Genomic DNA, 139,552 nt, shown 5'->3' on the forward strand with positions numbered 1-139,552 from the left:
CTTCTATTAAGTTGTTTGGGGCTGGATTAGATCTTTAATATGGATCAGTTTGCTATTTCCATTTTCTATATGAATAAACCAGCCCGGAGCAAAATTAAATGACTTGCCATGGCCACCACACAAGTTAATGGGAGAACTGGAATTTGACTAAATGCTCAGTCTGGTCAGTTTGTCTCTTTCTACTATTTTCATGAAGCCGATCACAGAAGAGAATGACATATCTGTTCTTTGCTGTGGGCTCACTGAACGTAATTAAGAATGGAAATAGGTATTAAGATGTATAAAGGTCTCGAAGGTAAAGCACATGGAAAGGAAAAAATGCAAAGTACTAATTACATTAATTGTGATCAATTAGAGAAAACACTCTCCCACCCCTTTTTCTTTGAGCAAAAGAGTTTTTGGAGAACTCGTGAACCATGTCTGGTGCTCAGCAGAGCCCTACAGGAGTCGTGGAAGTGTCAAAGCAGCAAAACCAGACCAGCAGCAGACATAAGAATGGCTCTACCACCTCAAATCCATCGTCCCCAGAGTGCCCACAGTTGGAGGCCTGGGGGTAGGTGTAAGAACATGGCAAAGGTCCCTCCCCAGAGCTCTCTCCTCCGTCTCTATATGCTGTGGGCACCTGGCTAAGCCTGGGCAGAGGCAACCCTGGTAAGGACAGATCCCTCATGCTGTGTGGCACTGGGCAGGATCAGGCCCATCGTGTTGTGGCTGGCCACGTCAGACTTGAAGTCGGTAGCCACGAGCAGCTGCAGGGCTGCATGAATAGTCATTTCAACATTTTCCGATAGTTGCTGAACTTCTTGTAAAAAAAAAAAAAAAAAAAAAAAAAGACAACGAAGATGAATGAAACAAATTCTAAGTGTCTGAGATTTATGGTCTACGCAATGACCTTCCTTTGAAACAGTGTCAGTGTCATTCCCCTTGCTGGCTGAGTGCACACACGCACACACGCTGTCTCTGCAGCTCTCCCAGCCCGTTTCTTTCCTTATTTATTTTTTCTCCACCCTGATTTATAAGGACATGCCCTATCTTCATGTCTCAGGGAGCACATAGGACTTTCAGTAAACATACACAATGTGGTTCCTTTTCTTCCCAGAGTCAAAAGGAAAAGGCTCCTCCCCACAAGGTAAACAACCCACCCACCCGTTCCCTCAGGCAAATACATAGGGGAAGAGGCGTCAGGCTTTGCATCATGCCCCACAGGCCTACGGTCTGCCTTCTTCTGCACTGGAGAACTCCATCCATGAGGACCATCTCTTGAGATTGCCCTGCTATGGATAGCCCCAGGTGAGGGCTGGGGCTTTCGGACCCATCTTGGCTTCTCCCTCACTCCCATGCCAGAGCAAAATAATGCCCAAGGGCCAGGCATTATGCACAGCACCCCATGAGAGCTGATCCAGTTCCTGTTCAACTGGTGCCAAGTGTTTTCTATGGATGATGGCTGAAATGTCTTCTAAACTAATAGTGTGTCATGGTTTTGACTTAAAAAAATAAATAAATAAAATCCACTGACCTAGGGACCTTGAAACTTGTCCATCTGCCTTACAACCTGACCCCAAGACCATCGAAGTCAGCTTAGAGTCCCCCTTTGATTTCATCAAATTTTAGATTGGCCCTTTGGCAAATGTTTCAATTAATCTTTGCCAGGTTTCATGTTCATAATGAAATCTAAATTCGTGTTAGCTTTGTGCGGTTCCCATTTTTATAACAAATGTTCTTCGTGGCCCTTGTTTGCAATAAAGAAGTGTTCCCAGGCCCTAAAGAATGCCTTAGAAAGAAGGTAAATCTACGGCTGTATGCGACCTATATTTTTAAAGGATGCAATAGTAATGTAAAAACCATGGTAGTTATTAGTCAGAAGGTCCCCAAATTACTTTTCACCACAGGACTGTTAGCCTACCCCTTTACCCTCTGTACAGGAACAGTCCTGGTATTGGGGAGCAACACTGTGCTCAGCGACTTGATTACCTGAGAAAGGAGGAAAAATAGAAAAAGAACTGCATTGCAGTAAAAAAAAAAAAAAAAAAAAGACACATGGCCAAAATACAGTCAGTGACACCCTCATCCAGGCTCAGACACAGAAACAAGAAGCTACAGGAGAACCAGTTGCCACCAGTCAGCTGGTAGCAGACAACCACCTACATGACTACTCACAGCCAGTAAATGTGATGCTGCCCAGATCAGCGTAGACCCCTCTCCTTTTCCACTGAGGACGCAGAGAGCTTGTATTATCCCACACGTGCTGCAGCAAGAATCCGCAGGGACAGTTGCCATGGATCAGCAGACACCTGATAATTTGTTACCCAGCAGTAAGTTCTCCATGTGTTCAAACCCACAATCGCCCTCAGGACTGAAAGGTGCTCTGCAGTCTTTCGGAGTGTGCCAGGCTTTCAGCCTCAGATGCTGCTTAACTCTTTATAATGCCTTTTTATTGTTATTTATTTTTAAGAATAAGGTCAGAATTGCAGTCTCTGCCATTATTATTATTGTTGTTGTTGTTGTTATTATTATTACTATTATTAATTGGCATTTCTTGCTGTCCACCTGCTGACTGGAGTGACTATTTCAGAACATTCCCAGTGCTTTCCCCTCTCTTCGCTCCAGTTTAGGGACTGTCTTTTTGGGGGCTGCTCGTTTCTGGAATGGCTCTGTGTTTGGTGGTATCGAATAAATCACTCCCAGATGGGCTGCAAAAACTCTTCCTTCAAAACACTGATACCAATCAGGCTCCATCCCTTATCTTCTGTATTGCAGCTGCTTGTCTCCCTCATCCCACCAGAAATATTTAAAACTTAACCAGAGCCAAGAGAGCTTAAATTAGCTTTCAAGGACACAAGCTCTGCATCATATTCACTCCCATTCAATTTTGTTTACATTCTCAACAGTGCTGGCTCAACGATATCCCTGTATTCCCATCCCGTGCTTACTCAAGATCAATCTGCAAAGCACATCTTCTGACGATAACGTGGGTTTCCCCTTTGTAGCCCCCCAAGGGCCGTGATGGGGAGGTGATAACAGGCTTTGGCGCCTTCTGGAATAAAACCTTGCACAGGCAGAAGCCAGGGCACATGTCAGCCTCTCGGCGTATCTGAGCGGGAAGGCAGGTTGGGTAGCATACAGCATATGGGAGACCTGGAGAAGTTGATTTAGTGCAAGCCTGTAACTTCCACGGCAACCAGCAGCGGTGTCAGGTCCTTGGGGTACGCTCTGCCAGGGAAACTTCTCCTGCTGACACGATGCTCAGACCTCGCTACCACGTGGGAGCCTTCTGGGGAATAAAGCAGCGCGGCACTCCAGCTGACATCATCTTCCTTCTGCTTTTGTCATTTCAGCCCTGTGTGGCTTTACGCAGAATTAATGGTATGTGCTAATAATTAAAGGACGGCAGTCTGCACGTCGGGCAGAAAGATGACTGAATGTATTGGAGTCCCTCGCTGAGCTACAGTTTGGGTGCCTTTCTTTATCTGAAAGTCAACTGCATATCCTGAATTAACAGAGATAAGCTCAGCTGAATAAAAATTCCTTTCAGTCAGGGTTTAAGGCCCCGTTTCTTGAGGAGATAGACAAATGTGTGCTAAAAAGCCAAGTCTTATCCCAGAGTACATGCTATCTTGGCTACTAACACATTGTAAAAGATAGATTTAACAAATGTGTGGGTTTTCTATGAACTCCAAAATTGTGTTGTGTTGGAGAAGCTCTTTCAAGAATAGAACAGGCTTAATATAAAGCAGATCCTTATGTCTGACTCAGGGTGGTTAAAACAACAACGAAAAAAAAAAGCCCTCTCAAGAAATAGTTAGAAGGACAAGCAGGGACAAAGTGTAAAAGCAAATGCAAAACACACAGAGCCTTGAAAAATACAAGAAAGCAGAAAGCCTATAAATACTTCTGTAAATAAAGCAAGCCACTGTCCTCATCTAATTAGCAATTTTTATTAACAGTGGTTTGTTGACTGGTGTAGTGTTTACATGGGGCCTGCATAAAAAACAACACAATCAGGAGATAGTGGCATTTTAATCCCCCGATTCCCAGTGTGGAAATGAAAGTGCTAAACTGGCCTTTTGTGTCTGCCAATAGCCCAGAGGCGCGGAGATGGAGGCGCAGAGATCGCCGGTCTTTGTATTTCCCTGGGGGGACAGGTTGCAGGGGGCGATGCCCAGGGACCCAGCTGAGCTGCAGCCTGCAGGGAGGCAGGAGAGGAGGTGCAGTGACTTCAGGCCGATGTTGTTCCACCTCTTGCACGCGGATTTGTAAGAAGGCAGCCAGCAAAGCAACCCCTGGCTTCCAGGTCCATCTCATCCTGCTGACAGCATAGCAGGATGTGAGCGTGATGTCACAAATTTGATTTACAATATTTTAACTCAAAATGCGTCGATTAGCAAGCTAAAAGGCAGCTTTCCATTCCAGCAAAATCTGCTGGTGCCTTTGGGTTGGAGATAGGGGTTGGGATCAACCTCGCCAGGCTGGTTAAAATTATGATGGGGCATCAGTGTGCGGCCAAGGCTTGCTGGTCCCTCTCCATGTTTTCTTGGAGCCTGCCCAGAAAGGCCTGTGCTGGACCCTCTGTGCTGTGTGGGACAGGGGTATTGGTGCCACTGAAGCAGGTGTCAGGTCCCCGGCTTGCTGCCTCCGTGGCTCTGTGCTTTGTGTTAAAGCAACCCGCTGGCTGGTGGCATTAATGACTTTTATCTGCGGGAGTAAGGAGAGGGGATAACTCACAAGTGGCTTTAATGGGTGAACATAAATATAGCGGGAGTCCCGTAATCATGTAATTATCTGTCCTACCTGTCCGTCTGCCATACATATGTGTTATTGATTAGACACACACACACACATAACGCATACCTGCAGTATGTATATCTGTTTGCAAAACGCTTAACAAATCATCCATGGGCTGGAGGCTTTATCCCACTCGTCAGGGCTACCCACACTGCCACTTCCATCACAACCATTCTTTTCCAGTGCTCCTAACTTTCTTCGGCACGGCACTTTTATGCTGGCATTTAAACGCTGTGTGTTCAGCACGAAGTTGTAAAGGAAAATACGAAGAGATCTTGTTCCGCCACTTTTAGGTTCGGTAAAAATGAAAAATTACTTTCCCTACATTTTTTTTGTTAATAACAAACCCCTCTGCTCAGCCTGGCTGCTGATGAGACAATTTACCTGGGAGGCATCGCCATTCTCTCTGCAAAACAAAGCAGGAAACTGCTGTAACTCTCCCTGGCCCTCACTGCCTCAGGGGAAGAGGGGGAAGCAAAGACTATTTCCTTCATGGAGAAAGAAAATAGAAAGTAAGCAGAATAAAGTGAAAAAAAAAAAAAAAAAGGAGGGGGGGGATTTTTGCCTCTCTTCACTCCCTCTGGCGTAAGCAAACAGGCAGCCAAATGAAGGCACAAACCTGAAATGCCGAGGTGCATAGTTGTATAAGGTCAGGCTGTATGCAAGAGGAAAGGAGCACTGTTTCGGGTGTTGCTTTTCTTTTCTGCTACTGATAACAACAGCAATGTGTGGAGGTAGGAGTGCTCCTGAGGGACAACAGAAACCGTGGGGTGCTGCTCTTTGGCCTCAGGCCTTATGCAGGAGCTCAGGCAGACAGACAGACGGCTGTCTGGGCTGGAAAGAGTCGGATCTAACAGGTGTAAATGGGAAAGTGCCGCAGATGTGCCAGTGGCCGAGATAACATTGTCTTGTGAGCCTTCGCTCCTGCATTTCCTGGCGTACAGTTTGCAAGTTAATTGTGAGCGCCTGATGGCTCTGTTAACGGGGGTTTTGTGGGGAGGGGAGGGGGAGGGAGGGGAAGAAAAGGGAAGGGAAGGCAAGTTCCTCACAAACATTACAGCATGGTCGTAATGTGAAGCTATTTGAACACATCACGTCAGTTATCGAAAACATCTTCGAGGGTTCTAATGAATGGTGAGAGGAACCAAGCTTTATTGAAATAGGCTATGAAAGCCCCCTTCTGCACGTGGAGCCGAGGAGTGGAGTGCTTCTGAAACCAGTCTTGGGAGAAATGGCTCCAAACACTGCATGTTCCCCCCGTGCTGCCCTGAGTCCTGTGCCTATGGTGTGTCCTCTGCATGTCCCCCTGGCTCAGGTCACACCTGCCCCTACACAGAAGCAGCACAAAGCTCCCCTTTCCTCATGCCCAGCCAAGCAGGACACTTCCCGTCAGTAGCCATGACCCACCACGCTCTGGAAGCACCAGCAGGCTGCCACCCCGGCCACCAGCCCCTGCCGTGGAGGTGGAGCTGGCCACCATCGGGCTCCTTCGTTTAAAATCATCTGACCTTTTTGGTCAGCGGTAGTCGCTGGCCCTAATCTTCCCTTTACGATGTCTTCCCTCTGTATCTGAAAGCCAAATATGCAAAGACAATACCTGTAAGGGCAGGAGCTGCTGAGGCTGAGAGGGCGCTTCCGAGGGTGCTCACTGCGCTTGTACCCCTCCCTGTGCAGCTGTTGGAAACAAGAGGATGGCTTAGCTGGACCTTTGATGTGGCCCTGCACAGCAGGTCACATTCTGTAAAGCCTAGTCCCTCTGGTTGTGACGGCACACAGGGGTTGGATGCTGGGCTGCACATGCCGAAATCAAGACTGGGGCTGCTGTTTGGGAGAGGGGGCTGGGGGGGCTTTGAAGGCATCACGATAGTGGTGCGGGAAGGTACGTGAGAGCTGAAGGTGGATCGATAGTGAATTCAGGCTTTGCTGGTGATTACCGGATTTTGAAGGATTGCCCTGATAAGAAAGGTGTTCCTGCAAGCAGGAGCAGATTGGATATTTTTTTTCTTTTAAATTATTGGGCTTTTCCTGGCTTGAACATATACGTCAGGCTCTCTGTGGTGTAAATTAGTCTCAGCTGATGATTTAGACCAGCGATGGTCCCTCCGCACATCCTTTTGTTCCTTACTAACTTGTTTATGGCTGGAGTTATGTTTCCCCCAGGGCTGGGGAGATCGGTTTTCACATCACTGTAGCCTTTTTCTGCCCCTCCTGAGGATCCCTACTGAAAGAGAAGGCTGCAGAGGAAGTGGTTAGCCAGCTGTATGCCCATATGGCCACAACGCTTATGAACACCATCCCCGAGGAATACTTGTATTAAGTCCTCTTTGGATTTGATGCTCCTGGGAATTTAAAAAAAAAAGAAAAAATCTCTGTAGAATTAATAGTTTATCACTTCTGCATTTGATTACTGTATTAAGAAAACAGCCAGTGCCCGACAGGTTTTTTTTGCCACCTCCAAACACAAGACATCACACACAAGTGTGACTTCTTAATGAAAAGGCTGGAGAGTGTATAATTGAGGCTGAGGCAGGACATGCTGACAGGACAGAAGGGGCACCTGAACCCTGCTGTACCAGTATGCCCACACGGGTTAAGCTCTGTGCTCACCAGCTGGGCGAGGAGCTCTTGCACAGACCAGAAGAACCAGTGAACAGTTTTCTGCCTCATGTTAAGCAACGCACACGGGAATGTATATAATCTCTCTTTGGCATGCACTTTTTACGTCACCTATTGCATTCCCTCTCACTTCTTTGGGGAAAAAGAAACGAAAGCAACCAAACAAGAGAAACCAATGAGCCATAGCAGAGCACCCTGCTGCTCACAAATTTCATGCGCACCTTGGGAGAAGACAGGGAAGGGTCGGGGGCGAGGGGGTGGATGAAGGCAATGCTGAGCAGTTCAGTTAAGGAATGTGCTGAGAGTCAGAAGCAAAAGCTTTTCAATATCATTTGCAAGGGTACGTAAGTTTTGAAAGCTCATGTGCTTCGCTGGTATGTCCCAACTGGAGATCATAAATTGCTTGGCAAAGAGTGTAATCCCACAGCACAGCCCTCCTGCTATCAAAATGCTGCCTGATGCTGCTCCCATTTAACTGGTAGGGATGCTGAGGCACAGAGAGGTTGTCCAGTTTCTGCAAGGATAAAGCAACTTACACTGGGAAAGGTAGATGACACCTGTGATTGCAGAGATCTGACCTTGATGGTCAGGAGGTTCTTGCCCAAAGACCTACATTTCTACATATATATTTATATTTTTATTTGCAGAATTGGAAAAGCCAAAAATAGAGACCTAGGAAAGAGTTGCAAGATATCTACCCCGTGTACAGGGGTCACCAACACGTCCCTGCTACTCATAGAAAGCTGCCATAAGGTTCAATAACCAGCAGCCACAAGGGTTGTATGCCATAAAAAGAGGCTGGAAAGGACACGACCGGTGGTCTGTGTCCTTGTGATGGCAGGGAATGTGAAAAGTGTCTGAAACAGAAATTAAGATTGCCACTTCCCTATTACTCCTGGTCCAGTGTGGTCTGCAAGCCATAAGCAAAGCTTTTGGGAGGTATCCTGCATGGAGATCACGGGGCATTAAACCTATGCTTCCCTGAAGCTGTAGCAGCCCACACAACATCACTCTGCAGGCAAAACCAGCCATCAGTGGCTGGGGACACCCTAGCAGAAGCCAGCTGTCCCTTGTCGCATGCATGCAACCACCCCTCATCTCCAAAAGGATGCTTCTGGTGTCTGGGAACAGCCTCTAAAGGGGGGCAAGAATGAAATTAACATCTTCTCCCTTTTTGACAGACAGAGAGGTGGGGGAGTGGAGAATGGTGTGTGGCTAGAGTTGGAAGTTTTAACAGAAATAGTCATCGGTGTGATGGCAAAAGTGTCAGGTGGGGACAAGGTGGTCCTGACCTGTTACGGCCACTGGACATGTACTTTAAGCCCACTGAATGTATCATTCAGTAATAAACTAGGTCATTTTTACTTGTCTTTTACAAGACATTTTTTCCTTGTATATGCTCCAAGTAGAGGCTAAAGATCCAGAAACTATGGCTCCAGAGTTTGCACGTTCCCTCTCATCAGTTCGGTTAATTGCTCATTTCATTTACTAGCTGGGTTTTAACTTTCCTATGGATCACTTGGCTCTTGAAATTCCATAAGTACTGAAAGTCAGCAAATTTTGGAAAGTGTTCTCTGGAGGGAAGTCCTGGAACTCTTACAACAGGCATAATTTTCATTTGTGCAGGTTTAGTGCTCTCACAGAATAAATAAGCATTAACTATCCTCCAACCACGCCAAAATGCAGTGGTTTTGCAGCCTGCCATGTGCTGTACTAGAAGCCTAAGCATTTCACCTTGCAGGCTCGTGCCTCTGTGAACAGAAATGGTGATCATTACTCAGCAGATACCTTCCAGATGAAACCCTACTCCAGATCAGCTATGTCTGGATTTAATGCACATGATACCAAGGCAGGGGTATTTGCATCTAAACGCTAACTTTTGTGCAAAGGGAATCATGAGAGACAAAGGTAAATTTTTGATTAACCCCTCTAGCCACTGGGTGCCACTATTGATTTGTTAGGTTAACAGGAGAGCAGCGATCTCGCAACTTTACTGGGAGCAATCCACCCATAAACCATTTCAATGAATTGTTAATACCTAGGAAGCTCACCTTCATCCTATTCAATTTATTTAAAAAGCATCCGCCCTGCATGTCTTTGATTTCCCTGCTCATGGCGGGGGGATGGAATTAGATGATCTTTAAGGTCCCTTCCAACCCAAACCATTCTGTGATTCAATTTCCCTCTATTCTGGTTTGCAGCGACTGTATTTCTGTGCTGGGGCATCATTTAAGGTGCTGATTTAGGGGCTATGTACCCAGCTCTTGCAAAGCACGATGAAGCAAAGCACTCAGGCTTATGCTTACCTTTAAAACAGCTGAGTAGTGCCTTTGCAATCAGTGAAACTACTCACGTGCTTACAGCCAAGCATATATTTGACTGCTTTGCTGGATTAGTGCATAGTGACTGGAACTGAAGACGTGGTCAGCAAAGAAGCTATCCTCTTTGCTGCTAGCTACCTTCCCCAAATTCATCCTTTGCAATGCAGACTCAGTTCTGTACCCACACATGAGATGCATGCAATTATCACTGTTAATTCCTAGCACTCCTGGCAGGGGCAGGATCAGAACCCTGGCTTTAATGTTCATTTTTTTTTTTTTACCTCTGTAATCCCCATTCCATCTCCCGTTCTGCTTTTCGTTGCAAAATATCTCTGCATGCCTCCCGCTCCTCCATCCTGCCTGTTTTGCTGCTCCTTGGCAGGGTTTCTGCAGGCAGGTGGGTCAGCTCAGGTGAAAGAGCCCATTTCCACAGCCAAGCACGCCCTGGCTGAAGCAGGGCTGCACCTGGAAGCACACAGGGTGAAACGAGCTCCGGGGATGTGCCTGAACACTGCCCTTTGGGGGAGGCCTGCGCCGTGCCTCTGCCTGACCGGAATTAAAGCCATACTAATTCAGCCCAGCTGATGTGCTACGGATCCATACACTGCTATGTCCCACAATAAAAGCCCCCAGAGGCCCTGGTTCCCCTTCCCCTTCCTCCCCCCGGGTGCCAGGCACATCCGAAGCCCACCTAGGGCTCTGCGCGGCCTTCCCTCGGCTCCCCCCTCCTGCCTGCTGCTCCAGCGGCGGCGGGCGCTGCTCCCACGCTCCCATTTGTATGTCGCTCACGCGGCTCTCCCCACTTAGAGCTGTCTCTTGCTTCCTGCTGCCAAGAGCCGTCTCTATTCGAGACTCCCTTTCAAGCCCGTGATTACCAGGAGCCTTCCTCCCATCTCGTCTCCCTGCAACTCTTCCTTAATTATTCGCTCCTTGTCGCCCGCTTTGTTTTTCGGGGCAGGGGAGTCCCCCGTGTGCTCACTGCCCTGCACAAATGGGGCGAGGGCCCGATTCCCTCGGCCCTGAGGTGTCCTGGGCCTTGTCTTCTGGCACAGGATGGAGACCAGCCCCTGAGCGTCCCGGTGCAGCGGCTACGGAGGAGCGTATTGATGGGGAAGGGGAGGTGGCACGAGTGAGCCAAAATGTTGAAGCCCCGCTTTCATTCCCAAGTAGCCGTGTTGAGTAAGCAGGGCAAGGACACAGACTGATAGCACGCACTGCTAAGGCCAAGCCCATGTGCAGCTGCTCGTGCGTGGTAGGAGTCCATTTTAATTAATTAAGCTTTTTGTCCCTCGGACGTTTTAAAAATGGCTCTAACAGTTTCTCTTAGCTACAGGTTTCACACGAGAAAAGGGTCGTAAGAAATCACCGTTTAATTAAATAAATTTATCTTCGGCTGATGACCCTTCCCCAAACTCAGAACCTCTTTGCCACCATTAGAGCCCCACATAAACTGCAGCAGTTAGCAGTCTGCTTCGGGATTACGGCGTTCCTAGCAAGAGAAATTGCTCCTGAGATCATTTAACCTCCCCGGGGAGATGACAGGAAGGAATTAATCTTCCGCTGCTAATCCGCCCTGTGCTGCTGGATCAAAAATTGGCATCGATGGGGGTGCCTGCGCAGGGGAGCCTGCGGTGGCATTTACCATCCGTACGTGCTCCCTCCCCGAGCGTGGCTGGGGAATCAGGGGGCAGCTATTTTGGGAAGCGCACGCAACGTGCTATTAAATGGTTTGTGCTGCCTGGGAGGGACTGTCAGTTTTTAGCATTGCTCCACGGCCCTATCTGTGCCAGCAAGGTGAGCGCTGTGGAAGTGCTTTCACTTCAGTCCCATGAATCAGCCTCTTAATTTGGTTTTGCTGCTGTTTGCCATCTCTTTTGTTTTGTATTTACTTGTTTATTCTCTATTATTATTATATTTATTATTCATTTACATATATTATTATCTGGTGCACAGGTACATCAGCTTTTTATTCTCCCAGGATGCCTGTGGGAAATAAAATGCACTAACACAACCCTGTGCCTGGGAGATCTTTTGTATCAGAAGTAGCTCTACAGCTGTTTTGGAAACCTCCTTTTTTTTTTTTTTTTTTTTCCCCAGAGGCTACAGTTCAGTGTTTGTGGATCCCCCAGAGAGGGGGATCTGGTTTATAGGGGTGAGGTGGGGTCTCTCTCTCCTGGAGCAGGGTCAGCACCGTGGGGTACAGGGACCAACCATGTGGCGTGACTAGCAAGTAGGAAATGCCCTTCGCAAGTGGCCTGTTTAAAAAAAATGAATTGGCTAAAGAGCATTTGTACTAAGTTGCCTTGAAGAATTGCAAAGCACAAGCCTGTGCAAACAGGAACCTGCTCGTGTGTTGCCTGTGGGCAGGGAAGGGCTGTCATGACGGATTGGACAACTCCAAACCAGCATGGACTTTATGGAAGGAGCTCAAAAAACAGCAGGGTCACCCAAACCAAAGGCCAAGCTCCCACTGGTGCTGGCAGAGGCAGGATCGGGCCCAATGGCAGAAAAACAGAGGTCATTTGTGATTCCCCTTTTTATTTTTTTTTTCAAAGGCTGCTTAGAAGAGAAAGTGGCCCTTCTGTACCAGTCAGAAAAGCAAGAAGCATGCTGCTCCTCTCTTCAGAAATAAGTAAATCTAGTGAATTAAGAGCAATGTCATTGCTTTAGCCCAGAGAAGCAGGGCAATCCCCGGGGGCCCGAGGTTTGTGAAGGTGCCCTTGCAGTTCCTGACCTGAATGCCTGGACAAAAAGCCTTTCCCAAAGGTGCAGGGTGGCACAGATGACCCCTTCAAAGCGCTTGTCTGTTCCTGGGTGCTCCCAGCTACGTAATCCTGCATCCGGTGTCTCTCTCCTGGAGTTTTTGAAAGTTTTCTGTGGGCATGCTGCTGGTGGTGCAGCCCTCTGAGGCTGCTGCCCTGACTCTGGAGACGTGGCTGAACCTCAGCGATGCTGGAGAGGATGTGGGGCTGGCACAGGGCCCTCCAGGCGCTGATGCTGGAGGCATCCAGGGCTCCCTCTGAACGGGTCTTTTGTCTCTTTTCTTCTGTTGGAAGGTGCAGGTAGCAGCTCTGGTACACAGAAATACACTCAGGAGCACAGACTTTGGTGTTCTTTATTTCTGGGCTGGGATCAAGGGCTGCTGCATTCTAAAACAAACGATAGCTCAGGTAATACAGATACAAGGTTCAGCTCAGGTAACTGGTATATTTCTAGCTCAGCCCCTTTATTAAGTTCTGCATCGTGATGTTTCTTCTTTGTACACTGAGCATGTTCACTCGAAAATAACGATTGGGTGTGCTTAGGGTGACCCCGTTCTGCATCGCGTTTCAGTGCACATCCAGGTTTGCCGAGGGAAGTCAGAGGCGCCTGCCGAAGCCTGGGCTGGGTTAACAAGCAAAGCAAAACCTGACCTGCCATCAGGCTTTCCTGCCCGCCAGCTGCCCCATCGCTGTGCAGAAAGGGACGGGTCAGGGCTCCCCGGGGCCGTGTCAGCCCCGCGGGCTCTGGCAGGGCGCTTCAGCAGGTGCCGGTGCCTGGCAGTGTCCTGCCTGGCTCTGTGCACGCCGATTACATGCAGCGAGCACAATGCGGGCTGACCTAATGCGATTTCACACGAATCATCGCTGGGGCCGGCGGTTGTAAAGGACGTATACACGGCGGTGCCCTTTGACAGTCAAATCATGTTCCCCATCTAGCACAATACGGTTAAAAACAAACAAACAACCTGGTGGAAAACTCAAGTGGCAGCTGCAGAATGTCTATTTCATTTCTGCATTAAAAACTACTTACCGTGATAGATGATAGCACTGTGAAATCCAGAAACCAGCTGCCTATATTATGCCTTATATTTATATTTAATTTTGAAGAACCGTAGTTTGGGGGCTGTTACCGAAATAGACACTGTAAATGGTATCCTGGTGGATTATGTTTTGCTCAAAAGCAGCTTTACTTGTACACCTCTGAATCCTGTTTGTCCCTTGTTCTTCTCTGAGGTTTCCAGCACACTCAAAAAAAGAAATGATAGAGTAAAAATAGAGCGAGCGTGGTGAGAATGATCTCCTCTGGCAATAGAGCACCATCGGTCTCCAATCCTAATTACTGCCTTTTTGCCCTCTAACAATAGGTCTGAAACTGTGTTTCTGGGATATGGGGCTTTCCTTTATAGCGCCTTTGCTGTGTGAATATTACGCTAAGGAGTCTTGCTCCCCCCTGCCCTCCTCCCCCTTAAACCTCCGCTAATCCCAGTAACGCCCTGCCTAGGCACATCCCATGCACGTACCGCGTATCGCTATATACAGAGCAGGTCGCCTAAGCACGCGGCCAAGGCTGAGGCTCTGCCAGCGCTGCTGACGGTACCAGCTCTGCCGGGAGGGAGCGGAGCCAGTGCCACGCTGAGCGCAGGCAGCAGCAGCCAGAGCCCTGCGTGCGCGGGAGCCTCAGCTCGCTCGCAGCGCGCCGGTGCTGGCGCTGCTCGGAGGCTGCTGCTCTGCAACAGACAGCCTCTCTGCATTTGCAAGCCTGGCCCTCAGACACCATAAATAACAGCATTTTGCTGTCTCAGTAGCCTGCAAGGTTGTTTTTTTTGTTTTTTTTTGCACTGTTCTTTCCTGACCGAGCCAGGAGCAAGGCATTGTAGAAAGCACAACTCGGGAGGTATCAAAAAGCTACGTGGAAAATCGTCGTTCCTTGAATAGGTGTTTATCTTTTTCAATGCATGGCTGCCCTTTTTGATGTCCAACGTGCTAAAATGTATCATCCATTTCTGTTAGAAATTGCACACAGTGAGGTATTTCTTTGGGGCAGCCGTGTTTATCTGGAAAAAATTGACTCCTAGGATGTGTGAGGGATCGAGCAAGAGGAGACACTTTCTTTGCCTCCAGCTTTGGATGTTTTGTGGAAGCACTTTAACCCCAGGGTGCTTTCTCTGAGCATTTTCTCAGTCCTGCTACCAGTGGTGCTGTGCTTACTGCTTGCTTGCAGACCTTCCTGGTGCTGTCCATGTGGTTTCTCTTGCCTATCACACAAACAGGCTTCTTCTTCATCTTCACAGCTCGAGCTCCTGAGCCACCTCTGACATGCTTTTCTTGTGGGCATACCAGACGCCTGTGCTTGGGAGGGGAGGACTTTGCTGTTGTTTGAGGTACCTATTTCCACAGCAACACCCTTCTGTTTAACCAGTCTCTTAAATGAAAGATGATGGTTACACACTTCATTTTCCCCGTAGCTGCTATCAGCCAGGTTCCTGATGATATTTAAAACCCAGTGCTCTGCCAGAGATACTCGAATCAACGATCACAATGAGCGTTTCTGAAAATCTGGAGTTTCAACTCAAGATTTCTGACCTCCCAGCAAATCTGGGAGAGTCAATCTCACCTCAGCAATGAGCTTAACAAAATGTTATGATGCTTTTAGTATTGACATTAGACTGCGACCAAATTTTACTGGGAGGTGCTCAGCAGTGAGAAGGCTTTTTCTGCACTTGCATTATTTAAAGGTTAACATCAGAAGGGCACATGACTTAAGATATAGGACAGTATATATATGTAAGGTTAACGATTCTTCAAATGGAGAGCCCTGGAAAGGACTGTGCAGGTGTAGCCCAAGGAGCCACATAAACATCAACCAATTATTTTCACGTTTTTTCTTTCTTAGTGTAAGCTTCAGCAGCTGGGTCCCATATGAATATGTCATGACAGATGACAGTGATATGAGCAGATGAACCCCAAGGCAACCAGCTATCCTGTCAAGGAGAGAGCAAAGCCGGGTCCCATGGCATAGGCTGGGTCACTGACAGCAATTTAATGTTGTGGTCAGGTGCCTGCAGTCTGCATTCTGCCCCAAGAAGCAGGTTTTAAAGTATTTTTAGACGTGATTGCCACTAATGTTTGTCTTCAGTAAGAACCTCTGGCAAAGGAGAGTCCCATCGTCCACGACCTGGTGAAGTTTAATATTTTTTGAATCTGGCATTTAAAATGATGCTTAACGAAGCCATGCCGGCCTTCCTACCTGTTCCTTACAGGCTAAGGTCTACAGCAACATTAAAGCTGTCAAGAGAGAGGGAAAAAGGTTACTCCGATGACTTGTCATAACTGTTTACATTCATTGTGATTTGGCTTAGACCTGTGTTTTATCTGGCTCTGGTCGTGTGGTTCAAAACACTGAAGATGGAGGCAAACACACAGTTTCCTCCTTTAAGGTGAGGCCAGAAACATTTTAGCGTAAGTACAGTGCAAAAAGATTGGCTAATCCATCACCTCCATTAGGAGCTGTATAAACAAACTGGCCACCGTATTCTGCTGATAACGTACAGCCTGTTGCTCAAAAGCAGGAATCGGTTCCTGTTCTGGCTTGCACCACAAAAAATGCAGGGTGTCTCCAGCGATTGCAGAGGCGTGTGTGACAGCGCAAGGCGAGGGCAGCGCCCCGCGCACGGTGCCTCTGCAATCAGGGAATCCAGAGCCTGGCTTCAATTTGAAATCCTTCATTTCCCGTGCCCTGTTCTCCATTTGAAATACCTCCTCTGCTCTCAAGCGCTGCCCAAACACTTTCCATTGCATTGCTAAGGGATGTCAGCGATGTCTTGTGGTGGGGATTCGTACTAGGGGAAGCTGCTGTGCATGCTTGCTAAAATAAACTGTGCTCAATCTAATAAAAGGGAGGATGTCAGTTCTGAGGCCAGAGTTACAGCTGTTTTGGAGTTTGCAGCCAAAACGGGAATCAAATCCCTCTGTACCAAACTTTCCTGATGGACTTTAATCGCCAGATTTTATAGACTAGCTCTTGCACAAGGCAGAGGTTTCTTTTACGCATTGTTTCCTGGCGTATTTACTAATTTCTAAGTGTTGCTCACTTTCTTCCACATTTACTTCCAAATAACTGTAAATGCCAGACTTTACAAACAGAAGATCTGATGGCACCTCGAGGTGCCCATCGCTTTGCACCTTGGAGATTTCAGGCACCACGGGTCATTCCCCCCGCGCCGGGTGGCAGATCTGAGTTTAGCCAAGGGGACTGCTTGCGACTGGAGCTCCAGGAGGTGGATTTTCGGGATAAGAGGGGAGTGATGTGAGTGGGATAAGCGCGTGTGCACGTGTGTGTGCGTGCGCACGTGATGCGACGGGCAAGTGGCTGAGCGCTGGACGTGTGTAAGCGGCTTAGCCCCGCTAAGCCCCCGGTGCTCGGGTGTCTCTGCAGTGGAGGAGGGAAGGACAGAGCCTGGCCCCGGGCCCTGAGGTGCTGCAGCAGCTCGGGATCACTTGAGCAGCTCTCCCCGTGGCACCTTCTGCTCCTCAGAGCTCGGCTCGTGCCTTCCCTACACCCTTGCCACATTTTTTTTTTTTTTCTTAGCACCCATATCTATCAACTCATATGGCTATCTACAGGAATCCCGTACAAATAAGCAGTGAAAGCGCTGGCCAAAAAAATCAGAAAACAGAAGAAAAGGTGTAGTCTGGGCTGTGGGACCAACAGAACGTAGAATTAATCCAGGGCATGGTCTGGAAAAGGAGAGGGAGAAAGAGAGTCAAGTAAAGAGGTCATGCAGAAGGAGAGGTGATATGTGAAGATTTAGGGTTTTGCAAGACACCACGGGAGGAACAGAGAGATGAAAATACATGAGCTACCCATGCCATCTGTCAATGTTTGCACAGAAATCCCACCGAGCCAAAAATATTGTTAAAAATCCGTCAAAGTTGCTCATGGCACATCCCACCAACAAAAACATAAGAAAGCCATGAAGTCCCCGGTCGAGCCTTCGCTGGTGTTTTGAAGTCCTTAGCCACAGTGTCACCCTCAGTGCGTCATCCTGCCAGCTTCTAGGACCTGCAGGCTTCCTCCCTCTGTTTCCGCTCTAAACCTGCAACCCAAACCCTGTGCACAAACCTCTCCTGCCAAGCGAGCAGGGCGCAGCTCCCTACTTCTGCAGCACGCCACCTAAATCACACCGCAGTGCATGGAGCAGGTGAAAACTTCTCAAACTTTTCTTTTTTCTCTTTTTCAGTAAATCCTGAGAGAAGACAGGAGCAGCAGCAAGGAGCGACCACAACAACATAACAAAATTATTGCAATTCTTTCCAAATCATTGGTTTTTTAACATCTTAGTGTCACAACGACAGGCTTCACTAAGTTTTTCCCCCTCCCACCTCTCTCCCCGTTTTGGTGTGAATACACAGCGGAGGTTTTATGCCATTATGCTGTGCGTTGGCCAGGGCAGGGCTGTAGCACCTCACGGAGCACCAGGCTGCTGCAGGAGTGGGCAGGGGGAGCAGATGGCCCGAGAGAGCTCAATCATTGTTTAAACAACAAATTTCAGCTGTACATAGCAAAGGTAGCAGAGTAAATTATTCTAAAATGGATAAAGTCATCGTGCAGAAGTAATAGAAAATATCTTAAAGGGCACTCTCTGCTCCCAGTTTTCACCATCCTCCCATATTACAGCACGTAGCCTGCATATCTTATCATTTTTACCCATCTTTCACCAATCAGATTGGAGCTAGGAATTTTTTTAAAGCATTTGCTGATCCTAAGTGCACCCACTTTTGTGTACAGGGTTGTAGCTGCATGCCACTAAAAAAAGGCTTTCATAAGCAGTGGCTATTTCTGAAATATCTCCCACAAGATCTACCAGACTCCCATAAGATCCACCAGCATTGCAGTTTGGCTTCCCCTTCTGAGTAGTGGGGAGCTGCAGGAGCTGTGCACCCCTCCAGAAAACCCTTTCTTCCCTCAGATGATGAAGCAGAAGGGATGCCAGAGATATTCCATGTCCGTGGCTCCCAGGCAGGGAATGGGTGAAAGGAGGGGGATGTTGCTGGGGTAAGCAGCCCTATTCCTTGGGAAGGGCAGGGTGGGAAGAGAGGCCTGTGTCCGTCTTGCAGGATTATAGCTTCCACCTTGGTATAGGGCAGTTTGGGAGGGGGCTGGTTCCCCAGGCGAGCTCACATCAGCTAGGAGAGAGGCAAACAGATAGCTCCTCTTGCACCCACTGCATTGTGCTCTGCACTACCCTAAAAGAACCAAGTGATTCGATATAGCACTATTCAGCACGGCACAGCCTTAAACTCTTGGCACTGACTAGAGAGGCAAGAGCAGAGCTCACTTAAACATAAGGAGCAAAAGAGTTATGATCATACTACCTGCCCGCTTCAGCTTAGCTCATTCAACAGAAGTTTTAAAAAACTTTGAGGTAATCCTGCACTTCCCAGCCTGTACTGACATGGACTTAACAGCGCATGGGTTGGGAACTACCCTGCACGAGAGCTGACTTGATATTCCCCGAGAGCCAACACGAATCTCCCCACGGGCTAGGACACTGATTTCTGCGGATTGCAGGAGACTTTGCACCAGGCCAGGGAATCCTGCATCTGTTAAATGTTATTTACATGGTGCCGAGTATTGTCAGGGCATCATAATATTTTTTTTTTTTCTTTTCTGGGGCTGGGCCCCTGTGCATTGTGCATGAAGGGCCCACGGTGTGGGTGTTTGAGCAACCTCCCAGTTGCACAGGGGGCTGGACATGATGGTGCGGAGAAGGAGGTCACAAGGACATTTCAACCAGGGGTTGTGTGCTTGCTGGTGCAGGCAGCACGGACGGATGAAGCAAAATAAAATAAAATAAAATAAAATAAAATAAAATAAAATAAAATAAAATAAAATAAAATAAAATAAAATAAAATAAAATAATAGAATAGAATAGAATAGGATAGGATAGAATAGGATAGAATAGGATAGAATAGGATAGAATAGGATAGAATAAAATAAAATAAAATAAAATAAAATAAAATAAAATAAAATAAAATAAAATAAAATAAAATAAAATAAAATAAAATATCAAAATAAATCAAAATAAAATAAAACAAAACAAAACATCATAGTCCAACCTACAATAACGCAACACAGCGCAGAATAAAATGGTAAAATGAAATCGCTTGCGCGCCGGGGGAGGGGGTTCCCAAACGACAGGCAAACTTTTCTCCAACAGGAGGAGCTCTTCGCTTTGCTGAGACGATGTCAAAGGAGTGGCCACGCTTACTCCGAGCCCCCTCCTTCCCCCCCCGCCCCCCCGCCCCCGTTTTATACGAGAGCGGCAGCTTAATTGATTTGATAACAAAATAAACAGCAGCCCGGGGCTGCCCGCTCGCCCCGCGGGCGGCCACACGTCGGGGCCCCGCGGCGGGCGGCTTGCGGGGTGTCCCCGGAGGACCAAGCCGGGCCGAGCCGTGCCGGGCCGGGCCCCGGGGGAGGCAGCTCCCCCCGGGTGAGCGCTGCCGCGGTGGCCGGGGGCTGCCGAATAAAGCGGTGGGGTCGTGCCTGGGGGGGGTTCGTTCCCTTGAGGGGGTCGTGCCCGGTGGGGGTCGTGCCCTCGGGGGGGGGGGGGGGTCGTGCCCAAGGGGGGCCCCGCTGGCGTGTGCCCGCCAGCTCAGCTGAGCGCGCAGCAGCCGGGGATTACCGCACACCGGAGCCTTCGCGTGGCAGGAAGGAGCGGCGCGGCTCCCCGGGGGCTGCGGGGGGGAGGCCGGGCTTGCAGTGCCGGCCGCGGCCGGGAGGGGACGGCCGAGCAGGCGGAGGGGGAGCCCCGGCGTGCCGCCGACCGCCGCTGGCCCCGGCCGCGACCCCCCCCCGCCGCCGGTCCCCCCCCGGGGCCGGGGGAAGCGGGGGGCTCCCGGGGAGCGGCGGCGGGGGGGTGCCGCGGAAGCCCGGGGGTCCCCGCGGCTGCCCACGCGTGTTCGCGGCCGTGGGAGGCCGGGCACCCCGCGGCGCGGCGTGGGAGGCCGGGGCAAGGCTGTCGTTCGCTCCTTGCCTGCGGGGATTAGCAGCAGCGTGGGTTTTCCAGCGCCTTGTCCGCAGTTCCAGCTTGTTTTTCTTCCTAATTATTTTTTAAAGACTCGATGACTTCTCTGTGTGGTTTGCCTTTTTTTTTTTTTTTTTTTCTTTTTGCTTTTCTGTTTCGTCTCCTCAGCGTTGCAATGGGGATTTTGAGCTGTAGAACCCGAAAGCAGGAACCGTGACTAATTTAGGGGTGTATTTCTTCGGCGCATTCATTTCAAGACGGTAGAACTTAAAGGATGGACTTGGGGGGGGGGGGGTAGGGGGCTGTGAGCCGGCGAGGTGCGAGCGGGCTGCTGGGCTCCGAGTTTAATACGGCCCGAGACACGCCGAGCGTGTGGGGCTGGGGGAGGGAGGGGGCACAGCAAGCCGCCAGCAGATTGCCGTGTGATTTAGAGCGATGATTAGGTTTATCATTTGAACGCTGATGAATTCAGGGAACACGAGAGCTGCAATTGACATTCCTAAAAACAATTAAAGCGGTGGGGAGCACTGCTCGAAAATCGATACGGCCCAATGTAACGCTGTTTGACTATAAACAGATTCCTCCCGTAGTAATAAACCGTGAAGTGACTGCGAAGCACCGCGATTCCCGAGCTGAAAAGAAGGTCTTTTCCCTTCAGAGCCCCAAAAGCATCCCCCCTGGCCCTTAACAAAGCCCGGGCGAGCCACCCCCCCCCCCCCCCTCCGCTCCCGGAGCGCGTCCTGGAGAGGCGAGGCGACGGTCCCAAAGAGCCTTTGGAAATGCTCGAGCAGCCAAACATTGCTAACCCCGAGGCTAGGTCGGGGGAGGTATTTAAATAGCTTCCCGAATAAGCAGCGAGCGCCTTTGGTCTGCTACGAAAATAAACCGGGAGTTTAAGCTTTAAATATCCAGGCTTGATTTAAGAGCGAGATGCGCTGCTCGGCGGCGTCGGCCCCGCTCCGGGGGCGGCGGGGACGGGGTGGGGAAGGGGAAAGGGAGTAAAAGGGGGAAAGGGGATGGGGAAAGGGGATGAGGAAGGGAAGCCCCCCCGGGATGCCTGCTGGGGCTGCGCCCCCCACACGCTGCCCTCCGCGGAGGGTCGCGGCGGAGGGGTGGGGGCCGGGAGCCGGAGCCCCCCCGGCGCAGCCCGGCCCCGCAGCGCTCGGTGCTTTCCGACAGGGGGCGAGGAAAGCCCGGCTCCGGGCGCTGGAAGCCCCCTGCGGGAGAGGGGTCGGCGAAGTGTGGGGGGGCGGGGGGTGGGGGGGGTGGGGGAACAGGGGAAAGCGGCGCCCGGCGAGCCCCGGGGGTGTGTTGCGGAGCGTGGCTTTCCTTGCGGTTTGGCTCCCGGCGGGAGCGCTGCGCCCGGGGCCGCCGGTTTGGCACGGCTCGGCCCCGCTGGCTGCGAGCACCGGGCCGCCCGCCGAGAGCCGCGATCGTGCGGTTTGCAAAGCAGCGGCTGCGCGCCGGGGGCCCTCGCCCGCTCCCCGCCGGGCTCCGCGGGGTGAGGGGAGGGGAACGGGACCCCGCTGCCCTGCGCCCCTGCCCGGCCCGAATTCCGGCTCCCGAGCCCAAATATCGCTCGCGGGGCCGGCACGGAATAGCCGGGGCCGGCGGAGGGGGATGGGAGGGATTGCTCTCGCCCGCCCGTGATGAATAATCCGGGCCGGCCTCCCGGCTGCGGCGGCCAAATCGCTCTCGGATCTGCCAAGAGATCAGCCGCTACCTCTGCCCGCGCCTCGGGCGCTGCTGGCCTTTCCCCGGCTGGCTCCGGCAGCGCGCACATCGCGGCCGCCGAGCGCACGGCGCTGCCGGGGCCGCCCGGGGGGGAAACGGCGCAGGGAAGGGGCCCGGGGGCGGCCCCGGGGGCGGGGGGCTCCCCGCGGCAGGTGTCCCCCCGGGGCCGCCCCCCCCGTCCCCCCCGCGGGTGGGAACGAGCACGGGCTGTTCCCGAGCGGGGCCGTGCAGCTGGGCCCGCAGGGCGCTGCCAAAAAGGCCACGGGAAAGGGCCCCGGGGGGCGTGCGCCCCGGGGCGGGCGGGGACACGGTGGGGATGCCGCGCGTGGGAGAGCGGGAGCGGGAGCTGCGTGTGCGGGGCGGGGAGACGCGGGGCGGGTCGGCGTGGGCACGAGTGGGCGCGTGGCAAGGCTCGCGTGCGACCCCCACGCTGCGTGTCCGGGCGTGAGAGCCGGCGCGCACCCGTGGGGCAGGCGGGTGGGGGGGGGGGGCGTGCGTGGGCATCCGTCGCTGCGTGGCACGCCGCGCGTGGGGAGAGGCGGTGTGCGTGGCACGCGGAGCGCGTGCGTGACACGGCGTGCCCGTGTGACTCAGCGTGCGTGCGCGGCAGTGCGCGCGTGGGCGAGAAACCCTGCTCCCGCAGCCCGCAGCTCCCCCCCACCCCCCGGGACCGAGGCGCCGAGCCCACCCGTGTCCGCGCACTGCCGTGGGAGGGAGCTCCCGGGGCAAAAGCGGCGGCCGGGCGGGCAGCGGGCCACGGAGGAGGGACCCCACGCCCTTCCCCTCCCGCGCAGCGCCGGGGCCCGCTCTGCCCGTCCCCACCTTGTTTGTTATGTGCGGCAGGAACTGGGATTTTCCATCTGCCTGCCCCGCTGGCCCTGACCTCCGGAGCGGGGCTCGCAGCCGGCTCTGCCCGCGGGGGGCTCCCGGTGCTTCCCCGGGGCCGGGGCCGGGGCCGCTCCTTGCCCGGGCTGGCGGAGGGGAGAGGGGCCGGTGGCAACCGCGGGGGGAGGGATGGAGCTGGCGGCTGTGGGCCCTGGAGACCTGCCCTCGCCGGGGAACCCTGCCAGTGCTGTCCTGCCTCTGCACGTCCGAGCGCTCCGGCGCAAGTTTGCGCTTTTCCTGCCCCGGTTCGGTCTCTCCTGCGGGGACAGCGAATTCCCTTGAAGGGGGGAGGCCGGTTAAAGGGGTGTCGGGGGAGGGGGCGACCCGCCGCGGGTGTGCGAGCACGTCCCCGGCGAGCCACGTCTCCGTGAAGGCGAGCAGCCCGGCCGTCGGCTCGGCACGTCCCCGCCCGCTGCCGGACACGCGTGGGAACACGCCGGGGGGAGGCGAAGGGGAGAAAGTCGGGAAGGGTCGGGCCGGGCGGGCTTTGCCTGGGGGCGGCGTGGAAGCAGCGCCGAGAGGGAGGACTGGCTCTCCTCCTGCTGCTTTATAAAGCGGAGGCTGCCCCTGCCCGAGCAGCCAGCGGTGATAAGAGTTGATTTACAGGTAGGGGTGAAACGTGCTCGGAAAACCTCGTGACACTTTCCTCCGGTGGATTCAAATAATATATAAAGACCGTGAGGTGGCGATCTCCCGGGTAGCTCCTCGGATGCGTGGCGTTGTTGTTAACACATGTTTCAATTTTGGATCGAGACTGTCAATTACCCGCTGAGCTGCGAGTCTTAGCCTCGGGCGGGCAGGGGAGAGGGGACGGGTGTATTTATTAACCTCTCAAGCCTGGCGGAGCAGCGCTCCCAGCCTCTCGCTCGGGCTTTCTCGCACCTTCCCCCCGACCCGTGCCACCCGGGCAGGTTTCACGGCTCTCCCAGCTGGACTTTGTCCCCCCCGGCCACCCGCTGCCACCCGGCCCCAGCGCCGGTGGCTCCCGGTCCCCGTGCGGCCGAGACCCCGAGGGGAAGCTCGCCCCGGCGGTGAAAACAGCCCGATTTTCCCCGGCCGGAGGGGGGAAACGCACGGGCAGCGTTTTCCTGCTTCCGCAAGGCTGTCTCTTACCCGGTCGGAAAAACAGGCCGGCATCGAGCGGCCGATTGTGTTGGTTTTTTTTATTATTATTATTATTATTTATTTTGCTCCGAGCGGAAGAGACCCCCGTGTTCCCCCGGGAGCAGAAGCAAAACCTCCCCGAAAGCCCTCTCCCGAGGCAGCAGCGGAAGGGCTGCCGATTAGCATTTCAGCTGCTGGCGGAGATCTGCAGACAGATCCGTCGGGAAGCGCATCGCCCCCCTCCCGTGGCGTCCCCTCCCCAGCCTCCCGCGGCCGCTGCCGAGGGCTCAGAGCCCTCCTGGGAGGGGATTTCTTTGCGGGGGGGCGTTTCTTTTTTCGGGGGGGTACCCTCCTGCTTGCCCCTTGCCCTCGCAGCGGACACCCCGCTGGAACAACCCGGGGAGGCCCCTCAAACCCCGCGGGGAGGCTGTGCCCTATTTGCGCCTCCGCCGCTTCCCCTCCAGTCACCTGAAAAAAAAAAAAAAAAATTAAAAAAACCCCACGAACTGGCTCGAAGCGGCGCCTCCGCCGCCTGCTTCCCCTTCCCCCAGCGGCCCGACCTCCCAAACCCGGCCGGCCGGGGCTGTGCCGAGCCGAGCCGAGCCGAGCCGAGCCCCCGCGCCCCCCGCACGCCTCTCCCCGTGCTGGGAGCCGGGAGCGCGCCGCTCCGCACCGAGCCTCCGTGACGAGCGAGGCACATCGTAGGCAGCCTATAAATAATTTCCATTATGTTCAGCTGACAGCGCGAGGCGATTAATTTTAATAGCTGTATATTTGCCTGTTTCTCCTAATGCTCTGTAATGAGATGAGAAGCCATCCAACCCCAGATGGCTCCAGCCGCCTCGTTATTTATTTATTTTGTGCGTGCGTGCGCGCGCGCGTGTGTGTGTGTGCAAAAAGAGGGGAGAAGGGGGGAGCAGAGCATCCCGGGGGGGGCCGGCAGCCCCCCGAGCCTCCCTCGTCCCCGGTGCCACCGTGACGGTGCGCATTCAGCCCCGGGCACTTCGCTCGGAGGTGTTTTTTATTTTTTTTTTTTGGGGGGGGGGGGCGGCTCGGTGGTGCCGGAGCTATTTTAGGGCCTCCGGTCTCACGGAGGCTCCGGAGTAAATGTAGCAGATCGATGTCGTTCGGGGTGAGGGGAGGGCGAAGGGGACCACGGATCAAAGCCCATCCTATTAACCTAAATCCCGTCCCCTCGCGGCCCGGCGAGGGAGGGTGGGCTTGGGGCGGGGGGGGGCGGGGGGGGGGGGGGTCGCTTTGTGGGATCCGGCAAACGAGCACGGCACCAGCTCAGCGCCGTGGCGGTGTGTGCGGCGGTGTGACAAAGCCTGGGCGAGCTGAGCAAGCTGTCCCTCAGCCCAGGCGGGGGAAGGGGAGGCCGGAGGGATGCTCCCAAACGGAGGGACGGCGGGGCCGGCCCCGCGGCTGGGCATGGGGAAGGTGTGCGGGTGTCGGGGGGGAGGGGGGGGGGGGGGCAGGACGAGGCTGCTCAGCCAGGTGGAACGGCAGCGAGGCGAGCACCTGTGTCTTTTTTTTTTTTTTTCTAAAAGGCGTGCACCGATAATTACGGCAGTTAATTGCGTTTCTTTGAAGGTCATTTGAAGTTACGGGGCTGTGTTTTCTTTTCAGGCTGGCAGACAATGGCTGCGCGCTGTTTTAAATGTAAATCAGAGGGTATCCGCATAAACCTGTATTGTAGGATCGAGGCGTAATGGATTCACTCCGGCTGCGCCTCAGCTCGCCACAATACAGCTGAGCCGCGGAGCCGGGAACGCGCCGGGGTTTCTCTGCGGAAACGCAGTTGCCGAAGAACATGAAAAGCATTAAATCGTGACGGGAAGGGGGTAGCGGCGGGGGGGGGGGACACGCTGGTGCTCGGGAGGAAGGCTCGGGACCGGGGGGCCACCCCCCCCGCCGGCCCCGGGGAAGTTCCCCAAGGGGGCACCCAAGGGGACGACCCCGGCCTCGCTCCCCCCGGGACCTGCCGTCGGGCCCTTGGGGACCCCGACCCCGCCACCCCCGGCCCGTTCCGGAGGAATGTGGCACGGGGACGGCCGCCTGGCCCCGCTGCCCCTAAACCTTCATTAATCGAGCCCCCCCCCCGGGGGCGCCCCGACGTGATCAGCCCGGGGCCCCGGCTGTGCCCCGGCGACCCCCGCAGGCTGCTCCGCCGGGGGCGAGGAGCCCGCGGAGCCCCGCATCCCTCCCCCTTCCCCGCTGCTAACAGGGCATCGCTCGCAAGCCGGTCGCGCCGCACGGAACAAACGCTCATTGATTTCCACGGCGAGCCGAGCCGGGCCGTGCCGAGCCCAGACGGGAGGGCTCGCCCCCGCGCGTCTCCGCGGTCACGCGTGGGGAGGATGCTCGGCTCCCCGGGGCGGGCGGCCGCGGCCGGGGGCAGCCCCCCGGAGCCCCCGTCCGTCGGAGGGGCGTCGGGGCGAGGCGGGGGCAGCCCGGGGGGGGGGGGGGCCGCGGTGTTTCCCTTCGCCGCGGCGCCGGGCCACCCTGGCGCAGCTGGCATTGTGTGACCTCCATCCCGGCGAGCACCACCAGGAAAGCGAGCGAGCCCGGTACCGCCGCTTCCCCGGTTGTCCACGGCAACCGACGGATCTGATTGAACCTCGTTGTACGCCGTGACACCCGCATAATGGATCATCCTGTCAGTGCTCCTTTATCACGGGCATTTATTTTGGTCACGGCTGCTGATAACTTTGGTGTTTATCCCTCGTGGCGTTACGGGCCCGGCTGCCGGCTCCTTTTTCCGCCTCCCCGAAGGCGGAGGGGAGCCGGGACGCCCCCCCCCTTCCCCCCTTCCCCCCCCCCGGGGCTGGGGACGGGTGGATGCCTCCTGTTTTGTGGGGTGCCCCCCGCTCCCCCCCACCCCGGCTCCGCGGGGCCGGGTTATCTGGGGTCATGCGGAGCTGCCGGCTGCTGTAACAGGCTCAGCCGGAGCCCCGGTGCTGCAGGGAGCCGGGGGAAGAAAGCACCGCTCGCAGTTCTCCATCCATCCATCCATCCAGACACTTCAAAAGTAAATAAAACAGGGCAGGGAAGGGCCTCCAGGGAGGGGAAGAGAAGAGGCCTCTGACAGGCGATTGTCTAGGGCGGAGCCGGGGCTATTTCCAGTCCAGGAATAACAACACTTGGGCTGCGGTGGCTCCGACCCGCGTGTCCAGGAAAGACCGGATCGGGGTGTTTGTTTTGGTTTTAATTATTATTTTGACGGCGGCCTGGCTCAGCGCAGGCGAACAATGACCCCGGGCGGGCCAGGAGGGGCACCGGGGGGGCGGGGGGGGCGCAGCGCCGCCCCAGCCGGAGGCGAAAGGGCCCGGCCGGGGGGGGGTGGATGCGGGGCCAGCTGGGGTGCCCCCCCGTCGGAGGTCGGAGCCAAGGGGAGAGGGGCCGAAGGGAGCCCCCCGGGGCCGGGGGCGACGGGCCGTGCCGTGCCGTGCCAGGCCGAGCCGTGCCGGGGCGGGGAGGAAGCCGGCCCGGGCCCCCCCCCCCCCCCACGTCGTGCTGGTGGGCGGGAGGGGGGTGAGGCCGCCGCGCTTATCTGGGTCACTGGGGTTAGGAGGAGCAGCTGATAGGAGCGGAGGAGCTGAGCTCCCGCTGCTGCAGAGATAGAGCCGCGATACGGGCCGGGCAGGCACCGAGCTGGAGGAAGGGAGGGAGGGAGGGAGGGAGGGAGGCAGGGAGGGAAGGAGGGAGGGAGGAGGAGGAGGCGGCGGCTCGTTCCGGCTCCCGAGCCGAGCCCAGGTGCGCTGTGGTTTCCCTGCGCTCAGCGCTGCTCGGCAGCCCCCCTCCCTCCCCTCGCCTCCCATCCCCCGTCCCCCTCCGACGTTTAACCCTTTCCCACCTCCGCGGGGCTGCAGGCTGAGGCGTGTGCCGGCCCGGCCGCGTCCCCTGCGCTTCCCCGCTCCCTCCGTGGCGGAGACCGAGCGCGGCAAGGGGAAAAAAAAAAAAAAAAAAGAAAATAAAAAAAAAAAAGGGGGAAGGGGGGGTGGAAGGCTGGCCTTGCGGTGCCGAGCACCGCCCTCGGGCAGCTCCCGGGCCCCGGCTTTGTACACACACACACACACGCACGCACACCCAGCTGCGCTGAGCCGAGCCAGCCCCGGGGCCAGCCCCCGCCTGCTGCTGCTGCGAGCGCGGCCGCTCTCGGTCGCAGCCCGCAGGCACCGGCGGCGTTTGCTGCTGCTGCTGCTGCTGCTGCAGCCGCCGCCTTCCTCCTCCTCCTCCTCCTCCCCTTTTCCTTCCTGCCCGGGCCGGGCTCTGCCCCGGAGCTCCCCCGGCTCGGCGGCGAGTCCCCGGGAGCGGCTGGGAAGGGGAAGGGCTCTCGGAGCGCCCCCATCGCGCGCCGAGCCCTTTAATCAATTTCACCCGATTAATTATTAATTTTACGCCAGTCAAGCTGGCCCCGGAGGAGCGGGGAGGGGGAAGGGAGGCTGACGGCAGGCGGAGGCGGCGGCGGGGCCGGCTGCCAGGCTCCCCGCTCGGCCCCGGCCGCGCAACTTCGGGCTCCGCCGGCTGGGGCTCGCCGAGAGCCGGGGGGGGGGGCGGCTGCGAGCCCCATTCCGGTGGCTGGCGCGGCCCCCCCGCCCGCTCTCGCTCTCCCCTTTCCGCTCCCTCCCTTCCCCTTCCCTCCCCGCCCGCCCCCCGTGTAGACACAGCCATACAAGGGCCCATCGCATCGGAGCGATGATGGATCGTGCCTGGCGGGGGTGATTTGGTGTTGATCGCATATTATCACGGGCAGGTTGGACTGGTTGCTGATGGACGGCTTTCTAGCAAGCCGCTCCTTCCGACGCTCGGGGAAGCAGCTCGATCGAAAAAGCAGCTTGCCTTTAACTCCTTCTCGCACCGGCACGCGGAGGGCAGAGCCCAGCATCTCTCCCAGCGGCACTTTTTTTCCTCCTCCTCCCGCTCCGTTTTCGCCTCGGCGGGGCCGGGGGCCGGCTCCCCGGAGCGCCCCTTCCTCGGCCCGGCCGCCCGCGGGGGTCGCACCGAGCTCGGGGGCCGGTGCCCGGCGCCCACCCGGGGCAGCCCCGACCCGGGGCAGGCTCCGCGCTCCCCGTCGCCGTCTCCCCCGCTTTATGTAAGCGCCCGCACATACAAAGGCGGTTTCGTAACGCCTCCCGTCTGCGAGAGCCGGGGACCTCGGCTAACCTTTGGAAAAACCGATGGCGGGTGCCTGCTACGGCAGCCCGCACGGGGCGATCGTCTTTCTTGGCCTTTTTTAATCTATTTTTTATTTATTTGTTTATTTATTTTTGTGCGCAGGGCTAGGGAAGAGACCGTGCTGCCTCCGTATGCCGCTCCTGCAGCTCGCTCGCTGCCGGTTTACTCCTTCCCGAAGCCCCAGCGCAGGTCCCTCGGCCCGGGGATTGTTTTCTGTTTGGAAACCGGAGAAGGGGGGAGGCTATCGGCAGGGAGGCAATAGCTCGCTCTCTCTGGAGAGCTGCTCTCCAACAGGCAGCGCCTTGAAATCTATTTAAAGAGAGGGAAAGGCGGAGTGGGGGGGGGCTGTGGGGGGGGAGAACAAAGGGGGAGGAGGAGGGGGCCGAACCAGAGCCAGCGAGAGAGGGAGAAAGCGATGGATCAGCCGGTTTGCAGGGTACATCAAGCTATCACATCTGTATATGCTCCGATCGATGAAAAGGATGGATAATATTTGTCAGCTGCAGACCTTTTTCTTCTCACTTCCCAGGGAAAGGACTGGGGAGGGAGGGGGGGGGGGAGGAAGAGAGGTAATGGGGAGCTTCAAGGCCAGAGGCACTTCCTGATGCAGCCAAATAGAAAAGAAAGGCTGGGGGTTACTATTGTTATTAATTATTTTTATTATTCTACAGCAGCCAAAGGGACAATCAGGGGACCGTGCAGCCCTCTCGCCTCGCTTCTTCCCTGCTCCCGCTCCTTTCTTCTCCCCCCACCTTTTTTTTTTTTGTTGTTGTTGAAACTCAGCTGCTTCCTTCCACTGCTCCGAAGATTTAACCCTTTGCCCGCAGAGGCTTGAGGTGGGCAAACACAAAAGCGAATCGCAAAAGCCTTGGACTTATAAAAAAAACATGTGCCCAGCGAGAAAGTCGGTAAAACGCACCGTTACAGACGCAGCGACGTGGTTTGGCTTTAGGGGAGAGGAAAAAAGGCGAGAGAGATGTAGCCTCTCTCTCCGCCGCCCCCCGGCTCTGCCAGCCCCTCGCCTGGTGCCTGCAGTTGCACTCTGAGTAAATAGTTCCCACACATGGTCCACATTTTGCACAGCAGCAGCGTGTTTCCTCTCGGTCTCTCGTTGCTGCTCTCCGAGCGAAGAAAAAAAAAAAAAAGAGAGAGAGGTTTAGAGGAAGTTAAAAATCAGGCGAGCTGAGAAAAGACTCTGTGTTACACACATCCTGCATGAAAGCGAAAGCCCAGCATTTCGGCCCTGTGAGCGCCAAGCTCTCACCTCCTCAGTAATGTCACTAACATACACGTTGGACGTATCAAAGTAATTGCCTGCACCCGGCCAGACGGGCTCTGGGCCGCTCGCAGCAGCAGGCTGGCTGCGGAGGAGGCCGGCAGCGTCGCTGCTCGCCGCCTGCTCGCTCCTGGGCTGCAGCCACCTGGGGAGCGGGGCTCTCCCCATCGCCACCGGGTGCCCCTGGGGAGCTGGGGGCCAGGGCGTGATGCCCCACTGGCAATGCGTTACGTGGCGTCCTGCTTTTCTCCAGGCCTCCTCTCCTTCCTCCCGCCGCTGAGCCGGGATCAGCCCGCTGATCCCCCGGCTGTCGGCTGAGTGGCAGCGGGCTCCTGTGACCCCAGCGCGTCTCTCTCCCCCCAGAGCCCGGTGCCCCATCAGCTTTCGCTGTGTGATATTTAAAAGAAGGGTTGCATTCTCCCCAATAGAAGCCCACTCGTTTCCTTGTTGCCAGGAACAAAGCGCACATTCAGAGGGGTGGCTGTTGACGGCTCCCTCTGTATAGCACTGGAAAGCGGGTGGCCTTTGGTTACTGGCAAGGAAAATTCTAATCAGGGTGCTTGTAAGCGGGGCTTTATAGAAGCTTAGTTACAAAAGGCTTACACCAGAGTAATGCAATAACTATAATAACAGCCAGGGAGCCCTAAAGAGGGTGGAATGTGCTTGTGTCTGGATGATTTTCCCCGCTAGCACAGAGAGTGACTGTTTACTGCGAGTGCCATTAAGTATCGCTGGAAACTCACCAACCGCAGACTTATTTCAATATACTTTATTGTTGTATCTGCCCTACGAGCGGCTCGCTTCGGACGGCTCCTAGCTCTTCCCGGGGGACGAGGGGAGAGAGAGGCACCCCAGGGTGCCGCAGGAGGCTCACAGCGGACCCGCACCAGCCCCGGCCCGGGGAGCCCCGGGCTGCGGTGACCCCACGGCTAACGGGACCGGCCGCTGCCCCCCGCCCCCTTTTGGGGTTTGCAGCCCGCAGCCCCGCTGCCATCCGTGCCCCGGCCACCGCTCGGCCGCCGGCGAAGGGGAGCGCGCTGCCGGCCGCGGCTCCGGAGGGCAGGAAATGGCTCGGCCGGGAGCGAGGGCGGTCACCCCGGCCCGGGGCGCGGCGGCGGCGGCGGGAGGCGCCCCGGGAGCCCCCGGCAGCCCCGGGAGGGAGGTGGGAGGGGGGCAGGCGCGGCTCCATCCCCCGCCCCCGGCCCCCGGGAGGACCCGGCCGCGCTTTCTTTTAACGGCACAGCGGAGCGCAGCGAGCAAACTGCCGCTCCGCGCAGGGCAAGAAAAATGGGTTTTTAATAGGAAAGGTCCGCGTGCTTGGCAGCCGGCCACCGCGGCCGGGAAATAAACAAACAGAGCGGCTGCGAGTTCAGGTCGGAGCAGGAGTTGCGCTCCCGGCGAGAGGAGCCCGCGGGGCGCGCACGGAGCCGCGCACGGAGCCGCCGCGGTCCCCGGGGGCAGCGCGCAGGGACCCCGCGGCCCCGGGCCGGGAGGGGAACCGAGGGGAGGACCGGGGGGGGCCCGGGGGAGAGGGGGGAGCTGCCTCCGGGCGCCGTGCCGCCGTGCTGGCAGCGGGCGGAGGGCCGCTGGCCGCCGTTTTTTATCGCGCCCCGGCGCTGCTGCACGCCTAACCGCTGCCGGGGCGGCCCCGGGGAGGAGCGCCGGCACGGAGCTGTTCGCGGGGGGGGGACCCCGCTGCGAGCCCCGGGCCCCCGCTCCGCCTCGGGGCCGGGCAGGGCTCGGTGGGGCCGGGCAGGGCTCGGCGGGGACGGCCCCGGTCGCCGCACGGTGGGGGCGCCGCGCTCCCGCTCCCGCTGCACGCTCCGGGCTCGGTGCCGAGCTCTCCCGGGTGCCGCGTATCAGCCTCCCGCTGCCTCCTGCAGCGGATCGCACCCCCCAGCTCCCCTCGCCGGCTGCGGGTTTCGCAGAGCTTTCCACTGCCTGCGGGCCCACGGTGGGCGAGAGGTGGCCCCCGAGCTGGGCAGGGGGCTGCGCAGCACCGCAGCCCGGCAGGGAGGGCTCGCCATGGCCAGGCTCGGTGGGGATGGCTGCCTCCTGCCAAGCTGGGCTGGGAGGCCGTGGGGAGAGGGACTGGCCTGGCGTGCCCTCAGGAGAGGAGGACGAAGTGGCTGGGATCTGTGGGCCAGAGCATGAGAGCCGAGAGCGAAGTCCAAGTGCAGGCTTCAGCCAGCCTTGGGAAGCCGGACGAGAGAGCTGGGGGCGAGGCCGGGAACCTTGGCCCCACGGCGGGGCCAAGCCCGCGGTCAGAGCCCTCTCCCGGGGCACTGGGGGCAGGGGAGCAGCAGGGGAGAGTGGCCTGGGCTAAGGCCTTGGCACACGGGGAGGAGGCACGGGGACGAGCCATGCACCCGAAGGACCCACGAGCTGCAGCCTGGACCCCCACAGAGGACAGGGCTGCAACCCGGCCATCTCCACGAGCAAACCCCAGCTCGGCTGTGCCCAGGGCTCCCAGCACTCCGGGTGGCTCCAGGCCCTGGCTGTGCCCTGCTCCGCAGCCCGTAGCTTCTCGGTCCAACAGTGCACAGGGCAGGCAGCATGCCGTGGGCCCCAGAGGCGAGCCCCGCTCCTCTCCTCACCCTTATCTCCCGTCCACACCTCGGCAGGGAGCAGAGCAGCCCCTCCGTCCCCTCCCCGGAGCGCCAGGCTCGCAGCTGGGTGCCGAGACAACGGCGGGTGCGGGCGGGACGGCGGCGGCTGTCGGCCGTGCTCTCGCTCCTCGCCGCCCTGGCAGCTGCCAGCTTTTTGGCAGGCGTCGCCGAAGGAGAAGCCCTGCGAGGGGTCACGGGGAGCGGCTGAATAGCGCAGGGGGCCGGGGGAGAGGAGAAAGCATCGCCGCCGAGCCAGGGAGAGCGGGGACAGGCCGGGGGGGGGAAAAAGGAAAAAGGAGAGGTGCAAAGGAGCAGGGGGGGAAGGCGGGCGAAGGCGGCAGCCAGCAAAGCGCTGGCTTGGCGGCGTGCCGAGGAGCTGGGGCACGCTGCAGTCCCGAGAGCCAGCCGGGGAAGGGCCGGCCGAGAAGCTGCCCGAACAGGGCAAAGCCTCTGTCCTACAGTCCTCGCGTGACCCACGGCTTAAAAATTGCGGCTCCCCCCTCCCAGCGGCAGGACGTACCTGCAGGGTAGTCCCTGCCTCTCAGCCTCCCGTCCCATTATTCTCGTGCAGTCTAATCCCCGTGTTGTGACCTACAGCAGCGCTCTGATTTATTTTTAATGCGTTCCGATTCCTGTTCCGTTGTCAAGAGATGCATTGAGATTCATTTTCCATCCCCTGCTTCTCAGACTCCTGTTCTGCTGGAAGGACCCGCCGATAGAGTTTAATTCGATTTGATATGATTTAATGAACACCTTTATCTTTTGTTTTTAGCAGGAGGATTAAGGATACGACCGCATTCGGCTTTTGCTAAATCAGACACGTTTCCCACCGAAATCCTATCTGGTGACACACACTCACTGTAACATTTCATTAACAACCCCCTTGATATATTGATTTTTAATATTTGTATTAAATGTTGTGTAAAATTGAACTCAGGCGTTAGAAGAGATTGTGCAAGTCACAAGACATGACTCCTACTTAATTGTTATTATTATTTTTTTTTTCGGTCCTGGAACAACAGCTGGAAAGAGGCCAGGAGGAAGAAGAAGAAGAAAAAATACATTAAAAAATAATAATTAAAAAAAAAATTCTCCCCGGGGGGGAATTAAGGGCTGTGCTCGGAAAAGAGCGGAGGAGATGAGGAGAAAGCACAAACCGCCTCGGGAGAGCGGCGGCGGGGCCCGGCTGCCCGCTCCCCCCCGACCACCCCCAGCCCCCCGGGACCCCCCCGGGGCCGCCCCCTCCCTCCCCAGCGCCCCCGGCCGCTGCCGCCCGGCCCCGGGGCTCCCACCCCCGGCGCTCCCGGCTGGCTCTCTCCGCGTTGCCTCCCTCCTTCTCTCCCTCCCCGCCGCTCCATATGGTTTCTCCCCTCCTCCTCCTCCCCTGCTCCCCCCTCCATGTTGTCTCCGTGCCTCTCCCCGCTCCATGTTCCGCCGCCGGCCCCCGGGGAGCGCTTCCCCGCCGCGGCGGGGACGGGGCACGCACGGTGGCCCCCGGAGGGATGCGTGCGGGGCTCTGCAAAGCTCGGGGGGGGGCGAGGGCAGCAGGGGAGGGCTGGGGGGCAACGGAGGGCCGTGGGGGCCTGGAGGGGTGCCGGCCAAAGCTCCCGGCCGGGGAGTTTCCCGGCGTGCGGGAGAGGAGCTCCGAGAAGTTGAGCTCCCCCACGCTTCCCCCGTTCGCGTTTTCTCTCTTCCCAATCCCCCCCCTCCCCGCCCTCTCTCCTCCCCCCAGGAATACGAGGCATTCAGAGATCAACATAATTCACCTGCATCAAAAAACTCGCGAGCTATAAACTAGCGGCTGATCCTCCGCTTAGACTAGTGTTTAGCCGTTCATGCATCATGAGTGTCAAATAAATGCCTGATTGAGGCCCTCAGCGGAGGAATTAGCTTTCCTTGTGCTGGAAATGCATAATAGAGAAAGTGCTGAGGCATCCTCCCCGGAGTTAGCACGGGCTCCGCTGCCTGCGCTCCTCCTCGCAGCTTCCCCCCCGGCTCCGTCCCCATCCCCTTCTCCATCACCCCGTTATCACCGGGCCGCGCAGCCCCCCCCCGGTGCCCGGTCCCCGGAGCCGCCCCGGACCCCCGGGACCAGACTGGGGCCGTCGGAGAGAAGAGAGCCGGGGGAGGGAGCGGGTTTACCCCGACCCCCCCCCCCTCCGACGTGTCGCTTGGCCACCTTCCCGAGCCCGGGGCCTCATCCTGCCGGCTGGCACAGCCTGGTGGCGAGGTGCGGAGCCGGGGCTCACTGCAGCGCACGGGCTGCAGACGCGCCCTCAGGCCTCGGCGTCTACATTTTTAAATCAAAAATAATAATAATAGTGAAAAATTAAAAAGCGCCCGGTCCGACCACGCACCAGTGACCCGCAATTTCCCCTTCTTTTCTTTTCAAGCTGAAATACGGCCAAAGTGTCTCAAAGTTAACTCGGGGGCTGGGGACGGGGGCGGGGGATGGCGGGGGGGGGGGGATAGGGGGGGATTGGGGGGGGGGGGGGGGAGGAGGAGGAAACCGCTCCGGGTTGAGCTCCCTGTGTCAAGTTTCATCCCCTCCTGACATTTTCTGGCGGCGAGCCAAAGTCCCTGAAAATGGAAAACTGGGGAAGGGCGGGCGGGGGGGGGGTGGTGGGGGGGGGAGAGCTGGCCGGAGCCGTCGGCGGAGCGGCGGCGAAGCGAGAGGGCTGTGGGCCGAGAGGGACGCGGCGGCGAGGCGGCTGAGCGGGGCGCGGGGCACCTCCATGCAGCGAGGCGCGTGAAAAAGCCGCTGATCGCTGCCATTGTTGCTGGCGGGCGATGCGGGGAGCGGAGCCTCGGCTCCGGCGAGGGATGAGGTAGGCTCTGACAGCGCCCCTTCGCACCGGCGGCTCGTCACCTCGCACCGGGCGGACACGGTCGCAGGTCGGTGTCGCTCCCTTCCGCGGGACTTCCCTTAATTCACCCTCACCCTCGCCTCTCCCCGGGGCTGCTGCCGACCCCCCCCCGCGCCCCCAGATCCCCCACCCTTGGCCCCTCTGCCCCCATCCCCTGCGCAACCCCCCCCCCCCCCCCCAGCAGCCGGCTCGGCACGGCTCGGCGCGGAGCCCCGCGGGGGGAGAAAAGTCCGTGCCGGAGCACTTGGGGCAGGCTGCGGCTTTGCCAGGAGGGGTCTTAGCGCCGGCTCTTTTGTCTGGAGCCTTCGCGTGCTCCCCCCCCCCCCCCCGGCCAGGAGCCCCCGGGGAAGTGCCGGGGAGTCCCGGGCTGTCGCCGCGGGTGGCACCGCTCCGGCCCCTCCGGCAGCTCCCGGACGGCTTTTAGGGGGGCTCTCCCCCCGCGCCGGCCCCTTCCCCGGCCGCAGGGGTCGGGCCCGTGCTCCCTCGGCAGCCCGGGGGTGCTCCCCTCCGCCAGAGGGGCCGGGGCGCTCCTCGCCCCGTGCCCCCCGCGGCCGGCAGCAGCGGGGCGGAGCGGCCCCACGCGTGTTCCCCGGAGCCCCGGGGCTCCTCTGCCCGGCCCCGGCTGCCTTCCCCCGGGGAGCAGCCCCTGCGGGAGGCACCCCCGCACTTCTGTGCTCCAGCATCCCTCCCGCCTCCCCGCCGGCCGGCGTGGGTGTGCGAGGCACGGCTGCTACGGTCGGCCTGCCTCGTTATTTGCGAGCTCTGCCAGGTACCGGACGGACAGACGGACAAAGGAGGGAGCCCGGGTTGCCTCCGGGGCGCTGCCGGCTCCCGGGGGGGCCTCGGGCAAGGCTTCCGAGCGCGCCTCCGCAGTCGCATCTTTGCGTGCACTTCGAGGCGGTTGTTTTCCCTTTCCACTTGTTTGTCTCCTGCTCGCCTCGTAAACTGCCTCGTGATTTATTACCTAGGCTAAGTGCTTAATTTGCGAATATGAAACAGATTAAAAGGAGATCGGCGGATTTTAGCAGGCAGGCCAAAGCGCAGCCCGGCAGCTGTTTCGAGTTTGGAGGCATCTCCGGCAGCAGCCCGGCCTCGTCCCGCCGCGGGGATCCCCGCGCTCACGGCTGCCGTGGGCCGGCCGCGTCCACGCGTGGCTGCGTGGGACGGGAGGGCAGGGAAGAGGGGGGCGACCCCGGCCACCGAGGCGACCCCGGGGGGCCCGGCCCTCGTCCCCCCCGCCACCGAGGGCCGGCTCTGGAGGCTGAGGGCCCGGCGAGGCGCGCAGGGGGTTAACGACGGCTCTGCCCTCTCCTTCAAAGGACTCACTCGAGATAGAGTAAATACGGTCGGGGCGGGGTGGGGGGGCTGCTCAGGCCACATGATGCAAAAGTAAGACAAGCGCACTCCGGAGAACAAAGGCTTCCTACCCCCTTCCTCCCCCTCCCCCCCCAAATCTGTCTTAATTCTGCAAGTAAACTTGAGCAGCTATAAAACAAAGAGGGACGAGGGAACTTACGGCCAAGGGACGAGCAAAAGAAATAGCTCTGATGCAGCCCCAAGCGCTCTCCCCCCTCCTTCCCGTAGCCCCCCTGCCCTCAGCCAGGCGGGACGTCGCGGGATGTCCCCACCACTGGGGCCGGGGTCGGGGTGGCAGCAGCGGGGGGGCCGCGCCGGGTGGCCCCGGGGGCTGAGAGCGCCGTGCCAGTGTCACCTCGTGCCAGTGTCACCTCGTGCCAGTGTCACCTCGCAGGCTGGCTGCTTTCACACTTGTTACCAGCCCCCGGGGGCGATCGCCAGCCCCAGAGCTGCTGCCTCAGCTCCTCCAGCCCCCGAGAGGGTTTAATGCATCAGGGGGCTGGGGGGAGCCAGGGGGGAGCACCGAGCTGGCAGCCCGTGCAGCTGAGCGGACGGCGAGGCCCGCCGAGCACAAAGCACTGCTCCTGAAGCTCAAAAGCCAGAGGGAGGCAGGAATCCGCAACCTGCCCCGTGTCTCGGAGTGCCGCTTCGGAGCAGCGAGTGCGAGCACTGTGTCATCCCCAGGCAGAGCAGAGCAGAGCAGAGCAGAGCAGAGCAGAGCAGAGCAGACAGTGCCGGCGAGGAGGAAAGTGACTCATGTGCCCTTGCTGCACCTCGAGCGGTTGCTCCGGTGCCGCAGACGCGGCTGGTGTCAGAGCTGCGCAGGGAGTGGGAGACGGGGACAGGCCCCGGCTGGAGAGCGGGGACCGGGGGTGCTGATGGCATGGGGCTGAGCCTTGGGCTGCCGGGGGCAGGAGGGCAAAAGAGTACGCACGCGGCATTCAGAAAAGGGTCTGTGCGTGAAGGTGTCAGGGTCATGCTTGTCAATACGTGTGTGTCTCTGCAACTGTTTCAGGTTGGCTTGAGGTTAGGTTCTTCCCTGTTTGGGGCAATATTTGTGGCAAGCCTTGTGGGAACACATTTACCAGGGGCCTGATGGGGTTTGTGTAGAGCTGCCGTGTCCCACAGGGGTGGTGTGCACCTGTGACAGGCGAGGTGCCACGCACGTGTTAGACACCACAGCTCTTTCTAGCCCTGGGCCTCCCCATTCCCTGGCTGGAGCTAGGAGAGAAACCTTGGAGCAAGGTGAAGAGCGGTAGCCAAAGGATGGCCCCGGGGTGTCCGCGCCTCCCTGTCGGTTCTGCACAGAGCTGTTCTCTCGCCAGGTACCTGCAACGTCTTCGGAGAGAGAAAAAACACGGGCTTGTGTCACGATGATATGATACTGCGCTTTTCCCTTGAAGCAGTATACGTAACGAGAGGCAGAAAAAGGACAGTGGCAGTGCAAAAGGAAATAAAATAAAACCAGTTCCAACTTCGTGGCTTGGCCTTTGCAGTCATCCCTACCTCGGGGAGGGCTATGGACACAGCACTAAGCCTTGGTTACACTGCTGAAATTCAGCACGCTAAAAGTCACCTGGTCCCTTGAGCACTCTTGTAAAGCACTCCAGGTCCCCATAGAAAATGGTTTGCATGTGCTTAAAACTATGTGAATTGGATTTGCTTCCAGCAGTGCATAATGCCAGTTTCAGCCTGATCCTGTCTGGCTTTCACTGAATTAATGCCTGGATGGATCTAAGTCCAAACGTCTAAGACCAAAGTGGTTCAGATAGTCCTCCTGCTGCTGTCCCTTGATGCCCCGAAGGCATTTTAAAATCTCCTTGGAAGTGCTCTTACGGGGTGATTGCTAAGCCTCAGAAACAAAACAGCCGAGAGCGCTGCTAAAGCGGAAGGGGCGAACCCTGATGGCTCCGAGCAGCCAGCGGGGACCCTGCAAGGTAGCCAAGCTGCGGCAGAGGGGAGAAATTTTGGGCTAGGGTAAGGCTCAGGATATGCAGACAGAAGTGGGGGAACCAATGCATGCTACCTTGGGGGCATGGGGCAAATTTCGTGGTATTTTATCGCTCCGGGTTCTCAAGTACTGAGTTACCTGAGAGCAGTTTTACTGTGCTGTGTGTGCCATGTGTGCACAGAGGGCAGCTTGTTCCTGCCTGCCCAAGTAAGGGAAGCAAAACTGCAAAAACTACAATTGGGGATGACAAGGAGAGATGCTCTGGTGGTACACGGAGGCAGGTGAGGTCCTATCTCCATCCGAGGGCTTGTTTGCTGCGGCTCCTTGAAGCCACTGCTCCCGGAGCCCGTGTCCTGCCATCAGAGGAGAACAGTGTGTGTTTGTGTGTGGGTGTTCATGTGAATGTAATTTTGTTCCTACATAATGTGGATTATCTTTCTTTTAGTGGCAAATCCTTTCAGGGGTTTAGATAAAAAAGAGAAATCCTGCAGCCATTCCCTCGCGGGGAAAGAGCATGTCTTCCGTTGCTTCCTCTGATTCTTTTTTTCCAAGAGGTCCCCAAAAACCCTTTTTTCTGGCTCAGCGTCACACCTTGAGAGCCTCCCGCTCTCCGAGCAAGGCGCTCGCACACGGGAGCTGGGGGGGAGCAGAGGGAGAAGGCAGGGCACGCTAGGTGCTGTGCGGATGAGATAAAGGACGAGGGAACTGGGATATGCAGGCATCGAGCTGCTCCCTGCCACGTGCCCGAGCGCTGCTGACAGGGGGTACACCCCACAGCCCCCAGACCCTGTCAGGCAGGGCGGGTGCAGGTGCAGGACGCCTGACGGGCTGTCTTCTTCTCGACCCACGTAGGACCGCCGGCTTTGCAGGGAGGGAAGGGAAGGCAGCCTCGTGCGGAACGAGACCGCTATTGATTTAACTGCGAAATTACTCTCCCGCGGTTCTAATTTCCCAGGCGAGGGCCACGCGGGCTCTGCAGACGCTGTTGATCTGTTGGTTCAATTAATTTTAAAAATAAGTTTGGATGCCGTCTGCTTCGAATCGGATAGGGAAGTGCCGTGTATTTTTGCAAGCAAAGACCGAGGTGAGCGTGCTATGGGATGTGTACCTCACGTAGCCTTGAAAAGAGGGCTTAAATGAGGCAGTCATTTAGTACCAGGCCTCCGCGCGGCAATGAGTGAGACCCGCGGTGAAAGAAAAGGACCTGAACATCTGTATTTGCTAAGTGGCACCGGCATCAGCCAGCCAGCTTGCGGAGAGGAGCAGACGTGCGGGTGTGAGGCCCCGTTGAGACTGCTGGGTCCCTGGTGCTTTTTAAAAGGAAATAATAGCTTGTGGGGGAACCCTTTCTCGTGGCCTTGGCTCCCGTGACCCCCCTCTGATGTATGATATTTAAACAAGGAAATGTCAATATTGGTTTTCCACATCCAGCCCCGTACTGCTCTCCGTGAAAGCTAATGACAAAATCCTCGGGGAGTTAGAGGAGAGCAGACCCCAAAACAGGCACTTAGACCCAAAACCTGGCCGGCTGCGGCAGCCTGGAAGAAAGAGCAGGTCGTAGCGAGCAGCTGGGCTGTGCGCCCTCTTTGCAGGTAAATTAGGGGGAAGAGAAGCAATCCTGCTGTGCCCTACACGCTGCCTCAAAGCTGCGGGTCTGGTGCTGTGGCTGAGTATTGCTTTTTAAAATTATAAATCGCATTTTGGTACACCGAGTGAGGATAACGCGCTGCTCACTGGAATTACGTACAACCCAAGGGCGCTTTGTTGCAGCAAAGGTGACTTCTCCGCATTCCCTTTTGCACATTTGGGGCTAACTGGGATTTGATCTGAACCGGGTGGCTATCTAGACATGAGAAGATGTCCATAAACGGGGCCATCGTATATATCTTCTGACACGCGTGTCCTCTGAGGTAGGAAAGTGTAAGTCATAGGAAGAGAGGGCCAGCGCGGCTGACTCATAGTAAAACGAGGGCACGTGGGAAGTATAAACGAAGGGAGGGCTGCTACTAGTAGGACGTGGAGGCTGTGCCGTGTGTCATGGGAAAAATAATTTTATAGTGGATAATTTAAGCTTAAAGGGGCAGGTGTGGTGCAACGGCATGGCACAGAACATGAGTCAGGGCACACGCACAAAAGCAGCTCAATTTAGCCTGTGCTGCCCTCGTCTCAGTGGTGGTTTATGCAAACTGGGCCTCTCTGGGTGTTGCAGTAGCAGCTTCATGGCCCTCTGATGTAACAGGGACTTCACCATAGCTCACCCCAGGGCAAAATCATAGCTGCGCGGGCTTTACGCTGCATCAGCACCATGTCCCTGGAGGCAGTAGCGGAATAAATGGGGTAAGAGTCCCTTAATCGGCTCTGTGCGCAGGGAGAACGACTCCCGTATGGAAACACCTTTCCTAAGCAGGTCATGGCTGCCTTCCTACTTGAAGGTGGACCCACTCTGCTCACCTGGGCTCCAGCATGTGCTGCCACCTCCATTAGGGCAGAGATGGCAGTGGGGACAGCCTGGGGAACTGACCAAGCTGGAAGACATCGTGGACCAACAGGTCTGCCAGCAGTGGGAGAAGCATTTTTGGTCTGGTGTGTGACCACAACATCATGACGGGTGTCAATCTCTGGCTGGGCTTATGGAATCTCTTCAGAAAAAGACCATCACTTGGTAGAAAAATAAGTAAAAGAGTGTTGCTCAGGTATGAGTCCTGTACAAGGAAGCACAGGGATCATGTATGAAGCTGAGGCCCAGCCATTTTCAAGATCGTGTTTGTCCTAAATGATTTTCTGCTTTTGATGGTACAAATGATATGGGAAGAGATCCTTGGCGCACAGACTGTTTTACCCTCCTTATATGAGTCCTGGGACAATGAAGTCCTAGCTCTGGCTGAGGCTTTTGGGAGCCCCTCTCACACAAATAACACAGCTTGGCCACAGCTCAGGTCACCTCTTGTACAGAACACAGTCTGGGCTTGCAGCACCCGGTGAGATGGCAGAGGAGTTTGCATGCAGAGTTTTGTGTGAAGCCCCAGGCATAGCTGGGGAAGATCAGAGATCAGGAAGGCACTGAGGCAGTGCAGCTAATGCTTCTGTAACACACGGACCTTGGTCCCTCCACAATCCTGCCATTCCAGGCTGCATTTGCACAGCTAGGCTATCTCAGGAGCTGAGAAAGATTGGAAAACGGATGGGCATTATCAGGATGGGCAGAGGAAGGACAGCTCCTAGTCCTTTATCAGTGGACATGCTCACACTGGTATCTAGCAGGAGAGCTGTACCCTACTCACTGTTCATCCCTCAGAGTAGACACTCACGTGCAAGGGAATAGGCTCGGGTGTGAAAGCAGACTGCTGTGGTTGAAGAAGCTCTAATGGAGACTGTCTGTGAACTAACTACTTGGGGAGGAGCAACTCCAAACTGAGACCCACCACGGCCTTTGAAAGGACTGAACTACCCCCAGCCTCGTGGGAGCTTAACGTGGGGCTTTGGCACTGCAGGAGGGCGAGAGGCACAAGAGGGAATTGTGCAGCAGAGCTCTGTGCACGCACCTCTCTGACAGTGCATAGCCAGGGTTGGTGCCGTTGTAAGAATATGCAGCAGTTGCTTCTTGCAGACAAAAGAAAAAATATGAGGCTCTGCTGAAGGCTAGGGCTGATGAAGCACCGAAAAAGCCCGAGCTAGAAAAACTAAGCCAGCTCTGCAGTTTGGTCAAGCGATGCTCAGCGTTGTGAATTTGATGAACAACACTAGTCTGCATGAAGACAGGCGACTTTTTAAATGGGCTTTTAATAAAGTTGGTATTGCTAAGGCCATCTATAAAGGTAATCTGCACAGGATTTTAAACAAGTAAACTTAATGATGCTATTAACGCTTATGATTTGAGTGAGACCTTTACGGGAATACTGCATCCAGTTCTGTTGTGGTGTTTGCATGTCAAAAGCACATTGGCGAATTAATGTGGGATCAGAAAAGAGCTACAGAAGTGATTCAAGGCCTGGGAATCACGTCTTATTGCATAAGACGAAAGAAATCCCATCTATTAATTTATCCAAGAGGAGGCTATGACTTGGTTTGATCACAGTCTTTAAGTGCCCTAAGTGTCTCTATGGGGAGATTTCTGATAGTAGAGATCTCTTTAATGTGGCAGACAAAGGCATAATGAGATCCTATTTTGGAAAATGAAGCACTATGAATTCTGAGCAGAATCAGGGGCATTTTTCTAAAAACAGTGAGGGGACACAACCACTGGAAGGACTGAGGCAGGCGGTGGGGCTTCTGTTACTTAAAAGTCTTCAGAGGAAGATTGGATGCCAGGCTAAAAGCTCAGCCAGAATTTATGAGTCTGATACAAGAATGTCTGGCTGAAATTCACTGGTCCATGATATGTAGCAGGTCAGAGCAGCTGATCATAACAGTCCTTTCTTGGTTTAAAAATCTATGAATTAGGTATTTCAAGTCTCCTGAGCCCTGATATTACTGGAGGTCTTGAAGAAATGCATTATAAGCTGTCATCATTTAATTGTAAGCAAGCACGGGTATTGCCGTTTTTTTTTTTTTCATTAAAAAAACTTCTCTTCCAAGTGTTTGTTAGGCACCAGAGTTAAGCAGCTTGTTAACAAACATGACAACATTTTTTAAGCAGTTTGACTAATTCTTCTTCCATTTGCTCAGCTTTGTTTTGCAGTGGCACAGTTTCAGTAACGTTGTCTGTACCAACGGTTGGCCAGACGCAATCTTAATTCCAGCAAAATAGAATAGGCAGCCTACGTAGGATACGGATATTCCCTTTATTCTGTACCCTCCTTTAAATGCATCCCTTCTAGTCATAGGTATGTTGCAGGCTTTCTCTTCCTGCGTATGCAGAGCTGGGAATGAGTACAGCCGTTTAGACCCCTCGTGTAGACGGGACTCCATTGTCCATCCAGACGAGCGTTTGGCCTACAGAGCTCGTAGCTTGTTGGAATGAATGGCAGGGGAAGGGAAAAGGTGCTAAGGAGACACCTCGTATTCCTGAAATTAACCTCCTTGAGGCTTCATAAAATGGCCTCCAGCAAATGGTCAGAATATTCTCCTCACGCCGGGGGAGCAGTTTCCAAGACAGCACGAACTTTCTCAATATCTCTTAGGGGGGGGGGGGGGGGGTGTGGAAACGCCACGGAACAAACAAACAACAAAAAGCAACCAGCCTCAAACGGCAACAAAACAAACAAAAATAAACAGCCGTGGCCCTCGGGAGTCTCGAAAACCCCATCCCCGGCTGCGTGGACGTACTGCCCCTGTGGTACGCTCAGTGCCTCGTTAATCGCGGCTGCCAGAAACGAAACGAGAGGTGGTAACGAGCGCAACAAAAGATGGAGTTTAAAGTCCCTCGGGGACTGAGCTCTTGTCGTCGGGGGGGGGGGGGGGGGGGGCTTCCTTCCTTCCCCCCCCATCTCCTCCCTCCTCTTCCTCGGAGGCCCGCGGGGTTTATTTTGGGGTCTCCGCGGGACCCAGCGCCGGGGCTCGGGGGGGTGAACCCCGAGCGGGGCACGACCCCGCCGGCTGCGCAAGCCTCGGGAACGCGCCTGGCCGCGCCATGACAACCCGCAGCCCCGGCTGCTCCCGATCCCGCAGCATCCCTGCCCCGGGGCCGGGGTCTTTGGGGGCCGGGGTCCTTGGGGCCGGGGTCCCTGGGGCCGGGGTCCCTGGGGTCGGGGCCCCTGGGGCAGGGGTCCCTGGGGTCACCCCCCGCCGTGCCCGGGAGCCCCTCGCTTCCCGTTTCGAGGCGTTTGGGGAACGCCGGGCTCCGGAGGCGAAGCCCGGAGCGGGCAACAAAAGGGGATGAAAGGAGCTCGGCAGTTCACTTTCCGTGTCCGAGAGGCATTTTCGTGCTCCGGAGCGAGGAGGGCTCATCCTGAGGAAGTTCAGATCAAAGGGGACAGCATCCCGGACATTTGCATAATTGCCGGATTTCGGAGCGCGGCCGGGCGAGCGTTTGGCTGGCGGACCCGGGCACCGCACCGGGGGCTGCCCCTTGCCTCGCCCGGGGCACGGCAGGGGGGGGACCCCCGGGGGTCCCCCGGGGGGTGCCGGTGGGGAGCGGGTCCCCGACCCGACCCGGCGACATCTGCGGCGCGTCCCCTCCCCGGGGCGGCTGCCGGGGGCTCCCGGCCCCGCGGCTTGCCCCGCCGCAGGCGAGCGGGGATAAAGGGATTAAAGGGCACGGCAGGCTCGCACAGCCGGGCGGGGAGGCACCTCGCAGATCCGCGGCCCCCCCCGGCCCCCCCGGCTGCCCCCGGGCACTTCCCCCGGTGACACCGGGCGGCGCCGGCCCCATTGTTCCCATAAGCGCCGTGCTGGGGGCGCTGGGGCTCGCCCCGCTCCGTGCCGGGCGGGGATGCCCGGGGACACCGTTTTCAGCCATTTTAGAGCTGAAAACGCCGGCGGCTCTCGGGAGCGGGGAGGGCCGGGCCGGGGGGGGCTGCCCCAGCCCCAAGCAGGGGTGCAACCAAGCCCCTGCCCTACCGGAGCCGCCAGCCCGGTGCAGCCCGGCCCTGGGGCAGCCCCGGGCGCGGCGCAGCCTCCCCGGGGAGCGGGGGCTCGTCCCGCACGGCTTGGCCCGGGATGGCCAGCGGGGAACCGAGGAGGCGAGGGGAGGTTAGCGGTGGACGGTACGGCGTTGTGCAGAGCCACCGGGGAAGGCGAACGGGAGCACGGCACCGTGCGGGCTCGCCACGTGTTTAATCTGGCCCCGGAGGAGGCAGGAGGCGTGCGGAGGCCGGCCGGGCTGGCACGGCGCAGGCACGGCTCCCGCGGCCGCGGCAGGGCCCTGCAAAGGGAGCGCTCCTGTTTGCTTTGCTGTCGCTTCGGCTCTTATCATGCGCCTTGTCACTCATAATCGACCTCTCCCCGTCCCCTCCCCCCGGCCCCCGCCGCCTCCCCCCGGGGTCAGTGGGGAAGAGGCCGGGAATCCAGCTGGGAAGGGAGACGGGGAGGGGGGGAAGAGGGGTCGCAGGGAGACGCGGCTGGGGCGGGGGGATAAAAGCAGCTGCACGCAGAACAAAGGTGCTCGAGGGTGGCTTTTGGTGCTGGAGGAGAACCTCGTAAATGGGAGATTTCCGTTCGCAAGACTCCGCTTGCACAGTTTCTGTCCTGCCCTTGAACTGACAGGCGAATATCTGCATCGCAACCAGAAAGTAAATCACACCGAGCCCGGCTCGGGGAGGGCGCGCACAACGCTCCCCGCGGTTGCTAAGTGCTAAAAAGTGGGAGATTTTCTGCTTTCCAGCTCAGCCCCGCTTCCCCGACACAATATTTACTTTGGGAGCCCGGAGAAATGCGCTCGGTGTTTATTGCGGAGAGCGCCGGAGCGAGCTCGCCTTTGCGTGATTAGGAGCGAGCGGAGGAGCGGCCGTGGTGCGGAATATCAAAGCCAGGCCGCCTTGGCAGGGCTCCCAGGCAGGGCTTTACTGGCACCCGCGGGATTCCGCGGGGCAGGGCGAGCGCGGCCCAGGCGGCGGCGGCTGCCTCTCCCCACTCCCTGCTCCCTGCTCCCCAGTCCCCGCTCCCACCGCCGCTGCCCCGGGCACCCGGGAGCCACCAGCCCCTGGTGGGAGGCGCACCAGCCCCAGCAAATGTCATTCCTGCTGTTTTCTCCGTGTTTAAGAACCGCAGGGTGCTAGCTCCTGCTGGCGCTACCGGCTCCGGAAGGCTGTGCCCGCACGCTCGGCGCTTGGCCAAGTCAGCTGCGGCCAGCCTGGCGGTGCTGCGATGAGTGGTCATGGTCATACCCGGGGAGAAAAGCACCCACCGTGGCCCTCAGAGAGCAGACAAAGGTCTGGGCGGTGAGGCCTGTGGCCCGCCGGCCCTGTTAATGTTCAATCCGGAGTGGGAGAGCGGGCAGAGATCGGCCTCGCTGCTTGGCCCCACACAGGGGGTGCCGACCCCTGCCCGCGACCCCCGGCCGGGCTGCGTGGGGTCCCCGGTGGGTCCCTGCACGATGCACAGCTCCGTCCTGCCCCGCCGGGCTGGCCTCTCCTTGGAAGTTAGGTTGAAATAACATTTGCGTGCGCGTTAATGATTTATTTATGTGGCTAATAACGCTCGCATTCTCGCTGATATTTGTCTAGGCGAAAGACCAGCTGCGAAATGCCCCGCAGCTGTAGCCAGTGCTAGAACAGAGTGCCTTGGAACCAGAAATCAATGCTCCTGAAATGAACAAGTGGACAACTTATTAGGCTCAGTCACTCCACACACCGTCCCCTGATAACGAATAGATGAAGTACGCGCCGGAGAAAGGAGGCACTGGAGGAGGCCACACGTGCCCGCTCCTTGGCGGCGAGGCAGGGCAATCCCGGGGGCACAGCCGGCCGCACGGGTGGCCCTGGGCAGGGCAGGGGCTGCAAGAAGGGGTTAGATGGTGATAAAAAGCAGCGGGCGCCCAGGAGAACGGCTCCACAACTCATCGATAAAGGTGTCCGGCTTGCCGGCTCCTCTCCAGCAAGCGCGGCAGACAGGTTCGGCGAGCTCCCGTAACCGTGGCGTCTCTGCCTAGAAACAGCAGCGCTAATTTTTGCATTTCCACCGTCCGCGGGGAGGAAAAAATACCTGTCCTCCCGCAATGCAAATCGCTACGCAAATAGATCGGCGGGCGCGCACGGAGCCGCCGCTGCCAGCCTGACCTCCCGGCGGGGAGTCAGCGGCCGGGAATGAGCTCGGGCAGGCGGCAGCAGCCCGCCCAGGAAGCACACACCGCCCTGCGAACTGCTCGGCAGCCGCTCGCAACTCGCTGCCGGCTGGGGAAGGTCCGAGGGGGAGCCTGCGGCTCGCCTCCGAGGCCTTCGTGCATCCCCGGAGAGCAGCGCCCCGGCGCTAAGTGCGATTAACGTAACAGGCACTAAAATAGGAGAGAGCGGCGCTGAATTTAATTTGCAGGCTTAAAAAAAAAAAAAAGGGGGGGGGAGGGAAAAAAAAAACTTAACACTTGGAGCAGGCTGGCGATGAAACGCGGGGAGAGGGTCTGGAGGCTGCTGCGAAGCCCTCCCCTGCCTCGCAGCGGGACCAGGGACCCGGGACCACCTCGGGGGCGCGCAGCTCCGTAAAATATGAGGCCAGGTAAAGTCCAGAGCCGGGAATGCCTCCCGCAGAGCCGCCCCCCCCCGGGGGCTGCCGCAGCGCGACCGGGTCGCCGGCACCTCCCGGAGCCTCCTTCCTGCCCCCCCGGCACGCACAGCCCTCGATCCGGCTCGCCTTCCTGCCCCGGCTGCCTCGGGGGAGAGGGAGGAAATAGGAGGGGTGGGGGAGAAGCGGCTGGGTGAGTGCCCCCCCCTCTTCTTTTCCTCCTCTCCTCCACCCCCCCCCCCCCCCCCCGCCTCTTGCAAACTGCCTCCCATTAGCAGCAGAAGTTCACAAGAGAGCGAGGCATAAAGAGAGGGAGAGCGAGGTTTCCGAGAAAAAGGAGAGGCGAAAAGAGCGAGGTTAGAGATTAAAAAATAATACTACTAATAATAAAAATAATTAAAAAATTAAAAAATAATCGTCGCAATAACAAGAGACCCACCGATCGGCTGGGAAGCTCGCGGTATCCGGCCGGAGGAGGTGGGGGGGGGGGAAGGAAAGGAGAAAAGAGGGCTTTAAAAAACTGGAAGGCAAAAGCTGTTGGGGAGGAAGTGTAAGCCGAGAGGGAGGCTGGGGGAGGGGAGAGAGCGCCATCTTTTCATGTCACAGTCACAGAGACAGCGCTGGGCTCGGCCACAGCGTCTCGGTTTCTTTTTAACAGCGGAAAACGTGCGATTAGCAGGCAGACAGGCGGGGACGGCCAGCCCTGCGCGCACACACACAGCCCGCAGCTCCGGCTCCGCGCCGTGTAATCCCAGCGCTCAGCCCCGCTGCACCCCCTCATTAAAAACCCGGAGATTTCCTCCTCCTCCTCCTCCTCCTCCTCTGCTCTCCGAGGAAAACAACGCCTGCCACGGCCCCAACCCGGGCAGCTCCGCCCGGGGGCCCCGCGCTCCGTGCCGCGCCGTGCCGTGCCCGACGGGCCGCCCGCTCCCCGCCCGCTCCCCTGCCTCCCAGGGGGCCGCCCCCGGGGGGGCACCGGCTGCAGCCCCCCCCCCAGCCCCCCACCCCCCCCTCGGCCGCCTCCCTTTCTCCGGGCGCGGTCGGGGGGCGCCGCAGCTCCGGGCGCCGGGGAGCTCCGGGCTCCCCCGGGGGCCAGGCGGTACCGCGGCGGAGCCGGGCCCCGGCGCCCCCGGGGCCGATGAAGGGCGCTTTATTCCGCAGCGCTCAAAACCCCTCATTGTGTCGGGCAGAATCACCTGCCTCCTCCTCCGGAGCCAGGCGATTCATTTAATGCGATACACAGCGCGCTCCGTCCCGGCCCCTCCTCGGCTCGGGGAGAGAGCTCCGCGGTGCGCTCTCCACGGAGCGCGGAGGAGGGGCGCGGCGCGGCACGGCTCGGCACGGCACGGCACGGCTCGGCACGGCTCGGCACGGCTCGGCACGGCTCGGCACGGCTGGCCGGCATCCTCCCAGCGCCGTCTCTGCCGGCGGCACCCCGGGGAAGCCTTCCCCGCCCGGCAGCTCCGCTCGCAGCATCACACGCGGCCGCCGCGCAGCCCCGCTCGGTGCCCGGGGGGGGGGGGGCGGGAGGGACGGGGGGACATGGGGGGGGGGGCCGTGGGGCGGGCGGGGGCCGTGCCGAGCCGGGCGAGGGGATTTGCTGGGTCGTTGGCTGCGCCTGGGGAAAGGCGGGGGGGGGGCGGGGGGGGCTGGCTGCGCCGAGCGCTGGGGGATTTGAGAGGGAAGGGGAGGGGGCGGCTGGGCTCGCAGGAGGGGGATGGGGGGGCTGGCTGCCGCGGCTGCCGGGGCCGGCGGCTGTTATTATTGTTATTATTATTACTGTTATTGTTATTATTTTTAGGGGGCGGCGGGAGCGAGGGGGGGCGGGGGGGCCGGGGAGGGCTGCGCTCGGCGCAGGGGGGACGGAGGGGGGGGGACGGGGGACATGGAAGGGGGGGCCGCCGGCTGCGCCCGCGGAGGGGGCACGAGGTGAGGGCGGTGGGAGAAGCGTCTCCTCTGTTTCTAATAAAGGAAACGACTTTTATTGAACGATAAATGCAGGGGAACGAAAGTCGTGTGGGTGCGCCTGGTGGGGGCGATTGATTTGGCGGAGCGGGGGGGTAAAGGAGCGGAGCGGGAGGGGGGGGGAGGCGGCTGCCCGTGCCGTGCCGTGCCGGAGCGGGCTGGTTGCGCGGGGGGCGCACAGCAGCGAGGGGCCGCCGGGGCTCTGCTGCTCCGGCCCGGGGGGGGCTCGGGGAGGGGGCTCGGGCTGCCCCCGGCCCCGGGGGGAGCGGGATGCGCTCGGTGGGGGGTCCGGGGGGGTAGAGGGGGGGGATGTAGGCCGTGGGGTGGTGCCGCCTGCCCCTCTCGGGCAAGGGGGGGGGGGCTGAGGGGGAGGTGTCGGCTGCGCCTCGCCAGTTGGGATTTGATAGGGGCGGTAGGAGACACGTCTCCTGTTTCTAATAAAGGAATCGGCTTTTATTGAAGGATAAATGCAGGGAACCAAAGTCGTGTGGGCTGCAGCCGCCGAGCTTCGTTAGCTGCCGATGTGACTGTGAAGATAAAAACGCTCCACAATAACGCGAGCGAGCGCCGGGAGCCCCCGGCGCTGGGGGGACGCGCGCTCCCCGCCGGCCCCGGCCCCGGCCCCGGCCCCGACCCCGGCCCCGACCCCGGCCCCAAGCCCCCCGCCGAGCCCCGCGGCCCCGTGCCCGCGGCGGAAGGTGCCCGGGGAGCCTCAGACCGTGCTAACGGCTCGGCCTTGGGACTTGGCCAAGTTTCTCTGACTTAGGGGAACTCTGGGGATGAGTAATCGCGCCAGGCTAGGCTTTGGGAGGGTGTTTTTTTTTTTCTTCTTCTTCTTTTCGCTCGCTCTCTTTTTTTTTTTTTTCCCTTGTCATCAGCTGCTGACCCACTCACTCCGAGAACGCGGCACCGAGGTGTTTCTGAGAAGGGCGGCGGGAGGAGACGGCTGCTGCGGCGAGCCCGGGGAAGCCCCCCCCCGGCCGGCTGCACGTCGGGGCTGCTCGGGGGCCGCTGCGGTGGCTCCGTCGGGGCCAGGGGTGGGCACAAGCAGCGCCCCGCACACGCCCCGCACGGCTTCCGAGGGCAGCGCGGTGGCGCCTCGCCCTCGGGGCGGCGTCGCCCGGCCTTTTTCCCCCGGGATCTCGGCCGACGGCGACGGAGCGAGGCCGCCCGGGGGGAAACTCCGCTCCCCGGGTTGGGGGGGGGGGACACACAAGGCGGCGTGTGGCCCCGGCCCCGGCGTGGGCGCTGCCCGGCGGGCGGGGAGGAGCGGCGGCCGCATCCTGCCTGCATCCGCGGGCAGCGGCGGCGGAGGGCAGGGCGGGGGCCGGGCGGCGTGCCCGGTGTGTGCCTGCCGGGCCGCGGGGTCGGAAGCGGCCGGGGGGGCGCGGGGGGAGGAAGCCAGGGGCGAGGCGGCGCCGAGCTCCGCCGCCGGCAGGGGATCCTGCAGCGCGGCTGGCGCAGGCCGGGGGGAGAAGCAGCGAGGCGGCCGGGGCCGAGCCCCCTCGGGGGGGTTTGGGGGGGGGTCAAGGGGGAGGCGGGCCCGGAGGGTTTCGGTCCCCGCTTACCTGCGCGATTCGGCTTCCCCGAGCCGCGCCGGGATGCGAGAGGTGCGCCGCGACGGGCGCAGGCACACGGCGGGGGGAGGACGCGGGGAGCCGGAGCGAGGACGAGGCTTTAAATGGCATTTCTAAGCGGAAAATACTTTTCTTTTCCCTTGTTTTTTCGAAGCCGCTTTCGAAATGAACATTTTCTGCGATAAGAGGTGACCGATCAGAATCGCTGGGGGGAGGCTGCAAGCAGACGTTTTGCCCCAGCTTACTGTTATCTTATCTTTCACACTTGCAGGGCGCAAAAGTGGCTTATCTTTGTACCCACCCCCCTCTCGCCTTAATTGCTAAAAACACTGTGAAGTGTTAAGTACAGGACTAAAGAATCTCTCCGCGTGTCTGCCATGCGAGCGAAAAAAAAAAAAAAAAAAGAGAGAGAGAGAGAGAGAGAAGGATCCGACTTGAAAAATTAGGGGCTTTTCTCTGGAAAAGTACGCACGTGTACACCCCGAGAGCCCCTCCCTGCCCCCGCTCCGCTGCCGCTTTGATGTTGCGGGCTCTCGTTTCGCGTGCAGGCAGCCCGGCGAGCCACCCGCCGCTGCGGGCTCCCAGCCGGGAGCCGGTCCCGCTCCGCGGCGCGGCGGAGGCCCCCGGCGGCCCGGAGCCCGCTGTCACCTCTGGGGCGGAGTGAATAACCCCAGTGTTTGCGAACCCGGCCGCGGAATTGGTATTCAGGGCTGAGGCACGGCACCGTCTCCTCGCTTTCTCTCCCCACCCCCTCTGAAACAAAACACAACACAAAAACAAAACCAGAAGGAGGACGGAGGTGATTCATCGACTGTATCCAATTATTAACATACAAGCTGCAGGCTGCACAAACACACCTTCAAACCGTGGCGCTTCCCCCGGCCGACGGATGATACAGAAACTCCGGAGCGCGGTGGCCGCCGAGCCGGGGCCGGGGGCGCAGCCGGAGCCCGGGGACCCGACGCCAGGCTCGGGCACCCCGCTGGGGCCGGGGGCGCAGCGTGTGGCCGGGAGGCGACGGCTACACCTCGCCCGCGCTGCTCCCCGCCCAGGGACGGGGTTTTGTTTGTCCCCTGCCCGCTTTCCCCCGCAGCATCCCGGTGCCCGCAGAGGGGGGGGACATGGGGACACCGCGAGCAGACAAAATGGCCGAGGTCTGCAAGCGGGAGAGCTGGGGACACCCCGCGCCCCTCTCCCCCTGCCCTCCCGCAGCCCTGCTGCCCCTTCCCCAGCCCGGGGGGCCGGGGGCTGCGCGACCCCCGCCGAGCTCTGCCCGGGCCCCGGCGGCCGGAGGCTGCCCGAGGAGCGTCGGTGTGTCCGTCGGTGTGTCCGTCGGTGTGTCCGTCGGCGTGTCCGTCGGTCCGTGGTGGGTTGCCTCTGCCGAGCGTAGAGAGAGCAGGGCCGCGGGATCGCGGGCATCGCAGCTCTTTTGTGGAGCGGGGGAAGGGTGCGGAGCAAAGCAAAGCCAAGCGGGGAGATTTGTCATTCTCCTTTGTACGAGAGAGAGCGCGGCGCTCGGTCCGTGAACCGAACGCGTTCTCGGGCTCTTCTGGGGAGAGGGGAAGAGGGGGGGGTGGAAATAATGGATCTCCTGTCAACAGAGTAGCCCTGAACTGCGAACTAAAATTATGGTACTTGTGCTATGCAAAACCCCCTTGATTGCGCGGGGAGTTCGCATGGCGGTGTAACAATATGCTGGCACCGTGTCAGGTCTGAAAGCGCCGCAGACCCCGTATAACGCCAATTGAGGCTTGTCTTGTTTTGTTATTCAGATTTCTACACTTCCATTAAAAACAGCCTTACAATAAGCAATGATAAAGGTCTGATTTAAGACACACTCAAGCAGGGCAATTCAGAGCTTAGGACAGTGATCTGTTATTTATAGGCTTTTCCTAGCACTCATCACCAGGCTGTCGGAGCACCTCGCTCGCATTAATTCATTTTACCTTCGCAGCACCCGGCTCCCCTCTCCCTCGTTCCCCGAGCCCAGGAGACACGGGCTCTCCGCTCGCCGTGTTCCCGGCAAGGGAGGGAGGCCCGGAGGGGGCCGAGGCCCGGCCTCTCGGCTCGGGGGTCCCGACCCCCAACTTTTGGGGCATGCGGAAGGCAGTCTGGAGCTGCTGGGAGCCGAGGCGTGCGGGCCGGGGGCACGGGGAGGGGAGGAGGGGGGGCTTCCCATTAGAGGCCTCGCTGGAGGTAAATGAGAGCCAGAGTAAAGCCGTCCCATTTGGAAGCCTCCTGCGAGAAGTCCATTCTGCCATTAACAATGGATTTGTCTTTACGAGGAGGTTAAGTGCTTAGCATTATCGGAGCAGCCGTTCGCGCGAGCGCATCCTCGCCCGGCTCCGCAGCAGCAGCAGCATTAGCAGCAGCAATAGCAGCAGTATTAGCAGCAGCAGCAATAGCAGCAGCAGCAGCAGCGCGGAGCGCCGAGCAGCTGTGCGTGGAAGCCCCCCCGGCTCCGGGCCGAGAGCAGCGCGCAGCGGCCTGACCCGGGGGTCAGCTCCCCCCGGGGCGTGCGGGAGGGCAGGGCCCGGCGCTGTGCAGGCGGCAGCGAGCTCTGTTTTCCCGGCTTAGCACGGCCGTGCTCGCAGCCGGGCCGAGCCAGGCCGCGGGAGGAGCGAACTGAAGCCCCAATGTGTTGGGCGGCCTCCCCGCCGCAAAGCTCGGGGACCCGGGGAACAAAAAAGGCACAGAGGCGAACAAGCGCGGTTCTGTTCCTCCCCGCCGCGGAGGAAACGGCGTGCACAAAGAAAGAAAAGTTTGACTACGGTTAAAAATTAAAAAAAAAAAAAAAAAAAAGTGGAGCGAGTTTTCTGCGAGATAACTTGAAATCACCGGTTAAAGGAAAAAAAAAAACAACACACAAATTAATACGAGAAACAAACAAAAAGCAAAAAACCACAGAAGAAAACCACCCAAGCCCACGCCGTAGGCAGGCGCATGTGATCTGGACTTTGCCGCCCGGGGGAAGGGAAGCGGGCGACTTTTGTGATGCAAGTGGGGGCCGATGGCACCGCGGAGCCAGCCCCGCGGGGACAGACAAAGCCGGGAGCCAGCGCAGCCGGGAAGCCGCGGCTGCGGCCACCTCGCCGAGAGCCGCGATAGTTCTGCTTTCCTACCGAAAGGAGCGATTTTAACGAGGTTTTCCCTAGGAAAGGGAAGAAAAGAAAAAAAAAAAAAAGCAGAGGCCTTTCCTCCAGCTGTGTGTCTGTAACTCACGTGTGTTCAGTCTAATAACTTTTAATGTCTAGCCCTAAAACGTCTTTATAAAAAATAGCTTTACAGCGTAATAGGCCAGGTGTCCTTCTGCTTGTTATCGGAGATTAAAAAAACGTGTGGCTGCCTTTTTTCACGTGCGTGGCCCGCCGCCCCGGCAGCAAACCCGGCGGCCGCTGCTCGGCCTCGCCCGCAGCCCCCCGGGGGTCGTGCGCCCACCGCCCCCCGGCCCGGGCCGGCCGCTGCCGGGCGAGGAAGGCGAGCGGCGCGGAGTTTCGGGTTTCAGCCGGTGGATCTTTCACTTCTGCTTCGAGACGGGACGACTTCTTCTGAGATACGTAGCGAAAACCCCAAAGCCAGTTTCGCGAAATGCCAGCCGTGACCGGGCTGTGCGCGCTCCGTGCCCCCCCCCCCCCTCCCCGGGCAGCTGGCGACCCTGGCGATTTTCCTGACGTGGCTGAGATTCTCCATCCCCTTTTTTTTTTTTTTTTTTTGGCGGGGAGGAGGAGGGAGCACTTGGCCACGGACAACTTTCGGGAACTCCTGCTCTGCCATCCTCAGAGCCGAGCAGGCAGAGCGCGAGCTGCGCGCTCCCTGCCCGCCGTGCTGCCTCGCTGCGCTCCCGGCAGCCTTTTTCGCGCAGGGGCGCGATTAAAAATCCCCCCCCCCGGGGCTCAGTGTCCGCGCTAAGCTCCAGCTGCTCGGGATCTCCGCTCCCCCGGCCGGGCGGTGCGGGGCCGCCCCGGGGCTCCCCCTGGTCCCCCCCCCCGGGCCGCCGGAGCCTCCGCGCCGCGGTCACCGCGGGACCGGAGCCGGGCGTTACGGACGTGAAATTTACGAGGCGAGCACGGCGAGCCAAAAGTTGCCGTGCCAAAGTAAATAGATGCAGCCGATAACTACCAACCCGGAGATTAAAGGGCTCCTGAACCCGGGCAGAAATCTTAAAGCGGCCGGAGAAACGGCAGCGGAGGGGAATTGCGCTTGAGCCGCCGCGGCGGCCACCCCGTTCACACGCTGCGGAAAGCGCCTTACGGGCTCCCGAAGCCGGATCAGGCGACAGCGCGCTTTAATAAGGTCCCCCCCCCGGCCCCCCCCCCGCCCCGCGCAATGCAGACGTTGACAAACGAGCGTCTTTTTCCATCCCGATTTTAGAGCCGGGAGAAGGGGCCGGGGGCAGGCGCGCACAGCAGCGCGGCCGAGCCGTGCGAAGTTGGGGTGCTGGGGGGGGGGGACACCCCTTTATAGGGCGGGGGGGGTCGTGAGAGAGAGGGGGCGGGGGGCGGCGGGGATGCCCCTGCGCCACGGGGGGACCCCGAGCCGGAGGGTCCGGGGACGGGGAGCCCCGGCTGGGGGTCGGGGGGGTCTCCAAGGGGCGGGTGGCGGAGGGGCCGGGGGCGTCCCGGGGGGGGCGGCATCGCGGCGGGGCCGGGCGCGGAGCCTCGCAGCGCCGTCTGGCAGCGCCGCCGCCGCCGCCGCCGGGGTTTTGACAGCTTGGCGGAGCGGAGTGAGCGGAGCTTTATGGTAATTGCGGTTCTCCACTGGCCTTCTGGGTAGCGAGCGAGGGGAGTATCGGCGGGGCGAGGGGGGGGGAACCGGGGGGGGGCCGGCTTTCCTCTCCCCCGCCGGCCGGGGAGCGCCAAGGGGTCCCCCCGGGGCGCCGCAGCCTGGCAGCGGCGGAGCTGTGCCAGCCGGGGGGGGCGCGCAGGGCAGGGCAGGGCAAGGCGAGGGGCCGGCGGCGGCGCGGCGGGGGGGGGCAAATCAATTAGTCAGGGCGAGGGGGGGGGGAGCGGCGGGGCGAGCCCTGCCTGGGCAGGGAAACGCAGCCCGGGGAGGGGGAAACTTGCAGAGGGAAAAAGCGGTGGCGGCGCTGCTGCTGCTGCTGCTGCTGCTGCTGGCGGCGGCTCCCTCGGTGCAGCGCCTGCCCGGGGGGAGGGGAAGGGAGGGGAGGCGGCGGCTGGAGGAGGAGGAGGAGGAGGAGGAGGAGGGAGAGAGGGAGGGGGGATGCGAGGGGAGCGCAGCGTGCAGCAGACGGAGCCCGGTCTCCCAGCGGTAAGGTGAGGAAGAGCGGCTTTCCCGGCGGACTAAAGAGGGGAGGGGGGGGAGAGGAAGAAAAAAAAAAAAAAAAAGAGAGAGAGAGAGAGGAGGAGAAGAGGAGGAGGAGAATTAAATCCCCAGCCACACACACACAAAGCCGCGGCGGCCAGGGCACGGGAGACGGCGGCGCGGGCGAGATGTGGGGAGCGCCGCGCTCGCCAGCACAGGAACTTCGCCCGGAGCAAGCCAGCAACATGGCGCTGCCAAACCAGAGCCGGCAGCCGGAATGAGCATCGCGGGCTGCTGCTGCTCCCGCTCCCGCCGCTGAGCCGAGCTGAGCGGAGCCGAGAAGCGAAGCCCTTCCCGCGGGCACCTGCCCCGTCGGCGCAGGCGGCGGCCGCGCTCCTGCCCCCCGCGCCCTGCAGCTCCCCGCCCGCCCGCAGCGGGGCAAGCCGCGGCGCACGCACCCACGGAGAAGGGGGAGGGGGGTCAGGAAACTTTTCTCCAACCCCCCCCTCCTCGCACCCCCACGCCCGCCCCCCGACGGGGCTGCCCTTCCGGGGAGAGCAGCGGGGCGAGGCGACGGCGCCGGCGGGACCCACGGCGCGGAGGGCGCACGGCGCGGCAGGAAGGTCAGTGCTCCGCTCCGCGCCCCGCAGCCCCCGGGGGGCCCGACGGGGCTCCCCTCGGTCCCCCCCCCTCCCCCTTTTCCCCCGACGGGGACGCGATCCAAAGTTGCGGCTCGGGGCGGGGGGGCTCCGCGGGAGGACGGGCTGGGGGGACACGGGCATACGCCGCCTCTCCCGGTGCGCCTCCGGGGCTGCGGTTGGCGGAGGGGAAGTTTGGAGGCAGTTGCTGGCGGAGATGCCTGCTCGGGGAGCCGCGGGTGGCGGTGTCCGCTCCGGAGAACCCGTGGGGGGGTGAGAGAAGGAGGCGGGGGGGGGGAACGGAGCTCGGGAAGGCGCTGAGGCAGCGGCCGGGGCGAGGAGCGGGGCGCCGGGACGGGAGGAGGGGGGTCCCCGCTCGGCACCGGGAGGCTGCGCGCCCCGGGGCGGCCAGGTGAGGGCACGGGGAGCCCGCAGCGGTTCCGTGCCCGCGCCGGGGGAGCCCGGGGCTCCGCTGCCCCCTTCCTCCTCCTCCTCCTCCTCCTCCCCGGCGGGGCGGGCGGCGCGGCGCACGTGGGGCAGGGCGGCCCGGGGCTTTCCCGTGCGCGGAGCCGTCCTGGCGTGAGGTCCGGCGTGACACGGAAGTTTAGTCAGCCTTAAAAACGGAGCTGGGAGCTGGGGAGCGAGCCGGAGGGAGGCTCGGGGCTCGCCATCAAAGGGCCGGTCGGAGGGGGCCGGCCGGGCGGGGAGGCAGCGGCGGAGGCTGCTTTGTGAAGCCGGGGCCAAGCGGGGCGGCTCTGCGCAGCATATGAGGCACGCATTTGATGTTCGCGGAGCGAGTCCGGGGGCGAGGGCTGCGGAGCGTTCACGTTCCTCTTTCTTTCTTGGTGTGTGTGTGTGTGTGTGTTTTTTTCTTCGCTTCCCTCCCTCTCTCGTTTCCGCGATGTCTGTCGGATCCCGGGTTCACTGATCGGGGGGGGGGGGGGGGGGGGCGGAGAGCACCTCCCCCTCGCCCCCGACAGGAAAAAAAAAGCCCCGGCCGTAGCGAGCGGTGTAAAACTGACAAAGTGCGGGCACTGGCTTTAATGGTATCGCCTCGGAGCTCCTCGCAGCATTAATTCCCACTAATGAATCTTTTCCAGAAACTCCGTTCATTGCTTTCATCTGCTCTTTGGAGCCTGCAGCTTTTGTATTCGTGTTTGTATTAAAAAAAGGGGGGGGGGGAGCGGGGGGAGTCCAGCCCGCACCACGTAGCCTCGCAGCAAAGCCCGGATTTTCCAAAGGTTTCTATTAACTTTTTTTTTTTTTTTTTCTTCCCTCCCGGGGCCGGGAACAAAGCTGGGGATTGGGGGGGGGGGGGGGGGGGCGAGGTGCGGGGATCCCGGCCCCGGGGGGCAGCTCCCGCCGGTGCCCGGGTCGCGCCGCCCGCCCGGCGCCGCGCAAAAGGCGCGCAAGATGCGCGCTGCTGCCCGCGCAGCCCGGCGCACCGCTTCCTCCCCGCCGCCGCTCTCGCCTCCTGCCGTCCCCGAGACGCTCGCAGGGCTGTCTGGAGCCCGGTGCCGCCGCGCTTGCAACACACCGATTCATTTCCTTTCGCTTCTCCTGCCGAAGCTGCTGCGTGGGTTTTTTTTTTTTTCCCTCTTTTTTTTTTATTTTTTTATTTTTTTCCCCTCCGAGAGGTAGACAGCGCAGCGCTCACCCTAATTGCTTTTAGGAGGATTAGGAGCAAATTCCTCCCCCCCCCCCCCCCCCCAACCTCCCCACCTCTCCCCCCCCCCCGTTGCCTTCGCACGCCGGGGTTGCAGTTTATCCCTGGTGCAGTTCTTTGAATTGCTGTCACAAATAGGTGACTCAGAGTTAATTAGGAAGTATGCACTGGATCAATGGGCTGCACAGCTCATTAGTTATTCCCCAGCCTTTTGCAGCGTTGGACCTCCGGCTCCTTGCGCCGGCTCCTCGCGCCGCCGTACCTCTTCCGTACGCAACCCGGAGGGCTGGCAGGGAGCACTCAGGGTGAGGGGGGGGACCGAGGGGGGGACACACGTTCAAGTTTCCAGGTTGGTTTCTGTGTGGACGCGCGGCCGGATCCGGCTTGCTCCTTCCGTGTGGCCCCCCCAGCCCCTCCCCGGCCGGCTGGCAAACCTGCCTCCCCACCCGGGCGTGGGGGGCCCTCGCCCGCCCCGAGGTCGGAGGGACGAGCCCGGGAATGTTACCAAAAACAAACAGGCACCAAAAAAAAAAAAAGGGGGGGAGAAAAAAAGTGTGCGTGTGTTTATTGGAGCGTACGCTGAGAGAGCAGACAAAATCTCATTTGTCAGGCATGAAGGTGGGCTGTGTGGAAGGCTATAAATATACCGGGGAGGATTGTAGCGCGGTCACTTTTCTGTTCTTCGCCATTTCTAAGGTGAGTGGCGGAGGCTGAGGGACCGGGCAGGGGCTTCTCCTGGTATTGTTTGTCCGCCTGTGATAGATCGGTCTAGACAGCCGCTCAGGCTCCCTGCGAGCTCAGGAACCGGAGCCTGAAAGGGAGAGTGGGGGAGTCGGAGAGGAAAAGGTCACCGCGATATTTTTTTCTTTTTTTTTTTTCCCTTTTTTTTTTTGTTTGGTGGCGGTGGCTGTTAACCCTTAAAGCTGAGAGGGGATCGCAGCTGCCAGCCCCGGCCTGGAAGGAGCGGGGCGCAGCGGTGGCAGGGATGCTGCTGGAGCTGGGGGGGCGCACAGGCAGCGCACCCCCGCGCTGCCCCGTCCATCCAGTTGCTTTTTGAGAGCGGTTTCCCACAACAGGAAAAGAGTTCATGAGGCGAGCGCCGGATTATTTCGTTCCCAGGAGTTTCCTCTTTGGAAACTCCGGGGCGCGCTCGGAGCCGGGGGCGGCCGGCCACGGGACCGGCCGAGCCACCGCAGCCACTCGGACAGCGTGTGGGCGAGTCCTGGCCGGGGGGTGATCCCCGGCCCTCCCCTGGCCTGGCCGTGCCCCCCATGGGCCGCAGTGGAAGCCCCGGAGTGGGGGATCCCAGCCCTGCAGGGAGAGCGAGTTCACACCACCGCCTGCAGCTCCGTCAACTTCTCCCCTCGCAGCGCTGAGCCCGTGGCCACCCGGGGCTGTGCGTGCAGGGTCAGTGGGTTTTCTTTTCTCTGGGCAGCCCTGGCCTCGTGTCCTGCGCGCGCAGCAGCCAGGCACGCTGACCTCGGCGTGTTTTTGGCAGCCCAGTGGGCTGGACGGCGGGCACACCTCGCGGAGCGGGAGGGCAGGCTGCGAGCGGGGTTGGCGTGGCGGCTGGCGTAGGTTTGGGGTTATTTGCGCTGCGTGTGCGTGTTTCCTTTTGTACTGAGACATTCTCGGTGGATGAGATGCGATCGTGCCGTGCAAGCCTGGGCGGTACAGATTAAAAGCAGTTAAGGCTTTAGAGCGATAGATAAAAGCTGGTTTTGTTGGATTCGCCTGCAGCGCAGACCATTCCCATTCCTCTTTGTCTGAGCCCCGGTTCCGGGCGCTACAGCCTTATTGGAAATGCTCCCGAGCAGTCCGCGGAGCCAGGGCAGCAGGCAGCTCAGCGCTTATTTACACGTCACATCTAAATACATCTCTAATTAGATAGAAGCAACGCCGGAAATGGCAGATTTGTTGCATATCTAATAGAGACCAGTACAAACAGACTCAGCGGGGCTTCCCTCCCTACACACCCCCCCCCCCCAAAAAAAAAAAAAAGAAAAAAAGACCTGGAAGACCAGGCTAGTAATCTGAGAGCGAGCAGCAGTGACTTCTTGCCTTTGAGTGCGTTCTGAGCCACATTGGCGAATGTCTCCATTCTAATATTTAAAGCAATATTTAGAATGTGTGAACCGTATGCCCAAATATGGGCTGGGGCTCGAAACAATACTGGTGTCTTGGCTTTATTCCTGCGCGGGTGGACAGCCCAGGCTCCGTGTCACGCACTGTGTCTGCCTTTACCAGGACGTGCCCAGAGCCGTGGCTTCTCAGGCAGTTGGAAACTGCCGTCCCTTCGCCCTCCTCTTCCCCCACCCCACAATAATTCACTTTTTCTAAGGCCATATGAGCATAAAGAAGCCAAGGCTGGTCCCTTTAGAGGGATGCCAAAGCTCTGGGGCAACTGAGCTTCGGGGCGCCCTGTGCAGCCCGCGCGAGCAAACTTTGTAGACCGTGCAAAGTTGTTGACGTGCTTTTGGGTCTTCGTTTGCGGGGAGAGGGGACTGAGGCCACCGTGGCCCAAAATAATGAGTGCTGCACATGCCTAAGTAGTCTTGGCAAGCTGTGGCAGTCGTTTGAAAGGTCCCTCGGCTCTGACCATCGAGTGGCCCCTGCAAAGGCAGGCGAAAGGCCCGCTCCGGCTCGGGTGGCAGCCACATTGCTCCTGGTGTCGACGCGGCTCTGGGTGGTGGTGGCGTGGAGGAGAAGCGGGCTGTGGGTTCGTGAACGTTGGCAGAGGTGTGGGGCTCTTGCCTGGGACTCTGCGGCGTGCTCCTGCCGTGCAGGTGATACACGATGCGCTATCTTTCCCCCGCGCACCGCAATAGATCACGTTTTAGTGCGGGCTCAGAGAGAGCGGCGTGAGGCCGAGTTTAATACTTCCTCCTCAGACCGGCGTGGCTTGAGAAATAATGGATGGCCGGCGCAGGCCTGCTCCCCCGGCTCCTGTTTTTGCAGTAACGTGGAGAGAGCCGAGCGGGCTCGCACGGAGCCAGCCTGGCCCCATCGGCCTCCCGGAGCCGGCTGTGTGTGCGCGCCTGGGTGCGTGCAGGAGCCAGCGCGGAGGCCTCGGCTGCAGGCAGGGGGAGTTCCCGTGGCCGTGAGCAGCCCTGGCTCTGGTTAATCCCCGTGTCCTTTGGCGGAACGGGCTCACGGCGACTGCTGCTCCGGGGCGACCTTTTCCCTCCCACCTGCTCGGGCCGAGCCGTGCAGCACGGGGCCGTCTCTCCCGGGGCAGCGCGTGTTTCCCAAGGGATCCTCCGCTGCCGGCGGCGCTCCTTTGAACCGATGAGCAGGCGAGGTGGGGATGGAAAGGAGGAGGCCAAGCGCTCACGGCGAGCGCAGATTTAGGAAAGTTCTGCTGCTTTCCAGCAGGGAATTCATTTTTCCTTGTTTGCTGGACAGCAGTTCTTGGCAGCGAGGGGATTTTTTTTTACCCTCTTCTCTTCCAACGCTGGAAAAGTTAGCGAGCAAACGCACCTTCCCGTGGGTTTTTGTCAGGCATTGCCTGAATTATTCGGGACTCTCACCCTCGGCGCACAAGCACTCCTCGCAGCCCAGTCCCACCTTGTGAGCTAACAGCTTCAGTGCCGTGCGATTACAGATGCGAGGAAGTCCGCTCGGAGAAGATCCTGACAGCATGAAATATAATTTGTGATCTGAAAGACAGTTTCCAGTATAATCTCATTATGCACCACAGACTCCCGGTGTTATTTTGTAGAAGGCGGACAATGATCAATTTACATTGACCTGGGGCTGGGCGAGCTTTTAGATGGTAATTGCCATATTGATTTGCATGCAAAAAGAAGACCTGCTAAAATTAAAGACCGGAAGCTAAATTAAACTAAATTTATTGTCTAGGTGCAAACTAAAAGACTTGTTAAAGTCTAGGGTAGAGTTGGAGAGCTATGAAATTCAGAGAAGAAATGATCGCGGTCCCGATCGTGCTGGAAAACGAACCTACGCGGCCGAGAACAGGGCTGCAAAGACCCCATTGTGAGCGGAGGCACACAAGCCAGGGCTGCTCCGTGTAAGCCCTGACTCTCTAAACAATCGGAGAATAAAATATCTCCTCTGTCCAATGAAAACCTTGGGCTGAATGTTGGGATTGTCGTGCTAAGGAAAACAAAGCTTTATTTGGATAAGACAATTAAAGTGGAAAGCACAGAATCCACCAGCCACACTGGGAATCGGCAGTATAAAGAGGCGAGTGTGCTCAATAGACCGCTGGGGAGAGGGGGGGGAGGCTCGGGGCTGCGCGGCGCGGCGGAGCCTGCACCGGGAAAGCCTGGCATTGTGCTCAGCGTGCTCCTTGGCGAGGAGGGGCGAGACGGCTTGGAGCGAGATGTGCTCTGCTTTCCGCCGCTCTCCCACGGCTGCGAGCTGCGTCTCTGCAGTGTGGTCGTTCCCCGAGCTCCTCCGGACGGCCTGCGGTGTGTTGCGGGGTGCTGGCTCCAGCAGCTGGTGTGTTACCCCCAAGGGTGGGCTTCTCTTTTCTGTTTTACCCGGAGGAGCACTAGCTCTCACCCCAGGTGCTCGTTCAGCGCTCGGGAATACCTCACCTAGGGGCCTCGCACGTCTTTCGCTATTTGCATATTACAACACATTCGGGCCTGCATCCTCAGATAGAAAAGTCAAATCTCCTCCTCCGCGGGAGTATCGGCGTAGCTGGCGCTTGGCACGGCTGATAGCAGAGAGAAGTACGCCCGTACTTGTGCGGGCAGCGGGCCCCGTGCCCGGGACAGCCGGTGGCTGTCCTTGTGTTTGCGTGGGCCGGGTGCCCCGGGGCTGCCTGTCCCTCACCCGCCGCCCTCCGGCTGCGGGGCATCCCCCGCGCTGCCCACCTGGGGCCGGGGGCTGCTGCAGGGGCTGGGGGAGCTTTGCCTGGAGCTGCAGCTCGGGTCTGGTGTTTGTGCGTGGTTGCGGGTAGGGGCGGAGGAGTGAAATCAAAGCTGGGGGGCGTATTCTCAGCTCTCCTTGAAATTCTCAGAAAACTCGCTAATGGCGCGAGAAGGGATGGGCAGAGCTCCTCTTCTCCGAGTGTAAATTCCTTCCCTGAGCCAAACTTTCTCCACGTGAAAGCTCCGGGCTATGGAGAGATCCTACAGGGATCCCTGATCCCTGGGCAATCCCCTTTGCTCCCACAGCCCAGCGTCCTGGGTTGTGTCTAAGCCTCTCCAGCTTGCCCACAGCAGCAGAGGCTGGGCCGTGTGTGTAAGAAGCCCTTCCCACAGACCACCGTCCCCCTGTCTCACCTTGCTCCGGCCCATTTGCGCTGCCTGCTTGGTGTTTTCCTTCCCTCCCGTTTCAGTAGGCAAGTCCAAAGTGGATTAGCAGAGCCCCGTGCAGAATTAAGCAGCAAAGTTACGCCGAGCTCTGCCAGGAGGACTCGCCTGCCTTACCCGCGCAGACCTCCTGTGCCGTGCCGTGCCGTGCCCTGCAGCACCAGGGCATTTCCCGGCCCGTGGGCAGGGTGGGTGCTCTCCAGGGTCTTCCCGCAGCGCTGGGCGAGGGGGGAAACGGCTCGGGCTAAAGTCGCAAGCAGCGGGAGAAGCCGGAACAATTCTTGCGAGCAGGAAGTGATCTCCCGGGGTGAACGTTTTAATGGAAGTGTAACTTGGCGTTGCACAAAAACCCAACCCAGGGCGGCTGCTGCCAGCTGGGGAGGATGCAGGCAGGGCTCGGGGAGATGCGTGGGAGGCTGAGCCGTGCCGCGCTGCGCCAGGGGCGCCCACGGCGGAGCCGTGCGTGGGGCGCTGCGGGAGGCTGCGGCGCGGCCTGCCCTGAGCAGGCGGCTGAAGGTTGTCTTATTTTAGCTGCAGAAATCTCTCTCTCCCGATCCGTTACTGCGAGATCTCGTTCGCAATAAACTGTATTGGCTCTCCTCTTTATACAAATTGCTGGTATGAAAGAAAACCCAGCCTATATGCATGGAGGCAGGCATGAGCTAGTGAGATCAGGTTTCCGACTGAGCTCCCGGAGGAGAAGTCAGCATTTGATTGAAGCTACACTTGGTTCTTGGTTCCCAGGGGACAGCAGCCCTGAAACACGAGAGCCCTCCCTCCTTTTTTTCTTTCCCCCTTCTCCCTCTCTCGCTCTCTTCTTCCTCTAAAAGCCTTTGTGCTGAAAGAGCCTCGGTAGGCACGAATCGCCCGTCTCTCACCAGAGTGTGTTGCAGCCTTTGCTGACATTGTTTTGTTAGCAGTGGTTTTTACCAGGCCAGCAGATTTCCAGCTACGTATAGGCAATGAATAGTCGATGATACTGACCTGTGAGTAGGCGCTGGCATCGTTTGTCGGCGAATCCGATTCACAAGTTGCTTGGAGACGTGTCGCGGCGGCGCGAAGCGCCCTGCCCGGGGAGGGAGAGCGCTGCCCTTTGGCAAGGCGGGCTGAGATGGAGGCGTCCTTCCAATCACATCTGCTCCTTTCCAAAACTTGTTGTGTGCAAGCACACCATGGAAGTCTAGGTGCCCTCCCGTGGTATCTTCAAGAGTTCGTGCAACACCGGATGCATTTTAGAGCAATTTGTCCTGCCGTGGTTCCCCTTTACAGATAGACTGTTTGGGTAGTGCTCGGTGTCATACCGGGCACGGGAAGGTCTCCTCGGACTGATTTCTTTTTCCCATGCTCCCGCTCGGTGACTTCCACCTCTCTAACTTTGTCGCTGATACAGGAACGCATAAACGCAGGGAAAGAGGAGCGGGGCTTTGCTCCCCGATTCCAGCCACGACCTACACACGGGGCGAGAGCGTGCGGCACCCTGCCCGCTGCCAGGACAGCCTGTCTGTCCGTCTGTCTGTCCTGCCTCCTCTCCCTTCGGAGGGAGCGGGCAGGGGGCTGTGCTGCGTGCAGGGGCTCTGGGCCGCCTGGGATGCCCCCAGGCCGGGGTCGTCGGGGTCCCCGGGGGGGAGCGCGCTGCGGAGTCAGGTACGGGGGTGCTGCGGGGTCCTGCGACAGGGGGAGGCGGGCAGGGGGCCGAGCGCTTGCGGGGGGCTCCTCTCGGCTCCCGGAGCTGCAGCGCTGCCCCCCAAACTCCCCAAACTCGTCGCCTCTCGAGCCCCGCCGGGTATCGCCGCATGGGGTCGATGGGGCGAGGCGTGGCCCCCCCGGAGCCCCCCGGGGCGGCGAGGCTCCGCCTGAACAATCGCCCGAAAGAGGCTGGTTTGGCGGCGGGGGGCGGGGGGCAGAGGGTGTTCCTTGTTTCGAGTAAACCAGCTGCAGTAGTTGATGGTAAAGCAATGAAGGCAGACACAATGCTGCTGTTGTTGGTTTGATCTCGAACTGTGGATTGTTAGTCTGGATTTAACTATGTGGCCAGGGGAGGGGGGGGGGGAATGTGAAGGCTGTTTACAGCTAGTGCAAATAATGTGACAGCTGTTGGAGCGCGAATAGCCCGCGCCTCTCCGCCACTTGCACACAAAAGCTCTCGCTGCGGCCGGGGCAGCTCCCGGGGGCGCCGCCCCGGGGCCCGACGGGGCGCACGGGGGCCGGCCCGGGCCGTGAGCGGCATCGCTCGGGCCGCTCCTCGGCGGGGAGAAGCCGCCTCCGCCTCCTCCTCCTCCTCCTTTTCCTCCTCCTCCTGCTCCTGCTCCTGCTCCTCCGCTTGATTTACAGCGCAAGGGTGCCGGCAGGCCGCCGCGCTCCTCGGCCGGCTCCGCGCCCGGCCCCCGACGGGTTTTGCGGCCGGGAAATCCCCGCTGGCAGCGGCGGCGTTTCGCGCTGCTGGCCCCCGGGGACTTCTCGGGTGTAAGGGCGTGAAGCGGCCCCGGGGTCCCCCCGGTGGGCGCGGAGCTGCTGGCTGCGCTGGGGCATGGTGCCGGTGCCGGTGCGGTGGCTGTCGGTGTTCGCTTTTCGAGCAGTGCTGGTGGAGGAGGAGTTGTTATCCCTCGGGATCGCACCGCGCCATCCGAGATAACCTGGACGTGCAGGAGCCCTTGGAGCAGCTCCTCGGTGGAAAGCTGCTCCTGCATAAATAACCCGAGCGGCTATTTTCTCGTCAGAGCCTCCGCATCTGAGCCCTCTGTTAGATTTTTTCATTATTGTTATTTTTGAGGTGTGGGATATGAAACGCTGCCTGTTCTTGAAGTTGGCTCCTGTATCCAAAGCGATCTGCCGGCCCTTTCAGAAGAGCCTCTGGAAAGTCGAGGGAACTTGGAGAACTGGGTCCCGGCCTATATTTGTACCTGACACAGTTTTGCTACCTACGAGAATCGCTATGTTTTATATAGCAAGTGACCTCCGCGTACTATTATTATTTTTTTTTTCTCGAGGTTTCTCTGGGGGTGGAAAGCAAGGAGGAAGGGGAAATGCTGATCCCCGCACCCTTTTTGTAATTTTGGTCAATGGGTTGGCTGCCTTTATCTATTTTTCTCCAATCTTTTCTTTTTCCTTCCCTTTTGGCCTTGAATGTCCTCTTGGTTCTTTATGGATTACGCCGTGCTATTAGTGGTGAAAGTACGCCAGCACTCATTCAACAATTTTAGCATCAATTCCTATAAACTGGTGTTTTATATGACATGTGCCATTTTTCTGCAAGAATACTGCTTGCGAAACTAGTTTCGCCTTGGAGCAAAGGCGGAAAGATAAACAAGGCTGCATAGCCAAAACACTGGCAATCTCTGCCTCCTTCCAAATCTTTTAAAGTCACGGAGTAATATTTTCAGGATTAGGCTGCTGCCTCTGAGGAGGGAATGTCGCTGGCGTTAAAAAAAAAAAAAAGGGAGAAAAAGCTAATGCAAATTAGAGAAAAATAATTTTCTTTCAGCGATATGCAATGTATTAGTCACTTGTTATCATGCTTAGAGGCAGACCTCATTTGCGCGTCTGCCAACTCGTTCACATCTGCTCAGAGCTGTTCAGGGCATTTTAACCTTGGCGGTGTCGTGTCGTAGTCCCACGGATCAAGAACGAGTAATTAAAGCTCTAAGCAGCAGCAAAAATTCATAGCCGCCCATCTGCAGGCGCAGTTCACTCGCTGCTTTGTTTCGGTGCGGAGCTCCGCGATGGCAGCGCGGGGCCGGCAGCGGGATGCGCGGCTCTGCCGGGCAACTTTCCGCTCTTTACCTTTTTTTTTTTTTTAATTCTTTTTCTTTCATTTCCTTTTTTCCCATGGAAAATACGCGGTTTTTTTTATATCCTTTTTTTTTCTTTTCTTTTTTTTTCTTTTTTCCGCACGCCGTGCGCTGGGAGCAGGGCTGCTTTGCTGCGCCCGCTGTGGACGTGCGACTCTTCAGAAGGGCTGCGGAAGGTGATGTGGGGTTGGGACACGTAGTTGCCGAGACGTTTGCAGAGGTGCTCGCAATGCTGCTTTCGTAACCGAGGAATCGCCAGAAGTGCTCGGGGAAAAAAAAAAAAAAAAACACACAAAAAACCACCACGTTTCCCGGCAAGGAGAAACGTTAGCGCCGTGCGCCCGACATAAACTTTGGGGCGAGGCTGATTTTTGATGCATTGTTTAGGAGAAACCGAGCTGTTTGTTGTTGGGAGGAGAGAGGGGGGGGGGAAAGAAAAAGGGGAGAAAAAGCCCCGACTTCCCAAGCACTTTTTCACCCAAGTCTCCGCGCACCTGGGGCCCGAGCCGGCCCGGCAGGGGCCGCGCAGACAAAGCCCTGCGGGGAGCGGGGGAGCCCTGCAGGCCGGCCCGCTGGCTCCGAGGAGAGCCGGAGCGCCCCGAGCCGAGGATTTTCTCCGCTGGGCGCCGGCCATTTGCTGCAGCAGGCGCGGAGCCGCCGTTCCCCGGCGGGGCTGCCGGGGAGGAGGGGGGGACCGCGGGGGGGTGGGGGGGGAGCCGCTCTCCCCATCCATCAGCCCCTCGGAGCTGTTGCTCCGTAAATGAGGGAACCACAGGCCCTGTCAGCCGCAATTATGCAAAATGAAGTCGTCCGTGATCAATATCTCCCAACGTGCCCGACGGATGCGGGGGGGGGGGGGGGGTGAGGGGGGGCCGCCCCCGCCCGGCGTGCCGCGGCGGCTCCGTGCCGGGGCTCTCGGTGCGCAGGGGGTGGCCGGAGGGAAAGCGAGGGCGCGCGTCCAAAATCAGCCCCACAGCCCCGGGGGGGCGGCTGGAGGGGGGCGTTGGGGGCCGTGCTCCGGTATTTCTGCGGGGATAGGGTCGCGGAAGTGAGCGCAGCCTTTCGCCCAAGTCTCGCTCGCAGGAGCACTCGGACTTCTTTAGGCGAGGTGGGGGGGACCCCCCCCCCCCCAGCCCCCGAAGTTTGCCGAGATGGGAGGGGGGAAGGGGGGCACGGCACGGCACGGCACGGCTCGGTGAATGGCGAGCCCGTCGCGCTGCGCTCGCCCAGCCTCCCGCGGCCGAACAATGGGGGACGGGCGGGGGAAGGGGCTGGCTTGGTGGTATTTTTCTTTTTCTTTCTTTCTTTCTTTATTTTTTTTTTTTCTTCTCTTCCCTTCCCCTCTCTTTTCTTCCTCTCGCCCTCCTGAAAAGCAAAAGCCACGCGGAATAAAGGCAACAATGAGGGCTCCCCGGGCTGCCGAGTGCGCGGCGGGTTAATGGGGTGGGGGCGCGCAGGGCAGCGCCCTCCCTTCCCCTGGCCGCGGCTGCGGGCTGCAATTACCTCGAGTGCGCATTTTGTGCCCGGCGTGTGCGAGGAGGAGAGGAGGAGGAGGAGGAGGAGGAAGGGGGGGGGAGCCGGGGCCGCCCGGGCGCCCCCGCTGCCGCCGCTGCTCCTCCTTCGCAGCCGGGGCTCGGCTGCTGCCTGTTGTCTCTGGCAGCGGCAGCGGAAACCTCGCTCCCGTGCGTGTGTGCGAGCGGGTGTGCGAGGGTGTGCGAGTGTGTGCGTGTCTCTAAAATGGCGCGGACGGCCTGGGTAGGGAGATGCCGCGGCGGGTGGGCGACGGAGGGGGGGCCGGGCTCTCGCCGGGGGGGCCCCGGCTAATGGGGGGGGCCCCGGGGCTCGCCGCGGGGCCACCGCTTTGCGGCTCCCCCCCCCCGCCGCCGCCGCCTCCGGGAGCGTTGTTGGCGGAGGTGCCGGGGAGAACCGCCGGGTGCGGGGGGAAACCCCCGGCCTTACCGGAGCCCCCCCCGGGGTCCCCTCGGGGCCGCGGCGTGCGCTCGGGGCTGGGGGGGGCTTTGCCCACACCGGGCAGGGGGGAGCCGGGTGTCGGAGGGCCGGTGCGGGGCCGCCGGGGCGGTGTTTCCCTCGGATCCCCGGGAAATCCTCGGTGCGGCGACGCCTCCAAGTTGGGTACCAGCCGCCTCGCCTCCCCCCGGGTGTGCGCGTGGGCAGCGGGGGGCTTTGCAGCCCCCTCTCGCGCCCCCCCCCCCCGGCATGCTGTGACCCCCCTCCAGCCCGCGTTTGTCCCGTGCCCTTCAGGTGCTGGCGCTGCCTGTTCCCGGGGCAGCCCGGGCCCCCGGGGCCGCCCCCACGGAGCAGCAGCCCGGCGGGGGCTTTCCCCAGGGCTTCCCGGCGGGCAGCACCCCGTGGGCTCCGGGCAGGGTTATTTGAAGGCTCGCCAGCCATTTTAACTTTCCCTTATTGGCCTCCTCCCCCGCCCCCTTCCCCAGTTCCTAGGCTTATCATTAATTGAAAACTTTTTTTTTTTTTTTTTTTTTTTCCTCCTCCCTTCCCTTTTTGGCTGCAGCCGGCGCTGAGAGCAATGCAATGATTCGCCTCGCAGCATATGGGAAAGGGGGAAAGCGCTGCTGCCGCTACGGCGCAGCGACGGGGCTGTGCAGGGGCCAAGGCGTGACAGACGGCGCGGGGGGGGAACCGGGGAAAGGGGGGGGATTCGCAGCACGCAGCCCCCCCGGGAGCATCGTGGCGGGGGAGGAGGAGGAAAAATCGGGGGGAGATGAAAAGGGGGGGGGGGGGGGAATCTCCGCCGGGCCGGAGCCGGGCGCTGCGCAGCGGCCCCCCCCGCGGCCGTGCCCCCCGTCGGGGGAAAGGACGCGGGGGGAGCCCCGGCGGCTCGGAGCGGAGCGGCGGCCCCGGCTGCCCCCGGCTGGCTCCGCAGCGCTGTGTTTACACGGCAGAAAGTCCCGGTCGCCGTCCCACACGTGATGGGGGGGGGGGGGGAGCCGTCGGGGGGGGGGCTGCGGCAGGAGCCTTAAAATAGCCGCCGACCCCCTTGCGCTCGCCTGCGCGCTGCCGAAAGCGAAGCGCAGCACTGTGGCGCATGACTCAAGATGTATTTTAAATCGGTTTAGCGATCTCGCTGGCGCATTGTGCTTAGCTTTATGGTTAAATGAAATGCCACACGTCCCGGGTAAAGGTCAAACTTCTTCTCTAATCCGCGGATCCGAGCGGCGGCTACTTAGGCTGCAGCTTCCTCCTCTGGTTTACAAAACGTGTCACTAGCGGTGATGCCGTGTGGAGATTGCAGAAAATAACCCGCGGTATTTTTTTTTTTTGAAAAAAAAAAAAAAAAAGCGCAGCCACCCCTCTACTTTAAACGCTCGTCTAATATTAGATCGCTGGCTGTTGCCAGAGCTTTATACGGCGCGTTGTAAACGGCGCAGTAACACGGTGGCTTTAAAGTCTCCTTTCGAGCGGGTGGCACAGGTCGTTGTTTTTATAACTCGTAAATATGTAAGTCGGAGGTACAAGATAAACGAGGGAGCTAAACACATTCATAAGCAGCTGCCCGCATTTAGGCTTATAAATACCGCGCAAGCGCTGCCCTTTAAATCAAGCTCCAGATGAGCGGTCTGAGGGCTAATCGAAGTCGATTGCTACGAGTCCCCGATTGCTTTTCACTCCCTCTCGCAGGGATTTTCACAAATCTAGAAATGATCCTTTCAGTGGCCTGGAACCAAGCGGCGGCGGTAGGCAGGAGGGAAAAAGGGGAGAGGGGGGTGAAGAAGAAGAAAGGGGGGGGGGGGGCGGGGTAATTTATTGCATTGTTTTTAATTTCCGAAAGGCCGCCTTGTTTGCTTAAGCGCCTGCCGGTGCCACCGGCGCGCTCGCTCGCTCGCTCGGCGGCTCGCAGCCGAGCTCCAACCCCCCCCCTTGCTCTATCCTCCAACCCCCCCCTTCCTCCTCCTCCCCGACGGCTGCCGAGGGCTCTCTGTGGCTTGTGCAAGTGGAAACTGGCGGGCTGCCAGGCGGAGCTCGGAGGTGGAAAGAGTAAAGGCGCCAAAAGGGAACTCGTGCGCCGCTGCACTTCTCCTCCCGCCCCGCTTCCTGGCTCGCTGCAGCCGCCGGCCCCGACGGGCTTCCTCCAGCCCCCCCCAAATCACCCCCCCCCAGCCTCCCGCGGCCGGGTTTTCACCCCGCGGAGGGGGGGGGGGTGACAAGGGGCTGCCCCCCTCCCCAGCTGTCCCCTAGGGCACGGGGAAGCTTCCTCCCCCCCCTCCCCCTCCTCCTCCTCCTCCCCCTCCCCGCGGGCACCGGGTTTCTCTCGTCTCCACGCCAGGAGCGCGTTAACAAAACTTTGCTGCTGCTGGCGTCCATGGCTGCCAAAAGTCTGTTGACGTTGCGAGGGAGACCCGAAACGTTTCCCTTTTTTTTTTTTTTTTAAATCGGCTGCCCGAGCAGCGCCGTGTGTGTGTGCGCGTGTGTCTGTGCCTGCCTCTGCGGCGCGGGGCCGCCGCTGCGCGGGGCGCTGGGTGTTCCCGGCTCGGCACGGCTCGGCACGCCGCTCGGCAGCACGCCGGGAGGCAGGTTAGTGCTTGCAGGCGCTTTTTCACAACTGGTTTCACACGGCGGCATCGCTGCGGAACCGCGTGTGCCTTGCGTGGTTCGCTCCCCCCCCCCCCCCCCCCCCCCTCCTCCTCCTCCTCCTCCTCCTCCCCCCCACCCGGCCCCCCTCCCGCCGTGCATCACCGGCTATATTTAGCCGCAAATGGCTTTATCGGCCAGACACCTCCCGGAGGAAATGCCGGGCGCTCTCCGGCGGCCGAGCCCTGCTCCGAGCAGCGGGGGCGCCCGGGGGGCTGCGGGGCGCTCCGGCACCGGCACGGCGCGGGGGCGACGGGGAGGAGGAGAGGGGGAAAGAGGAGGAGGAGGAGGAGAAATGGGGGGGGGGGGGGGGGAGGGAGGAAGGAGAAGAGACGTGTCCTTGGCTTCCTCCGCCGCTGGTACCTCGCGGCGTGCGCTGGAGCGCTCAGCTCAGCCTGCCGTCGGGGTTTCATAACGGGGCCGCCTGCGCCCGCCCCCGCGGAAGTGCGGTATAAATAGGAGCGTTTCCATCCTCCCCCTGGCCCCCCCGCCGCCCCGAGGGCTGCCGGTGCCCCCGGCCGCCCGATGGAGCCCCCGGCACGCCACCGGTCCCGGCGGGTGGCCGCCGTCCCCCCCGGGGGACAGACGGCGGGAGGAGGAGGAGGAGGAGGGAAGGAAGGGGTGTGCGAAGAGTTAAAAGTCTGTTGCTCGTTGCAATGAAATTATGGCTGGCAGTGGCGCCGCTGCTCGTTCAGCAGACCTCCACTTTTAAGCAGTTCACAAGAAGTTCATCAGGGCGGCGATTAGGAACGCGCACACGCGTGCACCCGGGGCCGTGCGCGCCCAGGGGCGGCTTTTGGGGACGGGGCTGGCAGCTTGGTGTCCGGAGGGCTTCACGCCCACGCTTCTCCACGCCCTGGTTGGCTTCGCCCCACTGTGCCAGAGGGATATAGGGCCTCCGGGTCACCCGCTGCACGCGGGGAGCCCATCGGCCCCTCACACGACTTTGGTGGCTCATTATCTGCACGTGTCAGGGGACGGATGGCTCTGGTTGAGGCACGGCGCCTTATCTCAGCGATACGTTTCCAGCGGGGAAAGCGGGACACCCCAAAAACCAGCGGGGTGTGAGCCCGGCCTCCTGTGAGCCCGGCCTCCTGCGAGCCCGTGCCCATTGCTGGCGGCTGATGCAGCGCGCGGGGCGGCTACTAACCTTATGTAAAACCCTAAATCACTCTCGCCATGCTGCTGCTGCCTCTATTGAAAACATTACGAGCGGCGCATCTGGAAAACAGTAAATCTGTCCAGAAACCGTCTTTCCAGTGAAATAACTCCTCCTGAATGATAGCGCGGTATCTAATCTCCGCAGATTTTTGTTTCCTCGCAGCAATTTTTGTGGACTTCATTATGGAAAGCTAACCGTTCTGGAGAGAGGAGGGTCAACACGCCGTTTCATTAATATACATTTGTTCCAGACGTGGAGTTTTGCACAAAAGGCCTCTCTAAGGGGAGAAGAAAGTGTTCGGGAACAAGGCTTTCCTGCTGTTTTAGTTCTTAAATCTCTCTGAACGTGTGTGAAGTATTGTGTTAAAGGCACAATCTGGGATTCTTCCCCATTAAATGCCAAAGTGATCATTTGCATATTCTGTAGCCTAACAAAGGAAATGAGTTTGCTGGGGAAGCATGTATGCTTTGGGAGACGTTATGCATTAAACTCCCAGTGGTCAATCACCCGTTACTGGCTTGTGTGTGTGTAAAAGGAGTATCATGCCTCCCGCTTAAAGGCTTCTATTTTTGTGAGAGAGGAAGAGCTGAGGGATATCCTGTGCATTAAAGGCTCCCCCTACTTATTAACCCAGCATTTAGCAGCAGGATGCAGGCTGAAGCTCAGTCAAAAGAAACGACTCAACCTCCAAAGAGCAATTAAAATCTTGCACTGGAATAAATCATGCGCCGCTATAATCCTGTTAATAAAACGCAGCTTGTCCTGACACTTCACTCATGCAGCAAACTGGAATTTAATGCGAGCGGAGGTGGCGTGAGGAGAGGTGGCGGGGAGGGAGAGGCATTCCCCTCCGCCGCTGGACGTGAAAATGCGGTTACCTTTCACCTGCCTCTCCCGCTGCACGCAGCGCCGATCCTCTTGGACTGCTAATACTTCTCCAGCGAGCCCGCTAATGATTTCTTTCCCTGGAGTGAGCAGGCGTCATTGAATTACTGAAAGCACTCGCAGCAGCAGCAGCAGCTCCGATGCAGAAGCCACCAGGGCTCGGTGCTTAATCAAATCAAGGGGTGGGGAGCTCGCCAACCCACTTACTATTTTTAACCCCTTTCTCCAAGTTAGCCATGTGCAGACGCTCAAGGGGAGGTTTTTATTTGGCTCCCTTCCGCGGAGAGCGGCTCCTCGGTCTCGCTCCTCACGTGAACGCCTTCCCAGCCCTCGGCGCGGCTCACGCACACGGTGCGGGGCTGCTGCTCCTGCGATGCACGTCCTGCTCCCGTGCGTTCCCAGTGCGGGTCTTTTGTCAGCCTGCCTGCCTGCCTGCGGGTGGTTTCCAACCTGCCCCGGGGGCTCCCCTGCTCTTTCAGCCCGTGTGAGGTGAACGTATGGGTACCGGCGCGCACTTGGCTGGCTGAATCATTTTGTGTTCAAATTAAAGGCGGTGGAGAAAGTTTTATTTGTCGATAGCCTGGAATGATTCTTAATTTTCTGGATGTGCGCTGGGGAAAAGATCCATCTCCTCTGACCTATAAATGCCCTCAATTTGCTCCTTTATTGCAGGGTATCTCCCTTAGCGGTTAACGTAGGCAGCTCGCTCCCCGCACCAATCCTGCATTCATTATTAATTACCCGGAGGGAGGCTGGCTGCTCCGCTGTGATGTTTGCACTTCCTCCTAGACAAATCTGCTCAACTTTTTTTTTTTTTTCCTTTCTTTTTTTTAATAGAATATAAAACCGTGAAGAAAAGCAGTGATTTTTAAGAAGACGTCATGCTTTCTGCAACTCCCCTGTATGGCAACGTTCATAGCTGGATGAGCAATGAAAGGGTCCGCATGTGTGGAATTAATGAAGACAGGTAAATATTTAAGCTCCTGGCGAGTTAAACCGCGCCGTAATTCTGCAGCGTGCAGGTCTCGGAGTTCGTTCGCTTCCCCGGTGCCGGAGCAGGGAGCTGCCTTCTCGCATCGAGATCAGCCCGGCTCCGAGGGGGGAGGCGGGGAGAAACAAGCCGTGCCCGAGAGCGGTAGAGCAGCCGGTGATTTACTATTTAACAGGCAACCTGGGTCAGCGAAGCGGGGACGCCCTTTAAAGAGATTACTCCCCAAAGCAGCCTTTAAACGCGCTTTTACAATTAATTTATTATTTCATATTTGTGAAGGGGAATTAAAGCAAGCGCTGCGCAGGCTCTTGCAGTGGCTCTGTGCGGTGGGGGGACTCAGACGTGGTGCTGGCGTTCTCCGCCTTTGAACAAACAGCTTGGCCTGTGCAATAGAAGCAGTGGCCTTTCCGCCTGCCAGAAGTGAATTTCTCTTTGACCCTACTTTTTTTCTTCCAAATATTGTTCATTTGATGATTAAAATTATGTTTTTTAATAATTTTCAATGGGGTGATGCAGGCATTTGCAGCGCCCTCTTCACATAAAACCCAGCTTCTTAAGAAGCAAAGCAGTGCTCAGCAGGAGCTTCAGGTACGCCTTCAATTCCCCGTGCCAATTTTGTGTGGTTTTAGTGTTATTCTGTCTTCCCTTTGAGCCTGTGTTCTCACCGTTGTGTGGAAAGCCTCACAGAAGCCGGGGAAAGTTTTGGGGTTTTGCAGGGAAAACTACTTGCAAACATAAACTGAAGGAAGACAGCCAAACGTCTCACTTCGCAGCCCCCACCTTTCCTCACAGTTTTTTAGGTACAACTTTACTTGTCACTGACGTAACGAACACGTTATCGTTGCGTTTCTGATTTAAGCGATGGTGCGCCTTTAAGTGCTTTGATTGAAAGGAGTTCTTTGGGGTAATGATGAAACTTTCCTTCTGCTGCATGTCAGCGGTTTTCATCCCTGGGATTTGAAATTTGGCACTAAGGTATATTCTTTATCGGTGCTTTCTGTGATAACAAGTCCCAGTGCTGCAACACTGGTATGGCACAGATGTGCAGCTCCCTCTTTAACATGGAACAGCTGACATTCGTGTGATACAAGTGTGTGTGTTTTAATTTTCTTCTTTGCAGCGTTTATGGATGGTACGTGAAAAGGGCATGTTGAAAATGGTGTATTTTCTCCTTGGAAAAAAAAAAAAGGCGGGGGGGGGGTCAAAATAGAAAACCTTGGCAGCAATCCTGTGCGTTGGAAGAGACTACTCCGAGATGCGCTTAGCGCGATCCTAGTTTCAAAACCCTTTATAGTTGTTTTCAAATGGTCCTTGCTTTGTGAAGTAGTCACCGTGCGTCGGTACACGGCATGATAAACACGGTGTCGTGTGGGACTTCTCTGGGGGAATCAGAGTACGGAGGCGATACAACCTCGTGCTGATATGAAATGCATGGGATGTCTCCCGATAATAAGCTTCTGTTTTTAAATAGGAAAATTCCAGTTAATGATGGCGATGCACCGAAAAGCAGACTGGAGTTGAGGGAGGAAAATCACCTGAATCACAGTGTGGTAAGAAACCGTAGCTTCATGCGGAAACTTCGTCAGTGCCTGTCCTCCCCGCCCCATCTCCACCCTCGGGCGTTAGTGCATGTTGCCTTTGGAGAAGCGATTAAAATACCTTTTTCTTGCAGTTCTAGCCATGCTTGGGCACATAGGTGTTCTTTCTGGGAAGCGGTGAAACGGGACTTTTTTATTTATCTCGTTAGTCTCTCCACTCTGACTTTGTGGTGTGCATTGCTGTGTGACTTCACCGCCTTTCCTTCGCTCCGTCATGAGTAATGTCACACAGCACACCATGACGTCTAACGAGAGGGTTTAATCCTTGAGCACATCGACATTTCAGTAAAGCTGGCAGTTTCCTCCTTCGAGTGTACATGGGGAGCAGCGAGTGGAGAAGAAACTCAGCGCGGTGCTGTTGAGTGACGGCAGATGTTCCTCTGTGCCACGTGCTTAGATGCCTTGCCTTGCGGATCAACCTGCGGAGGAGGTCCTGGAGGAGGAGGAGGAGATGCTCTCCCTCCTTCTCTCCTGGCTCTCCCCCAAGCTCTGCTCTCCATGCCCTCATCCTCATCCTCTTGCTCTGTGGGGCTGGGGTCAAGGAGTTGGAGCCAGCCGGCGCAGTGCTGCACGGGAGCAGTGCCACCGAGCATCAGCTCTGGGCCAGTTTTGGCAGTGTGGGCTATGGGTCCTCAAGCCTTTGGTTTTAGTTTTCGGATGTAGAGTGATCCTTATCTTTTTGTTTGCGGTGGTCTGTGTTGTTCTGCAGCTTCCTGTCCTCACGCTCTCCAGCGTGGCCAACCTTGTGCATGCTTTCCCAGCGAAATATGTGTTTGCCTTGGTGGTATTTTTCTTCAAAACGATGACATATATCTGTAGTTTGAGCGGTAGCAGTTTTAGCAGAATGCGAAAGTAACCTATTTCTTGTTCTGTAAAGGTGGATGCAACTACAGCCCATCGCATTGACAGTCTCGCAGCTCTGAGTATGGACAGGTCTGGACTTATGCGAGAAGGACTCAGAGTCCCCAGTAGTATTGTCTATTCCAGCTTGTGTGGAATCGGCTCCGAAAAGTCGCGGGATGCTACGAGTTCTATAGCTGGTCTCGGATTTACTCCTGAAAGAAATCCAGAGATACAGTTTAAGTCTAATCCCCCCGAAGCGGTAGAAAATGCAGCTGTCGCTGGAAAAGGCCCGAACGGCTTCAGTGCTATATACAAAACGCCACCTGGAATACAAAAAAACTCTGTCCCGACGGGAGAGACACTGGGCTTGGACCGAGCCGCGAGTGACAAGCAGAGCCCTCTCGGTGTCAATGGTGCTAGCTACCTAAGGCTCCCCTGGGTGAATCCCTACATGGAGGGGGCGACACCCACCATATACCCTTTTCTTGACTCACCAAATAAGTATTCGTTGAACATGTACAAGGCATTGCTACCTCAGCAGTCCACTTACAGCTTACCGCAGCACCTGGCTTACTCGCCCGTGTGCACGAACGGTGAACGCTTTTTGTACCTGCCTCCCTCCCACTACGTCACCCCGCACATCCCTTCGTCGCTCGCCTCGCCCATGAGGATTTCGGCCGCCTCGGCCTCTCCGGCCATCCCGCCCTTGGTGCACTGCCCAGACAAGAGCTTGTCGTGGAAGATGGGGGTGAGCCCCGGCACCCCCGTCGAGGCGCACGCCTACCCGCACCTGCAGAACAGCAAACAGCCCCGTGTCCCCGCCGCCAAGACGGCGCCCACCGGCATAGCGCCCGACCCCGCGCTCCTGCTGCCCCACTCGCCACGGCCGTCCCCCCGCCTCCCGCTGCCCGCCCAGGTCGGGGACGCCTACGCCGAGTTTCACAAACACTTTCCCAGCATTGCCACCTCGCCCTCCTCCTCGGTCGCGCTCCCCAAGCCCTACCTGAACGTGAGCGGCGAGTTCCCACCTGCGCGGCTTCCCAACGGGAAGCTGCCCAAGGCCGGCGAGGCCGCCGAGGGGCCTGCCCAGGCAGCGCCGCACGTCAGGAAGGCCGGCCATGACCGAAAAGACAGCCGGTCGCCCCCGCTCCTGGAAAAGCAGGCTCCAACCAAAGACGTCACCGACAAGCCCCTGGACCTGTCGGCGAAGGTGGTCGACGCTGAGGCTGCCGGTAAAGTGGAGCACGTTAAAAAAATGCCGCCGACGGTGCTGGTGCACGGCCGGGCTGGAGGCGGTGCGCTGCTGCCGGGGGGCGATGCCCAGAAGGAGACCCTTTCCCCCGGGAACAGCTGCCCCATCTACCGGCCCGAAATCATCAGCACGGCGCCGTCCTCCTGGATCGTTCCTGGCCCCGGCCCTGGTGAGGAGAGCGGCAAAAGCGTCCCGCTGAAAAACAAGGCGCTGGACTGGGTGATCCCGCAGCAGCGGAGCTCCTCGTGCCCCAGGATGGGCGGCACGGAGGCGGTGGTCGGTAGTGTTGCGGGGACGGTGCCGATGGGGGGGCGGCCGGCCTCGGCCTCGCCGGCTCCCAACGCCAACGCTGACTGCGCCAAGGCAGCCAGGAGTGGTGCGGAGAGCACGGCCTCCGTCATCCAGCACGTTGGGCAGCCCCTGGCCGCCTCGGCCAAGCACAGCAATAAGGTGGCCAAGTCCTGCGGCCAGGAAGCTAATTTCAAGGCCAGCGAGAGTGCCCTGGCCTCCAGCCCCATATTTCTGCCGCCCAACGAGGCGTTTCGCTCCCCGCCTCTGCCCTACCCCAGGAGTTACCTCCCGTACCCCGTCCCAGAGGGTCTGGCCATCAGCCCCCTGTCCCTGCACGGGAAGGGGCACGTGTACCCGCACCCAGTCCTGCTGCCCAACGGCAGCCTCTACCCCGGCCACCTGGCTCCCAAACCCGGCCTCCCCTACAGCCTCCCGGCTGGCCGGGGCGAGTTCATGACCTACCAAGACGCGCTGGGCATGGGCATGGTGCACCCCATGTTGCTGCAGCACTCGGCGCTGGAGATGGGCAAGGACGAGAAGTCGGAGAGGAGGTCGAGGTCCCACGAGAGGGTGCGCTACGAGGACCCGGCGCTGCGCAGCAGGCTGCCCGAGCTGCTGGAGACCGGCGGGAAGATGCACTTCGAGGTAGCCGGCGACAAGAACGTGAAACTGCACCAGAGCTCCGGCCACGGCAAAAACTCTGCCAAAAGCGACAAGCACCTCTTCCCGGACCTCCTGCGAGATGAGCAGGATGCTAAAAGCGAAACGAATTTAACGAAAACCGGCTTCGCTGCTGAGAGCGGCAATCAGGCTAATGACCCGACGAAGCACAAGGTAGAACAGGCGTCTCAGCACAGAGATTTTATTGTGATGAGAGAGGAGTTTGGAAGAAATAACGATCTGCACGAAACCTATAATTTTAAGCAAGCCCAGAGTTCGGCTGTGTTCGGCTTGAGGAAGGAGGACTTACCTGCAAGCCAAAATAAAGAGAGAGTGGCCGTTCAACCCGCACCTGCCTTCCTGGAAGCTGCCCATGAGACCGATGGCCCAGCTCTGGCTTTTGGCAAAGTGCAGGACGACGCGAAGCAGTTCTGCATGGGAAGCACGCAGCCGAGCCTCGAAACCAATCAGACGTATACCAAAGATGGAGCTGACGACGCGGACTCTGCAGATGGCAAAATATTGAAACCCAAGCCATCTAAACTGGCGAAAAGGATCGCAAACTCTGCCGGTTATGTAGGTGACCGCTTCAAGTGTGTGACGACCGAACTGTACGCAGATTCGAGTCAGCTCAGCCGGGAGCAGCGGGCGCTACAGGTGAGTCCCTGCGGTTTAACGACCGCGGCGCTTTTAAGTGATTTCTCTGCTGTAAGTTGCAGTCAAGTATTAAAGTTTGGTATAAGCAGCGCAGGTGGGGAAATAGGGATTTTTTCTGCTAGGGCGTACTTGTCAGGAATGGTTAAAAATAGCAAAAGAAGTCTGTTAATTAAAGTGAGGCTACGTAAAGAATAGTATGTATGGCTTTTATTGTATGTGTGCACGAGTAAGTTTTAAAGGGCTCTTAATAAGATCTGATAGAAATGTTAATGTATGTATGAAATGTTTTTGCAGTTACGGAGGGGAGTCGAGCAGGAATGCATGCTATGCTAGCGCTAGCGGTGGCTGTAATTTCTCACTTGGCCGGTAGTGTCAGCCAGCAAAGTGTATCCAGAAGTTCTGATTAGTATGCCAAACGTGACGTGTGATGGAGAGGAGTAGCAGCCATGTATTAGTGGGTCTTATGCAACGTTTTCACCAGGAGAATGTGTAGTAAAGAGTAGGAGCAGTGCTGAGGTTTGATGCTGAGGGATGGCAGACAGATACTGTGTAGGAATAGCCTTAAGGTATTTTACTTTTAATGAACAGATGAGTTAAGCCAAATTGTTTTGCATTGTTAAGAAAAGAAGTGGTTTGTGCTTATAAAAATGGATGAAATTATCTAAATGATCCATTGAGTGCCCATTTTAATTACATAGATGGAAGGATTACAAGAGGACAGTATTTTATGTCTACCTGCTGCTTACTGTGAGGTCAGTTCTTCAAATTTTTATTACTAGACTCTTACATAAACCTTTGAGTTAAATTTCATTTCCAAATACACAAAGGGAAGTTTGTGGGCCATGGTCGTCTTTATTCATTGTACAGTTTTGTGTTTTGTTCTTGTTTTGTTTTTTTTTTTCCTTTTTTTTCTTTTTGTTTTTGTCTCTTACCTCCAAAACGGAATGTTTTTGTTTTATATACAGTATGTACGTTTATATATATTTATATACTTACATATGAAAGAATTGTGTGGCTATTTGCATATAGATGCTAGAAAACTGTTTTACAAGTCAGGTAATTTAAACTCTTACGCTAAGCTGTCTCTCTCAAACATTGGTTTTGAGCAGATTTTTCTTTGGAAATACTTTCATATAAGGTAAGGTAAATGAAGTAGCTTTTATTGCAAGACTTTTTTTTTCATATCAATTCTCTTTCTAGCGTGCAATGATGCGCTTCTCAGAGTTGGAGATGAAAGAGAGAGAAGGCCAAACAGCTACCAAAGACTCAGAGGTCTGCAGATTCAGCCAGGCAGACTGGGAAAACTTGAAAGGAAACAGTGAAAAGAAGCCAAAGTCTGTCGCTCTGGAAGATGCCATTGCTGACCAAAATGACAATGACAGATGTAAGCGAGTTTCGATGGCTTTCTGAAGCGTGTACGTGTGTCTGTGCCGCGGCCGTTCGCAGCAGCGCTGTGTGCACGGGATAGTCTCCGTGTTCTCATGGTGTTGCTGGTTCAGGTCGCGAATGTATGAGACCCCAAGCCCCAGCCTCCATGGGTGTTGGTGGCACGGCCAGGGCAGAAGGGTGATGGGAGCAGGAACGTGCCGGGCTGGCTCAGCTGTAAAAAAACACCTGTATAACTTCAAATTACGCAAGACTTGTTTGCCTGGATGACTTCTTGCAGTGGCTGGGGTTGCATGTGCCTGGTCGATGCAGTCCTTGGGGGCTGGCATGGCTGGCTGCTCCCTCGAGGCTGCGGCAAGGTGTTGGGGCCCTGGAGGTAGCAGCCAGCAGTGCTGCCCCGAGAGCAAGGTGAATGTGAAAAGGCAGCATTAACTTTTTTACCGCATGCAGACAAAATCACTTTTTATTTGGGAACCGTTGGTAAGCATCTGGCTTCCATCAATTTCCAAATTGTTTTTCTTTTACCTAAATAATTAAGGAAAGGATCAGTTCCCCCTGCTGCTGCTTTGTTGTTAACCACCCAGAAAAAAATGATGCTGAAAGTATTGCAAAACAAGAGGAAGCGCAGCACAGACTTTACGGTGCGTGTGCCTGTGTGTGCATCTGTGGGTGTGCACGCACTTGTGTAACTCGGTGGTTTACTGCGCTCTTCTGTACGTGGAGATTCATGAGTAGGGCCAGTAGAAGATTTCATTCGGGCAATTTAATAACTTTGAATTATTGCTCTGGTCTTTGTTTAATGCTTTTGGCAGAGAGCATGCCGGTCAATCGTACTTGCTCGGTTACTCACCTAAATCAAGTTAGTGCACTATTGCTGTCACTGACATAGCAGTGTGAACAGCAATCGGCCTGGCCAGACAGCACGGGGAAGTTTTAATTGTTGGAGCGGAGCAGGTGCCGGGGTGGGGACGGGGACGGGGAGGCTGAGCTCCCTCTGGGAAGCCAGGCGGGTTTTCCCTTTGCCACGGCGCCTTGGGGTGGCTCCAGGGAGGAAGGCAACGCCGTGCTTGCAGTCCTCATGCCGAAGCTGAGATTTCGGCGGCTGCTGCCCCGGTGATGCCCTGGGGTCCTCCTGCCAGCTTGCCCTGGTGGCAGGGCCAGCCGGGTCCTGCGGGGTCGGGGATGTGCATAGGGATGGAGCGAGAGCCTGCACGTGGGGGGCACGTGGGGCATCCCCCTCGGCGGCTGGGGGAGGAAGGACGGTGCAGCATCGCTGTCTGCTGAAGCAGCCTCTCCTCTGCTGTCCTTGCACGAGGCTGACGTTACGGTGCGTCCTTAAATTCATCGCTTAGTGAGGTCTCCGGCTGCGCTGGCTGGATGCTCTAGTCTAGGTCTGCTGGCTAAAATGTGTTTGAGATGAAAGCGTGTTCAGCCTTATGGTAGCTCGTTCCTCTCTGCTGCTAATTAGCTCTGAACTAACGTGATACTTCAGGGTCTGGCTGCATCTATAGACCCCTAAAAATCTCATCTCATTTCTGCTGAGGGAGCTGCTCTTTCGCATGCTTGGCCGTGCAGCAGCCAGTACTTACAGGTACAGATTCAGTCCTCAGTAAAAGTTTTTTATCGCGGTGTTTCACCTTCTGCCCCCGGGGATAGCAGCGGATAAATCAGGAGGCCGAGTTTCACGCCTCGGGATTGCCTCCAGTGCAGCGGCTCGGCGGGCCAGCACTCCCAACACGTCTCCCAGTGCGATGCTCACCCCTCTGCTTCGTTTATCACCGGCGAGAGCCACGGCCGCTGATCGTGGCAGAAACTCTATTTTCTTCCCGTTTCCTCCAATTTCTAACCGTGCTGTTGCGTTTGGCTTGAAAGCTCGCTAACTCGACACGGCTCCTGGTTTGGAGCCTCTTCTGCTTTCCTTTCTGCCTCCCGTGAGCGATGGGGATGCTGAAGAGGTCCTCCCTCCCTCCCGAGCAGAGCAGCGCGCCCCGCGAGACCCCGGCCAGGAGCACGTCACCTGGCTGGTGTCGGCGGGGAGGGAGGAGGAAAACCGCAACCGAAACTGTGATTGCCGGCTGCCTGCAGGGCTCCTCCGCTGCCGCGGCTGCGGCGCTGCCTCGCCTGCGGCGCCAGATCGGGGCCGTGCCAGCTGCTCGCCCCCTCGGCTCCTCCAAATCTGCCAGCGCAACAACCAGGACGGGCTGAGTAACGCAGGCAGGTGGTGCTCACAGAGGCACCTGAGGGGATGCAGGCTGTTTTTTAAGCTCGCCCTGAGGCTCGATAATTTTTCCAGGTGTACAGCACACGAGCTGACTTATTTTTTTTTGCAGCAACAAAAAGCAGTTTTGCGCAATATCTGATTCCTTAAACTTTTCCTCCGACTGGACAGCGCGTAGATTTCCAGGTGCTGCGAGCCTCCTTCAGCTTCATTGCGCTGTCTGGAGAGAGGTGGCAGCTTCGTGCCTGATTTAAGGGAGGTAGCTGTGCTGCCAGATTACTGCGAAATTTAAGCCAGGGGCTAAACTCGAGGTGTTTTAATTCTCTCCCATCTTGTTTAGGTTTTGCTGGGCATTATGAGAACAGCAGCGAAGCTGCTTTGTTGCCAAGGTGACTTGTAAATGTTGCTGAGGCAATGCTCGTACGGTGCATTTCCATAGCACAAACATGATAAATTATGGGATGCATATGTCATGAGTCAGAGAATTGTTCAGAGATCAAGTGATTTAAGCTATTGGCATGGACACGCGCATCAATACGGGCATGTGACGATCGCATGTCGGTACGCAGCAAAGCTCTCGTAGCGGTATTGGAAATCATACTGAAGTGTGAAAGATTGAACACGTTCTGCACGCCGCGAATTTCTTCGTCGGGGAGCATAATTACCCGCTCATCTAATTTTACAGCGGGGAGACACTTCCTGTTTAATCCTTAACCAGGAAAAATAGGACCTGATAGGTTCAAAGCCCGATCTTCGGGCGTGAGGTCGCGAGGAAAACATTAAAGCAGTTTATATGTGTGAAAGCAAAGGCTGCGATTTGCCAGAGTGCTCGCGGCTGGTCTTCAGCATCGGAACAAGCTGCCCGTTTGCACATGGCATGGTAATCCACATCTCTCTCTTTTTTTTTTTTTTTGGACTGTGAATATGCCTGAACAAACGAAAGGTCGGAGCAGTAAACACGTCCTTTGCCCTGGTCAGTTATTACCTTCCTTCAACGGGACATAGTGCAAAAAGAGAGGGGGGGGGGAAAAAAAAAGCCCGCCCAGGGAGATGGCGGTTTGTTTGTTCAGGCAGAAGGAAACGAATCTGGAAAGTTCCCAAGCAGGGATGCTTTGAGGGGAAAAAAAAAAAAAGACAAAATCAGCCGTGTTTCCTCTGCCCCATGGGACACCCTGAATTCGATGCTGAAGGCGTCTTGCTGAATTTTTTAATCATGTTGTGATCTTGATGCTGGGTGCTGGATTTTAGCATTTGGCTGGTCGTTAAGGTGCCGGGATGAATAAAGGGTGTCTTGCATAAGTGAGTGCAATACGAGGTTGCTCCGGGGAAGAGGAAAAGCTGTTTATAGCTGCCATGTTATTTGAACAAAAGAATTGCAGCTTAAACGCTAAGATGTGTTTCCTTGTTTGCATTGCATGGGAGGCCCTGGTCTCAAGCAGCTGACCGCAACAGGAAGATGGAAAAACGAAGGACAGTTTGTGCGGGTGTTTTTTTTTTTTCGGCTGCCTGTGTGTGTAACTGTTTCTCGCGAGGTCGCAGCCGGTGCGCCGAGGAAATAGGGCTTCAGGCAGAAACCGTACGTGAAGAAGCCTCTTCTTAATTCTTCCTCGTCTGTAGTTTTGTAGGACGGCAAGAAATGGTTTGAGGTGTCGGTACTGGTTCTCACAGCTGTGGTGAGAGTCGCGAGCGCTTGAGGGTTGAGGAAGGAACACGTGTAAGAGTTTAATCTCCTTACTCATCGAGGTGTGTTGCTATGAGAACTCCGCATTTATCCTATGTTTCGGGCTACCTCTTCGCTGTTTGAATAATGATGATACGAAAACCCAAAGTATTCTGTTGTTGTTTTCCTCCTGGGGCAGAGAAGAGGATGTTGTAGATCCATGGGGGCGGGGGACCAAAGCAAACAAATTCTTCTTGTCGAGGGCACAAGATAGGCTTACGCTGCCGTGCCTCCTGCTGATGTTTCTCCCTTAATATGGGGCAGCCTTGTGGCTGGTCCAGGTTGTTGGCAAAACACTTTGAGGGCAGAGTGGAGCCTGTGTGACCAGAGCCTGTGCTCCTCTGGTGGTCTTGCTGGGGAGAGACCCCCAGAGAGACCCGTGGTGGAGGCAGGGAGTCTTGGCAGGGCAGCGAGGACACATCCTGCGTAGTGTCCCAGCCCCACGGTGTCCCTGCCCCGTAGCATCCTGTCCCCGTAGCGTCCCAGCCCCATCCCCATCATCCCCCGCCGTGGCAGGGTGGTTATGCAATGGGGATTAGCGAGCGGAGCCGAGAGGTCGCTTGCTTCACGCTCTTACCCGGGGGAGCAGGAGCGGGTGCGCGCCGTCCTCCGCAGCCCGCGAGCAGCGCCGGCGGGGGAGAGCTGCCAGCCGGCGTCCCTGCCCTCCTTTTCATGTCTGCGGGCGGGCGGCGCGCTGCCTCGCCGTGCCAAGCCCTCCTCGAGTAGAAAAGGAATTAATCCGAAGCCGGTCGCCCTCGGTGGCGGCAGGCTGGAATTAGATCGCTGCTTCCTGCGAGCCTCGGAGATTAAGAGCATCCAAACCCTCCCCGGGCTGCTGCTGCTTCCTCTGACCGTGCGCAAGCTCCTCCGGGAGCCGGTCGGGATGTGCCTGCCTTTTTTAGGGGCAGGCAGCGCCGTGAGCAGGAGGGCTGCCCCAGCCTGGGGACGGCCAGCAGGAGCTGTGGTGTGGAGCTGCTGCCGGGGCCAGAGGGCTGAAATTACGATGTTTCCTTATGGCGAACGAGCAGGTTGCATCAAAAATGTGAACCGAAATCTGATAGAGGCGTTTCCAAAGGGATCCTTGAAAGGCTGCTGGTCCAGCTCCTTAGCGTGAGCCACGGCTGGTGTGCTGCGCAGCCGCTCCCTGCCCCGCGCGCAAGTGCAGCGTGTTTCCAAATTCTGCCTGGCTTTGGGGGATACAGGGTCGCCAGATAGCAGAGTGGCCTCAAGGTCCTGACGCTCGCCTGGAAAAAGTCAGCTTCTGTTTGGATTTTTCTTGGCCAAATATCTTCCGCTGTTTTATAAAGCAGCCCTGCGGGCAGCTTCCCAAGCAGTGTAAAACGATGCTGTTGGGTCTTCCGGTGCCTGCAAACAGCTGGGTGGTACTCGGAGCCTTTTCCAAGTTGTGGTGAAGAAAAATCTCATCAGAGAGGTTTTTATTTGTTTTTTTTTTTTTCTTTTTTCTTTTCCTGCCTGCCCTTTCTGACAGCAGGCATTTCAAGGATGGTGGTGAAACCAGTAGGAAGGTGCTCTCCAGATACGGTGGGATGCCCTTGGGCTGCACCCCGGGGTGCCCTGGGGAGCTGTGGTGGGGCTGGGACCCGACGGGAGGGCAGAGGGGCTGCAGGGGGCTGGGAAAGGGGGGGCAGCCCCCGCCCTGGTGAGGGGTAAGAGGAGAAGTTGGAGGCAGGCTGTGAAGAGGAGGAGGCTGGGGAGGCCCTGTGGGAGAAAGGAGATGTCTGCATGGCTGGGGATGGGAGTGAGTCCGGCTGGGAACCGACAGATGTATGAACGGGAAGGGAAGTGAGGAGGAAGGGCGAAGAGGAAGAGGGACTGCGAGCTGTCAGGACGCAGGAGGGAGAGTAGAGGCAAACACCAGCAGGCATGCATGGAGAAAATACACTTCTTAGCCATGAGGGCTAAATAGAAAGCTGATGAGCAGCCACACACTCTGTATCACCTCTGCCTACTCATTTGGTTAAGCCAAAGAAAGACTACCCATTCAAGATGATGATGAAGTGCCATTTTAAGTCAAGCATCCATTTGAAATCACTTGAGCTGTCCCTAACTTTGGGGGAAGAGAGCTGGGGGGGGAGGTAAAGGCACAGCAAGCCTGGCAAGGTGGTATTTTTGTGCCAGTTTGTCAGGCCACTTTCCGGGAGGCTTTTCAAAGCTCACCTGGTTGCTATTGCTGGAAATACTCCCTGAATAAGTGAGGTCTTTTTTAAAAGGAGGTGATAAAGATCGTGTGATATACAGCGACTGGCTGATTGCTTTAAGTGAGGAAGCCTTTTTATAACCTTGGATTCAAGTAGAGCTTTTTGCAAAATATCATAGCTATTCTTAGTGGTATTCCTGTGTATGTGTGTGCGTGCGCCGTTTCCCACTTACATCTCCAGAAGAAGGGACAAATGCTTTTAAGTCAGAATCTGCATTTCGATGTGCGAAGTTAGGAAAAGATTATGAATTAGTGAAAAACTAATACTTTATCATCGTCAGAAAGTATTTTTGAAAAGAAAGTCGTCGCAAAGTGAAGCTTGGATTATTACTTACCAAAGCTTTTGGGGGCGAGGTTGCATGCTGAAAAGGGTCTGTGCTTTTGATATCTAAAGATGTTTCTTTATTTAAAAAAAGCATATTGTGATGTTTCTATGGCTACAAGTATTGTGAATTTTGTACTTCTTAAACTGATTTAAAAAAAACGGCACAAAGTATCGTACTTTCGGGGGATTTGTACTTAGCTGTTGAGAAAACTGCCGACTTAGGCTGACCAGGGGAGATTTGTTCTGCAGTACAATTTCGTATTTATTTGCATGCCTTGTAAACCGTAAGTGATGATAGGGATGACACTGAGGGGATCGGGGAGCATAGGTTTCTCACAGTGAATTCTTTTGACTTATTATGTCTTTTTTATTTTTTATTTCTAGGTAATTTTGCCAGTGCAGAAAACAACCAAGGTCACTTTCTTGAAACTCCGGAGGAAAAAGATCTCTCAAATGAGAAATGTTACTTAGAGAGACATTCTATATATGAGAAAGCGGAAGACCAGCCAACAGAAGATATTGGCCAACATCCATGTCCACGTCTGGACAGGAAGCGTAAACACTCTGGTGAGAGAGTGCAAAATGATGGCAGCCAAAATGAAAACTTTGTGGACGAGCTGCAGGATGAACTTATATCAAAGGCAAAAAAGAAGAAGAGCTCCAAAGGTAAGCTGGCATTTTGCTGTGGTCTCTCTCAAGGAATGTCTTGTGAAAGGAATGTCCCCTTGGCTTAATGTGTTTCCATTTTTGAACTTGATAGTTACTAATGTGAGCACTGTCATTTCACTTAAAATTATATATATGTATATATATGTATGTATATATATGTGTATATATATATATGTATATATAAAAACCTTGGTATATAAGGGTAAAGCACTAGTCATTGGACACTGTAGCCACAGCAGTGCAAGTTACTGTAGTGCATGTAACCCTTAATGAGCGAACCTTTAAAATGCATAGTGTGGTGGTAAAGCTGAGACTATATGCCCCGAAAGTGAAATGTAGCTTTTGTTTTAAGTTGAGGGGGCTTTTTGATTAATTTTTAGTTATTTTTCCATTAGATGACTGGCCTGAGAGGGAAATGACAAACAATTCCTCTAACCACTTAGAAGAGCCCAATTGTAATGAGGTGACCAACCTGAAGGTGTGCATTGAATTAACAGGGCTCCATCCCAAAAAGCAGCGTCACCTGCAGCATCTTAGGGAACTATGGGAGCAGCAGGTGTCACCAGAGAGATCCCCGTCCGGCAAGTTGGGCCGGCAAAGCAGGAAAGATTTAGCTGAGGCTGTTCAGCCAGAGGCCACTGCAAAGGTCAAAGACTTCACAGAAGAAAGGCACACCAAGAAAAGGTCAGAGGCCAAAAGCAATAGAAGTTGGTCTGAAGAGTCCCTCAAAACAAGTGACAATGAACAAGGTATGCAGAGACTACTAGGGAAACCAGCTGGCTTTAGCATTTACAGTGACGCATGCTGCCACCGATGTTAAGGAATTGTCGAGAGCTTTATTTTAAAAATATCTATCTATCTATCTTATCTATCTTTCTGTAGATGTCCAATTGTATAAGCACTGACACCTCCTCTCTAAGAGTTGCACCGTAGCTGATATTTGGCAGACAAGCAAATGTGTTTGTGTATGTGCGTGTAACTATGTGTTCGTGCGTGTGTGTGCGTTCTGGCTTTCCATAACCCCTCCAGAGATAACGTGAAGATGGAGTTTGTGCCTCTAGAGGAGATGTGGGGGGCATACGACGGTTCTGGGCCAGGGAGGGAGCAAGCGGGCTCTTAGGCCATGCGGGAGGGAGCGTGTAACCACGCGTGGGGTTGGGTCGGGGCGGCGGGGACCCCTGTGAAGCAGCGTCAGGACAGCTAGCGGCTCTGTCTGGGGAACGCAACGCCTCCATCACCCTCCACGCTGCTGGGCTTCTCTGCCTTTCCCGGGGCAGGAGCAAGGCTCGTCTTCCTCCCTTGGGGACGCCTGGCTGGTTTGTCCCGGGCTTGCTCCACGTGCAGGTGCTGAGGTCTTCCCAGCGTCTCTCTCCTGCAGGGTCACCTCCTCAGGTACATCAGCTTTCCTTGCCTTGTCTCTGGCAGCTTCCCTCTCTCCCTCCCTCCCCTCCTCCAGCTTCTCATCCCTCTTTTCTGCTCGGTCCCCGTGGTGGGGAGCTCTGAGTTGGTCGTTTGGGCTCCTTCAAGGGCTGGGAGCTTCATCAAGCCTGGTGGCACTTCACTCCCCAGCTGGCCTTACTTGTAATCCGTCTGAGACCCCTCAAGAGGGAGAAGTACAAGGCAAGCGGATCTGTTGTCCCGTGCCAAGGAAAGGACTGAGTCCAGGTTGTCCTGCACTTGGGGACAGTTCTCCTGGGTGGCATCTCCAAAGCGGTCGCAGGCAGAACTGTTGGCTTCTCTTCTGTCCTAAAGCTCCTCACCCATCTTTCTCCTCATTAGGATTACCTGAGGGCAGAAAACCCCAAACTTTGATGCTTATGGTTGGGGAATGTTCTCCAAAAGGATTTGTAGAAGGGGAGATCAAAACTTAGTTTAAAGGGAGCTTTCACTCTTCCTCCCTTGCTTTATGTGCTGCCTTGGTGAGCATGGTGTCAGCTCAAACATCCCTGCCCATCACCTGCTCCCCTTTGTACTTTCAGAAAAAGATATCTTGTAGAGATTAAACGAGGGTCGCTAACAAGAAGGCACGTTGTGTAAGGATGCTCTGGCTTTCCCCTGCAATGCCTCGCATGGTAGCAACAGGCTTCTCTCACACATGATCTCAGGAAATCTAAAAAGGTGCCTCTGGATTTATGCCCTTTCCCCAGAGGTATTCAGATTCAGTCACCCCGTGGCTATGAAAAACCTGGTTTTGGGAGCCTCTAATAAACCCATAAACCTGACTAGATCATGCCTCGCCAGCTATTGTGCCGAGGCACTGGAGATCATTCAAATCGCTTTGCTGGCGCTCCCCCAGCCCCACTGAAGTGTAAACCTTTTAGTCTCTTTTTCTGCAGCTCACTAGGACGGGGAAATTTCCCCCGTCGTGCAACAGAGCATTCTCCACGTGGTGGTCACACCGGGACAGAGACTCCTAGCTTTTCCTTCTCACCCGGGACATGCCCTCAAACTTTTCTCCAACGCGTGGCTCTCAAGCGGGTGTTTCGAACACAGGAACATCCCCTGTCGCTTGCAGCTCTTTTTCTCTCCGTATCTGCGAATGGGTGTTTCTGGCTCCCACGTGGTGCCCGCAGGTCCCCGGCCAACGCAGGAGCCCTGATCCCTGCGGTGACCCCATCCATCACCCCTGGGAGCTGGGCTGGGGACGGGAGCTGGACAAGGCAGCGTGCAGCTTGGTCCTGTGGGCAGGGAAGCTAATTCTGCTCTGAGTCAGGCTCACCACAACCCACATCACTCAGAGGCCTGTTTTTACATTTTTTTTCTTGCATGGATAGTAAGGGGATATCCTTGCTCTTGTTTATTCTCCCATCGCGTGTGTCGTGGCCAGAAAGACGGGCTGGGATGTGAGAATGAACCGCTTGCCTTTTTTCAGCCCGCATGTCTTGCATTTCCTGGGCTGATGCTCAGCTTTTTCTGGAGAGTGCCGGCCTTTTGCAACGTTATTGATCCTGAAGCTCCTGGGCATCGCTTCGCTGCTCTTGATCTCTCAGCAGCAGCACACGTTTAGCCCCGTGCCTGCTGTCACCACCGCGGAGGTCAGAGCGGAGCGCGGGGTTCACGTGAAGCTTGCAGCCTGGGAGCACGCGTTTTTGGTGGTGATTAAACTTCCACGGCATCCCTGAATGGGAAAGCCTGCAGTTCTTTGAGACGCGCTACTCTTCCTCTGCTTTCCTCTTCCTCTGCTTTCCTCCTCCGTCCTTTCTGTACTTCTCTCCTTCTCCAGATCTGCTTTTTCCTCTCTCCTTGTTTTTTTGCTATGCAGTGGTTTCTGACTTTCCCCTGCACTCACCGAACCTCATTGCTGCTGCTTTCCATCTTTGCGATTTTTTTAGTAAGTCGTTAAGGAGATAACGATGATGCTTCTGTGTTGGAGCTGGGCTTTTCCCGTGCTCCTCCAGTTAGGTTAGTTGGGAACAGGAGAACGAGAAACACTCTTATATCGCGCTGTCTGCTGAGTTGGAAAGACAACCTTGCATCAGTAGGCTCAGCCTACAACTGGAAGGCATCTTGTCTGATTGCAGAGCCTGAAAAGTTTGTGGATTTTTGCTGAACAATCTGCACATCATGTGTCCTGTAAATCCCCTGACATCTGGTTGGCAAGCCGCGGTGTGCATTTTTTTCTAGAAAGTGGCTCTGAAGAACTGAGGGATTTCTGTTTTCATCTTTAATCCAGAAAGCCTTCTGCAAGTTGCATTCACAGCTCTATTTAAGGGAAGACAGAAGTATGAAGCTGCCCACTAAGAGTATTCTAGATTTTTTATTTTTTTTAACCAACTGGCTCTGGATCGAGGCCCTTTAAATAAAGGTTTCTGTTCTCTGAGCAGCCTTGTGCCTTACTTGCTCCTGCCATCTCTTCTGTGCTGAAAGTAGCATCACTTCAGAGGCTCCTCAGAGCAAAGGAGCCTTTTTCAAGTGCTCTGGGTTTTTTCCGCACCTTCCCTCAATGGTATGGCATTGTTTGGCTGAAGTGTCCCTTCCTTTCCAGCAACCTTTAATTCATTTTTCTGCAAAGGAGTTGCTTCTGAGGTCACCTCAATTCTCTTCCTGAGGGAAATTCAGGCTATAAAAAGTCAACTTTCTTGTCCTTGTTTTGTTGCAAAAAAACCCGCTTGCACTCTGAAAAAAGTACCCATGCTTTTTGCATGTGGCCCAGATTGTGGGATTCAGCTTGTTCTAACTCATCCGCCGAGAAAACCCAGCCCTGCACACATCCTGCCACGGGCTGCAGAGTGCTGGCGCTGGCCGTGCCTCGCCTCCCAGCGCTTTCTGCTCTCGCAGCCTTTTGGAGAACACAGCCGCTGGCTGCTTCTGCCCCATCCCACGCTGTGGATAGCGGGCGTGCACGGGACTTCCCACATCGCCTCTTGTGCTCTTGTTCTGGCTTCGAGGTCAAACCGCTGCCAGGGAGATGCTCCCCCTCCTGCTGCCATCGGTGCTGTCCCACAAAGACCTCTCCATGCTCCCGCTTCTTCTCCTTCTCCCTCCTTCCCCCCAGCCCTGCAGCTCGAGCAGAGGAGGCAGAGAAGCCCCGCAGGGCGCGGGGTGAGGGAGCAGTTGGTTCCCACCCAGACGAGGCAGTCCCAGGTAAGGACCGGCCTCTTCCCGCAGCGGGGCAGGCTTTTGCCCCTGCAGCACCCGGGCACCGGTGGCGGGGAATTTGGTGTAGCGATCATTATCAGAGCATCGTGACGATTAGCCGGCGTTGCGTTGCAAGATGCTGTTTACAATTTGAATGCGGAACGCTTAAAATATTAATGGTTTGAAAATGTAATTGGTAGATCTCTTAAGCAGTCAAGGAGCTTGTGTTAAGTGCTAGCAATATGTTTTGCTTTTAACACACCATGCAACGTGTAATGCCTTTCCTTCCCGTTTAGGCTTGCCTGTATTCCCAGTGTCTCCGCACATGAAGAGCCTTTCATCCACCAATGCAAACAGCAAAAGGCAGGCTCAGCCAAGCTGTACTCCAGCCTCGAGGTTGGCTGCCAAACAGCAGAAAATTAAAGAAAGCCGGAAGACAGATGGGCTGTACACAGATGAAGAGGAGGATTTCCAACCTGCATCTCTGCTGCAGAAATACTCCGAGTGTGAGAAGCCATCAGGGAAACGTCAGTGTAAAACAAAACACTTGGCACTGCAGGAGAGGAGAAGGAGGTCATCCCTGACAGGGGATGACACCACAGATATCGAAAATGCTGAAGATAAGGTATCTTTATTTAGACTTAATTGTCCACTAGCACCTCCGAATGCAGAGCCAGCTCGCTTAAAACTACCGCGCTGTCGTGCATGCGGGGTAGCGGTGGTTCCCTTCAGACGTTCCTGCGTATGCTTTGCACATTTTGTATTTCCTTTTCTTAACCTGCCCGCGTCTAAGCTGCTATTGCGGGTATTGAGGAGTCTTGCATCTAAAAGCTGTAGCGGAGCTTTCTTAAAAAATTCAGTGCGAGCGGGGAAATGCAATTCTCTGCTGGCAAAATGCAATCCCCTCGCCGCATTGTAAAAGCGAGGAGGGGAAGGAAAAAAAAAAAAGAAACAACCTAAACAGATAATGATTTTGACAGGTTACGGTAATGAGGAAGGTCAGGAAGCGACCGGAGCCCGCTTCGGACTGCGACTCCTCGCCGGCCAAGCCCTACGAGCAGAAGCTGTTCGAGCGCCTGCAGCAGCCCCCCTCGCTGCCGCCCGCCCCCCAGCCCTTGCCGCTGCAGGTGGCCAGCCCCCCGCCGGAGACCACCCCGAGCCGGCCCATGCCTCCCGAGGCTCGCAGGCTGATCGTCAACAAGAACGCGGGCGAGACCCTCCTGCAGCGGGCGGCACGCCTGGGCTACGAGGTGAGGGCCCTGCCTGTGCTCCCGGGGGGCTGCTGTCACCTGGGGGCGTGGGGCGGGTGGCATCCTGCGGGGGCAAGCACGGGGTGAAGTTTTATTAGCAGCCCTCGCTTCTGTTTAAATGTAAACCATCTGCAGGTAGAACCCGTGCCTTTTTTTTTTTTTTTTTTTTAAAGTCAGTACGGTGATCTTTAATGAGCCGTGTCGTTTTTGCCTTTGTTAGTTGCGAGGAGCGTGTAGGTTAGGAGCAGGCTTTTTATTTTTTTCGCTCTTTTCTCCGAGGAGCCGTCGGGTGTGTGACACAGGGTGTAGTGCTTAAAGCGTCCTCTTGCGTGATCGGATGCGTCGTAGGAGCACTCCACGTGTTTTATGCTCGCAGTCTGGAGCTTCTCTGTAGCTGGAACAATGTTGTCTAATGAAACGGCCCCCCTGTTGCTACAAAAATCAGGAACTGATGAATCCGCCAGCTCGGCTGTTTTGAAGCATGCTTTGATTTGGGCAACGCAGGTGTGAGTGTCACTGTCACTCAACTTGGGGTCTTGCAGAGAGACGTTTCATGGCCCAGCGCAGTTCCTGCCCTCGGCGTGGCTGCTGTTGGCCAGGGCGGCGAGCGGAGACCTGTATGACCTCGGTCCTGGGGCTGAGCCCTGGCGGGCTGGTGGCATCAGCCCTGGCACTGCCGGGGGCCTCGGGGACTGGTTGAAGCCTGGAAATTGCCTTCGTGCAGCTGGGGAGCCTGGGCTGGAAGGAAGCCTTCTCCAGCTCTGGAAGGCAGGGCGTGTTGGAAAGCTGGCGCATGCCCTAAGCTGAGCTTCTTCCAGCTCAGGGCACTTGGGCTGGGAGGAGGCGAAGCAGTTGTTACAACGTTGCTATGGTAATCCTTATCATTTAAATTATTTAAGTTCCGACAGATCTAAAATTTCCTATGGATCCCGAACCAAAACGTAGCGTAGCGCGTGCTGCAAGCTGTCGGTGTGCATTTCCTTCCCTTGTCCCTGGGGCAAGCACTCTGGAGCGTAGCAGAGTGCTGCTGTGGGATGCTGGGCGCTTTGTCTTCTGAGGTCAGTGGGAGCTGCCCCAGAGATTTGTGATGGGCCAGGGTCTTGCTCTAGAAGAGGCCGAGGACTCTGCTTTGCTGGTAGCAGGAGCTGGCTGCAGCACCGGCCCGTATCGGGATGGTTGCAGAAACCGTGCGGATGCCAGGGCTCGTCAAGGTGAAGGTTCAGGAGCCCTTAGGCAACCTTCTGTTCTCGGCAGGCATTTCCGTCATCGTTTGATTAGGGATTTTGATTTTTCTGTCACGAGGGCGGCTGACTTGAACTCACCCAGGAGCAGGAAAAGCCTTGTAGGTGTGAGCCGCGGCTGCTATCGGTGCTGCCCGAGGACTGGGGCACAGAGAAAGTGCAGGGCTGCGGCCCCGAGGCTGCATACAGGCATTATAGCACGTGGTGCTCAGCTCTGCACATCCCATGGTCTCATCAAAACCGAGGCTGCGGGAAAGGTTTGCATTTCCTTCGCTAGGCTTCTGCACCAGGCGCTGCTTTATCAGGATGCGAGCAGCCCATGGCAGTCTATGGTCGCGCTTGAATCCATTACGTTTTCCCCATCTGAAACAAATGACTTGAGATAATAGTAGTCTTAAAACTGTAATTTACTGTTTGCGAAGGGGGAAAAAGGAGGGGGAATTACAGGGAGCATAAAGTATTTTTGGAAAAAAAAATTTACAGAAGGCTCGAGTAATGAATGTGATGCAAGAGGAAACACAGGCTGTCTTTGTGCCGCGTGTTGCTTTTTAGTCTGTGCCTGGACTTGCGAACTTCTCCGGTGGGTTTGGGAATAAATCCCGGTTGGGAAGGCAGCGAAATCAGGGGAATGTGTGGTGTATGATAGGAGTGGGGAAAAGGTGTTTGTTTCGAGGGGGCTGGATGCCTGCAAAGGTGGGTTCCCGCGTCTTGCACCGATTCTTGTGGCCATTTGTGATTTGGCTAACGAGCCGCCGGCCACAACAGTGGCGGTGGCGCAGAGCTGGCTGGTGACGTGTGAGCTTGGCTCTTCGGGTCAACCCAGAGTGATTTTCAGACTGCTGGTTGGAATAGAGCACCTGAACAGGCACTAAATCGCCCCGTGGCAGTCTCACGGCCTTTCTCTAACGTTAGCCAGAGGTGCTTGTGAAACCAAAAGCGTGTTTGTGGCACCACATGTTCCCCTGTTCGGCGGCGATGGCTAATTTTTTTGTAAATTGAATAAATCATGTTAAAAAAAAGTTAATGAGGCATTTAATTAATTAACAATGTAGAGTTTTATGGTCTTTATGGTTACATTTTGTGGTTAATGACATTCTTCTTATAGCCTCTTAACGTAGAATTGCCTGACAAAATTAGCGTTTTCGGCCGGTGGTAGGTGTTCTGCCCTAGAACCAGCCTTTGCTTTCCATGAAAACAGATGAAAGGTCTTTTTCTTATTTTGAGCTGCAGAATCTGTTTTAAATGGTAACTGCGTGCTAAAGGCAGCGCTGAATACAGCCGCCGCTTCTGCTACCTATAGCCGTCCACTAATTTGCCTCGCGGGGTGGTCTGGATTTGCAGGAAAATTTCTTGCCTCTAGGGTATAATTTCACACCGCCCTTTCTCGCCGGCTTTGGGAAAGCGCGGGGTGAAGAGCACCCTTCCTGGGCTGCTTTTCGGCTTTCGGAGCAGTGAGTGGGACCACCAGAAGCTGCCGGGTGGCAGAGGCAGGGCCGGTGGGGTGCCAGGCTGAGCGGCCGGGGGTGCGGGATGGGGCGGTGGGGGGGGATGCTCTCGCGCCCGGGACGGCAGCTCGCTGGCTCGCCGCTCTCCTCCTTCGCCTGGTTGGTGAGGGCCTGCTAAAAGAACAGCTTCATGCTGTATCCTGGATACCAGTCCTCGGGTCAGGGATACCGAGAGCACGGATGATTGCGGGCTTTCCGGTAGATTTGGAAACTGGAGGGATAAATACGTCGCGCCCGGCGGTTGTTTTGTCCTCCTGTTCTGACAAAGCAAACGCCCCCCACCCCACCCCACGCCGTACCCCGTAATCCCTGAGAGCAGCAAATGTAAAATTAATGGCTTAATCTTGCCATGGGGGCTGCCTTGTATGTACAGCATCACTTAGAAATGTGTGTGTATGTTTTTTGTTTTTTATTTTTTATTTTTCATCTGACACAAATTGAGGAAGACTCGCACCATCCTAAATTTTTGGTTGAGTGATGGAGCAGTCATTGTTTCGAGGCCACGCGATGGCATAGAGCTCTGAGCCTGGCCCAGGCTCTCAACCATGGTGTATTTGACTGCAAGATGAATTGCGTTAAATTCACATGGCTTCCCACAGCGCCGGGTTAGTTATTGGAACCTGGCGCCTGACTCTGGTTCTGCATGCAGAAAATCAGTGTGGGTGAAAATGGGATTTCCCTGATCTTGATAGAGCTGGGCTTTTTTTTTTTTGTTGTTTTCCAACAGCAAACTGTCCTTTGTGTGTCTTAAATGCATTTTGTTTCGGATCATGTGCTTTCTTTTTCTTTTTAAAACCAAACTGACGTGGGCCGTGCTGCCGTTGTGCGTTCAGCATCCTGCGCCCAGAAATGCAGATGTAAGAGCAAAAACCTTTCTGCCGCTTTCACGTGTGGAAGCTTTGAGAAGCGGCAGCTGTGAGCCCTGCCTGGGAAATCTGCACGTCCCCGGGCTCCTGCGGCGATGGGAAAACCTCTCCACGGGACGCGGGGCTCTCGGTGCCGCGTTGCACAGCCTTGTCTGCTCCTGACAATCGTGGTGCCTCCTGTACAAATACAGCTTTGAACGCCTTCCCCTTTGTCCTTTTTTTTTTTTTGGCTGACCTGTCTCTAAGGGGGTACTTAGGCATACTGTAGGGAGTCTGTGTTTTGCCTCCTCTCCCCCAGCCCCCCTTTTCCTTAGAGAAGAGAAACCCGTGCAGCAGCTCGGCCGTAACAAATAACTTGATGTATGTTTTTCCTCCTCTCCTATTTCCAGGAAGTGGTTCTGTATTGTTTGGAAAACAAGGTCTGTGATGTAAACCATCGTGACAATGCGGGTTATTGTGCCCTGCATGAGGCCTGTGCCAGAGGCTGGCTGAGCATCGTGCGACATCTCCTCGAGTACGGGGCTGACGTGAACTGCAGTGCACAGGACGGAACCAGGTTAGTAATGCCCGGCACCACGGGGCTGCCATGCGGGGTTTCTTTCGGGATGGGACGGCAATGCAGGGAAGTACCCCTTCCCTCTCCCCTCTATCTCCTTCCCATGTACCCCCAAACCTGCATGAAGCCCCCCAGGGGTAACGCTGCCTCCCTGTCGCTGGGACAGGGTGATGGGGTGGTGGGGGGCACATCGTTGTGACTCCACTTCAATGTGAGGTGCTTGGTTTTTTTTTTTTTTTTGTTTTTCCCCTGGGAATTTTAACAAGTTTTGTTTTTTTTTAAGAGTTTGTGAAATCCCCAGCTGCAGGGCAGGAAGGAATGATACTTGAGCTGCAGCCCTATTTGTATGCGCTCCAGGTCCTTTGAGTTGTGCCAAAAGAGTGGTCTTTGCCTTGTTAGTAGTGTTACTTTTAAGAGCACTTCAGGCTTTTACAGTGATTGGGCGTGCAAGTCCTATATGTGCTTTATAAAAGTATTGTTTTGCTTAGCTGTTAAACTCTATCTGCGCATTGCATATTTTCGACTGATTTTTTTTTCTTAAGCCAACGTTGGCTTTTTTCTCCTTCACAGAAGGGGTGCTCACAGAATACTGAGCTTGTGGGTTTTCTCTTTTTTTGGTTTGTAGATGTAGAAGTTGTGGCTCCACTTCTTTTTTAAGCTCCTTGTGCATCTCCTAATGAAGTCTTTATCCAATTCCTAAGTCCGTCTTTGACCACCTCTGCGGGGCTGACCTTGGGATAACTTTTCCCCCGAATATGCAGGACTTTGTCCGACCTATTCCTTTTGGGGACAGGTCGCTTTGTATTCCGCCAGGCTCCTGCAGCTTGTTATCTTAAATGGTTTATCGCATTCACTATCACCATCCCAATAGCCAGGGAGGTAAAATCAGCATGACTAAGGGTCTGCCTCTTTTGTTTTTAAGCTCTTTATGCCTTTACTGGGGAGGGGAGGAGACAGGAGAGCAGAAGCTGGGCTGCCGTTAAACAAATCCCAAATGATGTTCGCCTCACTCACAGGAATAGCCTAGATAGAAAAACAGCCCCAGAAACAGGCAGTCTCTGTCACCTGCGAGCACACGGTCCACTTTTGGTTTCAGTTCACAGATGGGAGTTGATTTTCCAGGAAGAAACTTGGCTTGTGCACTCTGGGAAGTTGTTGTGGGGAAAATGCGCCTTGGAAACGAAAGTAATAGCGGTCCGATCCTAGATGGCGGTGTCAGAGCTCGGCTTGCGTTTCCCTTTGCTTCCTGGTGGCAGACTTAAATCTTTTTTTGAAAAGCTGCCCAGCAGGCAGCGTGAATCCAAAACACATCTCAGGTGCAGATGAAGGTTGGTAGAGCTGCCCACAGTCTAGCAGGGCGGAGAGCAGAAGCTTCTGTAGGGAGTACGTGAGCAGCGTTGTCCCCTGCCTTTTGGTAGGGCCAGACTTGTCCTTCTCCGTGGAGAAAGCCCCAGTGTTCCTGAGACAAATCCCATTCTGATCCTGAAGCCTCAGTCAGTTTTTGTCCTTTAACTTTGGGGAGGAAAGAAGTGTCAGTCTTCCTCAACTTTTTTGCTTTTTAAAATTCAAATTCCTGAAAATGTTTCCCCCTTGGAAGGATATTTTTTTCAAATCTCTGGTGAACTTACTCAGCATAGTGTTCAGGCAGCTACGTGAGCCCATACAGACCAGACCCCCGGTATAACTGCACTTGCTGGATTTGTCAGCGTGTCCTCAAGTTTGGGTCTGGGCTGCTGCCTGCCTGCTGCCTCTGCGTTGACTTCTGGGGGCTCTGAAAAGTTGTGGCACGCGAGGATGTTGCTTCGGCCTGAGCAAGATGTCTGTACCAACGGGAAGGGTGTAGGGCAGCTGTGCAGAGTTTGTGTGCCACCTTGTAACCCTGCCTGCAGTGCTGCTCGTGCCCTGATGGTCGTGGCCTTTCTGCACATGTGCAGCCTTTGGAAATGAAGCAGAGCACTGGGCCGAAGATCCCCTCTCGCTCCCTTTTCCTTGTCTTTTCCTTTCGTTTAGCCACACAGCTGGTCAGTCCGGTGTTCAAAAGGCAGGCTTCATTTCTGGTACTCTCAGAAATCCCAGTGAAATCAAAAACTAAGGCAGGAGATGCGGGTGCTGTGCCTCCCTGCTCTGGGGCTCTGCCTGCCCACCTGCTGCCTGCAGGCACCGTGTCCCTCTGTCCCCAGGCACAGCGCAGCTGGCCCCAGGGGCTCCGTGCAGCGATCTTCAGCATTTTTCCCTTTTTCCCCCATAAACTGCATGCTGGTGGTAGCTTTCTGTATGCCGAGCCTTGTCAGCAGACCCTGGCAGCACCCTGAATACACAAGCACGCTGGTGCTGAACGAGTGGCCCATCAAAGATTATTGTAGAACCAGGCGAGATCTTTAAGACCCGTCTCAAAGGTGCTGCAGCCACTAAGGGCTCTTAATCGCCTTACCTATAAATAATAACAGGCCGTACTTAAGAGGTGACCGCTCTGCTTCCCCGACAGGGCCCTGCTAAGTGCAGTAGCGCTCACCACGCGGTGTAAGGCCAACGCCTGACATCAGGGTGGCTGCTGGCGTGTTCGGTCTCCTCCTTCGCCTCGTTTTATCTTTAATAACACAGCCATACGCCAGAAACGCGGGCACCTCCAGCCTGCTGGCGAGGCGCTCCCTCGCCTTGGGCACCGCCAGCCGCTCGCTCCGTTCGCCCTCCGCAGCCAGCCTTGCCTCATCCTTCTCCTGGCGGCTGATGAGCTCAGCCCTTTTATTTGTGGGGAGGACCGTGCCAAGACGGCTCGCTCTCTTCCTACGTCCTTTGGGCTGGTCTTGGCAAGACGATCCCCTCCAGCAGCTAATTGCGTTACAGGAGAGGCAGCCGGTGTGGCCGGCCTCCCGTGACTCGTGCCTCGCCGCTTCTGCGGGGCAGCCTTGCGTGACAGCCCACAGGGAAACAAAAATAAAACCATGAGAGAGACACGGTACTGCCTGGTGAGTCTCGAGGCCTCTCTCTGCAGCATAACAGCCCGTAGGGAGACAAAAATAAAACCATGAGAGAGACACGGTGCTGCCCAGTGAGTCTCGAGGCCTCTCGCTGCAGCGAGGGAAAATTTTGATGGTGCCTGAAAGGCTGAGAGCAAACCCTGACTGGCCTAAATAGTTTATAATTTTGGTGGTGGAATGATAAACCCCCAGTGAAATGTTTCCCTGACTCTGGTAGCGGTAAAAATAGTAGTAAGAATTCGACAGTACACCAGGGAGAGCTGAGATGTGTGTCTGCTGTAGGATATCGCAGCTCTTGAATGTCCCCAGACCCTTTTGGGGCCTTTCGAAGGGTTTGTTTTAAAAACAAGCTGTACTACCGTTAACTGTACCATTAGGGACGGGGAATGTTTATTTCCACGATGCTCAGGGTGGAAAAGATTATATGGGCAAAGGAGCCCAGGAGAGGAACCCCCGGGATCTTTTTCTCACATCTGAGAAAGTTTCCAACTCCAGCAGTCACTTCTGCATCCTACAGAGAGGGTGGTTAAACTCTGCCAAGACTGAAAACCATTCCCTCCTCCGCCTGCCCTGGTGGGAGAAGAAAACACAGGTATCCGTGTCTTTGCAGAGTCCCGCTCCTGAACTTGCCAAAGGGCTGTGCTAGCCAGTAAAAGAGTCTGGCAGCACCCTGTTACTGCCTTTTCCCCCCTGCCTTATCTGTGGGGAATCTCTCTTTTTTTCCCCCTCCCCAGCAGTATTTTCCTTCCTTCCTTCTATTTATTGTTCTTCCTCCTTCCACACGGCTTTACTGCGCCTTTCCTTCCCCTTGCCTTTGTAAAGTCCCCTCTTGTGCCTGGGTCGGGATCCCACTGCTCTGTGGGACAGGGCTGCCTGCCCCCCTGCAGCACCCTGCTGGCCCGGGTGAGCTGTACAGTGGGGAGAGGGGCTCCCCTCCCAGGGCTTTTCTCTTTAATAAACTCGGCCGGCTGTCATTAAACTGAGTGAAACACTGGGCAGCGATTTAGATGCTGTTTTTAATAAGTTAAGGGATCATCTTGAATTCATTACTGCTTCAAAAGCCACTTAGGTAAGTCAGTTAAAAAAAAAACAAAAAAACAAAAAACAAACACGAAAACCCACAAACCAATAAACCCACAATCCTCCCACCCACCCCCCAACGAAACCAGAAAATCCTAATTCTAAAATAAAATGGAAAACAGCTCACAATTAAAGGCTGCAGCAACGTGAGTGGGGGACGGAAGGCATCCTCGGCGTTTGGAGGCAGCCGTCACTCTCCCCTCTTCCCCGCGCCCCCCTGTCCGGCTTTGGAGGAGTGCCGGGGGGCTGCGGGGTGGCACGAATTGGATCGAGGGCTGCAGAGAGCAGTGTGGGGTTGCTGCTTGTTCGCTGTGCTGGTGTGTGGGGGATAAGCCCCCTCTCTGCAGGGAAGGAGCCCCGCGCTCTCCGGGTGCAGCTCTGTGTGTCAGTGCAGCCTGCGTGTGTTAAAAACAAAGCTGCACGCAGCTTTCCGGCAAGACGGGAGCAAGCGCGAGTGCTTCATGTGTCACAGATGTTAATCGCCCTAAATCACAGCCTCCTTGGAATAAACACACCTGGAACATGCTGCTTTTTAAGGTCTCAGAGCTCTCCTCCCACCAGTGATAGATGGGGAAGCAGCGGCGTGCCTTCCTCTTCTCCCTCCTCCTCACCCCAACCTTCTGCTGTTCCGATCTGCCTCTGCTCTGTCTTCAGCGCCGTGGGTGCCAGCCCGTGCCCAAAAAGCGGTCACATAGCAGGGATGTTGCTGCAGGTGGCAGGGGGCTCTGCGGGGGGGGGGTCAGCCCTGGGTGCCAGCCAAGGCGCTTGGCAGGGCGGCACACGGAGCTGAAGCTCCCAGGCTCATTTTCTTGTAATGCTATTCGGCAAGTTTTGCGGGGAGGCAGCATGCGATCCTCGCTGAAGTCCTTCCTTATCTCTCTCGCCTTTCAACACATCTGCTGGAGAGCTTAAAAGTCTTGGTGGGGGGGGGGGGCAGCATCGCTTTTGCTTGGCAGCCTGAAGGAAGCACCCAGCTGAGTAGCCGCGGCTGCTCACCCATGGGTGTTCAGTTCCCTGCTCATCGCCATCCAGGGGAAAAATGGGGTTTTAACACCTCTTCATTAGTCCGGGGGGTGAGGTGTTCCGCTGCCAGACAACTCCCTGTTACGTACAGCACATTTTAAAGGCAAAAGTTAATGCGATTTGTAATCAGTCATACGGAACTCTAGCCAGGAATTGCAGGCACGTGTATTAATGAGCGATCCTTCCGTAGGCTCACCAAATCTGTGCCTGAGCTTGTATGGGTTGTTGATGCCACATACAATGCCTAACTTCTATGTGGACTAAACTTAAAATACCACATTTTTATATTCGCCAAGTAGAACGGTTGAATTGTGCTGCAAATATATTCACAAGCGCTATTTAAAGAGGATACAGCTCCTAAGTTTAATTCCTAGCAAATTTTCGTAACTTATTTGCGTGTACATAATTTAGAAGCTTTGGGTAACTGATTTATGTGCTTGCCCAGAGGCAGGCTGAATGAGCCCGTACCGCACAACATGCTGTTAAATTGGCAGAGATTTGGAACGGTAGAGTGACTTGCAGCAAAATTATGTTTGTGAGGCTTCACACAAACTCCTGCTTTCTGTTACAGGGGTGTAATTATTTTACTGGCCCTCAAAATATGTAAGGCAATGAATGGATGTAACAGAAATGCCTGCCCTGAGCAGTCTGACTGTGAAAAGACAGGAGGGGAGGGAGGGAGTGATGTGCGAGTAAAACCAACAATGAGACGATTGACAGCTGTATTAATAGTGTTACTCGCTATAAATAACTTTGGTCTGAAATCAGAAGTTTCTTTTTGAACACATCTACATAATGCTTGAGTCAAAGTGTAACATCGCGATTTTTTTTTCTTCATTTTTTTCTTTTTCCTAGACCAATCCACGACGCGGTAGAAAACGATCACTTAGAAATTGTCCGCCTTTTACTGTCTTATGGTGCTGATCCAACGCTCGCGACGTACTCCGGGAGGACCATTGTGAAAATGACCCACAGCGAGCTGATGGAGACCTTCCTCACAGGTGTGTGTCCTCATCCCGCAGGGTGTTGCTGGATGTGGGGTGACGTTTCCCGACCCCCAAAAAGTCCTACGGCCCACCTGGGATGGCTCCTCGCAAAGCAGCCTTGGAGAAGGCTTAGGTAGCTTCCCCCTGTGTGCAAAAACAGTCATGTTTCCTGACATCTTGCTTTCTTTCATGTAGTACTTTTCGCAAGTTTTGCCTCATTTTGTATCTGAAAGGCGCTAAAACTGTGTCAAATGCTCATCTCTTTAAACTCCGTCCATGTTCTAATGTGTTTAGTTTTTTCCCCTGTTGGTTTTGGATAAAGACACTTGCATTCCCTACTACCTTTACCTCTGGAAGTGTTTGTAATACTCACAGTCAATAAGTTTTAAGTACTCGCCCATGCATCAGAACAGAGAACACATAAGTGTATCTGGACTCTGGAAAAGTCCAGTATCTTAGGCTTACTGGTGTCTTGAATCCCAGTATCTTTCATCAACTCAACTGTCAAATCTCCCAACTTAAATCTGTAGAAAACACTCCTATCTTCTGAACACATCTGTGTGGAAAACCCTTTTCCATCAGTTTCTTCATGGGCACTGCTTCACCCGGAGTTGGTGTCCAGAGTAGCTGCAGGCTAACAAGCGTGGGACGTCCTACGTTTCACAGAAACAAAGCGCCGCTGTCAGTTACTGAGGCTTGAGGTCGGGGCCGTCCCTGTCAGACCCTGGGTGATTATGTGATGTGATGGGCCGTGATTTGGTGTGGCGGGAGAAGGGATGCAGGGGAGGAGAGTTCCAGGCATACGTGCGAGGATGGCACATGCACGTTTTTCGTTGTAGCGTGTGCATCTGTAATACGTTGTGGGCGTTTTTGGTGGAAGGTATGAAGTATGCACAGTGAGACTCCGTATGACACACGGTCTGCTAAACTTGCCAGCTTTTTGTTCTCATCAGTATGTTTTCGTTGTTGTTTTTTCCTCTCCAGAGTATTTAACTGACCTGCAGGGTCGAAGTGTTGATGACCCTGGTTTGTACTGGGATTTCTATGGCAGCTCTGTGTGCGGTGAGCAAATGTTACCCTTTTTTTCTTTGCATGTGGAGACTTTCAAAACACGCAGCACGTGGGGGCGGGGGCTGGCTTGTTTTTGTGGTGGAGGAAGTTAGGAAGGAAGCAAACTGATTTTATTTACAGATTATATTATTGGAAGAAAAAGCAGGACCTGCAACGGTCTTTTAAACGCTGACTTGGCCTTTTTATTCAATTTTATTTTAGATCCGAAAGATGAATCTGGATTCGACATCTTGGCAAACCCCCCTGGCCCAGGTGATGAAGATGAAGATGGCTTTAGCGATGTGTTTGAATTTGAATTTTCAGATGAACTTCCCTTGCCCTGTTACAACATTCAAGTGTGTCTCTCTCAGGGGTAAGAACAAGTGCAGGTTTTGGGGTGAAAATAGCTGAAACGACCTGCTTGGGACGGCAGCAGTTTGTATCTGTGGGAAATGTGTTTACGTTATCTAACGTGAATGAGATGACAATGCCATAACTGTTGGGCTTTTCTGAAATAAGATAATAGAGGGCGAAAGGGGGAAGAGCTGCCTTGTGGGGACTCTGTTTGGAGTGCTGTGCTCCGTGGCAGAGTGAATGATGTTTGAGCACAAATTCCTTCCCTCATCTCAGCCAGACACCTTGGTATAATAACATCCCCAAACACAAGTGCTTCTGGCACTTTAACTTGGCTATGACGCTGGAAAGGTGTTCTTAATTTTATTTAGCAGGCATTTCTGTTATGCTGAACGGACGTGCTTTTGTAGGTGACAAAACCACACCGTTAGTACTGTTCTAGATGCTGCAGCAAAACTGGTTCAAACCCCAAATCAGATCAAACAAATAAACACCTTACAGCAGATACTACGATAATAATAAGCAAGGACCTGAAACGTTTGATTCTATATTGTATTGAAGATATAAATTAGCTTAGTAAAAAGCTACCGTTTGTCATTCACACCAGTTTTGATGACAGCTGTGGGAGAAGACAATTTTAAATACTAATCACACGGGAGGGCAGGTTTTAGCATATATTCAGTATTTGGATGATTGATGTAACTCAGGTTTTCTGAGTTGGACAATTGGAAAGAAATTCCATTTCTGAAATGGACAACTGGAGAGGTTAAATTAAAGAATTGTCTTCTTAATCTGAAAAACAACCCTCTGACGACTTATATTTAATACCGACATCTGCCAAAGTCAGAGATGCTGAAGTTTAGGTTATAACTGTTGGCCAGCTCCTGATTTGCTGCATGATAGTCAGGCTCAGCCCAACGAAGCTTTAGACATCGGCGTGGCAGCTGGCACATGTGTGCACTCACAAGCCGTGTTTTTTTGGGTTCCAGCGTTTGTATCTGCGGTGTTTGAGCCCCTGGGCATTGCCCTTGGTTTTGAGGGGGTCATTTGTGTGGGGTGGGCAAGAGGGCTCTGTCACACGGCGGTGGGGTGGTGGAGGGTCAAGGAGCCCATGGCTTAATGTCGGTTGTTGGAGCCTTTTTCTCCTTCACCTCCCCAGACCGCGAAACTGGCTCTTGCTCTCCGATGTGGTAAAGAGGCTAAAAATGTCATCTCGCATCTTCCGCTGCAACTTCCCCAATCTGGAAGTCGTCACCATCACAGAGGCAGAGTTTTACAAACAGACTTCTCTCAGCCAGTTGTTCACTTGTGCTACGGACCTTGAAGCGTTTAACCCAGAAAGCAAAGAGCTGTTGGACTTGGTAGAGTTTACAAGCGAACTCAAGACTTTGTTGGGCTCCTCGCTTCACTGGTTGCATCCACACAAGGACCCTCCCTTCGACATCCTTTGCTGAACCATCAGGCCGTTTAATGTACAGTACTATATACAGTTACTTCTTTATGTATATGTGTTCAAATGCAATTGTTTCTGTAAAGAAAGGACACTATTAAATATGAAAATATCTTTCCTTTATATAAGAGATCTGAATTCCAGTTGGATGGATTTTGGAAGAATTTTTTTTTAACTTCAATCAGTTTTTACAAAATTGTTATATAATGTTTCTTTAAATGCACACAGGCTTTGGGATAAGTTTGTTATTACTTGGAACACATTTTTTTTTTAGAGAATACACCCACACATTGACTTTGTTTCATACAAAGCACTGATTACACAGAACATACTTTTTATAGGTGATGTGATCAAAGTCATGTGGCTTGTTTGGGAGATAGGATTTTGGGAAGGCACTTGGTGATATTATTTTTGTTTTTTTGTTTACAGAATTACCTGCTTTGGCCAGGTAAGCACTATTGAATATAATTCAATAGTTTGTAATATAAATTAAACCATATCCATACACATCAACTAATTGTAAGAACTTTTATATCCTAATTTAAAAGCTGTGAAATTTAGTTTTCACACATCAAACCGGATTGTTTATATATGTTTAAACATTTTATGCTCTTTATTTAAAGAAGACGTTGAACTATTTTTTCTGTACCTTGTAAAATATTGAAAAACTAACATATGTTGAAGTTGCTTGAAACTGTACATAAACTAAATTTTCTGAATTGTGTGTTTATGTTTGAGATCTGTGTTTTAACTTTGTAAGTAAATCTCCTGCCTTTGTATTTATATTTTACAAAAATTTTCTTAAAGGCAATAAAACTGTTGAGAAATGAAGATGCTAAAGTGACTCCCGTTAATTCCGTGCATGATTGTGAAATGAGCTCGGACTTATTAATGTTTATGAAAGGAGGCTCTGCGCACATCTCCTGCAGCAGAGCAGATCAGAGCTGGCACAGGTGCTGGAGAGCGAGCGGTTCGTGAATCTGAGGTGGAATCTACACTGGCTTTCTAAATTCAAGGTTACAAGAAAACATTGGGAGCCCTTTATGGGACAGAGGCTTAAAAGCAGTATTCACAATACTTTCTGCATCGCCATTCAGTTAAAGAATTGTGAATAGGTTCAATTATTTTTCCTCCTTTGTTATCTTTTAAAGTTAAATTGTCTGAATTTTCTTTTCAGTGGTGTCTGCAGAGGGGAGGAAAATAGCACAAGGGTAAATGCTTTAGTTTTAATACAAAGCATTAAGGCTATGAGCACACTTTGGGGTACCCAAAGGGAGAATTTTTCAGGGAACAGAACCACACTTTTATGCATCTCAGGAATGTGTACCCAAGAGGCTGGACTCCCTGGGCTTGCGCGGGCCCCTTCTTAAGGGTCCAGGTCTGCCTTTTCCCTTACAGAAGGAAGTTCCTGCTGTGAACCCAAATCTGAGTTTTGCTTTGGTCCTGTTCTTAAGTGTAATATGCGTTGTGACAGCCAAACTTTTCAGCTGAGAGGTTTAAATTGCAGAGCTCTTCTGATGATGGCCAAGATGCCCACCAAAAGGGTTTTCAGCAGAGCACCCGGACCATCTGAGAAAAACATCTGGGAAGAAGTTTCTGTGTCCATGGAGCAGTGGAGCTCAGAGGTTTTGATGGCTCAACACTACTGCTGCTGGTTAAATTTTTGCTCTTGGGGGAGCTTAAGAAAGACTGTGAAAGACCCTCAATCTGAAGCTGAGGGAGAATGACATCTTGGTCATGAAAGTGTCCCAGAGGAAAAGATGCAGAGCTGATGCTTCTCTTGGTGTGTTTGCCACCTAGTCTTTTGTCAAATATTTGTGTTGTGATGCTTACAGTGGGACTGCTGCTGTGTGCGAGGTGATGCTGTGGTTGAGACAAGAGGTACGAGAGGTGTCCGACAACCGTGTGCTGGTGGCACCTGAAGTCCTGTTTTGCCTGCGGGGCAGGGAGTTTGTAGTACTTGCACAACTACCACCATCTTCCTCCAGACTTCGGATACAGGTGATACCAGCTCTCGTATGGCTTACAGGCACGCCCCAGGTTTCCTTTTAAGCCTGTGGTCCATCATTGAATGCCCATGGCCAACCTCCAGCTTTGCAAGGAACCAAAATAGAGGCATCCCTGCTCTCTGGTGCTGACTGCTTTTGCTCTGTGATTTTGCTGGAAAGGAGACCAGGAAAAAATCAAGGTGAGGGAGGAATTTAAAAGCGGTTGCTGCTGCCACGTTTACCTGATCAGCCACATGATGGTTGGAGCCGAGTACAGGCTGGCCATGTAGCGCTTCCAGGGGTGCGTGGCAGGCACCTCGCTTCTCCCCATGCCCTGCAGGCCTACAGGAGATGGGTGCAGCTTCCTCTTTTGTCTGGCGTCTCCTCAGATGATCCTGAGCACGTGCTCCCCGAACTGGTCAGCTCTGCTCGCTCTCCGATGGCGCTCCCCGTACAGTTGGGCCTCCTCCATGCTGGCACTTGCCTCCGTGCTCAAATACAGTAACAGCCGCACGCCGCTGTCATACTGGCACGTCTGCACTCTAAAAATAGGGGGGGTGGCAGGGGGCACCTGACTGCAGTGCTGTCCCTTGATGTAACATGACCGTTTTATCTTCTGCGGTGTGCTTTTTTTGAAGGACTTGTCTGTATCGGGGTGCTTGGGAGAGCAGAGGAGACTTGGTGGTGGGTGTAGGAGGCTGGCGTGGCTGGCCCTGTTCCAGGCACTCTGGGGTGGCTGCCACCAGAGGTGCTTGCTGTGTGGGGGGCTTTGCAGGAGGCAAGCCCCGGAGATGGTAATCCTGTGGAGAGGAGAGATGGTGACATTGCCTGCAGGGAGCTAGCTCTGCGACGGCATGGGGAGGCCAGGGCATCACCAGGGCTGGATACATCCTGTGCAGTGGCCAAGGCGGGGACATACCAGCTCTAAGCAGCACGCTAGGGCAGGGCCGGGAGGGGCTGATGTTTGTCATTTTGGCTGCTGGACTCATGCGGCTCTCCTCCCCCGTGCTTTCCTGGGCACCCTCTGTGTGGCCCTGAAGTAGGCAGCGCTGGCAGCTAAGGGCCGGAGGTGTTTGGAGCTGGCTCCTACCTGGTGCTTGTGCTCTCTGTGGAGCAATGTCCCCAAAGGCAGAGCCCAGGTGTCTGCTGGAAGCCCGACCCAACCTCTAGGTTGATCACAGGATCACAGGAGCAGAATAGAAATTGCCTTAAAGCTGCTCCCAGGGTTCAGGCTCACCCTGTGAATCAGAGTTGGAAGCTGGCTCCCCCCTTCATTTCTGTTCTAAATGCCAGCCCCAGAGATGAGACCCACAGCTTGTACATTAATGTGAACAAGGTGTCAGGGAGGGGTAAATACAGGCAGCTGCCATTCCCAGGCTCTGCAAGACTGTTCTTAAACATTCAGCATTATTACTTCAGTTAATACTGGAAAAAGGTCCACATTGCAACTTTAAACTTGTACAGATGCAATCTAACTGAAAAATAATACTGTATCTATTTAATATTGCTTGTGGTATTTCATTTTTTCAGTTCTGTATGAGTCCGGTGTTGGTAGGAGCAGGCTTGGCATCAGTACTCAAGGCATGAATTTAATGCCACAATCATGAAGACATGTATTAGTTCTTTTGTCAATGTTCTTATTCACCATTGCATTTCTGCTAGGAGGAGGGTCAAGAGAAGAAAGTGACCGGAATCCAACAAATTTCCCTCTGTGAGCTTGTAGCTTTGTCAGGTGAAAAAAATCCCTGAACAGATCTGAAGAAGATGAAGCTCTTTCAAGTAACATGTCTTGGTGTCCACACTGAGTCTTCCCACCCAGATCAGTCTTGCTAATTCTGCGTTTCACCCTTTCGCGTGCTTCACACGGGTTCACTTTGGTTGCAGAGTGAAGAGATTGTATCCTGCAGGTTAGGTGTGTGATCAAGCATTGCCAGCAATGCTGCCTTCTGCCCTGGAGCTGGGGGTGAAGGCAGCGCGTTGGTTATTTCTGGTTTGCCAGCCCAGAAGCAAACCTTCTCCACACCATGTGCGCATTTTGCTCCATCAGACCAAAGTGCCTGTAGCTGGTTGCTCTCTTGAGCCAGGTATGAAGTACAATTCTGCCACTAAATAGATTTTCCTTTTGTTGTCACATTAATTTGCAACTCATTAATAGTGACAGCAGTGAGGTACTGCACTGATGCAGATTTGCATATTCATGACTAACTTATTATTAAACAAATAAGATTTCCCTAGCTTAAGAAGCACCCAGAGTAATGCCACATTGTACATTATATCAGCCCGGATGTTTTATTTTCTCCTTAATATGTTAATAGATGCAAGGGGTGCTCTTTTTTTAAAGTAAATGTGCATCTGTAAAGTAACATGTAATTTAAAATATCAGAATCGTTTAAATAGTAATCCGTTAGCAAACCTGTCAATAATTGAGCAGGAAAACCTATTGCACGAATCAATTAATCCATTCTAACTTCTTGCTTTGTCGCCTGATGAACGTAACGCAGGCAGCAAGGCACAGCTGAATCACTGTAACCGCGAGGCGTGCGAGGGGCAGGCGGCCGATCCTGTGCTTTATGCTTCAGCACAGGCCAGTTGTTTGCTTTTCAGAGCCGGGTGCTTTTGTGCCTTTCTGCTCCATGGTGCACCCCCGGAGGAGGGGTGGGAGAGAAACCCAGGGTCTTCCCCCTCTCCCGATGTGCAGTTTCCAGATGTGGGAGCCGCGGGATGCTCGTCCCACTCCTGCCTTGCCACCTCCTTACCATGTCGGGAAGCATTTCTGTCGTGGCTTGCTGCTCCCCCCCCCCAGTTCCCTTATCTCTGCCGGCAGGCTTGCCTGGTGGGTATGGTGGTGACACGAGGAATTGACAGCCCCAGGGAGGGGGGCAGCACTGTGGGGATGCTGGGGACTGGTGGTGGCAGCATGCTTCATCCCCTGCCCAAGAAGCTGGGGAAAAAGCTCCTGGAGTTCAGCAGCCGCTCAAAATCTGCAGGCAGAAGGAAGAGGGGATGCAGGGCATGCGACTGTCCTGCAGGAGTGCATTTTCACTCCCCATTTTGGATTGTAATGGTGTAGGTCATTTCCTACATGACTTTTTAGCAAGAGCTCTTTTCTATTGGGCTGTTCAAGAGGAGCCAGCATGCATATCAACCCCCTCTTCAGCTCCCTGCTACATCCATACTTTTCATTCCTTTCTGGCTCTTTTAGCGATGTGTAGGGTACTGGGCGTAATTATGTGCGCGGGAAGCAGCTGGTCATTGCAAAGTTCCTCTCAGCCCTCAAGTTATTTTTTCCTGGCTTGACTTTCCAGAGGCCTTTGACGGTGTTGCCTAACCATGAGACCAAATGCGGTTCTTACCCCATCCTGCTGTTTCCGTGTGAGTCACAGACACCCCTTCTGCACGGCTGGCCCCATGCTCCTGGTGCTCCCGATACCTCCAGGGCCAGAAGCTTCTGCTCATGGCCCTGAGGACACATGGCCCGAACTCCTCTGGGCATCGTGGAAAGCACCCACAGCTCACCCCAAGGGCTGCATCCCTGCGGGTGCGGAGCAGGGCGAGGCTGGTTCAAAACCACACACACCAGCCTCTCAGCGCCCTTCTCTCCCAGATTGGCGATTTCATTTTGGGACGTGGGATCTGTCCTTATCAATCCTCTCCCGTGTCAGGTCCTTCCCTGGCACAAGGAGGAAATGAAGCCAGCAGGGCCGAAGGCCGGCTTGCAGTGCTCCGCGGCTGCAGCCATGTTAGTGCGCTGAGGACGTAGAGGGTTAGTCAACACATGCGGCAGACACTCGTGATGTCAGAGACAGTGTTTAGTATTTGTAGCTGTCGAAATTTCGAGGAAAAGGCTCCCTAATGAAAACCCTTTTCCAATATGCCATAAAACTCCCCTTTAAGTAAAGCCTCTGTGAAGGCGAGTCCTGACAGGCCTCCTGAAATGAAAAGGGCAGATTATTTAACAGCTGATCAACACTAATAACCCTTGGCAAATACAGTATGCAAATTTAGCGCCGGCGCCAGCACACGCCGGAGGGGCTCTGCTCTGACAGGCTGGCCTGGCTGCTCTGAAGCCACCGCCGCGACTGACAGGGCCGGGCGCCGGGAGCGGGGGCGGCTGGGCTGCCCCCGCCATGTGATGGGGCCGTGGTCTGTGGTTTGTGGCTGCTCGGCCAGGAGAAGATCCCTCAGGGACGCAGGAGTCTCCAGGGTGCGTGGTGTCTGGCCCTGCAGCGGGCCCAGGCCACGGCCCCGCTGAGAGGCTGCAGCCGGTGGCATAACGCACCATGGCAATGAGCTGAATAGTTGGAAACCGGGTGTATTGCCTCACTCCTCCATGGCATCTTAGGGGAAATAGCAGTTTTGAGTGTCTTTGTGATGTGCCAGTCTACGCATGCAGACAGAAAAAGTCCCCTTTCTGAATTGGGCTGGGCTTAGCTATACCCTGCAAATCGCTGAAAGAGCCAGAAAGGAATGAAAAGTATGGATGTAGCAGGGAGCTGGAGAGTGTTTTGATATGCATGCTGGCTAGTCTTGAATAGCCTGATGGAAAAAATCATGCCGCTTTGTGGGAAATGCAGAGGAAAGCATGGGCTGAGAACAGTGCAGAGCGAGGACTTCATCCTTTTGGCCCCCAGCCCCAAGTCACGGGGGTGGCTTTGCACCAGCACGGGGGGATTTGGAGCCCCTGGCTGCAGGGCAGTGACTGCAGTGGCACTGCAGCCAGGGGTGCTGGTCCCAGATGGGGAATTCCCTGCTGCCCCCATGAGCTGGCGGCTGTCACAGACAGGCAGAGCTGGGTAGGAGGCAGCACCGCCCAGCCATGGGCACAGGGCAAAGGGCAGGGACGGGCAGCGAAGCCTTGCCCTTTTGGTGGCAGTGTGGCATTATCTTGGCTCAGCTGGGCGAGCATGACCTGCCTCTGGAGCCTGGATGTGCAGCACAGACACCATATCCCGGTGCAGCCCTTAATGGGCCAGTGACCAAAAGTGCCTGGTCCCCAAGGGGTTACCTCGCCTGAAGTGGCTGCCATGCCCAGAGAGCCAGCGTGCCTTTGATTACCCCTGTTTTCAAAGGCTTAGAAGTGAGCTTGATTAGCAAAGTCAACAAAGAGATGCAAATATGCTGCATCAGAAAGGTGCATTGTTGGTTTTCAAGTCGATGCCCTGGGTAGTGGCAAGAAACAATTGTGGATGCTGGGAAATGCTAAAGAAGGGAGGGCGCGCTGTCCTGGAGAAACCAGTGGCTCAGACCAGCTCACAGCTTTGTGGACACAAAGCAGCGCCTCTGTCTTCAAGGTTATTTAATAGTAAACAACTGCCGTCAGAAGGAAAACACCTCACCTCTGCAGCAGCCCTAGCATGGTGCTTCAGCTTGGGCTATGTCACGAGTGCAGCAGGGGCTGTGGCAGGGGCAGAGCAGGCTGGAGACCTCCAGAAAGAAATAAGTCCTTCTAGGCTAATTTCTAAAGGTAAACGTCAGCTCCCAGGAAGCTCCCGTGCACGCACCCTTCTTCTGCTGCCACCGCTGCTGCTGCTGGCTTGGGGGTACGGAGGAATGCGGTATCCCAGGCAGTCTGTTTGTGAAGGTGTAAGGCATTTTTTTAAGTACACAACGGAGACTTCAGCAGGGCTCAGTCTTTTTGCAAAGTAAATTTATTTGACAGGTTTATTTCTTTATCAGGTATTTGTCTAACCCCCTGACACCGAGCGAACTGATTTCCTGGTACAAATGTTAAAATGGGAGGCTCCCAGAGATGTGTACGGTCACAGCCAGTGTCCAAAATATCCTCATGCCAGATTCACCCAAGTGTCCCAGGGAGCTGGCATTACAGCTGGGGACCTTAGAGATGCTGGGTAAGCCACACAGTGATCTCACCGCAGCACCACGATGTGCAAGAGCCAGGAAGAGAGCCGTCCCCAGTAACAGGACAGGAGACTGCCTTCTGCTAGGTCTTTGCCGCCGTGCGTTTTTGGAGCGCATGCTGGCAGCCTGGATGAGCAGCTGGTGGATTCAGGGGTTAAAAACGAGCCTTCTGCAAGTGGTGCCTCCATCTGACAGGATGGGGAGATTAGAAACACCTTAAGCGCCTGAAGGTTTTGCAGCACTGCTGACTGATCAAATAAAAATACGTGAATCATAAATCAATGTAATTTAAAGCAGATTTATTTAGGAATTGAGATCGGGCACTAAGGGGCTTATTCAAATCACTCTAGCTTGCCGTTAGCCCCGTCTGCCAGCACGTACTCTCTTGGGTGAGGTGAGGGGGGCGTGCAGATGTGCCAGATCTAGACTAACTCAGGGGCAGGGACGGGGGGACCGGGGAGGTTCCTAGGGTGACGGAGGGACTCAGCCGCCTGCTCGCCTCGATACTGGCCACGACAGATGACAGCCGGACAGCGGGCGCAGCGTGCGGCGTGGCTGCAGCACGATACAAGCTCCGGAGGCAGCCCGGCGTGTCAGGACCAGAGTCGGTCACAGCAGCAATGGGCCCGCTGGGGAGCTCCCTCCTCCGCTCCCTCGCGTGCTGGTTCAACAGGGAGCCTTCGCTGTGCTCCTGCTGTCCCCTCTCTGCAGCGTGCAACCATGCTGCGGCTCTTCCTCCTCCCCCGGCACCCGACAAGGAGATGCTGCAGCTCTGCGCAGTGTGTGCACGTGTACATGTGTGTGGGTGTGCAGGGGGGCTGGCTGCTTGTCCCCAGCCACAGCCGTGCAGGAGGTCCTGTGCCCTGAGCTAGCGCAGGAGCCAGGAGGGGGAAGGCTGGCTCCCCGTTCCCACCAGGCCTGCAGTCACCCTGCAAACACATTAGTTTTCCTAAAAAGGCACCCGAGAGCGTGAACAGCAATACCACCGTGGCATTTATTAATTTTTTAGCATCGCTTGCGCTCCCTCCCCCACCCGCTGTGATTTGCATACCTGTTAATCCTCTCCCTCCTGCAATAATTCTGTGAAGGATAGGGAAATTATTTCCGAGCAATAACTCCTTGACTCAGGAGCTGCAGAAGACCCTGCGTGCCACTGTGCTCGGAGCAGAGACTTCCAGCAAGTGGAAGCAGGAGGTCTGACCTCCCAGGAGTGATGTGACAGCTACAAGCACCAAGGAAAGCCTGACATCTTAAGCCTGTGAAACAGAGCCTGCCAGCCCCAAACAGCACTGTCCCCAAAGCCCTCGTTGCCCCTGGCAAAGGTTTGCCTCTAGAAACGTGCTGTTCCTGGCTGGCAGCATTTCCCCTGCAGCAAAGCTACGTCCTGGGGGAGAGGGAAGGCAAGCCCTGAGCCCTGACAGGTTTCATTGCTCCATGCAGCCCTGCCAGGGCAGCTGGGATGCTGTTCCCCCCCTGCACACGCTAGGAGAGAGCATCCCATGGCAGAGTGGTGCCATGGGGCTTGCTCCGACCCACAGGATACGGGTGGCTTCTGATGAGCTCTGCCAGTTTTAGCCAGCAAGAAGCTGCAGACAAACATGTGACTCTGGCAGTTTAATTCATCGCTTTTCTTACCATTGTCTTTATCTTCTTCCCCCCATCTTTTTATTTCGCTGGGGTTTGTGGCTGAATGACGTCTCCTCCAGTGAAAAATCCTAAAGATGGGCCAGTCGCATCCAGGGAGAGAAAGAGAGAAAATCCCTCCAGAAATCCCTGGAAAAGCCCAGCCAGTTTTTCCCATCCTCCCACCTCCTCTGCGACCAGGAAGGGACAGGCCTGGGGACAGGGGAGGAAGGGCAGCGGGGTGATGAGTAGGTGGCGGAGAGCTCTGGGGAGCTCGCTGCCCTTATTTGGAGCCAGTGGCGTGGGTGGACAACAGAGGAAAGCACAGGAGAAAGAGCAGGAAACTAAGTTTCGGGAGGAAACTTTTATCACATGATGATAAGACGCAAGAGCAAGCCCCCAAACCATATGCATCGCTTAGTGGGAGGGTGGCTACAACCCCAGCAAGCTGCAAAACCCAGCTACGCTGGCTCAGCTGGAAAACAAAATGATCACATTTAAAGCCTGAAAGCTGCACCTTCGAGGGCTCTGGCATCAGCACAAGCATCCTCGTGTGCCGTGCGTGACCCTCCCTACTCCCTGCCCCGGCGGCGGCCCGGGAGGCGAGCGGGGAGAGGTGGTGCTCGCATCCCAGCTGGAGCACGGCACAGCCGGAGCAGGAGGACCGCGCTGGCGGGCCGCGTGCCCGCGCTCACACCGCGCGTAGCCTAGAAGCACGCCGGGGCAATCGCTTGACAGGCACATCAGCGGCCGTCGGCTCGGCGGGGCTTGCTTAATCAGGCATTTACAGCGAGGTCGAGGAGGTTCCTCTTTCTGGACTATATTAAGGCGCGCGCAACGGCTTCAGGGTGGGGGTTAGAGGACGGCACGGAGTTGTGAAAGAGCCGCGCGGCAGAGCCGGCGAGCAGCTACGGCTTCTTGGCAGCGTTTCAGAAAATGGGGTGGTCCAGTTAGGGAGTTCAGGAAATTGTCTGAGCTAGATTAAACATTTTCTGAAACCTTCTGGGTGCTTGAGAGCTGACTTGAAAGTTGGCAAAGTTAAATAAAACAAAAGTTAACGCATTCCCCTCAATTTATTTTGTTACAGGGCTAGCATGAAGTCGGCCCGTATTTCATTGCTTCGAATGCCCCCTTCCATCTGAAGGCACGAGTGTCTGCACGGGAAAATCCCGGGTCTATTGCTCAGCCGTGCGGAAGGCCACGTGTAACACACAAGAGCTGTCGCACACTTTTGAAAAACCATAAAATACGTAACTGCTAGGCATAAAACGGGATTTCTCACTGTCTGGAGCCAGGGCGTAGAAGAGTCTCTGTGGATCTGTGGCTCACTGGAGTCTTGCTTCAGCCCCAAACCCACGAAGCATCCCATGGCAGGGAGCCTGCCCTGACCCGGTTTTCCAGTAGCTGCTCGCTGTCCTGGAGGAGAAACGGCTGCAGCAGCGCAGGCGAGAGCAGCAGCATTTTTCCCTGGCAGATCTCAAATCAGACACAACAGTAACAATGAAAAAACACAACGGGGTTTCTCCCTGGGGAGGACGAGGGTGCCAAAAGGCTCCGTGCCTGAGCAAAACAAGGGCTCCTCTGCACTTGTGCCCACCGCGGGCAGTCTCTGACCTCAAGCTGTGTCTCTCCACTTTCCTTCGGGGGGGGGAAGGTGGAGTACAAACTGCCCACAGCAAAGGATTTCCACTGCTCACGTCAGCCGTGCGAGGCGAGGAGCTGCAGAGCAACCTGCACCCTGCGCCTCTCTCCCTCGCGGGAGCGGAGTCCCTGATGGAGAAAATGCCAGCCTGGGAATTTTCCTGCTGCTGTCTCGTGGGGAAAGTTGCTGCTGGTGGAATCGGGGGCGGTATCAGGCACAGAGCAGATGTCGGCAGCTTCCTTGCCCCATGGAAATAAGGAAGTAGGGAACCCATTTAGGCAAACGGTCCCACATAAATCTTCACCCGACGTCTCTTGCCTGGGCCCGATTCCCTGTGATCTCTGCAAAAGGTAAATTGAACTCTGCTTCACTGACGGAGCTCAGTGCTATTAGTTATACCTGTCTTTGTGGCAGAGCTGCTTTGGGTGAGAAAAGAAAAGCAGTATGGCCCCAGGAGAGAGACAGAAATCAGAACATAAATGCAGGTATCAAAGCAGAAAAATGCAGAGAGCGGTAGTAGCCCAGGGTATGTTGGAGAAGAAAACAAACTCTTATCACAGTGAGAGCAGAGGAAGCCATCCCACTGAAGGGAGGAGACGAGGAGGACAGCTGACATCCTGCAGAGAGAGGCTCCGAGGTCTGGGGGAGGGCAGCACAACCCCAAAGGCCTGGCACCGGGGAAGGATGCAGCTCTTAAAGACGTGGGGGTTCACCCAGCGCTTCTGCTGACAGGCAGCCCGAGCCAGCCAGCCAAGCTAGCAATTACCAGGCAGTTACGGGGGCTGAGAGCAGGTGTGTGTGTGCATGGGTATTTTTAAGCAGTGCGGTTTACAGGCTCCTTGCCATCCGCAAAGTCCCAGGAGAACGCGAGATCCTAAACACCCGCCTGGACCCTGGTCAGATGAAAATGAATTATTAAACGCAGCGGAGATTTATTGCCTTCTAAAAATTTTATTAACAGGGCGAGGAGGACAACTTTCTGCATGAGCAACGTCAGGAGGTGGGGGCAAAGAACCGAAGTTTTGCTGTTGACAGAGGTCTGTTCCCAGGAGGAGCTGGTGGCCTGCCTCCGACCACGTACTGGTCAGAAGCGTGCCAGCTCCCTCTCCATGCCCGGTCCTTTTCGGCAGATGTCCAGCATTTGAAGGACAACGTGGATGGACCAAACAGAGATGCTGAGGACGCTTCCCCTTTCAGTGTAGACGCCATTTGGTGGTCACAAGTTAGGAGAACTTTGGCTAAGACCTTTAGGGAAGCCTGTTTGCTTTGATTTTGGAGGGAACGACCTCAAATCTACCCCCAGGCATTGAATTTCTAGGATGGCCTTTTTTTTTTTATTTTTTTTTGTGAGGCAGGAACAGAGAGCTGACCTCTAGCAGAGGGGGAGTGACGCTGTGGGGACGAGGGAAGGAGGACGGATCCAAGGGAGGATTCCCAGCAGTGAGTCAGAGGGGGAACTGTTAAAAATAGTTCGGGGAATAGGGACAACGTCCTAAAAGAAAACACTCTTTGTGCAGAGAGGATAAAATACAATCAGAAAAAGCTGGCGCCGCACTACCGAGATAGAGCTAAAACTGAAGACAAGGAAGAAAAGGCAGAAGAGAACACAAAGAGAGGATCCCGCCAATCATTGTGCTGTATGTAACATTTTAACACCAGGGCTTATTGGAGGGATTGCTATTTCTAGTAATCTGTGAGTCTTGCCTGCAGTGGCAGGTGGGGGTGAAGGCACTTTCCCTCCTGACTGTGTTATGATGCCAGAAATAAATACAGTTTTTTCTCTGGAAAAGCTGCCAGTTATGTTCTTCGTGTCAGAGCAGGGATGCTCAAGGAAGAAATGCTAAAGGAAGGCCTGGTCCCTGTGTGCAGATGTACATAAGCACACACAGGCACCCACCCTCTTGTAGTTTACCTATGGCCGGATAGAAGATAGAAAATTACACGTGTAACCTTCAGAAAGCTGATTGCAAGAACGTTTTCCCAATAATGCTGCTAGCGGGATTGTGATTGCAGTTTTTAAGGTAGCCACAATCGGTCGACTAGCAAAGCTGAACTGCACTTGTACTCTGTATAAAACCATTGTGTTTTGCTTGCTGCCCGAAACCTGGGTCTTGTTAAGAGAAGCGTTTAAGACAGCTTGGACTTTTAGGATCTTGCTCTTCCAGTGACCAAAATTTCAGCTATCAGGCATGAGGCTGACCAGGCAAGCAAGCACGCAGCGCTGGCTTGCATGTGGGGAGGTGAGCCTGTGTCACGGCCGTGGACAGAAGTGCATGGCCAGAAGCAACCTGCTCATTGAGAGCATCTGTGCACATCTCTCCCTATCAAACTCTCAGATTGGTTAATGACAAGGTATGCAGCAGCCCAAAGATGAAATATTTTCTAAAATGTAACCACCTCTGATTTTAATCACACTCTGATATATATTTTCTGGTGAGTCCACCTCACATTGGAGATAGTAAGGAGTGAAAATTCCTGCTTGCGCCCCTACCCTGTGGAATACCACAAAACAGCAATTACTCCCCAAATCTGAATTCCGTCCTTCGGTGCCCAATCCTATGAAAATAGATGTAGCCATTTGCCTTGTTCCTTCCCCCTCCTTCTCCAGTGGAGCTATTGCTCGTGCAGATTACAATTGAATGAACGGGACTAAACCTAGCACAGCGTTAGACTTCCCACAGATACACCCTTGCTCCTCACCCGCTGTTGACCTCTGATCATCCACTTCTGTACAGGAAGGGAAAGAGAGGACCCTGTTCTGACTACATCTTGCATTTTCTTTCGAACTTTTATTTTCCTGCCTGTGGTTGAACCTCCTTTCAAGCACGCAACATGTCATGCATGTACGTAACAGTGATGCTGGCCACACTGCTCTCGGTTCAACAGAAGCAATTTGCTCGTGTTGATTTACTGTAATAGGCGGTGTCTTTTCTTGACCAAGATGTGATTTTTTGCTTGTTTCTACTGAAACAAAGACACACAATGACGTTTCTAGTGCTCAGAATGTAACTGAGTCCAGAGGAAAGCATCTTGGAGCTCTGACAAAAGCTGCAAGGGAAGCCCCCCTCTGATCCCTGTGGCTGTGGTTTACGAACCAGATGGTAACTTTTGTGTTTGGATGGCCTTTAGCCACACTAAGACACATATTTGCAGTAGACCTGGCCAGCTGATAGAGACTCTGTATTTGCAAACAAACAAGCTTGTCAAGACAAAAAAAGTTCTGTTTTAAAGTGTCTTTCACTGGAAACCATATCACAACGAAGTCCAGCCATTCTATTCAAAAACCAAGTAAACTCTCTCCCCAGCCCACATATCTTAAAAATCCCATTATCTCTGGAGGAAAGACTAACAGCAACTGAGCTCTTTGTCAGAGCTGCTCTCCGAGCACTAAGCCACACGGTATCTACATAGGGGTGTTCTGCAGGTAGAGGAGCGCTGCCGCTCTGTGCTGGCAAAGTGCTCCCACTGTGAATGCAGATGTAGCAGTAAAGCTGGCTGTTTAAAGCTACAAAAACAACCCTGCCAAAGAGCAAAACAAGCAGCTTCAGCAGCCATCAAGACAACTGCCACTGCCCCAGGGGCACTGTGGACAATTCTGCATAAGGCAGGATCACACCAGGATCTGACACCTGCCGTGGCTGTGCTGGTGGCTGTGCTCGGTGTAGAGCTGTCTACCTTATAAGAACCTTATAAGAACTACCATGTGCTGTATTATCCCTTGCAGTATGTACCATTGCAGTGTGTACAAATACTTACACGTAAAGTAAGGTAAAATAATAAATTATGTGGTGATGACGGGACATCACCTGAGAACAGAAGATGGGATTTCACCACATTTAAAAAAATAGGATAAACCACTAATTCATCAATATTTTTATTATGAGTCTCTCAGACAGACAGACAGATAAGACCAAGCAATTGCAGAGTGTGTTTGAGCTGAGAACAGGAGAATAAAAATGGAAAAATGTTCTCTAATGGCAAGTTCAGATGCATTTCAAAGCACCACAGCTCTAAAAAACACCAAAGGAGTTTTATCAAACTTCCCAGAAAAAAAAAAAAAAAACAAAAAAATTTGCTCTGCGAGGAAATAGGGCAAGTGAGATTTCAAAGGAAGGCATTTTTTTTTTTTCCTGGGGTGCAGGGCTGATGACTGAAGATGCTCACACCCAAGCCCTCCTGCTCGCGCGTTCGTCCTGAGCTGCGTGCAGCCTGGCGGCTGTCGCGCTGCAATTAAGCCGAGCCGGGTGCCGGGCTCATTGACTAAATTTCTGGATTAATCTTGGATATAGCTGAGATCCCAGATGCGCCCGGAGCAGCTCTGTTACCACAAAGCACTGATTCACCATCCCTTAAAAAGAGTGCAGTGCAGCTCTTTTTTTTTTTTTTTAATTCCTCCGCTAATTAGCAGCAGGTAGTGAATAGGGAAGTGTTTATCCTCTCCCCCCCCAAGCTCACTACCCTGCTGTGTTATGACAGCTGGAACGTTAATTAACATGACCTGGCAGATAATATTTAATCCAAGGCAGCGTAGCACGGAAACATCCGACTGCCTCAGGGCTGGTCACCTACCAGGTGCGCCCTGAGGAAACCCTCCCGCGTGCCCTCCTCGGGGCACCGAGGGCCTTCAAAACCACGGCGGTGCCTACGCGAGGTTTCACAGCTCCTCGTGCCCTCGCTAAGCTCTCCCAGAGGGCTGCCAGCAGCGCAGGGCCTGCCCGCGGCCCCTCCAGGCCAGGCCCCATCCGCCAGCCGCTGCCCGCCATGCCGGCCTGCCTGCGGCCTGAGGTGGAGCCGGCGCAGGGGCCGCCTGCTCCGTCAGAAACCGCAGCGAGTGCTTAGAGGGAAACCACACGGAGCACGGCTTGATGAAGCCTCAGAGTAATGCCGAGGCATCCATGTGGTCGCGGAGCAGAACAACAAACAAACAAACAAGCGCACACACACATACACACGCGCGCGCGGCGGAGGCTTTTGAAAGGGCTGCGCTACCGCAGGCGAGCTTGGAAGGGGACTGACAGCGCTGGCCATGGGGAAAAGCACCTGACTCCTCAGCTGGCTCCAGCCGGGAGAGGCGCAGGAGGAGCTGAATTACAGGTTGCCGAATTATTTTGGTAGTAATTGGCTTCTGGTTATAAACAGGAGTAAAAGAAGGAACTCGTTCCCCATATGCCAGGGCCACAGCTGCCGCGAGAGCCCCAGCGCGCCCCTGCCTGCGCGGCTGGGGGCCGGGCTCGGGGGAAGCGGTGGGGCTATGGCACCCCGTGTGTCGCACGGTGTTTGTCCCAAAGGCAAAACACAAGCACGTCGGCGTGGGGTGCTGGGCCTGAGCCTCTGAGCCGAGAATTTAAATTGAGAGCATTCCTTTAAAATAGTGCGACTCGCTCGCCAATACAGGAAAACGCGGATGTGGTAAAGGAGCTTTACCAAGCTCCCCCCAGCCCTGTAACTGAAAGATCAGAATTTCTGTTATCTTTGGAAATACTAATTTAGCAGATGAGTAACCAGATGCTATCTCTTAAGAGATTTGGGCCAGCGATTTCTAATAATTTTTACAAATATAAGCACTATCCTGCGTGCATGCACACACAAACACACCTCTTGAAATGCAGGAATCAAAAAGCTGTTCTATCTGCAAAAAAACATATACTTTTATTGCCAGGAGCAGCCTTTCTGACCACAGATATCTAAAAGACAGAGTGGTCTTTGGGTACTATTTAGTTCCAAAGGGGCTATAAAAGGCAGATGGTCTCATTAGAAACAATTTATGCATATATATTTCTAGGAGTTGAACACTGCCAGAATAGGTTTAGCTCTTTCACCATACCGAGGAAAATATCACCACTTGCAAATGTTTCCAGTTTGCAAAATAATGACCTATCCAAAGTAGCTAAGCAACTAATTACTCAAATACTAGAAGGTTATATGCCAATATTATCACATTGTTGGTCTCCTGGGCAAACAACTTCACATTCCTCAAACTGCCATATAGTGTCATTAGACTGTGCAGGAAAGTCCTTTCTTAATAGTACAGCAGCAGCAGCCCCAATGCCCTCGTGCTTATGCCATCATTTCAACTATTATTTTCAATCTCCAAGTCAAATCACTAATTAATTAGAGAGGTAACTCCAGCAAACCCAATTACCCGCAGGCAGTTTCTTCCCAGATGTGAAGCCCTTCTTGGAGATGGACCACGGTCCCAGTTGCTGGGGAATGTTTGTGATTTTTCTCTCCAACACGTCGACCTTTATGCTCAACCCTGGCAATACCTCTCCCATTCCCTGCCCGCGACATGTCTGCTCGATGCATTCCTCCCGCAAGCTCCAAATCCTAGAGAATTCAGCCTGTACTGCCTCAGGATGTGTGGAGACAGCCATGTGCAGGCATGTGTACTTTTCAGGCCTGTACTCAATGTCTTTGAATGTTTCTTGGGGGTAGAGCAGGCAGAGCACAAAGAAAGCAATGATGAATTGTGTAGAGAAGTGGGGTCGGCTCAGGAAATTGCAAAAGACAGCAGCTCCGGGACTTGGTTTCTGGATTCACTTAAAACAAATAAATACTTTTGATGATGGATTTTTCATCAGAAAGGCAGAGGGAAACCTTGTTTGTCAGGGGCAGAGTGCTTTTGCAGAAGATGTGCAAGGGACTACGTGGCACATGAGGTTTGTGTGCCTTCATCTCTACTTTTCAGGATGGTCTGAAGCCAGCACAAGTAGCAAAGAACCACTCTCCCCTGTACTTAGCCACTAGAGGGGCCATCACACATGTTTAGCAAGCATACTCCATGTGCAAAGTCTCCTTTTGTGGGACCTGTGCTTTTGATTTATACGGGGGTGTTGGAAGAGTGGATGTGGTGCCTATAGCCAGCCTATGATGTGTCTCATTGCCAAAGAGGGAGAGAGCTTTTTGGCAAGTATTGGGTCTGTCCTTCAGTACAGTTAAGGAGGAACCAATAAGTATATGGGTCTGTATAATAGAGGGTACATATGGGATGTGGGGACAGAAAGAGAACGGGCAGGGGAATTAGGAGGATCAGCCTGTTTTCCTCAGATAGCGTTTGCATGATACTGTGTCTTCAGGATGTCGGCATTCCAGTTCTGACACTCCCTTGGGTGATGGTCACTGGCGCTAATTACGCCCATACAGAAGACAAGTGTCCTTAAGATGTAAAACTATAGAAAAATCTGTGTCAGCATGAGCAGCTGCAAATTATGTTCCAGCTTCCCCAAAATAGCCTTGCTTTTGCCAGGCAGTTTTATGGTACCCATCCCCACAGCATCCAAGAGCCTCAGATTGTAATATACGTGTACACCAGCCCAGAACTGTAACAAAATATTTTGCCATCCCTTTCTTTCCCACACACACTCCAGGTACTGTCCTAGTCATCTTCTCTTCACCATGTAGCTGTGGGCCTGCAACCTTCCTGCTTGCAAACAAGCCGGGATTACCCAGCTGAGGCCATGTGCTTTCATTCTTCTCACCTTGCCCTGAGAGACAGGGTTGATGCTATTTTACAGGCTGTGAACTCAAGCACAGAGGCTAGTCGCCATATTCTAGGATATTTACGCATCAGCGTCACATGGAAAATCTGCAGCAAGCAGGGACTTGAATCCGTATCTCCTAAATCCAAGGTTAGTAGATTAATCATTTCCTTTCAGCCATCTGTCCAACCACAAAGTATTTCTGAATTTGTATTAGATTTCTCCAGGAGGAGTTAACCACTGATATACTTCTACTTTACAGGTGATGTAAAAATAAAATAAAATTAAAAAAAATAAAAAAAAACCAAAGAAGAAAGTACTTGGTTATGTCATGGGTATGTAGAGCTTAAAACCGTGACTTCTGTGACTTAATCTGACCCCTTCATGACTGATCCTCAATTCGCTGCAAGTTGTATTTGCTAGAAGAAAACAAAATGCGTGCCACCACTGAAAATGCATAACTTAAGAAAAAGTTACCCTCGGCAAACAACACTGGAAAATATAGGGAAAAAAGGGGTGTAAGTTGAAGCAAGCTCTCCCTATGTGTTTATGAGCCAGCCTACTGGATTTTTGGGAGCAATTTCCAGTTCTACAGCACCATTGAACAGGCTCGGCATAAAGCACCCAGTCTATCTTTATGTACTGGTTCATGCTCTTACCCAAGTAAGGTGATCCCCATAGCAACACACTGCCACAGCGAAACGGAGCCTCTAAAGGTCAGCCTAGAAAACAACAACAGTATTTCGCAAAATCTCTAAAACAAATACTATTTTATTTCAGCGACATGGAAATTAAACACACTTTAAATTCGATCAGACCAAGGACGTTCATGCCTCTTTTCAAAGCATGAAAAGGAAAGTTTGCCAGCGTTTCTGAACTATGAAGAAGCCACTTGATAGACACAACCCAACAGTGAAATTTCTGATAAAAAGGAATAGGACAGAGTAACTCCACACTTCTTCTTGCATAGGAGTAAAATCTGCAGGTCTAACTTTTACAGCCTATCATACGTGATGAAATAAAACATTTCTGCAGAAGATCATCTACAGTTCTGCAAACAGTTACTACCTATCCACAGGGAGGCCAGCAGTGACAACCACAACGTGCAACCAGAGTGAGTCTTTCTCACACTGAGCACATCAAGGAAGGCAAAAAAATCCTTATCTAAACTTGGGAAACCAGCTAAGTAGCATTTATTCCGACAACTATAAAGCAGTGCCATTTACAGAAAGTTCATACCTCTTTTAGCAACTGTGCCAGGGGGGCTTTTTAGCTATTAATGGACCATCAGTCTTTGCAGCTCAGACATCTGAGTGACTGGGAAACCGCAGGTGTGGGCACAAAGAACAAACTACCCTAACATGATGGTTGTGTCTTAGGAGTGGGGAACACAAGCTTTCAACTTTTCACTCACAGAAGAAACTTTTCCTGGCATCTTGGACCCATGATCAAGCATTCATATGCCCCACAGAGCTGCCATCCCCTTTGGGACTGTCCTGTGCTGCCATGGCTGGTTGGGGTAGGGAAAGTCAGGAACAGAAGAGCTATGGGAAGACCAGCTATACCCACAGCATCTCTTGGTGGTAATCCTATCTAGCAAACCAGCTAGCAGCTGAGGAGAGTTACTGAAAGCCCTTGTTCCTAGTTCTTGGAAGGGTAGTGCTCTCAGAGGTTAGTGCTCCTCACTGCCCCTGGAGATGCGAGGATACACATACCTATTTTATACTAGAGGGTTATCTCCGGAAAGGTCTCCTTTCCTTGTTCTTTCCACTCCTATCAGATGTGTCTCTGTTAAATCAACATTACTGACTTGGGACATGAAATACAGCCAGAGGCAGGGGCAGCCAAATCAGGTTAGGACAATGCAAAATTAGGTCTCAGCCGAAAAAGAGGGAAAAAAAAAGAAAAACAGAAAGAAAAGAAGATCCTTGTACTTCAGTGCTCTGAACATGAAGTATTCAAGAGAAAGATTCTTGCCCTTTTCCTTGGCCCATGTATTTTACTTTGGTGTGCAGGGGCTGTGAGAACTGCAGAACCAGACACTGGGGACCCCTCTGTTTAGGACATTACAGCATGACATGGCAGCCCATGTTACTCTTCTTTTCTGCCCCTACCCCACACGGCCCAGGATTACTATGGGACCGATTTGTTTCTGCAGCGCAAACTGCAAGGCGCCCGGGGAATGAAAGCCCCCTTTATATTGGAGCAATTGATTTTTGTCAGAGGGCTGTACAGTTCCTTACTGCAGCCTGGGATCAGAAGGGCACAACCCCCCCTTTGTCCCTTCCTTCGCTTCAACCGTGCGTCCTTTCCTGCCACTACCAAAGTCAGAGAAGAGAATTTTGGCCCAAGCCTTTACAGAAGATAAAGCCTAAATGTCAGGTGTCTCCCTAGGCAAGCAGCAAACACTCCTTTCGCCACAGAGCACTAGAGGATGAAAAATTAAATCCAAAAGAAAGCATGAACCATCCATATATCACTCCCTAGGCTTCACAGTACTAACCTCTTAGCAGCGCAACAAACATCCTGTGCTCAACCCGAGAAACAGTCAAAACACCAGAACGTTTAAAAGGCAGTAAACCAGGTCAAGGAAAACGACCTTGACCACAAAAAGTCACTTGCAGGGAAGTGACCTGACCTCGTGACATGAAAAGGGGAAAAAGTGGGGCAAAATCTCACCAGAGGCACTACCCATGGCCAGAAGCTGGAGACGGATGGATGCCAGGGAAACCCAAAGCATAGCTGATTATGCCACCAAAGTGGCAGAAAGAAAAAAAAAAAAATATATATATATATATATTTTTTTTTTTCTAGTACCCAAAGTGCAGGAAAGCATAAAGCAGCTAACTGCAGTGTTAAGAGTGATATGAGATTTTGAAAGTAAATTCATGTGGTGAGGCAGGAGGAGGGAAGAGAGAAGCTGTGCGTAATGTCATCATCTCCAGTCCTTGCTGGTTGTGCCTTCTCGCTTACTTAGAACGTATTCTGCTTGGTGTGAGGGTCAGCTCTTGATCTATTCTCACACAGCATCAGATACAATGGGATCCTGATGTATGTCTTGCTGCAAAAATAGGAATAAATATTACAATGGCTTTTTGCTATTCATTAAATACAAGTGGACAGATGAATGCGCTGAACAAAGCCCTAAAAGTCTCCATTCTGGGCGGATTGCATCTACCTCCAACAAAGATCTAAGTGATCTGCTTCTTGATTTGGCAACCACAGCTTCAATTGCCCGGCCAGTAGCGCGCTATTGACTCGGATAGCATGAAAATCCGTGTGGGATCCGTGGGTGTAATGATGATGGTGCTTGGGTTACACAGAGGGTTTGAGAAGTCACTCCCGTGGAAGTGCAGGGGCTACATTTGAGATGCCCATAGTCTGTAAGGTATGTGGGGTGGGGAGTGCGTGGGATACATGCAGCATAGCCACGGAGCCAGGACTGGTGCCTCTGCACATGCAGAGCAAGCCTGGTGGAGAGACGTGTATGATACAAAGCGCTTGTTTCTGCCACGGGGTTTGCGCTGATGCCCATTAGAGCAGCGTTTGAGAACAGCCCGGCTGGGTGAGTACAGGTGAAGAGCTCGTGGCACAGGGTAAGACGGAGCTGGCGCGTAATCGAGACAAATGCAGCTGCAAGAACGGTGAGGACATTTCCTAAAAGGTAGCACCCTGGCTCGTGACTGAGGAGCCCAGGGTTTTTAGGCCTCCCTCCACCGCAGCTTCGATCACACCGCCTTGCTGCCTCTCCTGCCTGCACAGCCAGATTATACGCGCCTCTGCTGTTAGCGCTTCTGTGTCTCCGGGTGCGTGCATGCTTCAGCCGAGTGGGGCTGTGCTGGGGAGCGCGGGGCTACACGCAGGGCGTGGAGCGAGTCTGGTATGTACAGGAGGCCAAACAGAGCGAACCCTTCACGCGGCGCGAGGTGCTGTCTTTGGCAGCGCGTAGCTGAAGGGTATGTCTCGTCTGTATTCTGGCGAGACTTGCAGAGGCTGGCCCTTCAGCGCAGGATTGCCTGAGCCGCGTGCGAGGGAACGGGGCAAACGGCAGGCTGCGGGGGCCCCGGGGGAGGGAAGAGGAGTGCAGCGGTGGGGGCTGCTGCGCTGTGTGGCTTGGGGTTCCCCCCACTGCAGCGGGAGGTGGTGGGGTGCACAGGGAAGGTGTGTGCCCGGGGGGGGGGATATTAGCAGCAGGGGCAGGCATCCAGGGAGATCTGACCTTGGAGGAGCCGTGCAGAACTCGTGGCTATGGGGGCACGGGGGGCTGCAGGCGGGGCACAGGCTGCGCTGAGCCCCACGCCGTGCTTACAGCAGCAGAGGCGGCGGGCACTGAGCCAGCAGCCTGCCCGGGTGCTGCAGCCGCCCGGAGCGTTGCGGCGCGGCAGAGCTGGGCTGCCCGCGGGGACGCTGCCCTGCCCACGGCCCTTGTGCGGCTCAGCCCTGTTTGGAGAGGCGTCCTGCCAAGGAGGGGTGGCCGTGCCCTGTGCCACGCATCGCTGCAATACTTGGCGGCGCTGTAATTGCCACCTCCGGAGGCTGCGTCCCATCTCTGGCAAGAGTAGAGGAGAGCTGGCAAGCCAGGGAGAGCACTCGCTGTTATGCATCTAGGAATACAGCCCTCCTTGCCTTTACACCACGTGCATTAATCCTCACAGCCATCCCCAGTAAGCGCAGTTCCCCTTTTATAAAGTGGAACTGGAAGCTTGGAAAGTTTAAATGATTTATACGAACTATTGGGCAGAGCTAGGAACGGAATCCTAAATCTTTGAGGATCCCCTAAATCTTCGAGGGCCTCCTGCTGTGTTTTAACCACAAAAGGAATCCGTCCCTTCCCGGTACGCTTGTGCAATCCCATTGTTTTTAAATTATGTCCGTACGAGGTTGCACAGATGTTGCTGAGGGTTGTATGAGACCTCTAGAGAAAGATGTGGAGGAAGAACAGAATGTAGCTTGGGTCTCCACGACTCAATGCGTTTGCAGGAGGGTGAAGTGGAATCACCACGTAAGCACCTCCGGTGCTAGACATTTTTCCCCGAGGACTAAACTCAGGCATAGAGAAGCCCGGCATGATTTTAGGAGAATGGAGGGATAAAGAAAAGGAACAGCAGAAGAGATAGCTACTGGGGGATGCTGAGCAGGTGACCTGTGTCAGCACTGTAATTCCCTAGGAGTGTCAGGGGGCCTGTAGGGTGCACAGTGGTGCAAGCACTGTGAGCTGCTGGATATATGACTGTCAAGAGAATAGATGGAGCCTTTAGCTGAGATTTCTTCTGCTGGTGTTGCAGATGGCCATCTTGAGCAGTGCTTTGTGGGAGGATGGGGATTAGATTCTGCAACTGTTTACACTCAGGGTGGGAATATTCCTCCTCTCTCCTCATCAATGTTCCTTGCTTTTAGGTTTGTGGCTTTTGCTTTTCCTCAGCAGTAGCACAGGAGAACATTTCCCTGAGGAGTGCTGAATTTTGCCAGCAGTTTGCTCAACTGTGGTGGAAAGGGATGATCCTGAACTTCTCCTTGTTGTGAGCGGCATTCCCAGCCATCTGGACAACCTCAGCTCAGTTCCAGCAGGACACGCAGGACCTTGGCTTGCTCAGAGTAGTTTCTCTTGCAGTGCGGCGACCTTGTGGCCATGCTGAACTGCAGCCCAGCACGCGAAGAACAAAACTTAGCCTCAGGTCTTGCCTCTGCGCTTGACCTTTTTGGACCCATAGTTTTCAAAGCAGCAAAAGCAACTGCAGCCTTTCTGTTGTTTTTACCACCCATTCTGTTACAGTTATTTCTAGTGTCATGGTACTGGAGCGCTGTGGAGCTCCTCTTCTTCAGATGGCATTTGTGACTTGTCTTCGTTCAGGCAACACCTGGGCAGGAGAATGGAAAGACAAAAGATCAAAACATTACTTGGTACATAAAATTTCGTGAAACAGTAGGAAGAACAGCTCCAAAACCTACCTGTTTTTGGTATTGACTTCAAGGCATGTTTGAAATCCTCCCACAGAAAAAAAAAAAGTGTTTTCCAAGGAGCTTGAGGATCTTGATCAAGGGGAAAAAAACTTGATATTCCCCGTTCCCTACTGCGCCCTCCATCAGTAAAATCTGTGGGTACGGAGCAGTACTCAGAGAGGTTTTTCTTTGGGGTAGAAGGTACACAAAGCATACAAGAGCAGAAAGCTTTCTTAATGTAGAATTTGGAGTTTGGCTCTGTGGTAAACTAAAAGAGAACTGCCACCCAAAGAAAAGCGGATAAAGAGACCAGCATTTGTCTAGTGTGTTGGTCTTTACAACTCGTGAGTTCAACACTAATGAGTTATGGGTTGGCCCATGAAAACATAATGTGTAAATTAGGAATTTAATGATGTGTAAGATTAAAAGCTGTGCGGGGTTGCATTTATTTAAGGCTGCCATCTTGTGTTCAAAGAGGAATTACTTTATCAGACAATGTCCCTTTCACTAGGTTTAAATTGATTCCGTTATGCATGTTATGGAGGGTACTCAAGTGCCCGAGACTGCCAGCTGACAATATTTCCCACTAAATGCCCTTTCTGTAGCTCTGTTTGCAGCTTCATAATAGCAAACATACTGTGCGAGCCATAATGATTTTGTCTTCACTTCCAGAAATAAATAAGTGCAGATTTCCCTCCCCACATCCCTCCCCATAAATTTAGTTGCAGGAAAGCTGGGATTCAAGACAAGAGACGTGAAAACAAAAGTCCTTTCCGCTTCTCTATTTGACTTGCTTTCCTAATATTTCATTGCTAGGTCTTCTACCTCCAACTCAAACGTCTTCCCTTTCAAAAAACAAAAGCAAAACCAAAACCCCCAAACAGATTAACCATTGAGGGGGACCTTTACATGTCCATTTCACTGCAATGTGTGGAGTTAACTTCTAGCTATGTGTCGGACGGCATCATGGCAGTATTTTGCAAACCAGGAATCCTAGTTCTCAAGTCATGGTCTGCTGACATTGGTAACCGACGGGTGCTCTTTTAGGGTATTGACACTGAGCCAAGGACGTGTGCTGGAGCTTCCCGAGATGGCCAAGGGACATGCTGTGGGAAGAGCTCCGTCTGTTTTGTATGCCCTGATCAGCACAGTTTAAAGCCGCATAACTCCTTCTTGATGCAGCAAAGAAAAAGGATGATGGTTGAATGTCCTGTTTGTCTTCAGAGCCTCAACGGAGATCAGCTCCACTCTGATTCTGCTCATGTATGGAGCAAAGTTTTAAAATAAAGCCCAAAGTACAGATCAGCTAAGGCACTCGGGCTCCTAGTTGGGTATGCTGAGAGGCTCACGTTCCTCACATAGCGACTTCCTAAGCTTGTGGGCAAGTTCCGCCCATCATCCCTAGGTTAGAGCAATCTCTTAACTGATGGAAAACCTGTTTTCAGAGCTCCACCCTGCCTAATTTGGGCAGATTTAAGCCCTTCTCTTAGCAAAACAGCCTGACCATCAAGCTGTCGGCTATCCCGATCAGATCCCATCATGACTGTACAGGCTGATGAAACATTAGAGCTAACATGGGTGCCACCTCTGTGATCTTGTGGCTCAGGCATCTCCTTGAACTGTAGCAGGATCTAGGAGCATTTGAGCTTCTGTGGATGCTATTTGCAAGCCATGTATGTTTTCAAAGTTGGGTGCAGGCGGGAGAAGTTTGGATCTCTCTGTGTTCGCAACTGATCAGATATGGACTGCTCCAGCCTGACGCTGTCCCTGTTTGTGTGTCATGCTTGTGTGGGATTCACTCCTCACTGCGTATTTACAAGAGCCATTATTTTTAATAGCTGACTAGTGTAGCTTTTCATACTTTAATTGTCTTCTGCAATTAGAGTAGAGGCCATACCTTACTATCTGTTTATACACTGCTTAGCACAGAGTTACTCAGAATCTCAGGGCAAGTTCAACAGAAATATTAGCAAGAAAGACGGCTGTAAACACGCTAGCAGGACATAGCTCGTATTCCTGTTTTCAGCCTCGTTTCCTAACGACACAGAAGTTATGCAAACACACTGTTTATCTGTTGGTCCCCAGCTACGAGCTTTTGAGCTCCACTGGTCAGCGCGGAATCAAGTTCGGCAGAAGGCAGCGGTGGTGGCAGCGCTTAGAGGAGAAAGACACCAATTAGTACTCCCACCAAAGAAGAGCTGGGGAGAAGACGTTACCCGTGGTGTTTGGCAGCTGACAGCTCCCCAGACCAAATCTATGCAATTCTGGTTGAGTCACAGCCTGGGCTGTCTCTCGCCAAGAAAAGAGGCTACACAAGTGGTGTGAGGGTGTATGTGGGCATGGTAGGAGTTGCACAGGACAGGAGAAAGGCAGCGTGGAGATGAAAAGATGACCTACTTTGGGTGTTTAAGGAACATGAAAGAGACCTGACTGTATAACAGGCCGGAGACTATGGGTTTGGGAAGGATTTTGGGTGCTGCAGTGGAAGTGTCATAGGGAAATGAAATATAGCTGAGGAAGTTTTGGGGTGTAAGACCCAAATTTGCAAGGTTTCATTAGTTTTCCTGCACAGAACAACTCACATGTGAGTGATGTACTTAGTTTGTAGTTTTAAGAGTTGAGAGAATCTTTCACAGGTCTTGCTGTTCTGTCTGTAATCTAGCGACTGTTGTATTACAGAAGTTCTTGTGAGGGACAGAATTGCTCCAGAAAGTTCACAATAGCATTTATTTAGTGCCTGCATGACAAGAGACTGAGTCTCCAATGCAGCAGGCGCCATGCAAATGCGCTACTGTTACAGTAATGCAGAAACACTGTGGAGGAGGCAGGGACGCAACTTTTTCCCCTGAGTACTTTATACAAAATAAGGATTTGGTGGTAAAACAAGCAAATTTAAATGATGTCCACAGGGAAAATTTGGTTTTGGCTAGGAGAAGCTAGCTTCAGTACCTGCTATATATAAAAAACAGAGTCAAACCAAAACATTCCTCTGGGCTTGCTCCTGCCAGCTCCTAAGGTATCCAGAGGAAATTAAATATGGACTAAGCCCCAGGTTACTACAGAGGTTGTTCACTTGCAAGAATAGGCTGAAATCCTCCTCTGAAGCTAAACGCCAAAATACCTTGGCAGTTCTGTCACTAACTGGCATTCCTGCTCGGCCAGTGTATGTGACTGCTGCTCTGCTGCCTATTTTTAACAGGATGCATCTATTTATCATGTTTCTGGACGAGATTTTTATAGTTGAGGCTCCTGCCATCCATCAGCTCCAGACGATTTATGCGGAATAAGGGCTTCTCTCAGGATCGCTTTGAGCTCTCCAGCCTAACAAACTGGCGTGCGGCTTTGCCATCAGGTCTGGGGAGAGCTCGAGCGCTGCAGCGGAGTCCAAGGCCTCCATCTGGCCCCGGCACCGGTGCGCGTCACGTAGCTCTGCTCCTGCTCGCAGCGGCAGCGGCTCCGGCAGGCAGCGTCGCCTCCGACCTGCTGTCTCCGCTCACGCAGCGTCGCGGGCCGGGAGCGGGCCGAGGTTTCCTTTGTGCCTCGAACTCTTTAATGTTACATCTACAAGGTTTTATTCTGAATTTTAAAAAAGAGTCGGGTCAGGGGTGAGAGAAGCAGAAACGTCCTGGCTGCTGTTTCTACTGTGAGATGGTGCTGGGGACGTGGTGAAATTTAGCCCCCGCGCTTCCCGTCCCTCACCAAGAGCTTCCCACTGCCTTCAGCGGGGCAAGGGTTTTCCATCCCCTCTGTTTTTAAAGCGTCGCTGACATGCATATAACAAGCTTTGAGGTCTGTGGGATGCGCAGGGGATGGAGTATTCTGCTGCCTATTCCGTGCTGTAATTTCTTTTCAAGGGATATAATACTGCTGCTGTTAGGAGTGTAGGGAAGAAGCAAAAACAAATAGTTTTGTCTTGGCCGTGACAAACTAAATTAAAGCTTTTAGCAAGCATGAAATCTAGAATCTTATCTCTTTTGCATGATAAGGCCAGACTCTGATAACCTTTACATCTGTTCCTTATTCCACAAAATAATCTGCCCTGTTCACGGTGTAAAGTATATGGATCGTATGTGAAAATACGAAAATCTGGTTTGTATCTACCAGAAAGAATCAAAAGGTATGTTTATTTTTAGTAGTACTTTTTTTCTCCCACAAAACGGCACGATGATGGAAAAGACCGTAAATTTCTCAGCTGCTTTAAAAAGTCAAGTATAAAACGTTTTTATTTTGCTTCATTACACTTGCAGACTCTCACCACAACACTCCAAATACAACAGAAACCGCTGCTGACAAGCCCTCCGCTGCTGTTACACACTACAGAAAACTCATCCCTGCCCCAGTCCCCCTCTCTCCACATCGTTTTCATGTATGGATATTAATTTATGTGTTCACTAGAATACAAACGCTCCCCTGTCTCTATAAGTTATAGAAGCAATCATCCAAGGAAGCATCAGAAACTCCTAAAGTCAATTCTGGTGTCATAATTTCATACTCTAACCTGAGATGCCAAATCATGGCCCTTTATAGATGAGAAGCGGGTGTGTGAAAGCACTCCCTTCTCAGAATTGCAGACTTTATTCCTCTATAAAACATATTTATGCTGGGAAATAATAAGTGGCTAGCCTGGCGGTGCAAAGGGGGGGATCTGTGTCCCCGGGGACAGCTTCGGGAGCTCGCTCTGGTTCTGGGGAAAGGGAGCACCTGGAGCGCTCCCGGGCAGGGGCTGCTCGCCCTCGCTCTGCACCCTGTACACGTAGCACAGCGAGACTCCCAGCCACGGGCTCTGATGCAGATGCATTAATAAATAAACAACAGCAACAGCAGTAATAACGTTGAGTAACCCTCTTAGCCTGCCCCATAATGTTATGAGCCAGCTCAGGAGGCCTCCTCCGTCACATAAATCAGCCGGCCTGGCAGAAGGTTCCTGACGTATGCACAGCCCTCATTCATTAGCTGCTTTGGGTTCCCGGTTCTGCAGCACTTGTCCCTTGGCTAAACTTGACCGTTTCTTGGGCCGCTTCATCCTCTCTTCTCAGCTAATTTTACACCGCGCATTTTGGCACCTTGACTTATGATACCTTTCAGCATTTTCTTCCCCAAGGTAACACAAAAATCCTCTAGAAAGGAAGTCATAGAGCAGTAAATACTACCTGGGATAACATTTCAGTAAGAAGAGCTCTTTTATAGACCACCTAAAACTATGTCTAATGCAACTGTGGGCAACCCTTCCCTGTAGTTGATTTGTGTAGCTGGGAATGTTTTTTTTTTTTTTTTAGTGGGGAACGGGAAATGCCTTCTGGGATTTTTTGTGTTTTATTCCTTCCCTTTTCCCTCCGTGCTGAGCTCCTGAAGAGGATCAGCTCGCTGTGCTTTGTCTTTAGGTATTTCCAGGGTCCTTCCAGCCACTGTCCTCAGCTGGTGGCTCCTGAGAGTCACCAATGTCTCACCTCGCTCCTGGCATAGATTGTGCTTCACCCAAGGCACCTCTGCATCCCACCAGCCGAGGGTGCTTGCAGGTGACTTGGATTACCAAGCTTAGACCATGATCCCTTTAAAACTGCATCCTGGCTGGAAACCATGCTGCACCTTCAGTCCCAGCACCCACAGCGTTGCATTTGCTGTTCCAGGACTCACCACAATGCTCACGAGAACCAAATAATTTGGGATGGTAAAATATCACCCCACCTAACAGAACCTGGCTTAATTACACAGCGCACATGTGGAGTAAACAGGGGATGGGACGCAGGAGCGAAATCTTTCATGTAGAGCAAATTCCCAAGCAACCAGTTAATAGGAGAACATCGTGGATGTTAAGTAGATTAGACACATCAATAGAATCTACATAAGCGATGCCAAATTTAGTAACAGCAACAGGGA

At 55.1% G+C, this 139,552-nt stretch overlaps 1 protein-coding gene and 1 long non-coding RNA gene across 8 annotated transcripts; one reads left to right on the forward strand and one right to left on the reverse strand.

The window, feature by feature from the left end:
• Positions 1-30,047: 30,047 nt before the first annotated feature.
• On the reverse strand, positions 30,048-50,056 carry LOC136786650 (uncharacterized). Its single transcript, XR_010825871.1, has 2 exons — positions 49,004-50,056; positions 30,048-30,526 (listed from the first exon to the last, which is right to left on the reverse strand). It is a non-coding gene; the product is annotated as an uncharacterized lncRNA (long non-coding RNA).
• Positions 35,954-109,978, forward strand: BCOR (BCL6 corepressor). 7 transcript variants are annotated; one of them, XM_066980144.1, is made up of 15 exons: positions 35,954-36,192; positions 76,238-76,367; positions 77,863-77,941; positions 78,867-81,692; positions 82,391-82,444; positions 82,893-83,076; positions 89,944-90,225; positions 90,624-90,977; positions 95,103-95,431; positions 95,787-96,056; positions 100,058-100,224; positions 106,161-106,306; positions 107,276-107,353; positions 107,564-107,714; positions 108,855-109,978. In XM_066980144.1, the coding sequence occupies exons 2-15, from the start codon at positions 76,282-76,284 to the stop codon at positions 109,147-109,149; spliced, it is 5,301 nt and encodes a 1,766-aa protein (XP_066836245.1). In that variant the 5' UTR covers positions 35,954-36,192; positions 76,238-76,281; the 3' UTR covers positions 109,150-109,978. The 7 variants fall into 7 exon arrangements, with proteins under 7 accessions (XP_066836245.1, XP_047909811.2, XP_047909810.2 ...); XM_048053854.2 differs by lacking the exon at positions 35,954-36,192 and adding an exon at positions 57,235-57,379; XM_048053853.2 differs by lacking the exon at positions 35,954-36,192 and adding an exon at positions 57,402-57,991.
• Positions 109,979-139,552: the final 29,574 nt, after the last annotated feature.

This window comes from Anser cygnoides, chromosome 1 (assembly GCF_040182565.1).
Source record: "Anser cygnoides isolate HZ-2024a breed goose chromosome 1, Taihu_goose_T2T_genome, whole genome shotgun sequence".
Taxonomy (NCBI): domain Eukaryota; kingdom Metazoa; phylum Chordata; class Aves; order Anseriformes; family Anatidae; genus Anser; species Anser cygnoides.

Bases quoted from the DNA above. Each gene is read 5' to 3' on its own strand.
- BCOR (XM_066980144.1), top strand. From the start codon at position 76,282: ATGCTTTCTGCAACTCCCCTGTATGGCAACGTTCATAGCTGGATGAGC. The intron at 95,432-95,786 runs GTATCTTTATTT...TGATTTTGACAG, and splicing joins TCGAAAATGCTGAAGATAAG to GTTACGGTAATGAGGAAGGT. The intron at 107,715-108,854 runs GTAAGAACAAGT...TCACCTCCCCAG, and splicing joins CAAGTGTGTCTCTCTCAGGG to ACCGCGAAACTGGCTCTTGC.